We start from the raw sequence: 121,896 nt of genomic DNA, 5'->3' as shown, positions 1-121,896 counted from the left end.
ATGATCACAGATACATTGTATTCACATGAGTCACCAGCCACTTGAATCAAGGAAGGAAAGAAGGAAAATCCTCATGGAAATAATGGTCAGTCAAAGCCTGAATATCTGACCAGTGGTCTCCTAGCCCCCAGCCTGGTGCGCCTCCCCAGGACAAAGGAGACCCCCCTCCCTCTCCACCGAGACAAGGCCAAGCTGGAGCTGCAAGGCCCTGGGCCAGGCTGACAGTTTCAGGCTTTCCTCGGTTTTGCAGAGACCTCATGACTTTGACGACACAAGATTTTGCCAGTAGATTAGTGACTAGGCGGGATGGAGGCAGGAAGAGATGAAATGGGGTCGGCTTCCTGTAGCTGAAAACACCAGCTCAGATCCTTATCTGGGGTTGGGTGGGGCTGGGACCCAGGGTGCTGGTGGCGCCCTTCACTGCCCCATTTTGGGATCTCCTTTCACCATCCTCTTTCTCGGTTGGTATTGCAGACAGCCAGGGCGTGTGCCCATGGAAGGGGATCTGAGACCAGGGCATGTGCCCGTGAGGGGGATCTGAGACCAGGGCGAGTGCTCATGAGATGGAAGCTGAGGCATGTGTGAAAGGGGGAGAGTGTGGGTCTGTGTGGCTGGCTGGGGCAGCACCATCTTTGGGGGGCCTACGGGGAGACCATAATCTGAGCCTGGGGGGGTGTCACTGCGTCACTCCCTGGGGGCCACGCTCCCTCCCCGTTGTTTCAGTGACTCGCCCAGCTTCAGGCTATGGGGGTAGTGGCAGGGCCCTCTGGCTGTGCCTACGGTGGCGTACAGGACAGGACAGGGCTGGGCCCCCGCTCGGCCTGCAGTGCCTGGTGATACAGTTCAGCTTAGGTGAGTCCCTCGGCGCCAGGGTCGGTTTTCTGGGGCTGGGATGGGAGAGAATCACCGTGTGCCCGGGGGTGAATTGCTCCATTTCTCCCGCTCAGCTTCTCCCTGCGGCGCCGTCGTGGGGGGATCCGGCTGCTGGGGCCCAGCCGAGTCGGTTCCCTCGGTGGGATTGAAACGAGCCTTGGGGGGGTCAGGGGGAGGGACAGGACCGAGTTCCTGGCCCTGGGGGAGGGGCTGACACGGTGCCAGCGACTGGGCCGCTCGCCCCAGGACCCGGCGTTTGTTTTGTCTTCGGTGTCCAGCTGGGTGGGGGGTGAATTCAGCTCTGGGCTCCCCCCGGCTGGTCCCTGGGTTCAGGGCGGAGCCTTCCCTGCTCCCATGCTCTGCACAGGGGCGCCGAGAAGCCGCTTGTTCGGTAGCTGCCCCCGTCGTCCTGCCGGGCGCTGGGGGGGGGGGGGAATTCAGCCGCGGAGCCAGCAGGGTCTTTGTGATTTGAACAGGGCCCATCCCCATTCTTGGAGAGGGCCAATTTTCCGGCCTGGTGCTCAGTCCAGCACTGGATGGTGACGTGTCCCCCCATGGGGATCACCCCCCAGGGCTGGCGGAGATGGAGGGTTTGGGGTGGGGCCCCTCTGGATGCACAAACAAACCGTCATTAAGTGGGGGCAAAACAAACCTCAGCTGCCTGCTTCCCCCTCTGCCCGTCTGGTGCCCAGCGGGTTCCCCCTCGCCCAGCAGGTCCAGCCTGGCCCATCTCTGGGGGTCTCCCAGGTATCATGGCTCTGGGGTCTCCCCGGGGCCAGACTCTTCAGAGGAGGCAGCGTCCTGCTGCCCTGGGGTGCCTGTTGGGTGACCCTTCCCCTTAGCCCTCCCAGTGACCCCTGTATGCTCCCCATAGGCACCTCTGCCTGACCTGTCTACTCTGCTGGGAGCCCATTCCCAGGGTGTTGTGGCTTCTGCCAGACACAGCCAGGCCATGCAGGAGTCTGAGATGCCATCCACTTCCTCCCCAATCCGCGGTGCCCAGGCCTAACCAGAGGCAGCAGGACCTCAATGGGAAGGTCAAGGGATCTTTCCATTGACCATCACTAGGTTCCAGAGTGAACACATCACTGTGAATGTGCAGGTACAAGTGTTAACTCCATGTCTCTCTGGATTGGAATGTCTCAGCATCAACTTCCTGCTGTGCAGCCCCTTGTGGAGGGGACCCCTGCTTCTGAGCCCTTCCCCCAGGCTCTCTGCAGAGTCGGGCAGACAGACGGGATACACGGGACCCTTATACCCGGCTCCCTATCCCCCACTCACTTTTCCCAGGGGGATACACTCTGAGCTGTGCCCCATGCTGGGGGCTCTCTGGGGCCCCTTTTCAGCTCAACACCGTAGTCTGGGGGGCACCTGGGCAGGAGCTGTGCGGGGGATGTTACCTGTCCAGTAACACCCCGCCCCTCCCCCCCCCCGCATATGAAATGAGTCTGGGCGGGGGTGGGGGAGCATCAGGGCCTTTGCGGACCGGATCCGATCCACGGCGGCCCTTTGGCCTACCCCGATCTACACGTTCTGTTAGTCTTTAAAGTGCTACTAGACTGGTTTGTTGGTTTTTAAGTTTTTCCTGTTACAGACGAACTCGTCTCCCCCTCTGAAGCTTATAAAAAAGGTTCTATACTCTACCCTTCCTTTTGGCCTCCCTGTTTCCTTTCTCCTTTGGTGAGTTGGGCAGGCGAGAGTTTTGGTAAAAATGTCTCAGACGTGCACACAGAGCCCGCTCTACCTCAGCTGGGGCTGGATAATCGGAGCCTCCATTCTAAAGGAGTTGGCATTACTGAAGTGACAGGTCACCCCGCGATTTGTTGCAGATTTTCCATCTCCCAGTCATAGCAGAGACTCGGGATTAACGTGGCTCTCTCAGCTAAAAGTCTTGTGCATGTTCGGATGTTGTGATTGTGAACACCCGGAGAGGCAGTCTGCTCAAGGCAAAGTTGGCCTTGAATCTTGGTATCGATGGCTTCAGTTGAATGGCTTGTGTTGGAAGAGCAGCTCAGAAACACCTCTCTCCTTTAGTGATAGAGATGTAGCCGTGTTAGTCTGGGGTAGCTGAAGCAAAATGCAGGACAATGTAGCACTTTAAAGACTTAACAAGATGGTTTATTAGATGATGAGCTTTCGTGGGCCAGACCCACTTCCTCAGATCAAATAGTGGAAGAAAGTAGTCACAACCATATATACCAAAGGATACAATTAAAAAAAATTACTCTCTCCTTTACTTAAGGATAGACTCTCATGGCAGCCTGAAGGAAAAAGTCCTCATGGCAGCCAGAAAGCCGCACTTGCAGGGGATCCTCAGCCTTAGGCTACTTACTGCTTCAAGTGCCTTCAAGGAAGTGAGGGTGACTCTTGTGCTGTGTGTTAGTTTTATTTAAAAGTTTTTCGGAGTGTTATTTTAACAGGTAAGTTAATTTCTTACATTCATAACTCTCATGTCGTTTTTTGCTGGGCAATAATGTGAAAAACAATTAGGTTAACTAGGTAAGTAAGGGTGTGTCTAGACTACATGGCTCCATCGACAGAGCCACGTAGATGAGTTTACTAGGCATAGCAAAATGAAGCAGTGATTTAAATAATCGCCGCTTCATTTACATCAAAATGGTGGCCGCGCTGTGTCTTCCCTTGTTGACCACGGAGCATCTAGACTGCTCCGCTGTGCTGGATCAGATGATCGTTGGCACAGCACGGTGGCCATTTTGATGTAAATGAAGCGGCGATTATTTAAATCGCCGCTTCATTTTGCTATGTCTAATAAACTCATCTACATGGCTCCGTCAACAGAGCCATGTAGTCTAGACACACCCTAAATGGGCAGTTAGGAAACATGACAGATTGCTTGCAATACATTTATTAGGTATCTTGTTAGTCTTCAAAGTGCTACATAACTTTTTTTCTTTTCGTTTTACCAAGATCAGACTAACACGGCTACCTCTCTATTACAATAAATTTCATATGCTCAAAATCTTTTTAACTTTTTATTTATGAAAGCAATGTGTTACTCATTTGCTATAACTGTGGTTTTAAATGTTTGAATGAAATTTAGTAATGAAATTCACATTTAAGTTGTATAACATTAATTTATCTCGAGTTTTATAAAACTTATATATTTAAGAATTTGACATTTTTTATGTAGAAGACATGAACCTAATGAGAATGGGATATGAACAAATTAAAGAGAAAAAAGTATTTACCAGAATGTAAACCACAAAACTTTATAATTTATGTCTGTAGTTAGTAAAATGAGTAATTCATTGAACAATAAATATCCTAAGAGGTGGATTATTTACAGTGGTGTAGTGAGGAGGGCGGAGGGGGAGGGGAAGGGGCCCCTGGGTGCCACACTAGTGAGGGGCCAGTATAGTCTCTCTACATTCCCCCTGTCATCCCTCTGCTCACCTGCTCCTCCTCTGCCCACCGCCACTGGCTGGAGCTACCTCCTCCCTGCCTCTCTGCCACCAGCCCAACCCCCTCCACCTCTGCCGGAGGTTTAGAGACTGTGGGACCCAGCCCAACACTACAGGGGGTCGGGTAAGAAGCAGTACAAGCTCTCCCCACTCCTCCCAGGGTTGGGCTCAACTGTGCGCCAGGTAGGGGGCCCCACCATTTGGCAGCGGGGGGCGGGGTGTGTGTGTGCCAATATTGCCTTCACCCCCGGGCACATAACACCCTCGCTATGCCTCTGTGAGGCACAAAGGACACAGAAAGCGACCAGACATCGTCACCTTCCTGTCACTGCAGCCACCAGCTGAGCTCTGTATTTGGGGCTGGGTGGAGCTGAGCAGCGGGGCGTGGGTGGCAGTGCAGAGAGGTCCCACACTGCCCCAGCATGGCGTCTGCTCTCACCATCCTCTTCCTCGGTGAGTATCGGGGACAGCCAGAGTGTGGGCCCATGTGTTGGGTGGATCTGAGACCAGGGCGTGTGCCCATGGGGGGAAGGGGAGCTGAGATCTGTGGGATCCACTTGCTCTGGGATCTGGCCCCTAACGACCCGTCTCTTTCCAGGCTGCTGGCTGGCCGGGCAGAGCAGGGCGCAGGGACGTGAGTATCTGGGGGGCAAGGGGCACCTAGGAGAATTTCCCCAGGCAAGACGAGGGACCTGGGCTCCCTCCCACAGCCAGAGGCTGAGACCCCGCCCGGCTCAGTACAGGGATGGGCACCACGGCGGGAGGATTCACCTGCACCCAAGCCCCTGATCCCAGGAAACACCAAGTCAGCCCCCCAGCGCCCCACCACTTGCTCAAACGGCCCAAAGGTGGGGCAGGAACCTGCAGGGTAGATTCTAATTCACCTCCTGGGGTGATCCTCGTGGATGGGGGGAAATGTCTCCATCCGGTGGTGGACTGAGCACCCGGCCTGGAAGTTCCAGGGCAGCTGGCCCAGGACAGGGCTCCTGGCGATTGACACGAGTCGTTAGGGATTGTGGTTCCGGTTTCCATGGCGCCAGGCAGGGGCTGTGTCTGGCCGAGGGTCTGGCTGGGCCGATCCTCCCCGTCCTGAGATCCCGAGGGAGGAGCTGGCCCGAATCCCCGGGTCCCGTCCTCTCCCCAGGGAAGCGGCTGAGCCCGGGGAGAAGATGCTGTGGAGGGGAGGGCATGTCTCTGGGTAAGTAGCCACAGGCACCAGAGCTCCAGCTTCCTCACCCCCCCCCCCATACGCCACAGACGCTGGTTCTACTACTGCAAGGGGAACCAACTCAACTCTGCTGGGAACTACTTCAGCCTCTTCCTCCTCCCTGAAAGATGCTGGTTCTACTCCTGCAACGGGAACCAGCCTGCCTCCGCAGGAAACTACAGCAGCCCACACCCAGCCAGGTACCAGGGCTGGGGCAGGAAATCCCCTGACACACCTAGAAACAGATTCATACTACATGAGGAACTGATCCCTGGGGGAGCCATGAACAGTTGCTGGGTGGGACGGGGCAGATCCCCCCCCCAGTGAATGCCCTGTCTGGGCTGAGACCCACCCAGACTCATTTCATATGCCGGGAGGAGGCGGAGGGATGTTACTGGACAGGTGCCAGATTTACTTGGCAGGGGGAGGTTCCAGGAGACGTTCCCCCAGCACAGGTTCTGCCCCAATGCTCCCCAGACTAGGGTGCTGAGCTGCAAATGGGCCCCAGAGAGCCCCCAGCATGGGGCACAGCTCAGAGCATTTCCCCCTGGAAAAACAGGGGATAATGGTCCGATGTATCCCGTCTCTCTGCAGAAAGCCTGGGGGAAGGGCTCAGAAGCAGGGATCCCCTCTGCAGGGGGCTGCCCAGTGAACTTCCAACCCAGAGAGATGGGGAGTTAACACTTGTAACCACCCATTCATAAGGACACGTTCACTCTGGAACCTAGTGATGATCTTGTGATGTCCAGTGGAAAAACTGTTATGTCTTCTGCTACTGATCGCTTCTGCAGGGCATGGTTCTCCCAACAATCTCAAAGGCCCTTCCACTGCCAAAAGCCCTTCCCCATTGCTATCCCCCTCTCCAGTAATCCCTGTGCCGAATTCCCAGATAGGGGTGGGACCCAGGGGTCCAGGTTGTGGGATCTGGGCCCAGCTGGCTTCACAGAGCATCTGTGGTACTTCCCCCCTCCCACCTCTTTCCCCCTAGTACAGCCCCCTGCCATTGGCAGTGAATATCCCAACCACTCCTACCCAGAATCCCCTCTGCTCCTTGCCCCTGCACCAGCCCCATTACTGTGGGTCCTGGAGGGGGCGGGGATGGGGCAGCAGGTGAAGAACCAGCTGCTCACGGCCTCCTGTTGCTTCCCAGGTGGATCGGAATCAGATCTGAGCGGCGCCATCGTCTCTGGGGTGATTGTGGGAGCCGCCGGCCTCCTCCTCCTCCTGCTGCTCTTGGGCTTCCTCTGCCGCAGACGCACCCGAGCCCGTGAGTGCCCCAGCAAGGGAAGGGTTAAATTCGCAGCTAAGCAGGGCTGGGAAGGGGTAGGGCTTGGAGGGGAGACAGGCCAGGAACCCAGGGGTGGGGCAGGGGGCTCAGCAGGGGGCGCTGTCCCCTGGCTCTCAGCGCTGGTCCCATGCCCCCCGGGCAGCACTAGGGGGCGCTGTGCTGAACAGTGTGGGGTGGGAGGCTCTGTTGAGGGTGTGGGGTGTCTGTGGGAGGGGCTGAGGGGGTCGGTATGGGGCACAGGGATCTGTAGGGGGCGCTATGCAGCACGGGGCGGGGCTCAGACTGTCTCTCAGCAGCGAGAGGGATGGGGGCTCCTCTGACAGAGTGTATGTGTGGGGCGGAGGGGCAGGGCTGGCACAGGGGACCTGGGTCGACTCGTGGACAATTCTGCTTTGTGTCTCTGCAGGGGAGAGACCAGCATCGAGGCAGAGCAGGTGAGACCCCAGTTCTGCCCCCCGCCCCCATCTACCTGCCTCAGGACTCCTGGCTTCTCTTCCTGGCTCTGGGAGGAGTGGGGCCTAGTGGTTAGAGCCAGGGGTTGGAGCTGGGAGCCAGGGCTCCTGGACTCTGGACTCTGTTACAGTCTCTCTCTTCCTCTCTTCCTGCAGGGAATCTGAGGCTGCAACTACAGTGTGTAAGTTCAACAAGAGGGGGCGTCTATGGGGCAGAGAGAAGAGGGGAGGGGCAGGATGTCCCCTGGGGGCATGTCGATGTGGGATGCAGGCCTGGCTTGTTTTGTACGTTTGAGGGTGACTCTGCCCTGCTTCGTGCCTCAGTTTCCCCATGGGGCTAGAGACCCTGCCCCACCCTGGTGTGCTGGGGGCAGGCCAGTTTGAAAAGGGCTCACATAGGGGCTGCGGGGCTGGGCCCATGGCCTGATGTGGGCCCAGCTCCTCACCAGGGGGGTGTCTCTGTTCCACAGATGCCCTTGTGGGCCACGGGAAGCAGCAGGATGTCCCGGTAAGTGCCCCCCCTCACAAGCCCCTCCCCTCGCCCCCCTCATGCCAATGCACCCTGCACCACCACCCCCTCCCCACATTTGGGCCTGCGAAGGTCCCACTAGGGTCATGATGACATCGTCCCCACAGCCCCTCCTGGGCTCCTAGATCCCCACGGACAGACACCGACACTAGGGATCCGCCCCCCCCAGTATCAGGGGAAGAGAGGAGGGGGCTGGAGGCAGAGAACACAGAGAGTCAGAGCCTGGCCCTGCTCCCCACACTCACCCTGAGCCCCCGAATCCTCCCAAACCTTTGTGTGTGTCTGAGCTGTGCAAGGGCCAGTGGGACTGCATGGGGGCAGGTGCCAAGGGGGGGAGGGGCATTTCCTGATCTCTGCCATGGGGCTCTGGGTATCAGGGCCCGGTGGCTGCGTGTGTGTGTGTGTGTGTGCGTGCGCTGCTGTTGGCACACACAGTGATTCTCTCCCCTCCAAACTCCAGGAGCCTGACCCCGGCGCCGAGGGACTCACCTACGCCGAGCTGGACCACCAGGCGCTGCAGACCAAGCGGGAGGCCCCGGCCCCTGCTCCCGAGCCCGTCCTGTACGCCACCGTCAGCAGGAGTCAGGGGGCCCCACTGCTACCCTCAAAGACTGAACCTGGGCGAGTCACTGAGATGACCGGGCAGGGAGCGCGGCCCCCAGAGAGTGATGCAGTGACCCACCCAGGAGAACAGGCACAGCTTACGGTCTTCCCATACCGCCCCTCCCCCTGAGGCTGGTGCTGCCACACACAGCCGCACAGACCCACACCCGCCCCCTTGGTCACTTGCTTCAGCCTCCATTGCATGGGCACACGCACTGGTCTCAGATCCCCGCCCATGGGCACACGCCCTGGCTGTCTGCAACACCAACCGATGAAGAGGATGGTGAGTGGAGATCCCAAAATGGGGCAGTGAGGGGCGCCACCAGCAGCCCGGGTCCCAGCCCCACCCAGCCCCAGATAAGGAGCTGAGCTGGTGTTTTCAGCTACAGGAAGCCGACCCTATTTCATCTCTTCCTCCCTCCATCCCGCCTTGTCGCTAATCTGCAGGCAAAATATCGTGTCGTCAAAGTCATCAGAGGTCTCTGCAAAACCGAGGAAAGCCTGAAACTGTCAGCCTGGCCCAGGGCCTTGTAACTCCAGCTTGGCCTTGTCTCGGTGGAGGGGGGGGGGGGGGGTCTCCTTCGTCCTGGGGAGGGCGCACCAGGCTGGGGGCTAAGAGACCACTGCTCAGATATTCAGGCTTTGACTGCTCATTAGTTCCATGAGGATGTTCTTCTTTTTTTCCTTCTTTTCTTCCTTGATTCAGGCGGCTGGTGACTTATGTAAATAAAATTAATCCGTGATCATGCAATTAAAGGAAGGTGTCATAAGGCATGTGAATGAGGGGGCAGAGTTAAGAGTGACTGGGAGACAGTAAGTGGCATTTCCTGGTTTTGGAGGCTTTGATTCTTCTCCATGAAGATTCCCCTCCCCCTTTCTTTCTTTCTTTCTTTCTTTCTTTCTTTCTTTCTTTCTTTCTTTCTTTCTTTCTTTCTTTCTTTCTTTCTAAATTCAAGCAGCTGGTGACTCATGTGAATACAATGTATCTGTGATCATGCAGTTAAGCGAAGGTGTTGTGAGGCATGTTAGTGGGGGGCAGAGTTAAGGGTGTTTGGGAAACAGGAAGTGGCATTTCCTGGTTCTGGAGGGTTTCAGCTGCCCGTGTGTGGCACGAGCCCTGGCCCCATGAAATAAGGAACTCCTGGGTTTGTGGCCCCTTGTGCCGCAGCTGAGCGAGGATTGTGGCTTTACTCTAAACTGCCTGGCTTTAAGGTTCTTCTCTCAGCCTGGGAATTAAATTAGGCAGGTCCAAAAGAAAACAGGAGCAGGAGAAATTCCATCCTGTGCCCCCATTGGGTCATTAGCTGGGAGAGACCCAGCCATCTTCCCATGCCCCCGACAGAGGCCCTGCCCTGTCCCACCCCCAGAGCTGCCAATGGGTGTGTGGCAAGGCCTCAAGAGAGGGGAGTGACGCAGGCTGTGTTGGTGCAGCCACTGGCTAGTGGGCAGAAGGAAGCTGGGGGCCAGGCAGGTTTGACTCTGTCATAACCCAGAGTGCTGGCCTGGTGGCTAAGGGGTTAACCCTCCTAGCCAGGTGAGTGGTCGGCCAATAAAGATAGAGGTACGAATTTCAAACTGGGACAAAGGAGTTTTTGATTTTCCCTCCTTTGGATACTGAGGGAGACAGAAGACGTGTCTCTCTCGGAGAACAGACTCTTCACCATCTGTAAGTAGGGCAAAGTCCAGGGAAATCCGTCAGGTTTTTTTGTTTTCTGGTTTTGGAAATTTGGATCTGATGTCTGTGCTGTTAGAAATGGGTTTTTTCCCCTCCATTCCGTAACTAAGTCCTGAGCCCATGGGAATCCCCCGTGTGTTTATTAATTTGTGACTCTGACCGTCCAGTCACGTTAGTTATGCTTGAAACAGTCGGATTGTTTTGGTAATAATAGTTCTTTCTTTTTTATTAACCTGGTTTGGGTTCATTTCTGTGTCCTGGAAAATCTGTCTGTGGGTATCTGCAGGCCGCTGACTAGGGGGCAGCTACCACAGACCGAAATTGACATTTTCTCTTTTCTTTCTCAAGCTATTTTTGGGAAAGAACTTGGGGTGCTCTGGGGTTGGTTTTAAGTGTCCACCCCTGTTTGTGGGTTCAAAAGCACTTGGTGGCAGTGGATTTTTATCCCCCAAAATCTAGGTTTTTAGGATTTGGGGAGAAGTTTTATACCAAAGCCTCAGAGATCAGGTTTGGGGGTACTTTTGCAGGCCCCCTCTTTTGCATTCATTGTGCCAGAGTGGGGATTAGCCTTGGCAGACTCTGATCCCGGTTCTGGCAGGGGAGTGGGGACTAATAGTTAGAGGAGGGGTTGGGAGCCAGGCCTCCCATGTAACAACCAAGCCCCTTCATTATGCAGATCCTGGTTGGGCTCAGCAGCCCTTAAGCCTCCTCCAGCAACACATGGGGCAGAGCTTCCCCCCAGCTGCTGCTGCAGAATGATATGGATGCCAGAAGCAACTCAGGTGCTCCCCTCCCTTGGGGACACACCCAATTCCCCTCCTCACAGACCCACAGGTTGCACCCACACTTGGGCCATCAGCCCCTGGGGGAGCCTGCTTCAGGGTGACACTCCCTGCTCAGGGGGGCCCCCTCCAGTGTGACAACCCTTTCCTAAGGGGCCAATCTCAGGGCTTGGGCCCCTCTGCCTTCTGGGACCAGACCTCTCTGAGCCCTCAGCCTGTCGCTGCTATGGGCCCCTCAGGATGGGGCTCAAACCTTCAGTCTCTTGTACTGGGAGGGAGGAGACCTTAGCCACTGGAGGAGCCCCTGAGCCACCCTGAATTCAGGGCCTCCCTTAACCTTCCTATGGGTATGTCTACACTACCCTCCTAGTTCGAACTAGGAGGGTAATGTAGGCATACCGCACTTGCAAATGAAGCCCGGGATTTGAATTTCCCGGGCTTCATTTGCATAAGCGGGGAGCCGCCATTTTTAAAACCCCGCTGGTTCGAACCCCGTGCAGCGCGGCTACACGGGGCACGAACTAGGTAGTTCGAACTAGGCTTCCTAGTTCGAACTACCGTTACTCCTCATTTCACGAGGGGTAACGGTAGTTCGAACTAGGAAGCCTAGTTCGAACTACCTAGTTCATGCCCCGTGTAGCCGCGCTGCACGGGGTTCTAAAAATGGCGGCTCCCCGCTTATGCAAATGAAGCCCGGGAAATTCAAACCCCGGGCTTCATTTGCAAGTGCGGTATGCCTACGTTACCCCGCTAGTTCGAACTAGCGGGGTAGTGTAGACATACCCTATGTCCCGAGGGTGTCAGGTCCACATTGGCTGAGGGCAGGGCTCGAACCCCCTTTCTCTGGACCACCCAGGGCCCCAGTCCTAGAGGGGATCATGTAGCCCTGTTCTCCAGTCTACAGCGAGTCCCAGCCAGCATCATGCAGGCAGGTCTATTGAGCTTTCAATAGGGACGGCAGCGTATAGATGTTTAAATGATTACCTGGGCTTCTCGGTTAATCCAAATGACTACACGAAGCTGCCCCCTCCCGCCCTGCTGCCTCTGTATCAGAGGCAGCAAGAGGTGGGTGGGAGGGGGAAGTGGTGCCTGGCCAGCAGCCTCCTTCTTCAAGCCAAGCTTCCGATATCTGCCACAGCAGCTCCTCCCCTGGCGCTTGTTTTCTATCCAGGTCACCTGGGCTCCTCTTCCCCCCTCCCCTCTCCTCCAGCCTTTGTTCTTCACTGGCTGGAAGCTGCTGGGCAGGTCCCCGGGAGCCTCTCTCTGCAGCAGAGCTGTTGGAGTCTAATCCAGCGGCCCCCAACCTTTTTAACCACAAGGTCACTTGCTGAATGGAAGGGCAATGTCAGATCCACCTCAGCCCAAATACCCTTCCTCTAGGGTTGCCAGATGGTTTCAGAAGAAATACCATACCAAAGAAGAAAAAAAAGCCCCTTTTAGACCCTAATAGGCTGCCAGCAGCCCAGTGTAGACAGGCCAAATGTTGGAAAAGCCTCTTCTGAAAAAAGGAGTGGAACCGCAATTTGCATAGCTTTTTCCTGAATAACAGTGTAGTGTAGACAGAGCCTCAGCTCTGTGAGGGGAAGAGGACGTACCAAGGCAGTTGTTTGTGTTAATTTGCATCCTGTTCATCTCCAGATTTGTAATAAACACAGAACCACAAACCAGACCCCGTTATCAGGAGCATGTTTAAAACAAACCAAAGAACGTATTTCTTCACACTACATGCAATCAATCTGTGGAACTCCTTGCCAGAAGATGTTGTGAACGCCAGGTCTTAAACAGGGTTTAAAAAAACCTCACTTATTTTGGCCACATTAGATTTATCCTTCAGATTAGAGACTTCTCATGACCACAGGAAGAGATGAGACACTGTCACCTTCCTGTAGCTGCAGCTGGCATCTGAGCTCCATGTTTGGGGCTGGGTGAAGCTGGGCAGCGGGGCATTGGTTGCAACTCTTCAGGACCCTTCACTGCCCATCATGGCATTTTCCCTCACCATCCTCTTCCTCGGTGAGTATAAGACACAGTCTAGGCATGTGCCCCATGCGGGAGATCTCAGGCATCTATCCGGGGGGGATCAAAGATCCCCACCAAGGACACATGCCCCAGCCTCAAATCCCCCCCCCCCCCCAGGGCACACGCCATGGTCTCTGATTCCCCCCCATGGGCACATGCCCTGGTCTCAGATTCCCCCCTCACCCGCCAATGGGCACACGCCCTGGTCTCATCCCCGACATGGGCGTATGCCCTGGTCTCAGATTCCACCCGCCCCCCCCCCCCCCTGGAATGGGCACATGCCCTGTCTGTCTCCAATACTCATTGGGGAAGAGGATGGTGAGAGCAGGTGTCATGATGATCAGTGAGGGGCCCCTTAGTCCTGCCCCTCACGCCCCAAATAAGGAGCTCAGCGTGGTGTCTGCAGCTACAGGAACCCGACAATTTTTCACCTCTTCCTGCCTCCGACCCACCTTGTCGCTAGTCTGTGGGTGACATCTCGTGCGGTCACAGTAATCAGAGGTCTCTGCAAAACCGAGGAAACCCTGAAACCATCAGCCTGGCCCAGTGTCCTGCAGCTCCAGCTTGGCCAGTCTCTGTGTGGGAGAGGGGGAGAGGAGGGAGTTCTCCCGCCATGTGCCCTGCAGCCTTGGGGAGGGAGCACCAGGCTGGGAACCAGGTGACCGCAGGGTCAGATATTCAGTCTTTGACTGGCCATTATTTCCATGAAGGTTCCCCTCCCCTTTTCTGTCTTTCTAGATTCAACCTGACTCACGTACATAAAATTCGTACGTGTTCATGCCCTTAAACGAAGGTGTTGTGAGGCATGTTAGTGAGGGGCAGAGTTAAGGGTGTTTGGGAAACAGGAAGTGGAATTTCCTGGTTCTGGAGGGTTTCAGCTACCCACATGCAGTACAAGCCCTGGCACTATACAATAAGGAACACCTGCGTTTGCAGCCTCTTGTGCCACAGCTGAGTGGAGATGGCGGCTCTACCCTGTAATGCCTGGCTCTAAGGGTCTTTTCTCAGCGTGTGAATTAAACAAACCTGGTTCAAAGGCAAATCAGAGCAAGAGAAATTCCGTCTTGTGCCCCCAAAGCATCCCCAGCATGACAGACTTTCTCTGGGGCCACTCTCTCTCAGGGCATGAGGCATGGAACCAGACCTGTCTCTGCTGTGGGTCCCCTCGGGACCTGTCCCCCTCCTCAGCTCAGCACATCTGAGTCTGCCCTGCAGCCCGGTGGGCTCTGCCTGTTCCCCCGCCCGGTGCAGAAGCCCCCTTCTTCCAGCAGAGCCTCCAGTATCCATCCCCAGCAGCCCCTCCCCTGGTGTTTGTCTTCGGTCCAGGTAAACAGGGTTGCCTGGCCCCTGCCGCAGCCCAGTACAAGTGAGTGAGTGGGGAGAGCGATAACAGGCGGGTGGAGTGAGCAGGGCAGGGGTTGAGGAAAGCTTGGGGCCTCAGGGAACATTATTATGGGCATGACAAAGTGGAGACACTGGTGCCCAGTCCTGTGCTGTGATAGAGACGCACAAGTGTGGCCTTAGGGTCCATTCCCCTCCCCTCCCTGCCTCAGTTCCCCCAGACTCCCAAGGACAGCGGTGCTTTCTCCATCCCTAACACGGAGTGGAGGGGAGAGAGGACACTGCGGGAGCAGCTCAGCCATGCATAGCGGCTGCCAGGGGCAGATCATTAGACTTGCAGGGCAGGACTGGGTGTGGCCGTGACATCACAAGGGCCCTTTGCAGCACTTCAAAGGGTGGGGAGGCGGTGACTTCACAGAGCATCCATGACAACAGCCGGGTGGGACAGGCTGCAGGGCAGGGACAGTCTCACAACCCCCCAGAGCTTTGCCCGGGGAGTCTCCTGCTTGCGGGGCTGCCCTGGGGCTGGAGGGAAATTTCAGGGTCCCGTGTGTGAGTGCAAGGAGGAGCCACTGGAGAGCTCGTCTTTCCCACGACACATGCAGCTGGGAGGCTGGCGGGCTTGAGGAGGAGGGAAGAGCCCCCGAAAGGCTTGGTACCGATGCAGCCTGATCCTCCGGGGGCTGGGCAGATTCAAGGCGTGGGAATCACTGGTTTACGGTGGGGACATTTTTTCCCACCTTGGCCTTTGTCCCTTATTATCACTGGGGACATCTGGAGTTTGTCTTTTTTGGTTTCCCTTTCCCTGTTTCCCTCCCGCTCTCCGGCCCTGCTGGTGAAAGCCCCCACAAAGAGGTGGAGCTGGAAATGCTCTGAGAGTGCCTCTCCACTCATGGCCAGAGCCCTCCCGGGGCCATCTGGGAGGGACCTTCACACTCCCTGCCCGCCCCCCAGCGCTGTTCCCAGCCCTCCCCTGTTCGGCTGGGGCTCGTCAGACAAGGCCCTTCGCCCTTCCAGCCTTCATTGCCCCCTGTCTGCTGTGATTGCTGAAACAGACTAACACGGGGACCTCTGACACTATTTCTCCCTCCGTCAGTTCGGTGTCACTATCCTCGCCTACCTGCCCCATGGCTGTGGAAAACTGGGGAGCTGGGAGAATCCGAGTGAATGTCGCTAGGCGCAGTGACAACAGGAGCTTCCCTGACGTGTGGGGTTGTTACAGATGCTGGGGGGCGGAAGGGCAGGGTAGGGCCATGTTCTTCCAGCCTTCCATTGTGCCACTTTCCATGAGAGCCTCCTGCCAGCGCACATGGGGACAGGAGTCGGCGACTGCTCCTGTGGCCACTAGAGGGCGCTGCAGCCTCGCACTGCCTCATTGGCCTGTCAATCTGGATTAGTGATGCTCTGATCTGGTCCCATCCCGATTCGATGGGATAAACGGGGCCCAGCTGGGGAGCAGCTGGAATAGTCCATGTGACTGGTGCTTTGCTGTGTTTACACGAGTAAGGGGAGCGACTCCTTTAGCCCAGCCTGAAGCTAGTGTGTGAATCAAAGTGTCTCCTGTCTGGGTGCGAGGAGACACTGGGACGGGGGGGGGGGGGGGTGACAAACAGGAGACGCTTTGGCTTTGCAACGAGACATTTTTGCAAAGAATTTTCATCCAACTGGATTTTCCTGGTTTCTGATCCAGGGTCTGTCCCCCGCAGTTTGCTCCAGTGTTCGCCAGCCCCCTTCCCTTCCCCAAAGAGAGAAGGGCTGTGTATAAAGTGACCCAGGATGGAGCGTATCAGGGGATGATACAAAATCAGGGATTTGGGGCAGAGAGGTAACTAAGCCATGGAAAGAAGAACTTGACCCGAGCTTGTCCCATGCCCTGCTCTGACTCTACCTCCCCCGGGAGAACACACCTAACCCACTGCCCTGGCAGCAGCAGCCTCTCGGAGCTGCCTGCCTGCCCCTAAAGTCAGGCACCTGGGCTCAGAGGTCACTTCCCAGAGGTCACATTCAGGGAGAGCGAGCGCTGGTGCATGGGAGCTGGGCCGTGCTGCACCTTATGGGCCTGGCTCTCCCCTGGGACGCTCTGGCCCTGATCCCAAAGCCGACGTGCTGTGGGGGAGGCGTGAGCACAGAGAATTGTAAAAGATGAGTGAGGTGCTTGGATGGGAGGTGTCTGATGGATGTTTCTGTGCAGAAGAGCGCAGCCCTGCTCCTCCCATCCAGGGTCTGTCCCCCGCAGTTTGCCCCAGTGGTCTCCAGCCTCCTTCCCCAAAGAGAGAAGGGGCTGTGTATAAGGTGAACCAAGCATAGAGTGTATCAGGGGATGATACAAAATCAGGGATTCGGAGCAGAGAGGTAACATACAAGCCAGTCAAACTACAAGGGGAATACTGATACAGAGTCATTCAGTGGGCTTGAAGCCTAGAGCCCACTGGGCAAACCCTGGCCCCGTCGGGTAAGTCAAGGTAAGGAGACCCCTGTCCAAAGATCTGATCTTGCGACTGATGGTGACTGCGGCTTGAAAGGTGCTCAGGACCTGCCCCCTATGGGCCCCACAGCGCCTTTGGGGAGGACAGCTGAGGAGCCCGTCGCTGTTATTCAGGGGGAAGGGAGCTGCAGAGGGCTCGGGGGGCAGGTGAGCTGGTGGGGAACGGGTGGGGTGTCTGCTCCTTCCCCCTCACAGGGCGGGTGGGGAGGAGTCTGAGGGACTGGGGCCGACAGCCGGGACTGGCGTCGCTCACGGGCTCCTCTGGGCGCAACGCCTGAGGGGAGCGGAACTCTCGCCAAGGCGGGAAAATCTGGTTGGAGCCGGTTCCCCAACGGTCTCGGAATGTTCCAGAGGGGGAGGGGAAAGCCCGGAATGGAGCCCAGGGTGACAGACTCCATTTTGTTTGACGCAAAATCGCTGTTTTAACATTAAGATCGTTAACATATAGTCATAACCATGCCACACAATTCTATACATACCAGCCAATTAGCCCGTCATAAGACGGGATTTTCAGGTCTCTCCTCCACCTCAGTCTTCTCTCCTGAGCCTCCGGTCTCTCGCTCCGTCTCTCTCTCTCCTCCTCCTACTGCCTCCCCCCTCTCTCTCTCAGCTCTCCTCCGCCTCCTGCCTCTCTCTGTCTCTCTCTTTCTCTTCTCCTCCCCCTCCTGCCTCTCCCTTGGGGGACCACGGAGCCCAAACGGCCGCTTGCGCCACTTGCTTCCCCGCGGCGGCCTGGCTGAGCGGCGCAGAAGTCAGCCGAGCGCCACGGGGGGAGGCGAAGGGGGGCGGGGCGGTGATGGGACCTGGAACTGCTGTCGCGCTGCACGTCACCGCCCCGCCCCCCCTTCCCTTCCTGCTGTGGCGCTCGGCTAACTTCTACCTAATTAGGAAATATTGCGCATTTAGATGTCTGGTATTTTCTCAATTTGTTTCCCAGACAGAAACCTCAAATACCAGACTGTCTGGCTCAAAACTGGACAGCTGGCAACCCTCGCCTAGTGCGGGCGCGACCTGTGGGCCCGTGAGAAGGCGAATTGGATTTGTCTCCCAGGGAGGGAAGCACCTGGGTTGGGGCAGGTCCCTTCAGCTGAGCCTGTCCATTCTGTATCATTCTAGAGGACACCAAATGAAATTAATGGGTAGCAGGTTTAAAACTAATAAAAGAAAGTTCTTCTTCACACAGCGTGTAGTCAACCTGTGGAACTCCTTGCCAGAGGAGGCTGTGAAGGCTAGGACTAGAACAGAGTTTAAAGAGAAGCTAGATAATTTCATGGAGGTTAGGTCCATAAAAGGCTATTAGCCAGGGGATAAAATGGTGTCCTTGACCTCTGTTTATCAGAGGCTGGAGAGAGATGGCAGGAGACAAATCGCTTGATCATTGTCTTTGGTCCACCCTCTCTGGGGCACCTGGTGCTGGCCACTGTCGGCAGACAGGCTACTGGGCTAGAAGGACTTTTGGTCTGACCCAGTACGGCCGTTCTTATGTTCTTATGTTATGTTCTTATTCTGCTGCTGGGGGGTGGCCCTGCATTTGTGTTGTTACAGGAGGCTTAAGAGCTTGGCTCATCTAGGCAGTGCTAAGGGTTGCTGGGCCCAACCAGGCTCTGCAAATAGAAGGGACTTGATTCTTAGCTGTTATATGGGACGCCCCCTCCTCTAACCATTAGTCTCCACTCCCCTGCAGAACCGAGATCAGAGTCAAACCTGCCTGGCCCCCAGCTTCCTTCTGCCCACTAGACAGTGGCTGCACAAATCTGCGTCACGCCCCTCTCTAGGAGTCTGGCTGTTCTGCTCATAAGAAGCACACGGGATCTTTTTCCGGGGAAAAGGCAATACACTGCATTTATTGAGAATACAGTAGAAAAACACTTTATCTGCTTTAGAAAGACAAGTCCCACCCCGGCCCAAAGTCTTGTGGTTGCTTAAGGTTACCAGTCTGTGGCTCACATTAACTTATTGGCCAGGCAAGTTAAATGTGAGAGGGAGGAGCGAGAACTTCTCTCAGTCTGGACCGACGCTCTGATGTTGACAAGACGAGACCCGGAGATTCGTCCAGGACGCTCCATCTTTTATTGGACTTTTCTCCCATTCAGGTCTACGCACTCACCATCTGTTCTGCTCAATATCTGTTTATCTGGGATTTATTCTTTACTCCGACGTCAGTATGTTGGTGTGTCCTCCCCAATGTTATTTCAAGGCTTTCTTGTTTGTAACAGAGCTTGCTTCTTAACACTCCAAGGCCGTCTGTGTGTATTGAGCCCAATTTATGGTACATTCACGCCTCTGAGTCTTCCAGTCCCCTCCTCTCTTCCACTGTCTGGACCCTGAAACTGTTGGACCTCCAAGTTGTTCTCTCTCCAAACACTCACATTCCATTCACTCCTGCATCCCCAGGAACTACACCATCATTACACACATGGGAAAAGGGACACAATGGTTCACAGGAAGGTATCAATCTAATTCCTAATTCAAAGCTTCTATTAGTACAAACTTTTAATTCATTCATTATAATTTCTTTATAACACACCCCATATTCTAATTACTCCTGGGAGCAACAGTGTGATCCCGCTGACTCACAAGGATCCCGCTGATCTCTTTCTGTCTTGACATCAGATACAGACAGACGCAGTTTGCCTGATGCATCTTTACGAAGGGCTTAGGAGACTGTTTTTCCCTGCTCCCCGGAGAAGCGGCCAGCAGAGTTTGAGTTGTTTAACATTCACTCTCACACTACCCATTAAGCATATTACATAAAACATTATGAAACTCTGTTGTACACATAACCACACGCCCACTGGCAGCTCAGAGGGCAGGGTATCTGTGGGGCATGAGTAAGTCCCTGGGTCTCTCCAGGCTGGTGACCCACTGGGGGCCCAGGATGGAATTTCTCTTGCTCCCCTTTTCTTTTGAACCTGGTTGATTTAATTCACAGGCTGACAAAGGACCCTTAGAACCAGGCGTTATAGTGTAAAGCTTCCATCCCCGCTCAGCTATGGTGCAAGGGGCAGCAGACCCAGATGTTCTCCATCACGCACGCTCCTTGCACGGTGCCAGCGCTCGTGTCACACATGGGCAGGTTTGCAGGCTGAGCAGGAGGCATTGAAGAGTCAAAGCCTCCAATACCAGTAAATGCCACTTATTCTTTCCCAGACACCCTTAACTCTGCCCCCGCATTCACATGCCTTATGACACCTTCCTTAATTGCATGATCAGTTTAATTTTATTTACATAAGTCACCAGCCACTTGAATCAAGGAAGGAAAAAAAGGAAAGAAAATCCTCATGGAAATAATAGTCAGTCAAAGCCTGAATATCTGACCCAGTGGTCTCCTAGCCCCCAGCCTGGTGCGCCCTCCCCAGGATGAAGGAGACCCCCCTCCCTCTCCACTGAGAAAAGGCCAAGCTGGAGCTGCAAGGCCTTGGGCCAGGCTGACAGTTTCAGGCTTTCCTCGGTTTTGCAGAAACCTCTGATGACTTTGACGACACGAGATTTAGACTGCAGATTAGTGACAAGGCAGGATGGAGGCAGGAAGAGATGAAATATAGTTGGCTTCCTGTAGCTCACCAGCTCAGATCCTTATCTGGGGCCTCTTCCTCGGTGAATATTTCAGACAGCCAGGGTGTATGCCCATGGGGGGGATCTGAGACCAGGGTGTGTGCCCATGGGATGGTAGCTGAGGCACGTGTCCAAGGGAGAGTCTGTGAGGCTGGGTGTGGGGGAACCAGCTGCAGGGGTGGATTGTGGGAGACCGTAATCTGAGCCTGTTCTCCTGGGGGGGGTCACTGCGTCCCTCCCTGAGGACCACGCTCCCTGCCCCGTCACTCCAGTGACAGGCTGAGGTTCAGGGTATGGTGGCAGAAAGGGGGTGTGATGGCTGTGTAATGGGTGGTTTTGGGAGCAGTGGCCGGGACGTCCTGCTTGGCCTGCAGCACCTGTCTGGTCCAGCTCGGCGTAGGTGACTCCCTCGGCACCGGGATCCGGCTTCTAAGGCTGGGAGGGGAGAGAGTCACTGCGTGTGTCAAGTGAAACCTTCCCCCCCCACACACACACTGCAGCCCCCAGAGCTGCAGAAATCAGGGAAGTCCCCCTCCTGCCACCAGCAGCACCTGCCCCCCATAGAATCCCGCTGGCCCCTGCAAAGCTCAGACCAACACGAAGGTTTGGGGAGTGCAGGGTGTGTTTGAGGGGTGCAGGGCCAGGCTCTGACTGAGTTCTGGGACTCCAGCCCCATCCTCACTACGGGGTGGGGACCCCCAGAGCTGAACCCAGCGCTGCTGTCTGTCTGTGGGGATGTAGGAGCCCAAGCATGGATGGGGGGCCAGTGTCAACATGGCCTCTAGTGGGATCTGAGCTGGCCCATAAGAATGGCCACATTGGGGCAGACCAAAGGTGCATCCAGCCCCGTGTCCTGTCTGCCCACAGCGGCCAATGCCAGGTTCCCCAGAGGGAGTGAACAGAAACAGGGAATCAACTATTGATCCCTCCCTGTTACCCATTTCCAGCCCCTGGCAAACAGGCCCGGGACACCCTCCCTGCCCAGCCTGGCTAATAGCCATCGATGGACCCAACCTCCATGGATTTCTCTAGCTCTTTTGTGAACCCTGTTGAAGTCCTGGTCTCCATGTGAGGAAGTCGGGGGCTTCGGGGCTCAAAGGGGGCTGCAGGCAGGGGGCTCGGTGCCCCGGGGAGTTACTGGTTAAATGTGACAAGGGGGAGGAAGTTTGTTGCTGCAGAGAACAGCCCAGAACTGGAGCCCCGGCGTCTGGTGCCCTGGTGACCGGCCGGCCCTGCTCAGGGCACACAGCCGGGTCCGGCCAGACGACAGACCTCGGGCTGCACTGGGGAGACCTCGGGGACCAGCCCAATAAAGCTCAATAAACCCCCCTGGTTTGTGCTGGCGGGGAGACTCTTTGGTCTGGGGAGCAGGTTTGCAGTACTCCCTCTGGGTGTGGAGGTCCTGGGGGTCCAGAGGGAGTGGACCCCCCGAGGGGCTCACAGTGGAGGTAGGTGGCTGAAGGCCCTTAGAGGTGCCCTCCTGGAGGTGGAGGGGTGGACCCCCCCCAAGTGAGAGTAGGCCCCCCCAAGAGAGACTGCCGCACTGGAGTAGACCTCCCGAGTAAGGCCTGTCTCACTGCCGCTGGACTGAAGTGGGCTCTCCGAGAAGGGGCTACTGCACTGAGGGGGGGTCCTTCCCAGGGACCCACGAGCCAAGTGTGGGCACGACCTGTGAGCCATGACACTTCACAACATCCTCTGGCAAGGAGTTCCACAGGTTGACGCTGCGCTGAGCGAAGAAAAACTTCCTTTTGATTGTTTTAAACCTGCTGCCTATTCATTTCATCTGGTGACCCCTAGTTCTTAAGTAATGGGAACACGTAAATAACTTTTCCATTTTCACTTTCTCCATACTGATCAGGATTTCATAGACCTCTATCCTATCCCCTCTTAGTCTCTTTTTCTCTAAGCTGGAAAGTCCCAGTCTTTGTAATGTCTCTTCATAGGGCCCCGTTCCAAACCCCTCATCATTTTTGTTGCCCTTTTCTGAACCTTTTCCAATGCCATATATCTTTCTTGAGATGAGGTGACCACATCTGTCTGCAATATTGAAGATGTGGGCATCCCATGGATTTCTATAGAGGCAGTAAGATACTCGTTATTCTAAATGATGAGAATGTTATTTTTTCAGTGTGTGGGGGTGCATTGGCATGAGATGGGAAGGCGGGGAGCAGGGGGGCACTTACCAGGACAACCTGCTGCTTCCCTTGGCCCACGAGGGCATCTGTGGAACAGAGATACCCCCCTGGTGAAGGTCTGGGCCCAGGTTAGGCTCTGGGTCCAGCCCCCCACCCCTCCATTAAGCCCTTTGCAGACTGGCCTGCCTGCTCCTCAGCACACTGGAGTGGGGCAGGGTCACTAGCCCCATGGGGAAACTGAGGCAAAGGCAGGTCACCCCCAAACATGCAGAATGAGCCAGGGCTGCACCCTACATTGACATGCCCCACAGGGGACACCCTGCCCCTCACATCACCCCCTCATGTCGAACTTACACACTGTGACTGCAGCCTCGGATTCCCTGCAGGGAGAGAGAGAGAAACAGTAACAGAGCACCTGGCTCTAACCACTAGGCCCCACTCCTCCTAGAGCAAGGGAGAAAACCCAGGAGTCCTAAGGTAGGTAGATGGGGGGCGAGGACAGAACTGGGATCTTACCTGCTCTGCCTCAATTCTGGTCCCTCCCCTGGCGAGACACAAAGCAGAATTGTCCATAAGTCTATGCAGGCCCCCCTATGCCAGCCCTGCCCCTCCGCCCCACAGGGCAGCTGGGAGGAGAGGTTCCCGTCCTGCTCTGCCAGGGGATCCCCCACCGCTCCAGCCAGTGAGCCAGGGTACCCCAGAGACAGGCTCAGCCCTGCCCCCCTGCACCACTACAGAGCCCCCCGCCCCACACTGTGCAGCACAGCGCCCCCTAGCGCTGCCTATGTGTTCTGGGGCCAGCACTGAGAGCCAGGGGACATCGCCCCTTGCTGAGACCCCTGCCCCACCCCTGGATTCCTGGCCTGTCTCCCATCCAAGCCCTGCCCAGGTTTAACCCTTCCCTCGCTGTGGCACTCACAGGATCGGGTGCGTCTGCGGCGGAGGAAGGCCAGGAGGACGAGGACAAGGAGGAAGAGAAGGACGAGGAGGCCGGCAGCCCCCACAATAACCCCCGTGACGATGGAGCCGTTCAGATTTGTTCCTGATCCACCTAGGAAGCAGCAGGAGGCCTTGAGTGTCTGGTTCATTACCTGCTGCTCCATCCCCTGCCTCTCAAGCAATGGGGCTGGTGCAGGGGGAAGGAGCAGATGGGATTCTGGGTAGTAGTGGTCGGGAGGTTCACTGCCAATGGTAGGGGGCTGTCTTGGGGTGGACTGGATGGGAGAGGGGGATGTACCACAGGTGCCCTTTGAAGCCAGCTGGGCTCAGATCCTACAACCCAGATCCCTGGATCCTGACCCTGTCCTGGGGAATTCTGCACAGGGATCATTGGAGTGGGATGGGAATAGTGGGGATGGGGCTTTTGGCTGGGAAGCGGCTTTGAAATTGGTGGGAGAACCATGCCCTGCTGAAGTGATCAGTAATGGAAGACATAACTGCGCTGTCTTTCCACTGGCCATCACTAGGTTCCAGAGTGAACAACGTGCGATAACTGTTCTCAGAGCATAGTTATTAATAGCTCACATTCATGCTGGAAGGACATAACAAGTGGGGTTCCCCAGGGGTCTGTTTTGGGGGCGGTTCTGTTCAATATCTTCATCAATGATTTAGATGATGGCATACGATTATTAGATGATGGTACGATTATTAAGTTTGCAGATGATACCAAGTACTGGGAGGGGTTGCAAGTGTTTTGGAGGAGGGGTCCTAATTCAAAATGATCTGGACAAACTGGAGAAATTGTCTGAGGTAAATAGAATGAGGTTCAATAAGGACAAATGCAAAGTCCTCCACTTAAGAAGGAACAAGCCATTTCACAAACGCAGAATGGGACGTGACTGTCTTGGAAGGAGTACCACAGAAAGGGATCTAGGAGTCATAGTGGATCACAAGTTAAATATGAGTCAACAGTGTGACACTATTGCAAAAAAAAAGCAAACGTGATTCTAGGAAGCATTAACAGGAGTGTTGTGAGCAAGACACGAGGAGTCATTCTTCTGCTCTACTCTGTACTGATTAGGCCTCAGTTGGAGTATTGTGTCCAGTTCTGGGCACCACATTTCAGGACAGACGTGGAGAAATTGGAGAAGGTCCAGAGAAGAGGAACCAAAACGATGAAAGGTCTAGAAAACATGAGCTATGAGGGAAGACTGAAAGAATTGGGCTTGTTTAGTTTAGAAAAGCGAAGACCGAGGGTATGTCTACACGACAGAGTTTGTTCAGAAAAGCGGCCGTTTTTCCTAAAAAACGTCACTTATATCCACTCTGCAATCGCATTCTTTCAAAAATAATCAAAAGAACAGAGGGGTTTTTCCGACATTGGTAAATCTCTTTCTATGAGGAAGAAGCCTTTTTCCGAAAGAGCTCTTTGGGAAAAGGGCGTGTGTGGACGGGGAAGAGGGAGTTTTTTCGAAAGAAGAGGGAAGAGGAAAAAGCCCAGCCGCTCCGTCCATAGTAATCCCAGCTTAAATGTGAGGTAGCGTCCTTTCAGTGTGGACGCTGTCTGTCGAAAAAGCAGATGGCTTTTTCAATGCGCATTGACAGTGTGGACGTGCTCTTTCGGAAGAAATTTTTTTGGAAGATCTCTTTCAGAAAAGCTTCTTCCAAAAGAAGCCAGCCGTCTAGACATAGCCTGAGAGGGGACATGAAAGCGGTTTTCAAGTTTCTAAAAGGGTGTTGTAAGGAGAAGGGAGAAAAATTGTTTTCCTTGGCCTCTGCGAACAGGCCAAGAAGCAATGGGTTACACGGCAGCAAGGGAGGTTTAGGATGGACATTGGGAAAAACTTCCTGCCTGTCAGGTGGATCAGCATGGGGATAAATTGCCTAGGGGGGTTGTGGAATCTCCATCCCTGGAGATGTTTAAGAGCAGATTGACAGACACGTCTCCAGGATGGTCTAGTGGGTGCTTGGTCCTGCCGGGAGGGCAGGGGACCGGACTTGATGACCTCTCGAGGTCCCTTCCCGCTCCAATGCTCTCGGAGTCCATGATTCATTGGGAATGGGCGGGTTCAAGTGTTAACTTCATGTATATCTGGGTTGGAAGGTCACAGGGTCAAAGCCCTGCTTGGCAGCCCCCCCTCCACCCCCACGGAAGGGGATCCCTGCTTCTGAGCTGTTCCTCAGGCTCCCTGCCGACTCAGGCAGACAGACGGGATACATGGGGCTGTTATCCCCAGCTCTCCATGCCTCACGCCCTTCTCTCAGGGGGATACACACTGGATTTTGCCCCATGCTGGGGGCTCTCTGGGGCCCATTTGCAGCTCAGCATCCTAGTCTGTGCAGGGGGGTGCTCTCTTGGGACTAGCCCCTGCCAAACCAATCCGGCACCTGCCCAATAACATCCTCCCACTCATCATATGAAATGAGTCTGGGCGGGTCTCAGCCCAGACTGGGCATTGCTGGGCGTGGGGGGGGGGGAGGTTCTGCTCCCATCCCACTTAGCAGCTGTTCATGGCTCCCCCAGGGATCAGTTCCTCGTGTATCATGAACCTGATTTCCAGCCCTCAGCCCCAGTACCTGGCCCCGCGCTGGGTGGCTGGTTTGGGGCTGCTGTAGTTTCCAGCGGAGTCGGGTCGGTTCCCTCTGCAGAAGCAGAACCATCGTCTGTGGGGAAATGGGGGGTGGGGTGAGGAAGCTGGAGCCCTCGTGTCTGTGGCTACTTACCCAGAGGACCCCCCCCCCCCCCATCTGACACTGGCGGCTCCTCCCCGGGCTGAGCCGCTTTCCTGGGGAGAGGACGGGACCCGGGGATTCGGGCCGGCTCCTCCCCCCGGGATCTCGGGACGGGGAGGATCGGCCCAGCCAGACCCTCGGCCAGACACAGACCCTGCCTGGCGCCATGGAAACCGGAACCACAATCCCTAACGACTCGTGTCAATCGCCAGGAGCCCTGTCCTGGGCCAGCTGCCCCGCGTGCTCGGTGCTGTACGGACACAGGACACACGGACGGTCCCTGCCCAGCCGGGGGCCACTCCCCCCTGAGTCCCTGCGGGCCGGTCTGGGCGCGGTGTCCCTACTGCGGGGGAGGAGCACCCCGTCCCCACAGAGCTCAGGGGAGCTTGGCTGCCCCACGGGCTGGGTCCCACCCGGGCGCTAATTCCCCCAGCCCAGACTGGCTCTGAGCTCCCCAGGGGGGTGGGAACCACACGGGATTCGGCATTCGGGGCCCAGGTCTCACGCAGACACGGTCTGAGTCCGTCTGTCCATCCCTCCCCAGACGTGCTCCCGTCCGGCCACCGCCCTGCGCTCCCGGGGCCCCACATCCCCACTGCCCCACGGCCGGGCGTCCCCAGGGTCTGTCCGTCCCCCCGACAGAAGAGCTGAGCCCGTCGGTTCTGTGCAGGGACCGGCCCCCTCCAAAGGCCTGAAGGGCCCCGAGGGCGTCTGAGCAGGAGCCCTGTACCCGGGGGTGAATTGCTCCATTTCTCCCGCTCACATTCTTCCTGCAGCGCCATCATGATGGGATCCGGCTGCAAAGCCCCAGCCAGGTCGGTTCCTTCTGCGGGATTGAAACGAGCGTTGGCTGGGTTGGGAGAGGGGGAGACCGAGCACCCAAAGAACATAAGCCCAAAAGAACATAAGAACGGCCATATTGGGTCAGACCAAAGGTCCATTCAACCCAGTACCCTGTCTGCCGACAGCAGCCAGTACCAGGTGTCCCAGGGAGAGTGAATCGAACAGGTAATGATCAAGCGATCTCTCTCCTGCCATCCATCTCCACCCTCTGACAAACAGAGGTTGGGGACACCTTTCCTTACTCATACTGGCTAATAGCCATTTATGGATCTAACCTCCATGAGTTTATCTATTTCTCTTTTAAACCCTGTTATAGTCCTGGTCTTCACAACCTCCTCAGGCAAGGAGTTCCACAGGTGACTATGCACTGTGTGAAGAAGAACTTCCTTTTCTTTGCTTTAAACCTGCTGCCCATTAGTTTCATTTGATGACCCCTAGTTCTTATATTATGGGAACAAGTAAAAAACTTTTCCTTATTCACTTTCTCCACACCACTCATGATTGTATAGACCTCTACCCTTTCCCCCCTTAGTCTCTTCTTTTCCAAACTGAAAACTCCCAGTTTCTTTAATCTCTCCTCATATAAGATCTGTTCCAAACCCCTCATCATTTTAGTTGCCCTTCTCTGAACCTTCCCTAATGCCAATATATCTTTTTTGAGATGAGGAGACCACATCTGTATGCAGTATTCAAGTTGTGGGCGTACCATGGATTTATATAAGGGCAATAAGATATTCTCCATCTTATTCTCTATCCCTTTTTTAATGATTCCTAACATCCTGTTTGCTTTTTTGACTCCTGCTGCACGCTGCATGGATGTCTTCAGAGAACTATCCACGATGACTTCAAGATCTCTTTCCTGATTAGTTGTAGCTAAATTAGCTCCCATCATATTATATGTATAGTTGGGGTTATTTTTTCCAATGTGCATTACTTTACACTTATCCACATTAAATTGCATTTGCCATTTTGTTGCTCAGTCCCTTAGTTTGGTGAGATCTTTTTGAAGTTCTCCACAGTCTGCTTTGGTCTTTACTATCTTGAGCGATTTAGTATAGTCTGCAGACTTTGCCACCTCACTGTTTACCCCTTTCTCCAGATCATTTATGAATAAGTTGAACAGGATTGGTCCTAGGACTGACCCTTGGGGAACACCACTAGTTACCCCTCTCCATTCTGAAAATTTACCATTTATTCCTACCCTTTGTTTCCTGTCTTTTAACCAGTTCTCAATCCATGCAAGGATGTTCCCTCTTATCCCATGACAACTTAATTTACATAAGAGCCTTTGGTGAGGGACCTTGTCAAAGGCTTTCTGGAAATCTAAGTACACTATATCTACTGGATCCCCGTTGTCCACATGTTTTTTGACTCCTTCAGAGAACTCTAATAGATTAGTAAGATGATTTTCCTTTACAGAAACCATGTTGACTTTTGCCCAACAAATTATGTTCTTCTTTGTGTCTGACATTTTATTCTTTACTATTATTTCAATTAATTTGCCCGGTACTGACGTCAGACTTACTAGTCTGTAATTGCCGGGATCGCCTCTAGAGCCCTTTTTAAATATTGCCGTTACATTAGCTATCTTCCAGTCATTGGGTACAGAAGCTGATTGAAAGGATCGGTTACAAACCATAGTTCATAGTTCCGCAATTTCATATTTGAGTTCTTTCAGAACTCTTGGGTGAATGCCAGCTGGTCCCTGTGACTTGTTACTGTTAAGTTTATCAATTAATTCCAAAATCTCTTCTAATGACACTTCACTCTGTGACAAGTCCTCAGATTTGTCACCTACAAAAGACGGGTCAGGTTTGGGAATCTCCCTAACATTCTCAGCCGTGAAGACCGAAGCAAAGTATTAATTTAGATTCTCCGCAATGACATTATCGTCTGTAAGTGCTCCTTTTGTATCTCGATCGTCCAGGGGCCCCACTGGTTGTTTAACAGGCTTCCTGCTTCTGATGTACTTTAAAAAGTACAGAGCAAGTGGAGCCCACCGATCTCAGTTCTACACCCTTCCCCCATGAATACTGTGATGGACCCCCTCCCCGATGCTGTAAGACATTGTCTTACGGAAACAAATCTGCCTTTTGCTGGACCTGCCTTTCTTATGTTGGTGCATGTATCACTCTTGTGGCTAAACTGAGGAATAGGGACTAGGGACCGGCTTAGGGCTTGGAATGTGCAAACAGAAGCCAGCAAGGGTGTTTCCCTCCATGTCTGGGTGATCACCCCTGAACAGCCTCTGTTGTCCTCTAAGTCTAAGCAGTGGTTGGTCTTACGAAGACATAGAATCATAGAATAGAATCATAGAATACTAGGACTGGAAGGGACCTCGAGAGGTCATCGAGTCCAGCCCCCTGTACCCATGGCAGGACCCAGTACTGTCTAGACCATCCCTGATAGACATTTATCTAACCTACTCTTAAATATCTCCAGAGATGGGGATTCCACAACCTCCCTAGGCATGTGACCACCCAGATGGATAGGGTCTGACCAGGTCATTTTCCATGGAAGGCTGGAACATAGAAACAAAGAATTCCTGCCCCGTAGGAAATCTATAGGGTGCAAAGTGTATAGGCTTTTTGTCTTTGGCTGGCAGGACACTCCCGAGAGTACAAACCAGAGACCCCACGGGGAAAAGATTTTCCCTGGCTTGGAGCTTTGGCTGCAATAAGAACAGTTTGAGTGTAAGTTTGTAAGAAACTTTCATGTGTTAGAACTAGCCAGGCGTTTTCTAGTCTCAGAGGGGTGGCCTCTGTTAGAGCTCGTTAGTTCAAGGTAGGTAGGGTAATTAGAGCAAGCGAAGTTGCAAATGAAGCCCGGGATTTAAATGGAATGAGGAGTAACGGTAGTTCGAATTAGGATCTTTAATTCGAACTACCTACTCTGTGATGTGTGTAGCCGTGGGCACGGAGTTCGGACTAAGGGAGATTTAAAAATGGCGGTACCCGGGAACATGCAAATGAAGCCTGGGATATTTAAATCCCGGGCTTCATTTGCAACTCCGCTTGCCCTCATTACAATACCTAGCTCGAACTAATGAGCTAGTGTAGACGTACCCTAAGTGTTAACGTTAGTCTGCAACTTTAAAAGCTTTAAAATCTTTGACTAGTGTTAGTCTGCAACTTTAAAAACAGTGAGTATTCCTGTAGCACCTTAGGGTATGGCTACACCAGTGTTTCTTAAACTGTGTTCCACGGCACCCCGGTTCCGCAGAGAACAGAATTCAAAATGGCAGCCCTTAAAGGCACAGGCAAACTTTTTTTTCCTTTCCCCCCCGACCCTTTTTCCCCCCCGACCTTTTTTTTGCTCAACCAAAAATCTGTAGTGTTCTTCATAAAAAAAATATTGTTCGGTGTTCCTCGGTCTTAAAAAGTTTAAGAAATAGTGGTCTAAACTATGGTGCTATTTTGGAACACCAGAAGAACCCCGAAATAGCTATTCCGCCTCTACTGAAGCAGAGTTCAAAATAGCTTTTGAAATAATGGGCGGCTTATTCCAACATCCCGGTTGCCCTCATTCCATGAGGGTTAAGGGGAATTTCGGGATAGCGAGTTATTTCAAGATAAGGGTGCTATGTAGACGCATCCTTAGAGACTAACAAAAATATGCATAGCTTCGTGAGTGTTTGTGGGCAAAACCCACTTCCTTTAGAGGCCCATCTGAGGAAGTGGGTTTTGCCTGTGAAAACTGATGAAACAATCTACTTTTAGATTTTGAAGAGTTTGCTTGTTTGCGGATTTCTTTGTGCAAAATAAAGTCACACGTCGCGATTACCCAGATATCCAATTTTGCATAAGCAATCCTTCAACTTAAATTAGCTGAATGCGCTAATTTTTACACCAAAATATTCTGGGTGAAAGGTTTAAATAATTATTTGTGGGTTTCATTGGAAAAAAAGTCATGACCATTATGAGCAGAGGTCGTAAGAAATAGATGCTAACAAAATTAAAATCAAGTCGCCTCTTCAACTGTCAGTTTAGTGCAAAGAAAATGTTTACTGTTCCAAACCACAAAATTATTCCAATGAGTTACGGAAAAGAGTAATGGAACCTGTAGGAGTTTCCGATTCAAATGTTCTAGGTATGGGAATTATTCAATAAAATGAATAATGTTGGCAGGTGAAATCCTGCAAATGTAAAACTCTTCTTCACCCTCCCTTTTGCAAGCACATTAATAAAAAATTCTATTACGTATATCTAGAACTTTCCTATAACTGTAATCTACGCAAAATGACTTGGCCTGGCCATGGACAGGCCTTGTTTGCTAGTAAATACATATTTATTTGTCTCTAAGGGTGCGTCTTCACAGCACCCTAAACTCGAAATACGATACTCGATCTGCACTATGCAAATTACGTATCTTGTTTCAAATCTATTTCAAAATAACTTATTTTGAAATTTGGCTGGATGATTTATTTGGGGTCCTGATCCCACTCGGGGTCTAGGTTTCATGGGTACTGGGCCCGAAACTGCATTTCCCTCGCACCTGAAAAGATTCTGCTCCGGAGCGGGGCAGGGCGGTGTGTGATCTCAGCTCTGCACCTTGGCTGGGGGAGGCCAGGAGATCTGGCCCAGCAGGGCAGGGTGGTGGGGAGCCCCACACAGCAAGGAGAAGCCTGTCAGTGGCTTTGTCAGTACCCCGGGAAGCACCCCCACAAGGGTCCTTTTGTGACTCCCCCCTGTCAGAGGCACATGCCTCAGCTCCCCTCCGTGGTCCAATGCCCTGGTCTCAGATCCCCGCACCCCTGCTCCCGGCACATGGGCCCACACTCTAGCTGTCTCCGATACTCACCGAGGAGGAGGACGGTGAGAGCAGATGCCATGAGGAGTCCCTCCGCGCTGCCACTGAGCCCCTAATACGGAGCTCGGGTGCTGGCTGCAGTGACAGGAAGGTGTCGATGTCTCATCTCTTCCTGTGCCTGTCATGTCTCATCCCTAATCGGCAGGTGCAACCTAGGGCGCTCGCTGTGAGCAGAGATCCCTGCCCAGCCCCAGAAATTCTGGGACCCTCGGCCTGGCCAAGCGCGTCTGTGTCTCCGTGGGGACGGGGCCAGGTCACCCTCCCAGTGCCGGGCAGCCTGGGGAAAGGTGCTGGAGACTGGGAACCAGGAGACCACAGGGGCTGACGTGACCAAATGGGGAGGGAGGATTCAGAGGGGCTACATATGAGGGGAGAGGCACTTAGTGTCCGTGGGTGTTACTGGCTTAACAAGGGGAGGAGAAGGGAGTTTGTTGTTACAGGGAGCAGCCCAGAACTGGAGCAGACCCCGCTCGGGCAGCACGGCCGGGTCTGGCCAGTGGGAGGCCAGTGGTTGACAGAGGGGGGTTGCTAAAAGTCAATTACTTCCCTAATCGAATAGGCGCTAGATTTTCTGTCGCCCAGGAGATCTGTCGACAGCGGGGAGTGAGTGCAGCGCTCAGTTTAGCTCACGCCGATGTACCGCGATAAGTTGACTGTTCGATCAGACCAGTGGTCACTGACCAGTCGATCGGGATCTACCAGTCGATCTTGGAGCCTCGGCCAGGGGATCCTGATTGGTTTGGGTGGGAAGCTCTCAAGCGCCGGCACTTCTGCTGCTCCTCCGCCCACGGTCCTGCTGCGCCTGCCCTCTGCCTTGGAGCTGCCCCCCAGAGCCTCCTGCTTGCTGTGTGGGGGGGGAGGGGAAGAGAGGGTGCTGATGTCAGGGTGTCCCACCTCTCCCCCATTTCTATATCCCATCTCCACGCAGAGAGAAAGGGATGGAGGGAGCGTGGCAACGCAAATCTCACACCGTGTGTGTGTCCGTCCCTCTCTCACGCACCCCCTGTCCTTCCCTCTCCTCTCCCCACCCAACACACACGTGGGGGGGTTGTTACTTTTCCTGCTTGCAAAGTGGGTTCCTTTCGGTTTGGGACAGCTCCGTGCGTGTCATCGTTTTCGTTTCTCTAGCGCTTCAGTGTCATTCTTTGGGCTGTGAGTTCTAAACTGCCGCACCTGCCGTTGCTGGAGTCACCAGCCCCGTGGCGATTGCTGCTGGTGGAGGTGGCCGGCATGTCCCTGCAGCACCTGAGGGAGGCAGAGCAGGGGGACTCCACATGCCGACCCTGCTCCTGCAGCTCCCACTGATCAGTAACGGGGAACCGAGGCCAGTGGATGCTGTGGGCTCAGTGCTGGTAGAGGAGGGGCAGCACATGGCACCACGGAGCCATTACCGTGCCTGCCAGCTTCTTTCAGGAGTGGCCACCTCTTGCTGCCTCTGATACAGAGGCAGCGGAGGGGGAGGAGGGCTTTGTGTAGTCATTTGGATTAACCAATAAGCCCAGGTAATCGTTTAAACATCTATATGCTGCCGTCCCTATTCATAGACCTGCCTGCCCGACGCTGGCTGGGACTCGCTCTGGGCTGGGGAACAGGGCTGCGCCCACCCCTCTGGGAGTGGGGCTCTGGGGGTCCAGAGCGAGGGGGCTCCCTGAGGGGCCCATGGCAGAGACAGGCTGAGGTCTCATGGAGGGATGGCCCCAGAAGGCAGAGTGACCCAAGCCTTGAGATTGGCCCCCCAGGAAGGGGCTGTCACGCTGGAGGGGCCCCCCAAGAAGGGACTGTCATCCTGAAGTGGGTTCCCTTGGGGGCTGACAGGCCAAGTGTGGGTGCGACCCGTGGGCCTATGAGGAGGCAAACTGGGTTTGTCCCAGTGCGGTAGTGGGGGGGGCTGTCTGCTCTGTAACCAGTGTGGTATGGGGGTGCCTTGCTGGTTGCTGGGCTTGGGCAGTGGGTGACCTCCACTGGCGGCTGTTTGCAGCACGGCCCAACAGGACAGCGGATGAGTCACTAGCCAAGGGTCTCACAACCAGGTTGCCCCCCAGGGCGAGAGACAAAGGGAGGAAGGCGGAGACCAGCCCCTGTCTGGGGGGAGGGCTGGAAGAGAGGCAGTTTCTGTCCAGGAAGCAGGGGAGAAGGGGACAGGGAGGGGGCTGGGATTGTAGGGCCCAGCCACCCCCATCTCAAGAGGAGGGGGCCCCGAAGCCTCCTAGCCCCAGTTCCTGTAACCAGATTGCATCTGTGCTGCATCTTGGAGAAGCAATAAACTCCCTCTATTCTACTGGCAGGCGGAGTCTGTTCATGCCACTACGGGGGTGCAGGAGACGGGGAATCCCCGACACGTTGTCACAGTCCCCGAGTAAGGGGGCATCTGGGTTGGGCCAGGAGCCTGCCCAGAGCTGCTCTCAGTGTCTGTATCGTTCTGCAGTTGGGGGGCCTTGCCTGTGTGTTGCTGGAGGAGGCTTAAGGGCCTGGCAGGGCTAAGAGCTGCTGGGCCTACACAGAAGGGGCTCAGTTCTTAGCTGTTACATGGGAGGCCTGGCTCTCAACCCCTCACCTAACCATTAGTCCCCACTCCCCTGCCAGAATCGGGATCAGAGTCTGCCAAGGCTAATCCCCACTCTGGCACAATGAATGCAGAAGTGGGGGCTGCAAAAGTACCCCCAAACCTGATCTCTCCAGGCTCTGGTATAACACTTCCCCCCAAAGTCCTAAACACCTAGATTTTGGGGATAAAAATCCGCTGACACCATCAAGTGCTTTTGAACCCACAAACGGGGTGGACACTTGAAACCAACCCCAGGACACCCCAAGCTCTTTTCCCCAAAGAGCTTGAGAAAGAAAAGAGAAAATACCTATTGCAGTCCATGGTAGGTGCCCCCTAGTCAGGGGCCTGCAGATACCCACAGACAGATTTTCCAGGACACAGAAATGAACCCAAACCGGGTTAAGAAAAAAGAAAGAAATTTTATTACCAAAACAATCCTACCGTTGCAAGCATAACTAAGGTGACTGGATGGCCAGAGTCACAAATTAATAAACTCAAGGGGGATTCCCATGGGCTCAGGACTTAGATGCAGAAGGGAGGAAAACAATAATTTCTAACAGCACAGACATCAGATCCAAATTCCCAAACCAGAAAACAAGAAAACCTGACGGATTTACCTGGACTTTGCCCTACTTACAGATGGTGAAGAGTCTTTTGGAGAGAGAGACACGTCTTCTGTCTCCTTCAGTATCTAGACAAACAGCTGCCCAGAGCCAAAGGAGGGAAAACTAAAAATTCCTTTGTCCCAGTTTGAAATTCCTACTTGCATCTCTACTGGCTGACCACTCACCTGGCTAGGGAGGGTTAACCCCTTAGCCACCAGGCCAGCACTCTGGATTATGACAAAGTCAAACCTGCCTGGCCCCAGCTTCCTTCTGCCCACTAGCCAGTGGCTGCACAAACACAGCCTGTGTCACTCCCCTCTCAAGGGGCCACACACTCATTGGCAGCTTGGGCGGGGGGAGGGCCTCTGTGGGGGGCATGGGATGGTGCCTGAGTCTCTCCCAGCTAGTAACCCATTGGGGGCACAGGATGGAATTTCTCCTGCTCCCCTTTTCTTTTAGACCTGCCTGATTTAATACCCAGGCTGAGAAAAGACCCTTAGATCCAGGCATTACAGGGTAAAGCCGCCATCCCCACTCAGCTGTGGCACAAGGGGCCGCAAACCCAGGAGTTCCTTCTTGCATTGGGCCAAGGCTCATGCCGCACATGGGCAGCTGAAACCCTCCAAACTAGGAAATCCAACTTCCTGTTTCCCAAACACCCTTAACTCTGCCCCCCACTAACATCCCTCACAACACCTTCCCTTAACTGCATGATCACAGATTCATTGTATTCACATGAGTCACCAGCCGCTTGAATCAAGGAAGGAAAGAAGGAAAATCCTCATGGAAATAATGGTCAGTGAAAACCTGAATATTGGACCAGTGGTCTCCTAGCCCCCAGCCTGGTGCGTCTCCCCAGGACAAAGGAGACTTCCCCCCCCCCCCCCCCCACCGAGACAAGGCCAAGCTGGAGCTGCAAGGCCCTGGGCCAGGCTGATAGTTTCAGGGTTTCCTCGGTTTTGCAGAGACCTCTGATGACATTGACGACACGAGATTTTGCCTGCAGATTTGCGACAAGGCGGGATGGAGGCAGGAAGAGATGAAATAGGGTCGGCTGCCTGTAGCTGAAAACACCATCTCGGTTCCTTATCTGGGGTGGGTGGGGCTGGGACCCAGGGTGCTGGTGGCGCCCTTCACTGCCCCATTTTGGGATCTCATCTCACCATCCTCTTCCTCAGTGGGTATTGCAGACAGCCAGGCCGTGTGCCCGTGGGGGGGATCTGAGACCAGGGCGAGTGCCCATGGGGGAGGGCGGGGTTGAGACCAGGGCGAGTGCCCATTGGGGGGTGGGTGAGATCAGAGCGTGTGTCCATAGGATGGAAGCTGAAGCATGTGTCCAAGGGCGAGGGTGTGGGTCTGTGCGGCCGGGTGGGGTGGCACCAGCTTCAGGGGGGTTATGAGGAGACCGTAAGCTGAGCCTGTTCTCCTGGGGGGGTCACTGCGTCACTCTCTGGGGGCCGCGCTCCCTGCCCCGTCGTCTCAGTGACTCCCCCAGGCTCAGGCTACGGGGTTAGCTGCGGGGCCCCCTGACTCCCGCTGACAGTGGCGTACAGAACGGGCTCGGGGGCAGGGACCTGGGCGTCTCGCTTCGCCTGCAGCGCCTGGCGATCCAGCTCGGTGTAGGTGAGTCCCTCGGCGCCGGGGTTGGGCTTCTGGGAGAAGAAGGGGAGAGAGTCACTGTGTGACACACACACACACACGCACACACACACACGCACACCTGGCCCAGACACCCAGAGCCCCACAGCAGAGATCAGGGAATGCCCCTCCCCCCCTTGGCACCTGCCCCCACACAGTCCCGTTGGCCCCTGCAAAGCTCAGACACACAAAGCTTTTGGGGGGAGCTTTGAGGGGCTCAGGGTGAGTGTGGGGGGCAGGGCCAGGCTCTGACTCGCTGTTCTGTGTCTGTAGGCCCCTCCTCTCTTCCCCAATATCGGGGAAGGGATTGTCAGTGTCGGTGTCTGTCCGTGGGGCTGTAGCAGCCCAGGAGGGGCTCTGTGGACAGTGTCAACATGGCCCTAGTGGGACCTGCTCAGGCCCAGATGGGGGGGTGCAAGGTGCATTGGCATGGGGGGGAACGCACAAGAGGAGGGGCTTGTGAGGGGGGGCACTTACCGGGACATCCTGCTGCTTCCCGAGGCCTGCGAGTGCATCTGTGGAACAGAGACACCCCCCCTGGTGAGGGGCTGGGCTCACATCAGGCCCTGGGCCCAGCCCCGCAGCCCCTGTGTTAGCCCTTCACAAACTGGCCTGCCTGCCCCCAGCACACCAGGGAGGGGCTGGGTCACTAGCCCCATGGGGAAACTGAGGCACGAAACAGGGCAGGGTCACCCTCAAACATGCAGAACGAGCCAGGCCTGCATCCCACATCAACATGCCCCACAGGGGACACCCTACTCCTCCCCAACCCTCCCCCGTCTGCCCCATAGACGGCCCCTCTTGTCGAACTTACACACTGTAGTTGCAGCTTCAGATTCCCTGCAGGAAGAGAGCGAGAGAGAGACTGTAACAGAGTCCAGGAGCCCTGGCTCCCAGCCCCAACCCCTGGATCTAACCAATAGGCCCCACTCCTCCCAGAGCCAGGGAGAGAAGCTAGGAGTCCTGAGGTAGGTAGATGCGGGGGGGGGGGGGTAGAACTGGGGTCTCACCTGCTCTGCCTCGATGCTGGTCCCTCCCCTGCAGAGACACAAAGCAGAATTGTCCACGAGTCGACCCGGGTCCCTGTGCCAGCCCTGACCCTCCGCCCCACAGGGCAGCTGGGATAGGAGCCCCCCCCCACTCTGTCAGGGGAGCCCCCATCCCTCTCGCTGCAGAGAGACAGTCTGAGCCCTGCCCCGTGCTGCATAGCGCCCCCTACAAATCCCTGTGCCCCATACCGACCCCCTCAGCCCCTCCCACAGACACCCCGCCCCCTCTACAGAGCCCCCCCCACCCCACACTGTGCAGCACAGCGCCCCCTAGCCCTGCCCGAGGGCCATGGCACCAGCACTGAGAGCCAGGGGACAGCACCCCCTGCTGAGTCCCCTGCCCCACCCCTGGGTTCCCGGCCTGTCTCCCCTCCAAGCCCTGCCCCTTCCCAGCCCTGCTTAGCAGCAGGTTTAACCCTTCCCTTGCTGGGACACTCACGGGCTCGGGTGCGTCTGCGGTGGTGGAAGCCCAAGAGCAGCAGGAGGAGGAGGAGGCCGGTGGCTCCCACGATCACCCCAGCGACGATGGCGCCGCTCAGATCTGATCCCAATTCACCTGGGAAGTAGCAGGAGGCCGTGAGCGGCTGGTTCATCACATGCTGCCCCATCCCCGCCCCCTCCAGGACCCACAGTAATGGGGCTGGTGCAAGGGGGAAAGAGCAGAGGGGATTCTGGGTAGGAGTGGTCGGGATATTCACTGCCAATGGCAGGGGGCTGTCCTAGGGGGAAAGAGGTGGAAGGGGGGAGGTACCACAGATGCTCTGTGAAGCCAGCTGGGCCCAGATCCCACAACCCAGACCCTGGATCCCTCCCCTGTCCTGGGAATTCGGCACAAGGATCACTGGAGAGGGGGGATAGCAATGGGGAAGGGATTTTGGCTGGGGAGGGCCTTTGGGATTGGTGGGAGTACCACGCCCTGCAGAAGTGATCAGTAGTGGAAGACATAACAGCGCTGTCTTTCCACTGCCCATCACCAGGTTCCAGAGTGAACGTGTCGCTGTGAATGGCTGGTTGAACTGTTAATTCCATGTCTCTCTGGGAGGGATCCCTGTTTCTGAGCCCTTCCCCCGGCTCCCTGCAGAGTCAGGCAAACAGATGGGATACACGGAACCGTTATCCCTAGCTCCCCATTCCCCACCCCTTTTTCCCAGGGGGATACGCTCTGAGTTGTGCTCCATGCTGGGGACTCTCTGGGGCCCGTTTGCAGTTTAGCACCCTAGTCTGGAGGGCACCAGGGAAGCAGCTGTTTTGGGGGAACCTCTCTTTGGATCTGCCCCTGCCAAGCCAATCTAACATCTGTCCAGTAACATCCGCCCCCCCCCCCCCACTCCTTCCGCCCGGCATATGAAATGAGTCTGGGTGGGTCTCAACCCAGACAGGGCATTCGCTGGGGGGATCCGCCCCATCCCACCCAGCAGCTGTTCATGGCTCCCCCAGGGATCAATTCCTCGTGCAGCATGAATCTGTTTCTAGGTGTACCAGGGGGATTTCCTGCCCCCAGCCCTGGTACCTGGCTGGGTCTGGGCTGCTGTAGTCTCCAGCGTTGTCGGGTGGGTTCCCCTGGTGGGAATAGAACTCGCATCTTTTGGGGAAGGGGAAGGTGTTGAGGTAGTTCCCAGCAGAGTTGGGTGGGTTCCCCTCGAAGGAGTAGAACCAGCGTGTGTCGTGGAGGGGGAAGGAGTTGAGGTAGTTCCCAGCAGACTCTGATTGGTTCCCCTCGAAGGAGTAGAACCAGCGTGTGTCGCGGAGGGGAAAGGGGTTGAGAGAGTATCCAGTGGAGTCGGATCGGTTCCCTTTGCAGAAGTAGAACCAGCGTCTGCGGGGAAATGGGGGAGTGGGGGTGAGAAAGCTGGAGCCCTCGTGTCTGTGGCTACTTACCCAGAGGCCCCCCCCCCTCTCCATCTGACACTGGCGGCTCCTCCCCGGGCTGAGCCGCTTCCCTGGGGAGAGGACGGGACCCGGGGATTCGTTCCGGCTCCTCCCCCGGGATCTCAGGACGGGGAGGATCGGCCCAGCCAGACCCTCGGCCAGACACAGACCCTGCCTGGCGCCATGGAAACCGGAACCACAATCCCTAACGACTCGTGTCAATCGCCAGGAGCCCTGTCCTGGGCCAGCTGCCCCGCGTGCTCGGTGCTGTACGGACACAGGACACACGGACGGTCCCTGCCCAGCCGGGGGCCACTCCCCCCTGAGTCCCTGCGGGCCGGTCTGGGCGCGGTGTCCCTACTGCGGGGGAGGAGCCCCCCGTCCCCACAGAGCTCAGGGGAGCTTGGCTGCCCAACGGGCTGGGTCCCACCCGGGCGCTAATTCCCCCAGCCCAGACTGGCTCTGAGCTCCCCAGGGGGGTCGGGAGCCACACGGGATTCGGCATTTGGGGCCCAGGTCTCACGCAGACACGGTCTGAGTCCGTCTGTCCGTCCCTCCCCAGACGTGCTCCCGTCCGGCCACCGCCCTGCGCTCCCGGGGCCCCACATCCCCACTGCCCCTCGGCCGGGCGTCCCCAGGGTCTGTCCGTCCCCCCAGACAGAAGAGCTGAGCCCGTCGGTTCTGTGCAGGGACCGGCCCCCTCCAAAGGCCCGAATGGCCCCGAGGGCGTCTGAGCGGGAGCCCTGTGCCCGGGGGTGAATTGCTCCATTTCTCCCGCTCACCTGCTCCCTGCGGCGCCGTCGTGGGGGGATCCGGGTGCTGGGGCCCAGCCGGGTCGGTTCCCTCTGTGGGATTGAAACGAGCGTTGGCTGGGGGGGGAGGGACGGGACCGAGCACCCAGCCCCCAAGGGGGAGGGGCTGACACGGTGCCAGCGACTGGGCCGCTCGCCCCAGGACCCGGCGTTTGTTTCGGCTTCGGTGTCTAGCTGGGTGGGGGGTGAATTCAGCTCTGGCCCCCCCCGGCTGGTCCCTGGGTGCAGGGCGGAGCCTTCCCTGCTCCCATGCTCTGCACAGGGCGCTGGGCGCTGAGAAGCCGCCGGTTCCGTAGCTGCCCCCGTCGTCCTGCTGGGCGCTGGGGGTGGGGGATTCAGCTGCGGAGCCAGCAGGGTCTTTGTGATTTGAACAGGGCCCATCCCCACCCTTGGAGAGGGCAACGTCCCAGCCTGATGCTCAGCCCAGTGCCGGATGGTGACGTTTCCCCCCCGCGCTCCGCCCCTGAGTCACCCCCCGGGGCTGGCGGAGATGGAGGGTTTGGGGGGGGCCCCTCTGGATGCACAAACAAACCGGCATTAAGTGGGGGCGACACAAACCCCTCACCTTGTACAATGATCTGCACGGGGTCGCTGGACACCGAGTAGGGAGCTGCTCCTGACCTGTTGCTATAGCGACAGGTGTAGTTTCCACCATGTTCCCGGCTGCTGATGAAGATCCTGAATTCAGCCTCTGAGCCAGCAGGGTCTGTGTAGTTCAGATAGGTCCCATCCCCGTCCTTGTAGAGCAGGAACCTCATGCCCAGCTGTTCAGTGCAGCACCGGATGGTGACGTGTCCCCCCACGGGGATCACCCCCCCGGGGCTGGCGGAGATGGAGGGTTTGGGGAGGGGCCCCTCTGGATGCACAAACAAACCGGCATTAACTGGGGGCGACACAAACCAGGGCTGTTTCTCAGGTATCATGGCTCTGGGGTGTTCCCGGGGCTGGACTTCTCAGGGCAGGCAGTGTCCTGCTGTTCTGGGGTGCCTGATGGGTGACCTGACCCCGGAGCCACCCAGCAACCCCTCTGTGCTCCCCACAGGCACCTCTGCCCAGCCTGTCTACTCTGCTGGGGGCCCATCCCAGGGGCGTCACAGCTGCTGCCAGACACAGCCAGGCCGTGCAGGACTCTGGGATGTCACCTGCTTCCCTTCCACCCCGTGGTGCCCAAGCCAAACCAGAGGCAGCAGAACCTCAATGGGGGGTGAGAGAATCTTTCCACTGGCTGTCAATCACTAGGTTCCAGAGTGAACGTGTCACTGTTAATGGCAGGTTCAAGTGTTAACTCCATGTCTCTCTGGGTTGGAAGGTCACAGGATCAACGCCCTGCTGTGCAGCCCCTTGCGGAGGGGATCCCTGCTTCTGAGCCCTCGCCCAGGCTCTCTGCAGAGTGAGGGAGACAGACGGGATGCACGGGACCGTTCTCCCTGGATCTCCATCCCCTGCCCCCTTATCTCAGGGGGATACACTCTGAGCTGTGCCCCATGCGGGGGGCTCTCTGACTCCAACAGAATCGGGCTGGTTCCCCTTGCAGGAGTGGAACCAGCCTCTGTGGGGGAATGGAGTTTGGACAGGGGGAGGGGGAGAAAGCTGGAGCCCTCGTGTCTGTGGCTACTCGCCCAGAGACCCCCCCCCCCATCTGACACTGGCGGCTCCTCCCCGGGCTGAGCCGCTTCCCTGGGGGGAGGACGGGACCCGGGGATTCGTTCCGGCTCCTCCCCCCGGGATCTCAGGACGGGGAGGATCGGCCCAGCCAGACCCTCGGCCAGACACAGACCCTGCCTGGCGCCGTGGAAACCGGAACCACAATCCCTAACGACTCGTGTCAATCGCCAGGAGCCCTGTCCTGGGCCAGCTGCCCCGCGTGCTCGGTGCTGTACGGACACAGGACACACGGACGGTCCCTGCCCAGCCGGGGGCCACTCCCCCCTGAGTCCCTGCGGGCCGGTCTGGGCGCGGTGTCCCTACTGCGGGGGAGGAGCCCCCCGTCCCCACAGAGCTCAGGGGAGCTTGGCTGCCCCACGGGCTGGGTCCCACCCGGGCGCTAATTCCCCCAGCCCAGCCCGCCTGTTCGGTAGCTGCCCCCGTCGTCCCGTTAAGTGGGGGCGACACACATCTCAGCCGCCTGCTTCCCCCTCTGCCTGTCTGCAGCCCAGCAGGTTCCCCCTCGGCCAGCCTTGGGTGCAGACCCGACCCCGTGGCCACAGCCGGGCTGAGACCAAGGAGGGGAAAGGAGATTTCCAGCTCCTGACTCCTGCAGCTCCCCAGGGTCACTCCAGCCCTGCCCCCGCGGGAGCCAGGGGCAAATTGGGATCTACCCTGCGGGTTCCTGCCCCTCTTTTGGGCCTGTTGAACAAGCGCTAGGGCGCTGGGGGGCTGACTCGGTGTTTCCTGGGGGCAGGGGCTTGGGTGCAGGTGAATCCCCCCCTGCGGTGCCCATCCCTGTACTGAGCCGGGCGGGGTCTCAGCCTCTGGCTGTGGGAGGGAGCCCAGGTCCCTCGTCTTGACTGGGGAAACTCTCCTAGGTGCCCTGTGCCCCAAAGATACTCACGTCCCTGCGCCCTGCTCTGCCCGGCCAGCCAGCAGCCTGGAAAGAGACGGGTCGTTAGGGGCCAGATCCCGGAGCAAGTGGATCCCACAGATCTCAGCTCCCCTTTCCCCCATGGGCACACGCCCTGGTCTCAGATCCACCCGGCACATGGGCCCACGCTCTGGCTGTCCCTGATACTCACCGAGGAAAAGGACGGTGAGAGCAGACGCCATGACGGGGCGGTGAGGGGCCCCTCTGCACTGCCACCCACACCCGGTGCCCAGCTGCACCCAGCCCCAAATACGGAGCTCAGCTGGTGGCTGCAGTGACAGGAAGATGACGATGTCTCGTCTCTTCCTGTGTCCTTCGTGCCTTGACCATAATCTGCAGGTGACATCTCAGGCGGTCGCAGTAAGCAGAAGTCTCTGCATAACCCAGGAAACCTTGGGGCTCTCAGCCTGGCCAGGCCTCCTGCAGCTCCAGCTTCTGTCTGTTTCTGTAGGGGAGGAGGCCACGACACCCTCCAACACACCCTGCCAGCATGAGGAAGGTGCCCCAGGCTGGGAGCCAGGAGACCTCAGGCCGTGTGCTTCCATCTTCCACGAATCACGGGCTCCATGCAGACGTCCCTCCCTCCCCGCAGCTTTTCTTAGCATCTGGGTTCAAGTGTCCAGTGACCCTTCTAGGCAAAATTAATGGGTGATCGTGCAAATTAATGGGTGATCGTGCATTGAACAAGGGGCAGAGTTAAGGGTGTTTGGGAATCAGTCACTGTGGCATTTCCTGGTTCTGGAGGATTTCACTCTGCTGCCGTCCCTCCCAGCCTGAAAAGCTGTCCACGTGCAACATGAGCTCTAGCACCGTGTGAGGAGCAAGCACAATGGGGAACATGTGAGTCTTCATCCCCTTGTGCCATAGCTGAGCAGGGATGGCGGCTTTAAATGGGTGTTCACATTAGTAAATTAGGATTTGAAGGGTGATGTAATTGATACATGTATTTACATAGTAACTAAGGTTAAAAGTTGTACCTGTGGTTAATTGGTTGTTCACTTGATCCAGGGCTTTGGGGGTCAAAGGCAGGATGAATATCTGCAATAAAGGACCCATCCACCTCTTGGTCCTCTCTTGTTTTCTAACACAAACCTGTTTGGTGTGTACTTAGATAAAATTAACACACGAGCATGCAGTTAAAGGAGGGTATCTTAATGCATGTGAATGAGGGGCAGAGTTAAGGGTGTTTGGGAAACAGTACAGTGGTATTTCCTGGTGCTGGAGGATTTCACTCTGCTGCCTTTCTTCCCAGTCTGCAAAGTTGCCCACGTGCAACACAAGGCCTGACACCGTGCGAGGAGTTTGCACGATGGGGAACGCCTGGGTCTGCGGCCCCTTGCGCCGTATCTGAACGGGGATGGCAGCTTCACACTGTAACGCCTGGTTCTAAGGGTCTTTTCTCAGGGTGTGAACTGAGCAGACCAGGTCCAAAGGAAAATCAGAGGCAGAGAAATTCCATCCCAGGCCCCCAACGGGTCACCAGCCAGGAGAGACCCAGGGACCTGCCCAGCCCCCGCAGAGACCCTGCCCCCGGCTGAGGGAGACGCTGCCCGTGGGCGTGTGGCTGGGCTCAGGTACCAGCTGGGAACCGAGCCCCGTCTGCGGGCAGGCCCAGGTTGGCCTTGCTGCCATTGGCAGGCGCCGCACGCAGCTCCCGAGCCGGGGTGTCCTGCGCACGGACCAACGTGTCCTCGGCGGGAGCCGGTGGCAAAGCAAACGGCCCGTTGTGCCCGGCGCCCGGCAGGGCTGATGTGAGTGGGACAGGCCATTGGCCGTGAACAGACGGGGTGTCCCGAGCGATACGGGGCCGTCGGCAGCACGGCCTCACCCCCAGCCCTGGTCGGATTCTAGCCCCCCGGCCCCTCCTCCCATGTGTCCCCCATCCCATGTCTCCTCACCCCCAGCCCTGGTCAGATTCTAGCCCCCCGGCCCCTCCTTCCTTGTGCCCCCATCGCATGTCCCCTCACACCCAGCCTTTGTCGGATTCTGGTTCCCCAGCCCCTCCTTCTGCCCCATCCCACGTCCCCTCGCATCCCAGCCCCTCCCCCTTCTGCCCCATCCCACATCCCCTCATATCCTCAGTGCGTCCAACCTTCGAAGGAGCATCCTGTCTCCCTTCACACCTATATTCCCCATCCCAGCCCTTCTGCCCCCAGCCCCACCCTGACACCCTCAACCTCCCTCCCTCAAATCCCCCCCAGCCAGCCATGGGGGGCCCTTCAGAGCCAGCAGTGAAACCGCTCTGCGCCCTGGTTGTTCACGGAGGTGCAATCCACAGGGGGCCCAGACATCCTGTTTTAAAGGGACAGCCCCGTCTGTGAGCTCTTCTGCTGGGGTCCCCACTTTTAAAAGAGATGGGTCAATTGTCCCTTCTCTGCTCCCTCCCCTCCTATCCGTTCTGGGGGGTCCTGCTGCCGGCCGGATCCTTGCTCACAGCCCCTCACTCCAGCTGGGCTGGGGCGCCTCCCGCCCACCCGCCTCCTCTCTAGTCGGTTAACCGGTCAGGCCCGGCACTGAACCCGCTCCCCGATTCAAGGTGATTTTACATCCCTCCTACCAACAACATGTTTTATCAGGGAAAAGCAGCCCCTGGCCTGAGGCCCCAGGAACCCCCGGCGTTCGCCCGCCTGGCTGGGCCAAGCTGCCTGCCGGCGGGAGGCGAGGGGTTCATCTGAGGGATTCCCTCAAATCAAACAGCCTGGTGCCCCTCCTGGCAGGGTGCACGTCTCAACGTGCCGACGCCTCTCACCCTGCCGCCCCCCGGAGACATTTCCCGCTGCGGGCAGACAGGCCTAACCAAGGTCTGGCCGAGGAAAAGGGGAAGGAAGCGACCGTCTGTCTCCGGACACAGGAGAGTGTGTGAAAGGGTTGGAACAACAAACCCGGGGGAGCCGAGGGCGCCGGCTGCAAGGGGCAGGAAAGCTACCAGCCGACTCGCGCACTTCACCGGCCTGGCTCGCGCACCAGAGTAATTTGTGTTGTGTGGGGCAGACAATGGAAATGGCCTGACGTCAGGGGGTGCAGGCTGGCCCGGAGGGAGAGGGCAACCGCAGCCCCTCTCTCCCCACAGCCGCTTGGGGCCAGGTGAGAAGCCGCTGCAGCTCCAGTGGGCACAGCTGGGGGAGGGGACCATGTCTCCTCACGTGGGGCAGGTCCAGGTTCATTTGCCCCCTGCGGCTCCCAGCCAGAGTGAGGAATGCAGGAAACTGGGCACTTTCCCCTCGCACCCTGGCAAAGGAGAACAGCCGGCGATGTCCCTGTATGAATGGGGGGGGGGGGGTGCAGCCCCCCACCCACTCCCCAAAGGGAGCCTGGGGGATGGGAGGTTCAGAACAGAAAACCCTCAAAAGCCCTAGGCACCCCCCAAAAGGGCTAGAAGCCCTTCCTCTCCGTGTTTTGCGCACTGAGGAGGACTCATTTCTAACACCCCAAGTTCAGGTCATGGACTTCTGGTCCCCCACTTCTCCCGTATCCCTGGGGTTCCCCAACACAGCCCTTAAATTCTATCCAGCAGCCAGTGGGTTTCAGTTAAACCCTCTTTCTCTCTCACAACTCCTTCCCCCCCTCCTCCGCCTCTCCCCCCTCCCGGGATTTATTAGTCCAGGTTCTCATGCGGCTGCCGGGACATCTCCCTCGCCTTGTGCCACTGAACCCACAGCGGGGGGGCAACAGGGGCCCCCGCTATCCCACCCGTTCCCAGCTGGGGAGGGAAGCGAGGCCCCAGCCAGCAGCCCGTACCAAGAATCCAAGTGTGTTGCTGGCACTGCTGGGGCAGCGAGTGCGGCTGGCGGGGCAGGGGAGCTGGGTTCGCCAGGAGAGTCGGGGTTCAGACAAGGGCAGCGTTGGGGGTGGCAGGTGCAGATGCTTTGGCTCGTCTTTACGGTTATACGGGTTCTAACCTTCATTGTAAAGTTCGTGCCGGGACTGTGATCTCCCCCATCACTGCCAGCCCCACTGGGATCCCCCCAACATTCTAGGTGCCCCCCGTTGAGCCTACCACCGCTGCACAATAGCGTAGTGATTCTTAAAGACCAGGGACTGAACTATGCGCCGCTAATGGTCAGGTAGCACTTTACAGACTAATGAAAGATACAGATGGTATCCTGAGCTTTCGTGGGCACAGCCCCCTTCTTCAGATGACCGGAGTTTTGAGTTTAGGTTGTGCAGACCCAAAATAAACAGGAGAGAAGGGAGAGGGGGGAAGGGAAAAAAAGGAGGGGGCCGGGAAGCAAAGAGCAGAGGGTTGAAAATATCAAAGGGTAAAACAAGTGGGCAGAACTGACAATCTATAAGCACCTGAATATTGGACAGTTAAAAAGAAGCAGATAAGGATCAAAGGGCAGCAATAGATAGGAGGGATACTAACGCAAGAATCTACACAGACAAAGAGCTGTTTGCACCTTCATTTCATGTTAGGTTGATAATGTCCCAGCCGTCCCTAATCGCGGTTGAGGCCATCAGCGTGAGAATTGAACTTGTGGATGAATTGTAATTCCAACACCTCTCTGTGTATTTGCCTTGTAGAATTGGTTTGTGATAAGACAGACACCTGGAGATCTTGTCTGGCTGCTTTAGTGTCTGGGAACTGAGAGGAGCCTCGCTCGGCCTCCTAGATCATTCAAACACCCACTTTGCCTCTGGCCTCTGTCACTATCTTTGTGACTCAGGGAGACCTTCCCGGGGAAGAATGGAGACGCCAGAGCCCGGGAATAACTATGGGACAAACATCAATGGAGGGTTTTCTGATCTCATTTATTTAGTTCAAGCATCTCCACAGGTGAGGAGGGTTTGAAATAATTGTGCTTCCGGCCTTCCCAACCCAACACAGCCTTGTTCAGCCCCAGGCTTTGCACGGAGGAACTAGCAATCGGACAGCAGCTGTCCGCAGCTCAGGGCCACCTGCGAAATGCATAGAGACATCACTCGGTATCCATTGTAAAGAAAAGAGGACCACGAACATTCTTGCCCTTTGTTATGAGACATAACATGAAGCCAAGACCATCCTGCGTCACTCTCCTTAGTTCAATCATTTCCTTAAACCATTGATTTCAAATAGCTTTAGGAACCAGAGTCAAAGTCCCATGAAGTTAATGGAAAGATTCTCGTTACCTTCAAGGAGTTTCAGAATGGGCCTTAAGTGCCCTTTGTTTTCCTGTCTGCTTGCTTCTTGCTTCTTCCTTCTTTCTTTCTTTCTTAATTTAAAACTACAAGGGTATGTCTACACTATAGCGCTATTTCGAATTAACTTATTTCAAATTAGTTAATTCAAGATAAGCTAATTCAAAATAACGCAGCTATCCACAAAAACTAAATTGAAATAGTATTTTTCTAATTCAAAATAGCTCGTCCGCATTGAGTGGACCCTGAATTGAAGTTAAGGCTGGCCGGAAGCAGTGCCGGCAGGACATCAGGGTCAGACTTAGTGTGTGGGGCTGCTGCCTCAGGCTAGCCGAGTTCTGTGCTTAAAGGGATCCGACCCCCCATCCCGGACAGACAGTTCTCAGGTTTCTCTGCTTGCTGGTCTACCTCGCTGAGGAACAGCAAAGCATTTGTGTCTCAGAGTGCTCTGCTTGCCCTCGCTCGAGATTAAGTGTCTACACAGCACTTATTTCGAATTAGCTATTTCGAATTTGGCGTTACTCCTCATAGAATGAAGTTTACCAAATTCGAATTGAGCGCGCCGCTATTTTGAATTACATTTGAAATAGCGGTTTGCATGTATAGAGGCTATTAAAGTGAATTGGAAATAACTGTTATTTCGAATGAACTTTGTCGTGTAGACATACCCCCAAACATTCGTTAGAACTCCCCGTCCACATGGGCCGCGCTTTACACACGTTCCCTTCAGAACCCTCCCGTGCAAACGCAGGGTTCTCGGGGGACAAATACGAACTCTTGTCGTTGAGCTGATCCCTGGAAGTAATGCAGCCAAGGGCCTGCGCGCTCTGGCACAGAGCAAAGAAGAGTATTTGTCTCCCTTTCTGAGTCAGTATTGTCATTAATAGACACTCGGGCTTTGGAGAACGCTTTTGAGTGGATCAAACCGGCCGATCGAGGGAAATCTGCGCTAGATTCATCAGAATATCCTCTGATTTGTGCCCTGTGGGCAGGACGAGCGTTCCAGGTACCTGCATTTCCAAAGCTGGCTTTTAATCGGTCCGAAATAAAAAGAACTGTCTAGATTTCTCCTGCTGATCCCGTTGTGGGTAGGGGGCTGGACTCAATAACTCCTGAGGTCTCTTCCACCCCTGGGATTCCATGATCCTGGGTTGATGTCACCTCTGCTCCACAATGAAATGGAGCCCTGAGAGCCGATGTGACGGAGGGGAAATATTCACTAAGCGCTAGTCTAGGGGTGCGACGGAGAGTGTATCCGACCCTTGCTCAGAAAGGCCAATGAACAGTCCCCGGAAAGGAGAGCTGGACTTAACTGAGGAGGACGCCGAGCCAGGGGAGGGTCTAGCAGGAGCTATAAACAGAGGACATTGGCTACTGAAAATTGGGCACGTTAATGCTCTTCCGATTGGACGTCCCATTCAATGAACGTTCCAAGGCAGGCTCCGTGTGCGTGTCCCCGTTCCAGGGCCCCTCTTCCGCAGCGTTTGAAATCATGTCCCTGTACATCAGGTATTGGCTAATAAATTGCGCCCCAGGCAGTTCACGTCCGAACAGGCGCCCGCGACCTCAATATCAGTGCACAAAGGAAACTCACTCGGCTCGCGGACGGCAAAGCTGAGCGGGACACTGGACTCAGCCCCCCGAGGAGCAGCAGCTCGTCCCCGGGAGAGTCTCTTCCCCGCACGCCGGATCCAGGCTCCTGGGGGCGCAGAGAGACGGCGGGTTAGAGGGGCCCCCGTCGCCCTGGGCTAGCCCCTGAGGGGAGCACGGGGCACAGACGGGGGGGGGGTCACCTCACCTAGGCTGCTCCCCTCAGGCGGCTGCAATAGGCCTCGGCCAGGATCAGCCCCAGGGCGAGCAGGACCCCGGCGCCCAGTCCCAGGCGGGCGATGTTGCCGTGGGTGAAATCGGGACGCTCCAGAGGGGCTTCTGAGGAGGAAAGGGGAGAGTCACTCGGTGCTGGGACGGGGAGATCGGCAAATGGCCCTGGGAACAGAGCCACCGAGTCCTGTCAGTCAGGTCTCCCAGCTGTCATGGCCCTGGGGTCCTCCCGGGGCCAGACTCCTGTTGTCCAGGAGTTCCTGGGTGGATGACCTGTTCCTTGAGCCTTCCAATGACCCTACTGTATTCCCCACAAGCACCTTTGCCCAGCCTGTCTACTTTGCTGGGAGCCCATCCCCAGGCCGTCATGGCTGCTGCCAGACACAGCCAGGGCCAGGAGCTGCAGGATGCTGGGACGTCACCCGCTTCCCCCTCACCCCGTGGTGCCCAGACCCAGCCAGAGGCAGCAGGACCTTTACAGGCATGGGAGGGCAGGGGAGGGGGCTTTCCACTGGCCATCACTATGTTCCAGAGTAAACCTATCACTTTGAATGGGCAGGTACAAGTCTCTCTGGCTTGGAAGGTCACTGGGCAGCCCCCTGCAGAGGGGACCCCATCTTATGAGCCCTTCCCCCCAGGCTCTCTGCAGAGTCAGTCAGACAGACGGGATACACGGGACTGTTATCTCCGGCTCCCCGTCCCCCACACCTCCTCCCAGGGGGACATGCCCTGAGCTGTGCCCCATGCGGACGTCCCTCTGGGGCCCGTTTCCAGCTCAGCACCCTAGTCTGGGGGGCACCCAGGCAGGGGCTGTGCTGGGGGAAACTCTGTTGGAACCTGACCAGCACCTCTCCAGTAACATTCCCCCCAAACTGGCATATGAAATGAGTCCTGGCAGGTCTCAGCCGACAGGGCGTTCGCTGGAGGGATCTGCCCCCATCCCACCCAGCAGCTGTTCATGGCTCCCCCAGGGAGCAGATCAATGTTCAGCATGAATCTGTTTCTAGGGGCTCCAGGGGATTTCCTGCCCCCAGCCCCGGTACCTGGCTGGGTCTGGGTTGCTGTAGTCTCCAGCGGAGTCGGGTGGGTTCCCCTGGTGGGAATAGAACCCGCATCTTCTGAGGAAGGGGAAGGTGTTGAGGTAGTTCCCAGCAGACTCTGATTGGTTCCCCTTGAAGGAGTAGAACCAGCGTCTGTCGCGGAGGGGGAAGGGGCTGAGGGAGTTTCCAGTGGAGTCCGGTCGGTTTCCTCTGCAGAAATAGAACCAGCATCTGCGGGCGAATGGGGGGTGGGGTGAGAAATCTGGAGCCCTCGTGTCTGTGGCTACTCCCCCAGAGACTCCCCCCCCATCTGACACTGGCGGCTCCTCCCCGGGCTGAGCCGCTTCCCTGGGGAGAGGACGGGACCCGGGGATTCGTTCCGGCTCCTCCCCCGGGGATCTCAGGACGGGGAGGATCGGCCCAGCCAGACCCTCGGCCAGACACAGACCCTGCCTGGCGCCATGGAAACCGGAACCACAATCCCTAACGACTCGTGTCAATCGCCAGGAGCCCTGTCCTGGGCCAGCTGCCCCGCGTGCTCGGTGCTGTACGGACACAGGACACACGGACGGTCCCTGCCCAGCCGGGGGCCACTCCCCCCTGAGTCCCTGCGGGCCGGTCTGGGCGCGGTGTCCCTACTGCGGGGGAGGAGCCCCCCGTCCCCACAGAGCTCAGGGGAGCTTGGCTGCCCCACGGGCTGGGTCCCACCAGGGCGCTAATTCCCCCAGCCCAGACTGGCTCTGAGCTCCCCAGGGGGGTCGGGAACCACACGGGATTCGGCATTTGGGGCCCAGGTCTCACGCAGACACGGTCTGAGTCCGTCTGTCCGTCCCTCCCCAGACGTGCTCCCGTCCGGCCACCGCCCTGCGCTCCCGGGGCCCCACATCCCCACTGCCCCTCGGCCGGGCGTCCCCAGGGTCTGTCCGTCCCCCCGACAGAGGAGCTGAGCCCGTCGGTTCTGTGCAGGGACCGGCCCCCTCCAAAGGCCCGAATGGCCCCGAGGGCGTCTGAGCGGGAGCCCTGTGCCCGGGGGTGAATTGCTCCATTTCTCCCGCTCACCTTCTTCCTGCAGCGCCGTCGTGGGGGGATCCGGCTGCTGGGGCCCAGCCAGGTCGGTTCCCGAGTGTTGGGTGGGGGGGGGACCGAGCACCCGGCCCCAGGGGAGGGGCTGACACGGTGCCAGCGACTGGGCCGCTCGCCCCAGGACCCGGCGTTTGTTTCGGCTTCGGTGTCCAGCTGGGTGGGGGGTTAATTCAGCTCTGCCCCCCCCCCTCCGGCTGGTCCCTGGGTTCAGGGCGGAGCCTTCCCTGCTACCATGCTCTGCACAGGGGCGCTGGGCGCTGAGAAGCCGCCGGTTCCGTAGCTGCCCCCGTCGTCCTGCCGGGCGCTGGGGGCGGGGAATTCAGCCGCGGAGCCAGCAGGGTCTTTGTGATTTGTACAGGGCCCATCCCCATCCTTGGTGAGGGCAACGTCCCGGCCTGGTGCTCAGCCCAGCACTGGATGGTGACGTTTCCCCCCCGCACTCCGCCCCTGAATCACCCCCTGGGGCCGGCGGAGATGGAAGGTTTGGGGGGGGCCCTCTGGATACACCAACAAACCGGCATTAAGTGGGAGCGACACAAACCCCTCACCTAGTACCATGATCTGCACAGGGTCGCTGGGCGCCGAGTAGGGAGCTGGTCCTGCCCTGTTGCTATAGCGACAGGTGTAGTTTCCACCATCTTCCCGGCTAAGCCTGATGATGGTGAATTCAGCCTCAGAGCCGGCAGGGTCTGTGTAGGTCTGATGGTTCCCATCCCCGTCCTTGTAGAGCAGGAACCTCATGCCCCGCTGCTCAGTCCAGCACCAGATGGTGACGTTTCCCTTCACAGGGATCACCCCCCTGGGGCTGGCGGAGATGGAGGGTTTGGGGAGGGGCCCCTCTGGATGCACAAACAAACCGGCATTATCTGGGGGCGACACAAACCACGGCTGTTTCTCAGGTATCATGGCTCTGGGGTGTTCCCGGGGCTGGACTTCTCAGGGCAGGCAGTGTCCTTCTGTTCTGGGGTGCCTGATGGCTGACCTGTCCCCGGAGCCCCTCAGCAACCCCTCTGTGCTCCCCACAGGCACCTCTGCCCGGCCTGTCTACTCTACTGGGGCCCCATCCCCGGGGCGTCACAGCTGCTGCCAGGAACAGCCGGGCCATGCAGGACTCTGGGACGTCACCTGCTTCCCCCCCACCCCGCGGTGCCCAAGCCAAACCAAAGGCAGCAGAACCTCAATGGGGGGTGAGAGAATCTTTCCACTGGCCATCAAACACTAGGTTCCAGAGTGAACGTGTCACTGTTAATGGCAGGTTCAAGTGTTAACTCCATGTCTCTCTGGGTTGGAAGGTTGCAGGATCAACACCCTGCTGTGCAGCCCCTTGCGGAGGGGATCCCTGCTTCTGAGCCCTTCGCCCAGGCTCTCTGCAGAGTGAGGGAGACAGACAGGATACATGGAACCCTTCTCCCTGGATCTCCATCCCCTGCCCCCTTATCCCAGGGGGATACACTCTGAGCTGTTTCCCATGCGGGGGGCTCTCTGACTCCAAAAGTCGGGCCGGTTCCCCTTGCAGGAGTGGAACCGGCGTCTGAGGGGGAATGGAGATTGGGCAGGGGGAGGGGGAGAAAGCTGGAGCGTTCGTGTCTGTGGTTACTCCCCCAGAGACCCCCCCCCCATCTGACACTGGCGGCTCCTCCCTGGGCTGAGCCGCTTCCCTGGGGAGAGGACGGGACCCGGGGATTCGTTCCGGCTCCTCCCCCCGGGATCTCAGGACGGGGAGGATCGGCCCAGCCAGACCCTCGGCCAGACACAGACCCTGCCTGGCGCCATGGAAACCGGAACCACAATCCCTAACGACTCGTGTCAGTCGCCAGGAGCCCTGTCCTGGGCCAGCTGCCCCGCGTGCTCGGTGCTGTACGGACACAGGACACACGGACGGTCCCTGCCCAGCCGGGGGCCACTCCCCCCTGAGTCCCTGCGGGCCGGTCTGGGCGCGGTGTCCCTACTGCGGGGAGGAGCCCCCCGTCCCCACAGAGCTCAGGGGAGCTTGGCTGCCCCACGGGCTGGGTCCCACCCGGGCGCTAATTCCCCCAGCCCAGACTGGCTCTGAGCTCCCCAGGGGGGTCGGGAACCACACGGGATTCGGCATTTGGGGCCCAGGTCTCACGCGGACACGGTCTGAGTCCGTCTGTCCGTCCCTCCCCAGACGTGCTCCCGTCCGGCCACCACCCTGCGCTCCCGGGGCCCCACATCCCCACTGCCCCTCGGCCGGGCGTCCCCAGGGTCTGTCCGTCCCCCCGACAGAGGAGCTGAGCCCGTCGGTTCTGTGCAGGGACCGGCCCCCTCCAAAGGCCCGAATGGCCCCGAGGGCGTCTGAGCGGGAGCCCTGTGCCCGGGGGTGAATTGCTCCATTTCTCCCGCTCACCTGCTCCCTGCGGCGCCGTCGTGGTGGGATCCAGATGCAAAGCCCCAGCCAGCTCGGTTCCCTCTGCGGGATTGAAACGAGTGTGTGTGTGTGGGAAATTGAGCAACCGGCTCCGGGGGAGGGGCTGACACGGTGCCAGCGACTGGGCCACTCGCCCCAGGACCCGGCGTTTGTTTCGGCTTCGGTGTCCAGCTGGGTGGGGGGTGAATTCAGCTCTGGCCCCCCCTGGCTGGTCCCTGGGTGCAGGGCAGAGCCTTCCCTGCTACCATGCTCTGCACTGGGGCGCTGGGCGCTGAGAAGCCGCCGGTTCCGTAGCTGCCCCCGTCGTCCTGCCGGGCGCTAGGGGCGGGGAATTCAGCCGCGGAGCCAGCAGGGTCTTTGTGATTTGTACAGGGCCCATCCCCATCCTTGGTGAGGGCAACGTCCCGGCCTGGTGCTCAGTCCAGCACTGGATGGTGACATTTCCCCCCCGCACTCCGCCCCTGAATCACCCCCCCCCCGGGGCTGGCGGAGATGGAGGGTTTGGGGGAGGCCCTCTGGATGCACAAACAAACCGGCATTAAGTGGGGACAACACAAACCCCTCACCTAGTACCATGATCTGCACGGGGTCGCTGGGCGCTGAGTAGGGAGCTGGTCCTGCCCTGTTGCTATAGCGACAGGTGTAGTTTCCACCATCTTCCCGGCTAAGCCTGATGATGGTGAATTCAGCCTCAGAGCCGGCAGGGTCTGTGTAGGTCTGATGGTTCCCATCCCCGTCCTTGTAGAGCAGGAACCTCCAGCCCCGCTGCTCAGTCCAGCACCAGATGGTGACGTGTGTCCCCACGGGGATCACCCCCCCGGGGCTGGCGAAGATGGACGGTTTGGGGAGGGGCCCCTCTGGATGCACAAACAAACCGGCATTAACTGGGGGTGACACAAACCACGGCTGTTTCTCAGGTATCATGGCTCTGGGGTGTTCCCGGGGCTGGACTTCTCAGGGCAGGCAGTGTCCTGCTGCTTTGGGGTGCCTGATGGGTGACCTGTCTCCGGAGCCCCCCAGCAACCCCTCTGTGCTCCCCACAGGCACCTCTGACCGGCCTGTCTACTCTGCTGGGGGCCATCCCCAGGGCGTCACAGCTGTTGCCAGGCACAGCCAGGCCGTGCAGGACTCTGGGACGTCACCTGCTTCCCCCCCACCCCACAGTGCCCAAGCCAAACCAGAGGCAGCAGAACCTCAATGGGGGGTGAGAGAATCTTTCCACTGGCCATCAATCACTAGGTTCCAGAGTGAACGTGTCACTGTTAATGGCAGGTTCAAGTGTTAACTCCATGTCTCTCTGGGTTGGAAGGTTGCAGGATCAACGCCCTGCTGTGCAACCCCTTGCGGAGGGGATCCCTGCTTCTGAGCCCTTCGCCCAGGCTCTCTGCAGAGTAAGGGAGACAGACGGGATGCACAGGACCCTTCTCCCTGGATCTCCATCCCCTGCCCCCTTATCCCAGGGGGATACACTCTGAGCTGTGCCCCATGCGGGGGGCTCTCTGACTCCAACAGAATCGGGCCGGTTCCCCTTGCAGGAGTGGAACCGGCATCTGTGGGGTAAGTCGGGGGGTGGGGGTGAGGAAGCTGGAGCTCTTGTGTCTGTGGCTACTTACCCAGAGACCCCCCCCCCCCATCTGACACTGGTGGCTCCTCCCCGGGCTGAGCCGCTTCCCTGGGGAGAGGAGGGGACCCAGGGATTCGTTCCGGCTCCTCCCCCGGGATCTCAGGACGGGGAGGATCGGCCCAGCCAGACCCTCGGCCAGACACAGACCCTGCCTGGCGCCATGGAAACCGGAACCACAATCCCTAACAACTCGTGTCAGTCGCCAGGAGCCCTGTCCTGGGCCAGCTGCCCCGCGTGCTCGGTGCTGTACGGACACAGGACACACGGACGGTCCCTGCCCAGCCGGGGGCCACTCCCCCCTGAGTCCCTGCGGGCCGGTCTGGGCGCGGTGTCCCTACTGCGGGGGAGGAGCCCCCCGTCCCCACAGAGCTCAGGGGAGCTTGGCTGCCCCACGGGCTGGGTCCCACCCGGGCGCTAATTCCCCCAGCCCAGACTGGCTCTGAGCTCCCCAGGGGGGTCGGGAACCACACGGGATTCGGCATTTGGGGCCCAGGTCTCACGCAGACACGGTCTGAGTCCGTCTGTCCGTCCCTCCCCAGACGTGCTCCCGTCCGGCCACCACCCTGCGCTCCCGGGGCCCCACATCCCCACTGCCCCTCGGCCGGGCGTCCCCAGGGTCTGTCCGTCCCCCCGACAGAAGAGCTGAGCCCGTCGGTTCTGTGCAGGGACCGGCCCCCTCCAAAGGCCCGAATGGCCCCGAGGGCGTCTGAGCGGGAGCCCTGTGCCTGGGGGTGAATTGCTCCATTTCTCCCGCTCACTTTCTCCCTGCGGCGCCGTCATGGGGGGATCCGGCTGCTTGTCTCCATTTTGGTGGCTTCCCTCTGTGGGATTGAAACACACGTGGGCTGGGGTGGGGGCAAGACGGGGCCCCGCACTCGGAAGAGGGTTGGGGGAGGGGCTGACACGGTGCCAGCGACTGGGCCGCTCGCCCCAGGACCCGGCGTTTGTTTCGACTTCGGTGTCCGGCTGGGTGGGGGGTGAATTCAGCTCTGGGCTCCCCCCTGGCTGGTCCCTGGGTTCAGGGAGGAGCCTTCCCTGCTCCCATGCTCTGCACAGGGGTGCTGGGCGCTGAGAAGCCTCCTGTTCGGTAGCTGCCCCCGTCGTCCCGGTAAGTGGGGGCGGCACACATCTCAGCCGCCTGCTTCCCCCTCTGCCTGTCTGCAGCCCAGCAGGTTCCCCCTCGCCCGGCCCTGGGTGCAGGCCCGGCCCCGCGGCCACAGTCGGGGTGAGACCCAGGAGGGGAAAGGAGATTTCCAGCCCCTGACTCCTGCAGCTCCCCAGGATCACCCCAGCCCTGCCCCCGCGGGAGCCAGGGGGCGAATTGGGATCTACCCTGCGGGTTCCTGCCGCACGTTTGGGCCCTTTGAGGAAGCGGTGGGGCGCTGGGGGCCTGACTCGGTGTTTCCTGGGGGCAGGGGCTTTGGTGCAAGTGAATCCTCCCACTGTGGTGCCCATCCCTGTACTGAGCCGGGCGGGGTCTCAGCCTCTGGCTGTGGGAGGGAGCCCAGGTCCCTCGTCTTGCCTGGGGAAATTCTCCTAGGTGCCCCGTGGCCCCAAGATACTCACGTCTCTGCGCCCCACTCTGCCCGGCCAGCCAGCAGCCTGGAAAGAGATGGGTCGTTAGGGGCCAGATCCCAGAGGAAGTGGATCCCACAGATCTCAGCTCCCCTTCCCCCCATGGGCACATGCCCTGGTCTCAGATCCACCCAGCACATGGGCCCACGCTCTGGCTGGCCCCGATACTCACCGAGGAAGAGGACGGTGAGAGCAGATGCCATGGCGGGGCGGCGAGGGGACCCTCTGCACTGCCACCAACACCCGGTGCACAGCTGCACTCAGCCCCAAATACGGAGCTCAGCTGGTGGCTGCAGTGACAGGAAGATGACGATGTCTCGTCTCTTCCTTTGTCCTTCGTGCCTCGACCATAATCTGTAGGTGACATCTCGGGCGGTCGCAGTAAGCAGAAGTCTCTGCATAACCCAGGAAATCTTGGGGCTCTCAGCCTGGCCGGGGCTCTCAGCCTGGCCAGGCCTCCTGCAGCTCCAGCTTCTGTGTGGTTGCTCACTTGGACCAAGGCTTTGGGGGTCAGAGGCAGGATGTCTGCAAAAAAGGACCCACCCACGTCTAGGTCCCCTGTTCTTTTCTAACACAAACCTGTTTGGTGTGCACTGTAGATAAAATTAATCTACAGCCAATTAATACACGATCATGCAGTTAAAGGAGGGTATCTTAATGCATGTGAATGAGGGGCAGAGTTAAGGGTGTTTGGGAAACAGTACGGTGGCATTTCATGGTGCTGGAGGATTTCACTCTACAGCCTTCCTTCCCAGTCTGCAGAGCTGCCCATGTGCAACATGAGTCCTGGCACCGTGCGAGGAGCGGGCACGACGGGGAACGCCTGGGTCTGCGGCCCCTTGCGCCGTATCTGAATGGGGATGGCAGCTTCACACTGTAACGCCTGGTTCTAAGGGTCTTTTCTCAGGGTGTGAACTGAGCAGACCATGTCCAGAGGAAAATCAGAGGCAGAGAAATTCCATCCCAGGCCCCAACGGGTCACCAGCCAGGAGAGACCCAGGGACCTGCCCAGGCCCTGCCCCCAGCACGGCCTCACCCCCAGCCCTTGTCGGATTCTAGTCCCCTAGCCCCTCCCCCCTCTTTCCCCAATCCCATGTTCCCTTACGCCGCAGCCCCTCTGACCTTTGGGGGAGCAGCCTGTCTCTCCTCACACTCGTATTCCCCATCCCAGTCCATGTGCCTCAGCCCCACCCCCAACATTCCCAACCTCCTTCCCTCAAACTCCCCCCCCTCCCGGCTCCCCCCAAATGCCAACTATGGGGGGGCCAGCGGAGCCAGCGGTGAAATCGCCCTGCGCCCTGGCTGTTCACGGAGGTGCAATCCACAGGGGGAGCAGACGTCCTGTTTCAAAGGGACAGCCCCGTCTGTGAGCTCTTCTGCCGGGGTCCCCACTTTTAAAAGAGATGGGTCAATTGTCCCTTCTCTGTTCCCTCCCCTCCCATCCGTTCTGGGGGGTCCTGCTGCCGGCCGGGTCCTTGCTCACAGCCCCTCACTCCAGCTGGGCTGGGGCGCCTCCCGCCCACCCGCCTCCTCTCTAGTCGGTTAACTGGTCAGGCCCGGCACTGAACCCGCTCCCCGATTCAAGGGGATTTTACATCCCTCCTGCCAACAACGTGTTTTATCAGAGAAACGCGGCCCCTGGCCTGAGGCCCCGGGAGCCCCCGGCCTTCCCCCGCCAGGCTGGGCCAAGCTGCCTGCCTGGACCTGCCCCAGTTGGAAGGACATTCCCCTCACGCCTGAGCCCCTCCCCTTTCTGCCCCATCCATGTCCCCTCACACCCCCAGCCCCTCCAACCTGTGAGGGGGCAGCCTGTCTCCCCTCACACTCCTGCTCCCCATCACAGCCCCTCTGCCTCAGCCCCACCTCAAACATCCCCAAGATCTTTCCCTCAAAGTCCCCCCCCCCCCGCAGCTGGCTCCCTCCAAACGCCTGCCTGGGGGGGGCCCAGCACAGCCAGCTGCGAAATCGCTCTGCGCCCTGGTGTGTTCATGGAGGTGCAATCCACAGGGGGACCAGACGACCCGTTTTAAAGGGACAGCCCCATATGTGAGACCTGCTGCCAGTGTCAGCCCCTAACCTGAGGCGCTGGTAGCCCCTCGGGTTTGTCCACTTGGCTGGGCCAAGCTGCCTGCCGGCGGGAGGCGAGGGGTTCATCTGAGGGATGCCCCCCAAATCAAACAGCCTGGTGCTCTACCCAGCAGGGTGCACGTCTCAACGTGCCGACGCCTCTCACCCTGCCGCCCCCAGAGACATTTCCCGCTGCGGGCAGAGACAGGCCTAAGCAAGGTCTGGCCGAGGAAAAGGGGAAGGAAGCGACCGTCTGTCTCCGCGCAAGTTCCGGACACAAGGGAGTGTGTGAAAGGGTTGGAACAACAAACCCGGGGGAGCCGAGGGCGCCGGCTGCAAGGGGCAGGAAAGCTACCGGCCGATTCGCGCACTTCACGGACCTTGTTCGGGCACCGGAGAAATTTGTGTTGTGTGGGGCAGACAGTGGAAATGGCCTGACGTTAGGAGGTGCAGGCTGGCCTGGGGGGAGAGGGCAACCCCAGCCCCTCTCTCCCCACAGCCGCTCGGGGCCAGGTGAGAAGCGCCCCTCTGTGGCCGCTGCAGCTCCAGTGGGCACAGCCGGGGGAGGGGGACATGTCTTCTCACGTGGGGCAGGTCCAGGTTCATTTGCCCCCTGCGGCTCCCAGCCAGAGTGAGGAATGCAGGAAACTGGGCACTTTCCCCTCGCACCCTGGCAAAGGAGAACAGCTGGCGATATCCCTGTATGAGTGGGGGGGAGGTGCAGCCCCCCACACACTCCCAAAAGGGAGTCTAGGAAATGGGATGTTCAGGGCTGGGACAGTCCCAGACAGGTGTCGGGTGCCCCCAGCCAGCCCCTTTCACCTGCCGGGTGATTCTGTCTCTTTTCTCTGTGGTCTTATGAGAAGCCTCAGTCCCATTCTGGGCCCCTCCCATTGTCCTGGCACAACCAGCCCCTGACTTTGCTTAACGTGTGATAAGAGGAAGCTGCCTGCCCAATGTGCTGGTCCCAGCCCTTACTGTGTAGGAGGAGTTCTTGAACAGACAGACAGACACACTGACAGTGCATAGACTCACAGAGCACTAGAACCGGAAGGGACCTCGAGAATTACCTCACGGCAGGACCCAGCACCATCTAGATCATCCCTGACAGGCGTCTGTCCAACCTGCTCTTCAATATCTCCAAGGATGGAGTTTCCACAACCCCCCTCGGCAATTGATTCCAGTGTTGAACCACCCTGACAGCCAGGGAGTTTTTCCTAATGTCCAGCTTCAACCTCCCTTGCTGCAATTTAAGCCCCTTGCTTCTCGTCCTATCATCAAAGGTCTAGAACAATTTTTCTCCCTCCTCCTTGTCACACCCTTTCAACTATTTGAAAACCGTGATCATGTCCCCTCGCCGTCTTCTCCTTTCCACTAAACAAGCTTGAGTCTTTGAGTCACCTCCAAAGCTCCTGTTTTCCAGACCTTTCATCATGTTTGACGCTCTTCTCCGGACCCGCTCCAATTTCTTTTTTGTAAAGCCAGAGGCTACGTCTACACTGGCATGATTTTCCGGAAATGCTTTTAACGGAAAAGTTTTCCGTTAAAAACATTTTCGGGAAAGCACGTCTAGATTGGCAGGACGCTTTTCCGCAAAAGCACTTTTTGCAGAAAACCGTCCATGGCCAATCTAGATGCGCTTTTCCGCAAAAAAGCCCCGATCACCATTTTCGCGATCGGGGCTTTTTTGCGGAAAGGAAATCTCTGCTGTCTACATTGGCCCTTTTGCGCAAAAGTTTTTCGGAAAAAGACTTTTGCCCGAACGGGAGCAGCATAGTATTTCTGGAAAAGTACTGACAATCTTACATGAGATCGTCAGTGCTTTTGCAGAAATTCAAGAGGCCAGTGTAGACAGCTGGCAAGTTTTTCCGCAAAAGCAGATGATTTTGCAAAAAAACTTGCCAGTCTAGACACAGCCAGAGGGTTCTGAGCTCTGTTTTACTTCTACAGCAAACCACACTGATGGATGAAGTTCAAAGCAGGAATCTACTGCACACTTTTAGTTCTGCCACCAAAATAAATCCTGGTATTTACCCAGAAATTAGCTAATACTTTTTTGCCAAGTTTGTTACCAGTTTTAATTGTTACAGAAATAAACACTGATACAGTCTCCGGAAAAAATGAAGAAAAGAGAACCCCCAAAGGCCCAAAGCACCCCTCCCCCCACAAGGGCTAGAAGGAGGAATTGTCCTTCCCCTCCGTGTTTTGCGCACTGAGGAGGACTCATTTCTAACACCCCAAGTTCAGGTCATGGACTTCTGGTCCCCCACTTCTCCCGTATCCCTGGGGTTCCCCAACACAGCCCTTAAATTCTATCCAGCAGCCAGTGGGTTTCAGTTAAACCCTCTTTCTCTCTCATAACTCCTTCCCCCCCCTCCTCCGTCTCTCCCCCCTCCCGGGATTTATTAGTCCAGGTTCTCATGCGGCTGCCGGGACATCTCCCTCGCCTTGTGCCACTGAACCCACAGCGGGGGGACAACAGGGGGCCCCGCTATCCCACCCGTTCCCAGCTGGGGAGGGAAGCGAGGCCCCAGCCAGCAGCCCGTACCAGGAATCCAAGTGTGTTGCTGGCACTGCTGGGGCAGCGAGCGCGGCTGGAGGGGCCGGGGAGCTGGGTTCGCCAGGAGAGTCGGGGTTCAGACAAGGGCAGCGTTGGGGGTGGCAGTGCAGATGCTTTGGCAGGTCTTTACGGTTATACGGGTTCTAACCTTCATTGTAAAGTTCGTGCCGGGACTGTGATCTCCCCCATCACTGCCAGCCCCACTGGGATCCCCCCAACATTCTAGGTGCCCCCCGTTGAGCCTACCACCGCTGCACAATAGCGTAGCGATTCTTAAAGACCAGGGACTGAACTATGCGCCGCTAATGGTCTGGTAGCACTTTACAGACTAATGAAAGATACAGATGGCATCCTGAGCTTTCGTGGGCACAGCCCCCTTCTTCAGATGACCGGAGTTTTGAGTTTAGGTTGTGCAGACCCAAAATAAACAGGAGAGAAGGGAGAGGGGGGAAGGGAAAAAAAGGAGGGGGCCGGGAAGCAAAGAGCAGAGGGTTGAAAATATCAAAGGGTAAAACAAGTAGGAAGAACTGACACTCTATAAGCACCTGAATATTGGACAGTTAAAAAGAAGCAGATAAGGATCAAAGGGCAGCAATAGATAGGAGGGATACTAACGCAAGAATCTACACAGACAAAGAGCTGTTTGCACCTTCATTTCATGTTAGGTTGATAATGTCCCAGCCGTCCCTAATCGCGGTTGAGGCCATCAGCGTGAGAATTGAACCTGTGGATGAATTGTAATTCCAACACCTCTCTGTGTATTTGCCTTGTAGAATTGGTTTGTGATAAGACAGACACCTGGAGATCTTGTCTGGCTGCTTGAGTGTCTGGGAACTGAGAGGAGCCTCGCTCGGCCTCCTAGATCATTCAAACACCCACTTTGCCTCTGGCCTCTGTCACTATCTTTGTGACTCAGGGAGACCTTCCTGGGGAAGAATGGAGACGCCAGAGCCCGGGAATAACTATGGGACAAACATCAATGGAGGGTTTTCTGATTTGATTTATTCAGTTCAAGCATCTCCACAGGTGAGGAGGGTTTGAAATAATTGTGCTACCGGCCTTCCCAACCCAACACAGCCTTGTTCAGCCCCAGGCTTTGCACCGAGGAACTAGCGATCGGACAGCAGCTGTCTGCAGCTCAGGGCCACCTGCGAAATGCATAGAGACGTCACTCGGTATCCATTGTAAAGAAAAGAGGACCACGAACGTTCTTGCCCTTTGTTATGAGACATAACATAGAACCAAGACCATCCTGCGTCACTCTCTTTAGTTCAATCATTTCCTTCTAAACTACTGATTTCAAATAGCTTTAGGAACCAGAGTCAAAGTCCCATGAAGTTAATGGAAAGATTCTCGTTACCTTCAAGGAGTTTCAGAATGGGCCTTAAGTGCCCTTTGTTTTCCTGTCTGCTTGCATCTTGCTTCTTGCTTCTTTCTTTCTTTCTTAATTTAAAACTACAAGGGTATGTCTACACTATAGCGCTATTTCGAATTAACTTATTTCGAATTAGTTAATTCAAGATAAGCTAATTCAAAATAACGCAGCTATCCACAAAAACTAAATTGAAATAGTATTTTTCTAATTTGAAATAGCTCGTCCGCATTGAGTGGACCCTGAATCGAAGGTAAGGCTGGCCGGAACCAGTGCCGGCAGGACATCAGGGTCAGACTTAGTGTGTGGGGCTGCTGCCTCAGGCTAGCCGAGTTCTGTGCTTAAAGGGATCCGACCCCCCATCCCGGACAGACAGTTCTCAGGTTTCTCTGCTTGCTGGTCTACCTCGCTGAGGAACAGCAAAGCATTTGTGTCTCAGAGTGCTCTGCTTGCCCTCGCTCGAGATTAAGTGTCTACACAGCACTTATTTCAAATTAGCTATTTCGAATTTGGCGTTACTCCTCATAGAATGAAGTTTACCAAATTCGAATTGAGCACGCCGCTATTTTGAATTACATTTGAAATAGCGGTTTGCATGTATAGATGCTATTAAAGTGAATTGGAAATAACGGTTATTTCGAATGAACTTTGTCGTGTAGACATATCCCCAAACATTCGTTAGAACTCCCCGTCCACATGGGCCGCACTTTACACACGTTCCCTTCCGAACCCTGCCGTGCAAACGCAGGGTTCTCGGGGGACAAATACGAACTCTTGTCGTTGAGCTGATCCCTGGAAATAATGCAGCCAAGGGCCTGCGCGCTCTGGCACAGAGCAAAGAAGAGTATTTGTCTCCCTTTCTGAGTCAGTATTGTTATTAATAGACACTCGGGCTTTGGAGAACGCTTTTGAGTGGATCAAACCAGCCGATCGAGGGAAATCTGCGCTAGATTCATCAGAATATCCTCTGATTTGTGTCCTGTGGGCAGGACGAGCGTTCCAGGTACCTGCATTTCCAAAGTTGGCTTTTAATCGGTCCGAAATAAAAAGAACTGTCTAGATTTCTCCTGCTGATCCCGTTGTGGGCAGGGGGCTGGACTCGATGACTCCTGAGGTCTCTTCCACCCCTGGGATTCCATGATCCTGGGTTGATGTCACCTCTGCTCCACAATGAAATGGAGCCCTGAGAACCGATGTGACGGGGGAGAAATATTCACTAAGCGCTAGTCTAGGGGTGCGACGGAGAGTGTATCCGACCCTCGCTCAGAAAGGCCAATGAACAGTCCCCGGAAAGGAGAGCTGGACTTAACTGAGGAGGACGCCGAGCCAGGGGAGGGTCTAGCAGGGGCTATAAACAGAGGACATTGGCTACTGAAAATTGGGCACGTTAATGCTCTTCCGATTGGACGTCCCATTCAATGAACGTTCCAAGCCAGGCTCCGTGTGCGTGTCCCCGTTCCAGGGTCCCTCTTCCGCAGCGTTTGAAATCATGTCCCTGTACATCAGGTATTGGCTAATAAATTGCGCCCCAGGCAGTTCACGTCCGAACAGGCGCCCGCGACCTCAATATCAGTGCACAAAGGAAACTCACTCGGCTCGCGGACGGCAAAGCTGAGCGGGACACTGGACTCAGCCCCCCGAGGGGCAGCAGCTCGTCCCCGGGAGAGTCTCTTCCCCGCACGCCGGATCCAGGCTCCTGGGGGCGCAGAGAGACGGCGGGTTAGAGGGGCCCCCGTCGCCCTGGGCTAGCCCCTGAGGGGAGCACGGGGCACAGACGGGGGGGGTCACCTCACCTAGGCTGCTCCCCTCGGGCGGCTGCAATAGGCCTCGGCCAGGATCAGCCCCAGGGCGAGCAGGACCCCGGCGCCCAGTCCCAGGCGGGCGATGTTGCCGTGGGTGAAATCGGGACGCTCCAGAGGGGCTTCTGAGGAGGAAGGGGAGAGTCACTCGGTGCTGGGACGGGGAGATCGGCAAATGGCCCTGGAAACAGAGCCACCGAGTCCTGCCGGTCAGGTCTGGCCTGGCCCCTCTCTGGGGGTCTCCCAGCTGTCATGGCCCTGGGGTCCTCCAGGGGCCAGACTCCTGTTGTCCAGGAGTTCCTGGGTGGGTGACCTGTTCCTTGAGCCTTCCAATGACCCTACTGTATTCCCCACAAGCACCATTGCCCAGCCTGTCTACTTTGCTGGGAGCCCATCCCCAGGGCGTCATGGCTGCTGCCAGACACAGCCAGGGCCAGGAGCTGCAGGAGGCTGGGACGTCACCCGCGTCCCCCTCACCCCGTGGTGCCCAGGCCCAGCCAGAGGCAGCAGGACCTTTACAGGCATGGGAGGACGGGAGAGGGGGCTTTCCACTGGCCATCACTATGTTCCAGAGTAAACCTATAACTGTGAATGGGCGGGTACAAGTCTCTCTGGCTTGGAAGGTCACTGGGCAGCCCCCTGCAGAGGGGACCCCGGCTTCTGAGCCCTTCCCCCCAGGCTCTCTGCAGAGTCAGTCAGACAGACGGGATAAACGGGACCGTTATCTCCGGCTCCCCATCCTCCACACCTCCTCCCAGGTGGATATGCCCTGAGCTGTGCCCCATGCGGACGTCCCTCTGGGGCCCGTTTCCAGCTCAGCACCCTAGTCTGGGGGGCACCCAGGCAGGGGCTGTGCTGGGGGAACCTCTGTTGGAACCTGACCAGCACCTCTCTAGTAACATCCCCCCCAAACTGGCATATGAAATGAGTCCTGGCAGGTCTCAGCCGACGGGGCGTTCGCTGGGGGGATCTGCCCCCGTCCCACCCAGCAGCTGTTCATGGCTCCCCCAGGGAGCAGATCAATGTGCAGCATGAATCTCTTTCTAGAGGCTCCAGGGGATTTCCTGCCCCCAAACCCGGTACCTGGCTGGGTCTGGGCTGCTGTAGTCTCCAGTGGAGTTGGGTGGGTTCCCCTGGTGGGAATAGAACCCGCATCTTCTGGGGAAGGGGAAGGTGTTGAGGTAGTTCCCAGCAGAGTCGGGTGGGTTCCCCTCGAAGGAGTAGAACCAGCGTGTGTCGCGGAGGGGGAAGGGGTTGAGAGAATATCCAGCGGAGTCGGGTGGGTTCCCCTGGTGGGAATAGAACCAGCGTCTGTCGCGGAGGGGGAAGGGGCTGAGAGAGTTTCCAGTGGAGTCCGGTCGGTTCCCTCTGCAGAAGTAGAACCAGCGTCTGCGGGCGAATGGGGGGGTGGGGGTGAGAAAGCTGGAGCCCTCGTGTCTGTGGTTACTCCCCCAGAGGCTCCCCCCCCATCTGACACTGGCAGCTCCTCCCCGGGCTGAGCCGCTTCCCTGGGAGAGGACGGGACCCGGGGATTCGTTCCGGCTCCTCCCCCGGGATCTCGGGACGGGGAGGATCGGCCCAGCCAGACCCTCGGCCAGACAGACCCTGCCTGGCGCCATGGAAACCGGAACCACAATCCCTAACGACTCGTGTCAATCGCCAGGAGCCCTGTCCTGGGCCAGCTGCCCCGCGTGCTCGGTGCTGTACGGACACAGGACACACGGACGGTCCCTGCCCAGCCGGGGGCCACTCCCCCCTGAGTCCCTGCGGGCTGGTCTGGGCGCGGTGTCCCTACTGCGGGGGAGGAGCCCCCCGTCCCCACAGAGCTCAGGGGAGCTTGGCTGCCCCACGGGCTGGGTCCCACCCGGGCGCTAATTCCCCCAGCCCAGACTGGCTCTGAGCTCCCCAGGGGGGGTGGGAACCACACGGGATTCGGCATTTGGGGCCCAGGTCTCACGCAGATGACACAAACCCCTCACCTAGTACAATGATCTGCACGGGGTCGCTGGACACTGAGTAGCCTGTTGCTCCTGCCCTGTTGCTATAGCGACAGGTGTAGTTTCCACCATGTTCCCGCCTGGCGCTGGTGATGGAGAATTCAGCCTCAGAGCCGGCAGGGTCTGTGTAGTTCAGATAGGTCCCATTCCCGTCCTTGTAGAGCAGGAACCTCACGTCCCGCTGCTCAGTCCAGCACCGGATGGTGACGTTTCCCCCCACGGGGATCACCCCCCCGGGGCTGGCGGAGATGGAGGGTTTGGGGTGGGGCCCCTCTGGATGCACAAACAAACCGGCATTAATGGGGGCGACACAAACCACGTCTGTCTCCCAGGTATCATGGCTCTGGAGTCTTCTCGGGGCTGGACTTCTCAGGGCAGGCAGTGTCCTGCTGCTCTGGGGTGCCTGATGGGTGACCTGTCCCCGGAGCCCCCCAGCAACCCCTCTGTTCTCTCCACAGGCACCTCTGCCTGAGTCCCTGCGGGCTGGTCTGGTGCGGTGTCCCTACTGCGGGGGAGGAGCCCCCCGTTCCCACAGAGCTCAGGGGAGCTTGGCTGCCCCACGGGTGGGTCCCACCCGGGCGCTAATTCCCCCAGCCCAGCCCGCCTGTTCGGTAGCTGCCCCCGTCGTCCAGTTAAGTGGGGGCGACACACATCTCAGCCGCCTGCTTCCCCCTCTGCCTGTCTGCAGCCCAGCAGGTTCCCCCTCGGCCAGCCTTGGGTGCAGACCCAACCCCGCGGCCACAGCCAGGCTGAGACCAAGGAGGAGAAAGGAGATTTCCAGCTCCTGACTCCTGCAGCTCCCCAGGGTCACTCCAGCCCTGCCCCCGCGGGAGCCAGGGGCAAATTGGGATCTACCCTGCAGGTTCCTGCCCCTCTTTTGGGCCTGTTGAACAAGCGCTAGGGCGCTGGGGGGCTGACTCGGTGTTTCCTTGGGGCAGGGGCTTGGGTGCAGGTGAATCCCCCCCTGCGGTGCCCATCCCTGTACTGAGCCGGGCGGGGTCTCAGCCTCTGGCTGTGGGAGGGAGCCCAGGTCCCTCGTCTTGACTGGGGAAACTCTCCTAGGTGCCCCGTGCCCCAAAGATACTCACGTCCCTGCGCCCTGCTCTGCCCGGCCAGCCAGCAGCCTGGAAAGAGACGGGTCGTTAGGGGCCAGATCCCGGAGCAAGTGGATCCCACAGATCTCAGCTCCCCTTTCCCCCATGGGCACACGCCCTGGTCTCAGATCCACCCGGCACATGGGCCCACGCTCTGGCTGTCCCTGATACTCACCGAGGAAGAGGACGGTGAGAGCAGACGCCATGACGGGGCGGTGAGGGGCCCCTCTGCACTGCCACCCACACCCGGTGCCCAGCTGCACCCAGCCCCAAATACGGAGCTCAGCTGGTGGCTGCAGTGACAGGAAGATGACGATGTCTCGTCTCTTCCTGTGTCCTTCGTGCCTCGACCATAATCTGCAGGTGACATCTCGGGCGGTCTCAGTAAGCAGAAGTCTCTGCATAACCCAGGAAACCTTGGGGCTCTCAGCCTGGCCAGACCTCCTGCAGCTCCAGCTTCTGTCTGTTTCTGTAGGGGAGGAGGCCACGACACCCTCCAACACATCCTGCCAGCATGAGGAAGGTGCCCCAGGCTGGGAGCCAGGAGACCTCAGGCAATGTTCTTCCATCTTCCACGAATCACGGGCTCCATGCAGACGTCCCTCCCTCCCTGCAGCTTTTCTTAGCATCTGGGTTCAAGTGTCCAGTGACCCTTCTAGGCAAAATTGATGGGTGATCGTGCAAATAAAGGTTGGCATTGAACAAGGGGCAGAGTTAAGGGTGTTTGGGAATCAGTCACTGTGGCATTTCCTGGTTCTGGAGGATTTCACTCTGCTGCCTTCCCTCCCAGCCTGAAAAGCTGCCCACGTGCAACATGAACTCTAGCACCGTGTGAGGAGCAAGCACGATGGGGAACACGTGAGTCTTCATCCCCTTGTGCCATAGCTGAGCAGGGATGGCGGCTTTAAATGGATGTTCACATTAGTAAATTAGGATTTGAAGGGTGATGTAATTGATACATGTATTTACATAGTAACTAAGGTTAAAAGTTGTACCTGTGGTTAACAGGTTGTTCACTTGATCCAGGGCTTTGGGGGTCAGAGGCAGGATGAATATCTGCAATAAAGGACCCATCCACCTCTTGGTCCTCTCTTGTTTTCTAACACAAACCTGTTTGGTGTGTACTTAGATAAAATTAACACACGAGCATGCAGTTAAAGGAGGGTATCTTAATGCATGTGAATGAGGGGCAGAGTTAAGGGTGTTTGGGAAACAGTACAGTGGTATTTCCTGGTGCTGGAGGATTTCACTCTGCTGCCTTTCTTCCCAGTCTGCAAAGTTGCCCACGTGCAACACAAGGCCTGACACCGTGCGAGGAGTTTGCACGATGGGGAACGCCTGGGTCTGCGGCCCCTTGCGCCGTATCTGAACGGGGATGGCAGCTTCACACTGTAACGCCTGGTTCTAAGGGTCTTTTCTCAGGGTGTGAACTGAGCAGACCAGGTCCAAAGGAAAATCAGAGGCAGAGAAATTCCATCCCAGGCCCCCAACGGGTCACCAGCCAGGAGAGACCCAGGGACCTGCCCAGCCCCCGCAGAGACCCTGCCCCCGGCTGAGGGAGACGCTGCCCGTGGGCGTGTGGCTGGGCTCAGGTACCAGCTGGGAACCGAGCCCCGTCTGCGGGCAGGCCCAGGTTGGCCTTGCTGCCGCTGGCAGGAGCCGCACGCAGCTCCCGAGCCGGGGTGTCCTGCGCACGGACCAACGTGTCCTCGGCGGGAGCCGGTGGCAAAGCAAACGGCCCGTTGTGCCCGGCGCCCGGCAGGGCTGATGTGAGTGGGACAGGCCATTGGCCGTGAACAGACGGGGTGTCCCGAGCGATACGGGGCCGTCGGCAGCACGGCCTCACCCCCAGCCCTGGTCGGATTCTAGCCCCCCGGCCCCTCCTCCCATGTGTCCCCCATCCCATGTCTCCTCACCCCCAGCCCTGGTCAGATTCTAGCCCCCCGGCCCCTCCTTCCTTGTGCCCCCATCGCATGTCCCCTCACACCCAGCCTTTGTCGGATTCTGGTTCCCCAGCCCCTCCTTCTGCCCCATCCCACGTCCCCTCGCATCCCAGCCCCTCCCCCTTCTGCCCCATCCCACATCCCCTCATATCCTCAGTGCATCCAACCTTCGAAGGAGCATCCTGTCTCCCTTCACACCTATATTCCCCATCCCAGCCCTTCTGCCCCCAGCCCCACCCTGACACCCTCAACCTCCCTCCCTCAAATCCCCCCCAGCCAGCCATGGGGGGCCCTTCAGAGCCAGCAGTGAAACCGCTCTGCGCCCTGGTTGTTCACGGAGGTGCAATCCACAGGGGGCCCAGACATCCTGTTTTAAAGGGACAGCCCCGTCTGTGAGCTCTTCTGCTGGGGTCCCCACTTTTAAAAGAGATGGGTCAATTGTCCCTTCTCTGCTCCCTCCCCTCCTATCCGTTCTGGGGGGTCCTGCTGCCGGCCGGATCCTTGCTCACAGCCCCTCACTCCAGCTGGGCTGGGGCGCCTCCCGCCCACCCGCCTCCTCTCTAGTCGGTTAACCGGTCAGGCCCGGCACTGAACCCGCTCCCCGATTCAAGGTGATTTTACATCCCTCCTACCAACAACATGTTTTATCAGGGAAAAGCAGCCCCTGGCCTGAGGCCCCAGGAACCCCCGGCGTTCGCCCGCCTGGCTGGGCCAAGCTGCCTGCCGGCGGGAGGCGAGGGGTTCATCTGAGGGATTCCCTCAAATCAAACAGCCTGGTGCCCCTCCTGGCAGGGTGCACGTCTCAACGTGCCGACGCCTCTCACCCTGCCGCCCCCCGGAGACATTTCCCGCTGCGGGCAGACAGGCCTAACCAAGGTCTGGCCGAGGAAAAGGGGAAGGAAGCGACCGTCTGTCTCCGGACACAGGAGAGTGTGTGAAAGGGTTGGAACAACAAACCCGGGGGAGCCGAGGGCGCCGGCTGCAAGGGGCAGGAAAGCTACCAGCCGACTCGCGCACTTCACCGGCCTGGCTCGCGCACCAGAGTAATTTGTGTTGTGTGGGGCAGACAATGGAAATGGCCTGACGTCAGGGGGTGCAGGCTGGCCCGGAGGGAGAGGGCAACCGCAGCCCCTCTCTCCCCACAGCCGCTTGGGGCCAGGTGAGAAGCCGCTGCAGCTCCAGTGGGCACAGCTGGGGGAGGGGACCATGTCTCCTCACGTGGGGCAGGTCCAGGTTCATTTGCCCCCTGCGGCTCCCAGCCAGAGTGAGGAATGCAGGAAACTGGGCACTTTCCCCTCGCACCCTGGCAAAGGAGAACAGCCGGCGATGTCCCTGTATGAATGGGGGGGGGGGGTGCAGCCCCCCACCCACTCCCCAAAGGGAGCCTGGGGGATGGGAGGTTCAGAACAGAAAACCCTCAAAAGCCCTAGGCACCCCCCAAAAGGGCTAGAAGCCCTTCCTCTCCGTGTTTTGCGCACTGAGGAGGACTCATTTCTAACACCCCAAGTTCAGGTCATGGACTTCTGGTCCCCCACTTCTCCCGTATCCCTGGGGTTCCCCAACACAGCCCTTAAATTCTATCCAGCAGCCAGTGGGTTTCAGTTAAACCCTCTTTCTCTCTCACAACTCCTTCCCCCCCTCCTCCGCCTCTCCCCCTCCCGGGATTTATTAGTCCAGGTTCTCATGCGGCTGCCGGGACATCTCCCTCGCCTTGTGCCACTGAACCCACAGCGGGGGGGCAACAGGGGCCCCCGCTATCCCACCCGTTCCCAGCTGGGGAGGGAAGTGAGGCCCCAGCCAGCAGCCCGTACCAGGAATGCTGGGGCAGCGAGCGCGGCTGGAGGGGCAGGGGAGCTGGGTTCGCCAGGAGAGTCGGGGTTCAGACAAGGGCAGCGTTGGGGGTGGCAGGTGCAGATGCTTTGGCTCGTCTTTACGGTTATACGGGTTCTAACCTTCATTGTAAAGTTCGTGCCGGGACTGTGATCTCCCCCATCACTGCCAGCCCCACTGGGATCCCCCCAACATTCTAGGTGCCCCCCGTTGAGCCTACCACCGCTGCACAATAGCGTAGCGATTCTTAAAGACCAGGGACTGAACTATGCGCCGCTAATGGTCTGGTAGCACTTTACAGACTAATGAAAGATACAGATGGTATCCTGAGCTTTCGTGGGCACAGCCCCCTTCTTCAGATGACCGGAGTTTTGAGTTTAGGTTGTGCAGACCCAAAATAAACAGGAGAGAAGGGAGAGGGGGGAAGGGAAAAAAAGGAGGGGGCCGGGAAGCAAAGAGCAGAGGGTTGAAAATATCAAAGGGTAAAACAAGTGGGCAGAACTGACAATCTATAAGCACCTGAATATTGGACAGTTAAAAAGAAGCAGATAAGGATCAAAGGGCAGCAATAGATAGGAGGGATACTAACGCAAGAATCTACACAGACAAAGAGCTGTTTGCACCTTCATTTCATGTTAGGTTGATAATGTCCCAGCCGTCCCTAATCGCGGTTGAGGCTATCAGCGTGAGACTTGAACTTGTGGATGAATTGTAATTCCAACACCTCTCTGTGTATTTGCCTTGTAGAATTGGTTTGTGATAAGACAGACACCTGGAGATCTTGTCTGGCTGCTTTAGTGTCTGGGAACTGAGAGGAGCCTCGCTCGGCCTCCTAGATCATTCAAACACCCACTTTGCCTCTGGCTTCTGTCACTATCTTTGTGACTCAGGGAGACCTTCCCGGGGAAGAATGGAGACGCCAGAGCCCGGGAATAACTATGGGACAAACATCAATGGAGGGTTTTCTGATTTGATTTATTCAGTTCAAGCATCTCCACAGGTGAGGAGGGTTTGAAATAATTGTGCTACCGGCCTTCCCAACCCAACACAGCCTTGTTCAGCCCCAGGCTTTGCATCGAGGAACTAGCGATCGGACAGCAGCTGTCTGCAGCTCAGGGCCACCTGCGAAATGCATAGAGACGTCACTCGGTATCCATTGTAAAGAAAAGAGGACCACGAACGTTCTTGCCCTTTGTTATGAGACATAACATAGAACCAAGACCATCCTGCGTCACTCTCTTTAGTTCAATCATTTCCTTCTAAACTACTGATTTCAAATAGCTTTAGGAACCAGAGTCAAAGTCCCATGAAGTTAATGGAAAGATTCTCGTTACCTTCAAGGAGTTTCAGAATGGGCCTTAAGTGCCCTTTGTTTTCCTGTCTGCTTGCTTCTTGCTTCTTGCTTCTTTCTTTCTTTCTTAATTTAAAACTACAAGGGTATGTCTACACTATAGCGCTATTTCGAATTAACTTATTTCAAATTAGTTAATTCAAGATAAGCTAATTCAAAATAACGCAGCTATCCACAAAAACTAAATTGAAATAGTATTTTTCTAATTCGAAATAGCTCGTCCGCATTGAGTGGACCCTGAATTGCAGTTAAGGCTGGCCGGAAGCAGTGCCGGCAGGACATCAGGGTCAGACTTAGTGTGTGGGGCTGCTGCCTCAGGCTAGCCGAGTTCTGTGCTTAAAGGGATCCGACCCCCCATCCCGGACAGACAGTTCTCAGGTTTCTCTGCTTGCTGGTCTACCTCGCTGAGGAACAGCAAAGCATTTGTGTCTCAGAGTGCTCTGCTTGCCCTCGCTCGAGATTAAGTGTCTACACAGCACTTATTTCAAATTAGCTATTTCGAATTTGGCGTTACTCCTCATAGAATGAAGTTTACCAAATTCGAATTGAGCACGCCGCTATTTTGAATTACATTTGAAATAGCGCTTTGCATGTATAGAGGCTATTAAAGTGAATTGGAAATAACTGTTATTTCGAATGAACTTTGTCGTGTAGACATATCCCCAAACATTCGTTAGAACTCCCCGTCCACATGGGCCGCGCTTTACACACGTTCCCTTCAGAACCCTCCCGTGCAAACGCAGGGTTCTCGGGGGACAAATACGAACTCTTGTCGTTGAGCTGATCCCTGGAAATAATGCAGCCAAGGGCCTGCGCGCTCTGGCACAGAGCAAAGAAGAGTATTTGTCTCCCTTTCTGAGTCAGTATTGTTATTAATAGACACTTGGGCTTTGGAGAACGCTTTTGAGTGGATCAAACCAGCCGATCGAGGGAAATCTGCGCTAGATTCATCAGAATATCCTCTGATCTGTGTCCTGTGGGCAGGACGAGCGTTCCAGGTACCTGCATTTCCAAAGTTGGCTTTTAATCGGTCCGAAATAAAAAGAACTGTCTAGATTTCTCCTGCTGATCCCGTTGTGGGTAGGGGGCTGGACTCGATGACTCCTGAGGTCTCTTCCACCCCTGGGATTCCATGATCCTGGGTTGACGTCACCTCTGCTCCACAATGAAATGGAGCCCCGAGAGCCGATGTGACGGGGGAGAAATATTCACTAAGCGCTAGTCTAGGGGTGCGACGGAGAGTGTATCCGACCCACGCTCAGAAAGGCCAATGAACAGTCCCTGGAAAGGAGAGCTGGACTTAACTAAAAGGTCGCCCAGCCGGGGGAGGGTGTAGCAGGGGCTACAAACAGAGGACGTTGGCTACTGAAAATTGGGCACATTAATGCTCTTCCGATTGGACGTCCCATTCAATGAACGTTCCAAGCCAGGCTCCGTGTGAGTGTCCCCGTTCCAGGGTCCTTCGTCCACAGCGTTTTGAAATCATGTCCCTGTACATCAGGTATTGGCTAATAAATTGCGCCCCAGGCAGCGCACGTCCGAACAGGCGCCCGCGACCTCAATATCGGCGCACAAGGCGAAACTCACTCGGCTCGCGGATGGCAAAGCTGAGCGGGACACTGGACTCAGCCCCGCGAGGGGCAGCAGCTCGTCCCTGGGAGAGTCTCTTCCTCGCATGCTGGATCCAGGCTCCTGGGGGCGCAGAGAGACGGCGGGTTAGAGGGGCCCCTGTCGCCCTGGGCCAGCCCCTGAGGGGAGCATGGGGCACAGACGGGGGGGGGTCACCTCACCTAGGCTGTTCCCCTCGGGCGGCTGCAATAGGCCTCAGCCAGGATCAGCCCCAGGGCCAGCAGGACCCCGGCGCCCAGCCCCAGGCGGGCGATGTTGCCATGGGTGAAATTGGGACGCTCCGGAGGGGCTGCTGCAGGGGAAGGGGAGAGTCACTCGGTGCTGGAACGGGGAGATCAGCAGCTGGCCCAGTCCTGGGAACGGAGCCACCTAGTCCTGTCGGTCAGGTCTGGCCTGGCCCCTCTCTGGGGGTCTCCCAGCTGTCATGGCCCTGGGGTCCTGGAGTTCCTGGGTGGGTGACCTGTTCCTTGAGCCTTCCAATGACCCTACTGTATTCCCCACAAGCACCTTTGCCCGGCCTGTCTACTTTGCTGGGAGCCCATCCCCAGGGCGTCATGGCTGCTGCCAGACACAGCCAGGACAGGCAGGAGGCTGTGACGTCACCCGCTTCCTCCTCACCCCATGGTACCCAGGCCCAGCCAGAGGCAGCAGGACCTTTACAGGCATGGGAGGGCGGAGGAGGGGGCTTTCCACTGGCCATCACTATGTTCCAGAGTAAACCTATCACTGTGAATGGGCGGGTACAAGTCTCTCTGGCTTGGAAGGTCACTGGGCAGCCCCCTGCAGAGGGGACCCCGGCTTCTGAGCCCTTCCCCCCAGGCTCTCTGCAGAGTCAGTCAGACAGACGGGATACACGGGACCGTTATCTCCAGCTCCCCATCCCCCACACCTCCTCCCAGGGGGATATGCCCTGAGCTGTGCCCCATGTGGACGTCCCTCTGGGGCCCGTTTCCAGCTCAGCACCCTAGCGTGGGGGGCACCCAGGCAGGGGTTGTGCTGGGGGAACCTCTGTTGGAACCTGACCAGCACCTCTCCAGTAACATCCCCCCCACCCTGGCATATGAAATGAGTCCTGGCAGGTCTCAGCCGACGGGGCGTTCGCTGGGGGGATCTGCCCCCGTCCCACCCAGCAGCTGTTCATGGCTCCCCCAGGGAGCAGATCAATGTGCAGCATGAATCTGTTTCTAGGGGCTCCAGGGGATTTCCTGCCCCCAGGCCCGGTACCTGGTTGGGTCGGGGCTGCTGCAGTTTCCAGCAGAGTCGGGCCGGTTCCCCTTGCACGAGTAGAACCAGCGTCTTTCGCGGAGGGGGAAGGGGTTGAGGGAGTTTCCAGCAGAGTCGGGGCGGTTCCCTCTGCAGGAGCAGAACCAGCGTCTGCGGAGGAATGAGGGGGTGGGGTGAGGAAGCTGGAGCCCTCGTGTCTGTGGCTACTTACCCAGAGACACCCCCCCACCCCCCATCTGACACTGGCGGCTCCTCCCCGGGCTGAGCCGCTTCCCTGGGGAGAGGACGGGACCCGGGGATTCGTTCCGGCTCCTCCCCCCGGGATCTCAGGACGGGGAGGATCGGCCCAGCCAGACCCTCGGCCAGACACAGACCCTGCCTGGCGCCATGGAAACCGGAACCACAATCCCTAACGACTCGTGTCAATCGCCAGGAGCCCTGTCCTGGGCCAGCTGCCCCGCGTGCTCGGTGCTGTACGGACACAGGACACACGGACGGTCCCTGCCCAGCCGGGGGCCACTCCCCCCTGAGTCCCTGCGGGCCGGTCTGGGCGCGGTGTCCCTACTGCGGGGGAGGAGCCCCCCGTCCCCACAGAGCTCAGGGGAGCTTGGCTGCCCCCCGGGCTGGGTCCCACCCGGGCGCTAATTCCCCCAGCCCAGACTGGCTCTGAGCTCCCCAGGGGGGGTGGGAACCACACGGGATTCGGCATTTGGGGCCCAGGTCTCACGCGGACACGGTCTGAGTCCGTCTGTCCGTCCCTCCCCAGACGTGCTCCCGTCCAGCCACCGCCCTGCGCTCCCGGGGCCCCACATCCCCACTGCCCCTCGGCTGGGCGTCCCCAGGGTCTGTCCGTCCCCCCGACAGAAGAGCTGAGCCCGTCGGTTCTGTGCAGGGACCGGCCCCCGCCAAAGGCCTGAAGGGCCCCGAGGGCGTCTGAGCGGGAGCCCTGTGCCCGGGGGTGAATTGCTCCATTTCTCCCGCTCACCTTCTCCCTGCGGCGCCGTCGTGGGGGGATCCGGCTGCTGGGGCCCAGCCAGGTTAGGTTCCTCTGTGGGATTGAAACGAGCGTTGGGAGGGGAGAGACGGGACCGAGCACCCAGCCCCAGGGGAGGGGTTGACACGGTGCCAGAGACTGGGTCGCTTGCCCCAGGACCCGGCGTTTGTTTCGGCTTCGGAGTCCAGCTGGGTGGGGTTTGAATTCAGCTCTGGGCTCCCCCTGGCTGGTCCCTGGGTTCAGGGCGGAGCCTTCCCTGCTCCCATGCTCTGCACAGGGGCGCTGGGCGCTGAGAAGCCGCCTGTTCGGTAGCTGCCCCCGTCGTCCCGTTAAGTGAGGGCGACACAAGTCTCAGCCGCCTGCTCCCCCCTCTGCCTGTCTCGCCCGGCCCTAGGTGCAGACCCGGCCCCGCGGCCACAGCCGGGGTGAGACCCAGGAGGGGAAAGGAGATTTCCAGCTTCTGACTCCTGCAGCTCCCCAAGGTCACCCCAGCCCTGCCCCCGTGGGAGCCAGGGGCGAATTGGGATCTACCCTGTGGGTTCCTGCCCCACGTTTGGGCCCTTTGAGCGCTGGGGGCCTGACTCGGTGTTTCCTGGGGGCAGAGGCTTGGGTGCAGGTGAATCCTCCCGCCGTGGTGCCCATCCCTGTACTGAGCCGGGCGGGGTCTCAGCCTCTGGCCGTGGGAGGGAGCCCAGGTCCCTCGTCTTGCCTGGGGAAACTCTCCTAGGTGCCCTGTGCCCCAAAGATACTCACGTCCCTGCGCCCTGCTCTGCCCGGCCAGCCAGCAGCCTGGAAAGAGACGGGTCGTTAGGGGCCAGATCCCGGAGCAAGTGGATCCCACAGATCTCAGCTCCCCTTTCCCCCCATGGGCACACGCCCTGGTCTCAGATCCACCCGGCACATGGGCCCACACTCTGGCTGTCCCCGATACTCACCGAGGAAGAGGAGGGTGAGAGCAGACGCCATGGCGGGGCGGTGAGGGGCCTCTCTGCACTGCCACCCACGCCCGGTGCCCAGCTGCACCCAGCCCCAAATACGGAGCTCAGCTGGTGGCTGCAGTGACAGTTAGATGACGATGTCTCGTCTCTTCCTGTGTCCTTCGTGCCTCGACCATAATCTGCAGGTGACATCTCGGGCGGTCGCAGTAAGCAGAAGTCTCTGCATAACCCAGGAAACCTTGGGGCTCTCAGCCTGGCCAGACCTCCTGCAGCTCCAGCTTCTGTCTGTTTCTGTAGGGGAGGAGGCCACGACACCCTCCAACACATCCTGCCAGCATGAGGAAGGTGCCCCAGGCTGGGAGCCAGGAGACCTCAGGCAATGTTCTTCCATCTTCCACGAATCACGGGCTCCATGCAGACGTCCCTCCCTCCCTGCAGCTTTTCTTAGCATCTGGGTTCAAGTGTCCAGTGACCCTTCTAGGCAAAATTGATGGGTGATCGTGCAAATAAAGGTTGGCATTGAACAAGGGGCAGAGTTAAGGGTGTTTGGGAATCAGTCACTGTGGCATTTCCTGGTTCTGGAGGATTTCACTCTGCTGCCGTCCCTCCCAGCCTGAAAAGCTGCCCACGTGCAACATGAACTCTAGCACCATGTGAGGAGCAAGCACGATGGGGAACACGTGAGTCTTCATCCCCTTGTGCCATAGCTGAGCAGGGATGGCGGCTTTAAATGGATGTTCACATTAGTAAATTAGGATTTGAAGGGTGATGTAATTGATACATGTATTTGCATAGTAACTAAGGTTAAAAGTTGTACCTGTGGTTAACAGGTTGTTCACTTGATCCAGGGCTTTGGGGGTCAGAGGCAGGATGAATATCTGCAATAAAGGACCCATCCACCTCTTGGTCCTCTCTTGTTTTCTCACATAAACCTGTTTGGTGTGTACTTAGATAAAATTAACACACGATCATGCAGTTAAAGGAGGGTATCTTAATGCATGTGAATGAGGGGCAGAGTTAAGGGTGTTTTTGGAAACAGTACAGTGGTATTTCCTGGTGCTGGAGGATTCACTCTGCTGCCTTCCTTCCCAGTCTGCAAAGTTGCCCACGTGCAACACAAGGCCTGACACCGTGTGAGGAGTGGGCACGATGGGGAACGCCTGGGTCTGCGGCCCCTCGCGCCATAGCTGAACGGGGATGGCAGCTTCACACTGTAACGCCTGGTTCTAAGGGTCTTTTCTCAGGGTGTGAATTGAGCAGACCAGGTCCAAAGGAAAATCAGAGGCAGAGAAATTCCATCCCAGACCCCCCAACGGGTCACCAGCCGGGAGAGACCCAGGGACCTGCCCAGCCCCCGCAGAGACCCTGCCCCCGGCTGAGGGAGACGCTGCCCGTGGGCGTGTGGCCGGGCTCAGGTACCAGCTGGGAATCGAGCCCCGTCTGTGGGCAGGCCCAGGTCGGCCTTGCTGCCGCTGGCAGGAGCCGCACGCAGCTCCCGAGCCGGGGTGTCCTGCGCACGGACCAACGTGTCCTCGGCGGGAGCCGGTGGCAAAGCAAACGGCCCGTTGTGCCCCGCGCCCGGCAGGGCTGATGTGAGTGGGACAGGCCATTGGCCGTGAACAGACGGGGTGTCCCGAGCGATACGGGGCCGTCGGCAGCACGGCCTCACCCCCAGCCCTGGTCGGATTCTGGTCCCCCAGCCCCTCCCCCCTTGTGCCCCCATCCCATGTCTCCTCACCCCCAGCCCTGGTCAGATTCTAGCCCCCCGGCCCCTCCTTCCTTGTGCCCCCATCGCATGTCCCCTCACACCCAGCCTTTGTCGGATTCTGGTTCCCCAGCCCCTCCTTCTGCCCCATCCCACGTCCCCTCGCATCCCAGCCCCTCCCCCTCCTGCCCCATCCCACGTCCCCTCATATCCTCAGTGCGTCCAACCTTCGAAGGAGCATCCTATCTCCCCTCACACCCATATTCCCCATCCCAGCCCTTCTGCCCCCAGCCCCACCCTGACACCCTCAACCTCCCTCCCTCAAATCCCCCCCAGCCAGCCATGGGGGGCCCTTCAGAGCCAGCAGTGAAACCGCTCTGCGCCCTGGTTGTTCACGGAGGTGCAATCCACAGGGGGCCCAGACATCCTGTTTTAAAGGGACAGCCCCGCCTGTGAGCTCTTCTGCCGGGGTCCCCACTTTTAAAAGAGATGGGTCAATTGTCCCTTCTCTGCTCCCTCCCCTCCCATCCGTTCTGGGGGGTCCTGCTGCCGGCCGGATCCTTGCTCACAGCCCCTCACTCCAGCTGGGCTGGGGCGCCTCCCAGCCACCCGCCTCCTCTCTAGTCGGTTAACCGGTCAGGCCCGGCACTGAACCCGCTCCCCGATTCAAGGGGATTTTATATCCCTCCTACCAACAACATGTTTTATCAGGGAAAAGCAGCCCCTGGCCTGAGGCCCCGGGAGCCCCCGGCATTCGCCCGCCTGGCTGGGCCAAGCTGCCTGCCGGCGGGAGGCGAGGGGTTCATCTGAGGGATTCCCTCAAATCAAAAAGCCTGGTGCCCCTCCTGGCAGGGTGCACGTCTCAACGTGCCGACGCCTCTCACCCTGCCGCCCCCCGGAGACATTTCCCGCTGTGGGCAGAGACGGGCCTAAGCAAGGTCTGGCCGAGGAAAAGGGGAAGGAAGCGACCGTCTGTCTCCGGACACAGAAGAGTGTGTGAAAGGGTTGGAACAACAAACCCGGGGGAGCCGAGGGCGCCGGCTGCAAGGGGCAGGAAAGCTACCGGCCGACTCGCACACTTCACCGGCCTGGCTCGGGCACCGGAGTAATTTGTGTTGTGTGGGGCAGACAGTGGAAATGGCCTGACGTCAGGGGGTGCAGGCTGGCCTGGGGGGAGAGGGCAACCGCAGCCCCTCTCTCCCCACAGCCGCTTGGGGCCAGGTGAGAAGCCGCTGCAGCTCCAGTGGGCACAGCCGGGGGAGGGGACCATGTCTCCTCACGTGGGGCAGGTCCAGGTTCATTTGCCCCCTGCGGCTCCCAGCCAGAGTGAGGAATGCAGGAAACTGGGCACTTTCCCCTCGCACCCTGGCAAAGGAGAACAGCCGGCGATGTCCCTGTATGAGTGGGGGGTGCAGCCCCCCACCCACTCCCCAAAGGGAGCCTGGGGGATGGGAGGTTCAGAACAGAAAACCCTCAAAAGCCCTAGGCACCCCCCAAAAGCGCTAGAAGCCCTTCCCCTCTGTGTTTTGCGCACTGAGGAGGACTCATTTCTAACACCCCAAGTTCAGGTCATGGACTTCTGGTCCCCCACTTCTCCCGTATACCTGGGGTTCCCCAACACAGCCCTTAAATTCTATCCAGCAGCCAGTGGGTTTCAGTTAAACCCTCTTTCTCTCTCACAACTCCTTCCCCCCCTCCTCCGCCTCTCCCCCCTCCCGGGATTTATTAGTCCAGGTTCTCATGCAGCTCCTGGGACATCTCCCTCGCCTTGCGCCACTGAACCCACAGCGGGGGGGCAACAGGGGCCCCCACTATCCCACCCGTTCCCAGCTGGGGAGGGAAGCGAGGCCCCAGCCAGCAGCCCGTACCAAGAATCCAAGTGTGTTGCTGGCACTGCTGGGGCAGCGAGTGCGGCTGGCGGGGCAGGGGAGCTGGGTTCGCCAGGAGAGTCGGGGTTCAGACAAGGGCAGCGTTGGGGGTGGCAGGTGCAGATGCTTTGGCTCGTCTTTACGGTTATACGGGTTCTAACCTTCATTGTAAAGTTCGTGCCGGGACTGTGATCTCCCCCATCACTGCCAGCCCCACTGGGATCCCCCCAACATTCTAGGTGCCCCCCGTTGAGCCTACCACCGCTGCACAATAGCGTAGCGATTCTTAAAGACCAGGGACTGAACTATGCGCCGCTAATGGTCTGGTAGCACTTTACAGACTAATGAAAGATACAGATGGCATCCTGAGCTTTCGTGGGCACAGCCCCCTTCTTCAGATGACCGGAGTTTTGAGTTTAGGTTGTGCAGACCCAAAATAAACAGGAGAGAAGGGAGAGGGGGGAAGGGAAAAAAAGGAGGGGGCCGGGAAGCAAAGAGCAGAGGGTTGAAAATATCAAAGGGTAAAACAAGTGGGCAGAACTGACACTCTATAAGCACCTGAATATTGGACAGTTAAAAAGAAGCAGATAAGGATCAAAGGGCAGCAATAGATAGGAGGGATACTAACGCAAGAATCTACACAGACAAAGAGCTGTTTGCACCTTCATTTCATGTTAGGTTGATAATGTCCCAGCCGTCCCTAATCGCGGTTGAGGCCATCAGCGTGAGAATTGAACTTGTGGATGAATTGTAATTCCAACACCTCTCTGTGTATTTGCCTTGTAGAATTGGTTTGTGATAAGACAGACACCTGGAGATCTTGTCTGGCTGCTTTAGTGTCTGGGAACTGAGAGGAGCCTCGCTCGGCCTCCTAGATCATTCAAACACCCACTTTGCCTCTGGCTTCTGTCACTATCTTTGTGACTCAGGGAGACCTTCCCGGGGAAGAATGGAGACGCCAGAGCCCGGGAATAACTATGGGACAAACATCAATGGAGGGTTTTCTGATCTCATTTATTTAGTTCAAGCATCTCCACAGGTGAGGAGGGTTTGAAATAATTGTGCTACCGGCCTTCCCAACCCAACACAGCCTTGTTCAGCCCCAGGCTTTGCACCGAGGAACTAGCGATCGGACAGCAGCTGTCCGCAGCTCAGGGCCACCTGCGAAATGCATAGAGACGTCACTCGGTATCCATTGTAAAGAAAAGAGGACCACGAACATTCTTGCCCTCTGTTATGAGACATAACATGAAGCCAAGACCATCCTGCGTCACTCTCTTTAGTTCAATCATTTCCTTAAACCATTGATTTCAAATAGCTTTAGGAACCAGAGTCAAAGTCCCATGAAGTTAATGGAAAGATTCTCATTACCTTCAAGGAGTTTCAGAATGGGCCTTAAGTGCCCTTTGTTTTCCTGTCTGCTTGCTTCTTGCTTCTTCCTTCTTTCTTTCTTTCTTAATTTAAAACTACAAGGGTATGTCTACACTATAGCGCTATTTCGAATTAACTTATTTCGAATTAGTTAATTCAAGATAAGCTAATTCAAAATAACGCAGCTATCCACAAAAACTAAATTGAAATAGTATTTTTCTAATTTGAAATAGCTCGTCCGCATTGAGTGGACCCTGAATCGAAGGTAAGGCTGGCCGGAAGCAGTGCCGGCAGGACATCAGGGTCAGACTTAGTGTGTGTGGCTGCTGCCTCAGGCTAGCCGAGTTCTGTGCTTAAAGGGACCCGACCCCCTCATCCCGGACAGATGGTTCTCAGGTTTCTCTGCTTGCTGGTCTACCTCGCTGAGGAACAGCAAAGCATTTGTGTCTCGGCGTGCTCTGCTTGCCCTCGCTGGGGACACCACGGCACTCTGCACCATGGAACCAGACCTGCCCCTGGGGACTCTGCTGCGTCTTGTGAATAAGTTGCCAGCAGCCTGGCTGCACTGTCTGCAGGCTGCCATCCGGGAGGACCATCGAGGAGCTGTCAGGATCCAGGGGGCCCTGCGGGAGAACTTCCACCCTGAGGAGCGCTAACAGTCTGCCTGGTCTGCCCCACTGGGGCCTTGTGCCCCATTCCGCCCTCTCGTCCTTCCACTAACCCCTCCATAGGCCCCCCCCTTCCTGATTCAAATAAAACTCACTTTTGTCTCAAAAATACAAACTCTGTTTATTTAACAAAACTGGGGGGGATGAAACTCTGGGGAGATTGGGAAGGGTGGCAGGAGAGGGGAGGAGAAAGAGTGGGAGAGGGGAGGGGGAAAACTTGGAGGAGGGAGCTGGAAGGGGGAAGAAAGGGGAAGAAGGGAGAGGGGAAACTCAGCAATCGGGGTGGGGGTCTCGCCGGGCCAACTGCTTCCCAGCACCGCGGGGGAGGGGGCCTTGGTGTCCCCGGAGGGATGGGGGAGAAAGTGCAGAGGTTGAGGTGGGGGGTGTGGAGGTTTAGGAGGAAGAGGTGTGAGGGGGTGCAGGAGTGGGAGGAGGAGCAGGAGCTGGGGGGGCATCAGGCATGGGACGGGCACAGGGCAGCACGCTCTGCACCAGGGCCTGCAGATGGTGACAGACAGCACGACCCTGGGCAAGCAGCTCCCGCTGGAACGCCCGGTCGTCCTGCACCCACTGCTCCATGATCCGGGTCTGGGCTCGCAGGGCCCCCAGGAACTGCTCTCTGTACCCCTGCCGTGGGGTGGTCCTGCTGAGGCCACAAGTGCCGGAGCAGGGGCAGGGGCAGAGACTTCTGGAAAGCCTGGCTCTGGCACACACTGTCTGGCCAGACTCTACCCCGTAAGGGCTCCGGGGCTGGGGGAGAGGAGAGGAGTTTTCCTGGTTTGGCCCAGAGTGGCCACGAGGGGGAACTGGGAAGGGCTGGAGGCCCCCTAATTCGGATTAAGTGTCTACACAGCACTTATTTCAAATTAGCTATTTCGAATTTGGCGTTACTCCTCATAGAATGAAGTTTACCAAATTCGAATTGAGCGCGCCGCTATTTTGAATTACATTTGAAATAGCGGTTTGCATGTATAGAGGCTATTAAAGTGAATTGGAAATAACTGTTATTTCGAATGAACTTTGTCGTGTAGACATACCCCCAAACATTCGTTAGAACTCCCCATCCACATGGGCCGCGCTTTACACACGTTCCCTTCCGAACCCTCCCATGCAAACGCAGGGTTCTCGGGGGACAAATACGAACTCTTGTCGTTGAGCTGATCCCTGGAAGTAATGCAGCCAAGGGCCTGCGCACTCTGGCACAGAGCAAAGAAGAGTATTTGTCTCCCTTTCTGAGTCAGTATTGTTATTAATAGACACTCGGGCTTTGGAGAACGCTTTTGAGTGGATCAAACCAGCCGATCGAGGGAAATCTGCACTAGATTCATCAGAATATCCTCTGATCTGTGTCCTGTGGGCAGGACGAGCGTTCCAGGTACCTGCATTTCCAAAGTTGGCTTTTAATCGGTCCGAAATAAAAAGAACTGTCCAGATTTCTCCTGCTGATCCCGTTGTGGGCAGGGGGCTGGACTCGATGACTCCTGAGGTCTCTTCCACCCCTGGGATTCCATGATCCTGGGTTGACGTCACCTCTGCTCCACGAGCCCCGAGAGCCGATGTGACGGGGGAGAAATATTCACTAAGCGCTTGGCTAGGGGTGCGACGGAGAGTGTATCCGACCCTCGCTCAGAAAGGCCAATGAACAGTCCCTGGAAAGGAGAGCTGGACTTAACTGAGGAGGACGCCCAGCCGGGGGAGGGTCTAGCAGGGGCTATAAACAGAGGACGTTGGCTACTGACAATTGGGCACGTTAATGCTCTTCCGATTGGACGTCCCATTCGATGAACGTTCCAAGCCAGGCTCCGTGTGAGTGTCCCCGTTCCAGGGTCCCTCTTCCACAGCGTTTTGAAATCATGTCCCTGTACATCAGGTATTGGCTAATAAATTCCGCCCCAGGCAGCGCACGTCCGAACAGGCGCCCGCGACCTCAATATCGGCGCACAAGGGAAACTCACTCAGCTCGCGGACGACAAAGCTGAGCGGGACACTGGTCTCAGCCCCCCGAGGGGCAGCAGCTTGTCCCCGGGAGAGTCTCTTCCCCGCACACCGGATCCAGGCTCCTGGGGGCGCAGAGAGATGGCGGGTTAGAGGGGCCCCTGTCGCCCTGGGCCCAGCCCCTGAAAGGAGCACGGGGCACAGACGGGGGGGTCACCTCACCTAGGCTGCTCCCCTCGGGCGGCTGCAATAGGCCTCGGCCAGGATCAGCCCCAGGGCGAGCAGGACCCCGGCGCCCAGTCCCAGGCGGGCGATGTTGCCGTGGGTGAAATCGGGACGCTCCAGAGGGGCTTCTGAGGAGGAAGGGGAGAGTCACTCGGTGCTGGGACGGGGAGATCGGCAAATGGCCCTGGGAACAGAGCCACCGAGTCCTGTCGGTCAGGTCTGGCCTGGCCCCTCTCTGGGGGTCTCCCAGCTGTCATGGCCCTGGGGTCTTCCAGGGGCCAGACTCCTGTTGTCCAGGAGTTCCTGGGTGGGTGACCTGTTTCTTGAGCCTTCCAATGACCCTACTGTATTCCCCACAAGCACCATTGCCCAGCCTGTCTACTTTGCTGGGAGCCCATCCCCAGGGCGTCATGGCTGCTGCCAGACACAGCCAGGGCCAGGAGCTGCAGGAGGCTGGGACGTCACCCGCTTCCCCCTCACCCCGTGGTGCCCAGGCCCAGCCAGAGGCAGCAGGACCTTTACAGGCATGGGAGAGCGGGGGAGGGGGCTTTCCACTGGCCATCACTATGTTCCAGGGTAAACCTATCACTGTGAATGGGCGGGTACAAGTCTCTCTGGCTTGGAAGGTCACTGGGCAGCCCCCTGCAGAGGGGACCCCTACTTCTGAGCCCTTCCCCCAGGCTCTCTGCACAGTCAGTCAGACAGACGGGATAAACTGGACCGTTATCTCCGGCTCCCCGTCCCCCACACCTCCACCCAGGGGGATATGCCCTGAGCTGTGCCCCATGTGGACGTCCCTCTGGGGCCCATTTCCAGCTTAGCACCCTAGCGTGGGGGGCACCCAGGCAGGGGTTGTGCTGGGGGAACCTCTGTTGGAACCTGACCAGCACCTCTCCAGTAAAATTCCCCCCTCCCCCTCCGGCATATGAAATGAGTCCTGGCAGGTCTCAGCCAACGGGGCGTTCGCTGGGGGGATCTGCCCCCGTCCCACCCAGCAGCTGTTCATGGCTCCCCCAGGGAGCAGATCAATGTTCAGCATGAATCTGTTTCTAGGGGCTCCAGGGGATTTCCTGCCCCCAGCCCCAGTACCTGGCTGGGTCTGGGCTGCTGTAGTTCCCAACAGAGTCGGGCCGGTTCCCTCTGCAGAAGTAGAACCATCGTCTGTGGGGAAATGGGGGGGTGGGGTGAGAAAGCTGGAGCCCTCATGTCTGTGGCTACTCCCCCAGAGACCTTCCCCCCCATCTGACACTGGCGGCTCCTCCCCGGGCTGAGCCGCTTCCCTGGGGAGAGGACGGGACCCGGGGATTCGTTCCGGCTCCTCCCCCGGGGATCTCAGGACGGGGAGGATCGGCCCAGCCAGACCCTCGGCCAGACACAGACCCTGCCTGGCGCCATGGAAACCGGAACCACAATCCCTAACGACTCGTGTAAATCGCCAGGAGCCCTGTCCTGGGCCAGCTGCCCCGCGTGCTCGGTGCTGTACGGACACAGGACACACGGACGGTCCCTGCCCACTGGGGGCCACTCCCCCCTGAGTCCCTGCGGGCCGGTCTGGGTGCGGTGTCCCTACTGCGGGGGAGGAGCCCCCGTCCCCACAGAGCTCAGGGGAGCTTGGCTGCCCCACGGGCTGGGTCCCACCCGGGCGCTAATTCCCCCAGCCCAGACTGGCTCTGAGCTCCCCAGGGGGGTCGGGAACCACACGGGATTCGGCATTTGGGGCCCAGGTCTCACGCAGACACGGTCTGAGTCCGTCTGTCCGTCCCTCCCCAGACGTGCTCCCGTCCGGCCACCGCCCTGCGCTCCCGGGGCCCCACATCCCCACTGCCCCTCGGCCGGGCGTCCCCAGGGTCTGTTCCCCCCCCCCCCCCGGACAGAAGAGCTGAGCCCGTCGGTTCTGTGCAGGGACCGGCCCCCTCCAAAGGCCCGAGTGGCCCCGAGGGCGTCTGAGCGGGAGCCCTGTGCCCGGGGGTGAATTGCTCCATTTCGCCCGCTCACCTGCTCCCTGCGGCGCCGTCGTGGGGGGATCCGGGTGCTGGGGCCCAGCCGGGTCGGTTCCCGAGTGTTGGGTGGGACGGGACCGAGCACCCGGCCCCGGGGGAGGGGCTGACACGGTGCCAGCGACTGGGCCGCTCGCCGCAGGACCCGGCGTTTGTTTCGGCTTCAGTGTCCAGCTGGGTGGGGGGTGAATTCAGCTCTGGCCCCCCCCCCCGGCTGGTCCCTGGGTGCAGGGCGGAGCCTTCCCTGCTACCATGCTCTGCACAGGGGTGCTGGGCGCTGAGAAGCCGCCGGTTCGGTAGCTGCCCCCGTCGTCCTGCCGGGCGCTGGGGGTGGGGAATTCAGCCGCGGAGCCAGCAGGGTCTTTGTGATTTGAACAGGGCCCATCCCCATCCTTGGAGAGGGCAACGTCCCGGCCTGGTGCTCAGTCCAGCACCGGATGGTGACGTTTCCCCCCCTACACACACCCCGGGACTGGCGGAGATGGAGGGTTTGGGGGGGGCCCCCTCTGGATGCACAAACAAACCGGCATTAAGTGGGGACGACACAAACCCCTCACCTACTACCATGATCTGCACGGGGTCGCTGAGCGCCGAGTAGGCAGCTGATCCCGTCCTGTTGCTATAGTGACAGGTGTAGTTTCCACCGTCTTCCCGCCTGGCGCTGGGGATGGTGAATTCAGCCTCAGAGCCGGCAGGGTCTTTGTAGTTCAGATAGTTCTCAGCCCCGTCCTTGTAGAGCAGGAACCTCATGACCAGCTGCTCAGTCCAGCACCGGATGGTGACGTGTCCCCCCATCGGGATCACCCCCCTGGGGCTGGCGGAGATGGAGGCTTTGGGGAGGGGCCCCTCTGGATGCACAAACAAACCGGCATTAACTGGGGGTGACACAAACCACGGCTGTTTCTCAGGTATCATGGCTCTAGGGTGTTCCCAGGGCTGGACTTCTCAGGGCAGGCAGTGTCCTGCTGCTCTGGGGTGCCTGATGGGTGACCTGTCCCCGGAGCCCCCCAGCAACCCCTCTGTGCTCCCCACAGGCACCTCTGCCCGGCCTGTCTACTCTGCTGGGGGCCCATCCCCGGGGCGTCACAGCTGCTGCCAGACACAGCCAGGCCGTGCAGGACTCTGGGACGTCACCTGCTTCCACCCCAGCCCGCGGTGCCCAATTCAAACCAGAGGCAGCAGAACCTCAATGGGGGGTGAGAGAATCTTTCCACTGGCCATCAATCACTAGGTTCCAGAGTGAACGTGTCACTATTAATGGCAGCTTCAAGTGTTAACTCCATGTCTCTCTGGGTTGGAAGGTCACAGGATCAACGCCCTGCTGTGCAACCCCTTGCGGAGGGGATCCCTGCTTCTGAGCCCTTCCCCCAGGCTCTCTGCAGAGTGAGGGAGACAGACGGGATACACGGGACCCTTCTCCCTGGATCTCCATCCCCCGCCCCCTTATCTCAGGGGGATACACTCTGAGCTGTGCCCCATGCGGGGGGCTCTCTGACTCCAAGAGTCGGGCCAGTTCCCCTTGCACGAGTGGAACCAGCGTCTGTGGGGGAATGGAGATTGGACAGGGGGAGGGGGAGAAACCTGGAGCCCTCGTGTCTGTGGCTACTCGCCCAGAGACCCCCCCATCTGACGCTGGCAGCTCCTCCCCCGGCTGAGCCGCTTCCCTGGGGAGAGGACGGGACCCGGGGATTCGTTCCGGCTCCTCCCCCCGGGATCTCAGGACGGGGAGGATCGGCCCAGCCAGACCCTCGGCCAGACACAGACCCTGCCTGGCGCCATGGAAACCGGAACCACAATCCCTAATGACTCGTGTCAATCGCCAGGAGCCCTGTCCTGGGCCAGCTGCCCCACGTGCTCGGTGCTGTACGGACACAGGACACACGGACGGTCCCTGCCCACTGGGGGCCACTCCCCCCTGAGTCCCTGCGGGCCGGTCTGGGCGCGGTGTCCCTACTGCGGGGGAGGAGCCCCCCGTCCCCACAGAGCTCAGGGGAGCTTGGCTGCCCCACGGGCTGGGTCCCACCCGGGCGCTAATTCCCCCAGCCCAGCCCGCCTGTTCGGTAGCTGCCCCCGTCGTCCCGTTAAGTGGGGGCGACACACATCTCAGCCGCCTGCTTCCCCCTCTGCCTGTCTGCAGCCCAGCAGGTTCCCCCTCGGCCAGCCTTGGGTGCAGACCCGACCCCGCGGCCACAGCCGGGCTGAGACCAAGGAGGAGAAAGGAGATTTCCAGCTCCTGACTCCTGCAGCTCCCCAGGGTCACTCCAGCCCTGCCCCCGCGGGAGCCAGGGGCAAATTGGGATCTACCCTGCGGGTTCCTGCCCCTCTTTTGGGCCTGTTGAACAAGCGCTAGGGCGCTGGGGGGCTGACTCGGTGTTTCCTGGGGGCAGGTGCTTGGGTGCAGGTGAATCCCCCCCTGCGGTGCCCATCCCTGTACTGAGCCAGGGAGGGTCTCAGCCTCTGGCTGTGGGAGGGAGCCCAGGTCCCTCGTCTTGCCTGGGGAAACTCTCCTAGGTGCCCCGTGCCCCAAAGATACTCACGTCCCTGCGCCCTGCTCTGCCCGGCCAGCCAGCAGCCTGGAAAGAGACGGGTCGTTAGGGGCCAGATCCCGGAGCAAGTGGATCCCACAGATCTCAGCTCCCCTTTCCCCCATGGGCACACGCCCTGGTCTCAGATCCACCCGGCACATGGGCCCACGCTCTGGCTGTCCCTGATACTCACCGAGGAAGAGGACGGTGAGAGCAGACGCCATGACGGGGCGGTGAGGGGCCTCTCTGCACTGCCACCCACACCCGGTGCCCAGCTGCACCCAGCCCCGAATACGGAGCTCAGCTGGTGGCTGCAGTGACAGGAAGATGACGATGTCTCGTCTCTTCCTGTGTCCTTCGTGCCTTGACCATAATCTGCAGGTGACATCTCAGGCGGTCGCAGTAAGCAGAAGTCTCTGCATAACCCAGGAAACCTTGGTGCTCTCAGCTTGGCCAGGCCTCCTGCAGCTCCAGCTTCTGTCTGTTTCTGTAGGGGAGGAGGCCACGACACCCTCCAACACACCCTGACAGCATGAGGAAGGTGCCCCAGGCTGGGAGCCAGGAGACCTCAGGCCGTGTGCTTCCATCTTCCACGAATCACGGGCTCCATGCAGACGTCCCTCCCTCCCCGCAGCTTTTCTTAGCATCTGGGTTCAAGTGTCCAGTGACCCTTCTAGGCAAAATTAATGGGTGATCGTGCAAATTAATGGGTGATCGTGCATTGAACAAGGGGCAGAGTTAAGGGTGTTTGGGAATCAGTCACTGTGGCATTTCCTGGTTCTGGAGGATTTCACTCTGCTGCCTTCCCTCCCAGCCTGAAAAGCTGCCCACGTGCAACATGAACTCTAGCACCGTGTGAGGAGCAAGCACGATGGGGAACACGTGAGTCTTCATCCCCTTGTGCCATAGCTGAGCAGGGATGGCGGCTTTAAATGGATGTTCACATTAGTAAATTAGGATTTGAAGGGTGATGTAATTGATACATGTATTTACATAGTAACTAAGGTTAAAAGTTGTACCTGTGGTTAACAGGTTGTTCACTTGATCCAGGGCTTTGGGGGTCAGAGGCAGGATGAATATCTGCAATAAAGGACCCATCCACCTCTTGGTCCTCTCTTGTTTTCTAACACAAACCTATTTGGTGTGTACTTAGATAAAATTAACACACGATCATGCAGTTAAAGGAGGGTATCTTAATGCATGTGAATGAGGGGCAGAGTTAAGGGTGTTTTTGGAAACAGTACAGTGGTATTTCCTGGTGCTGGAGGATTCACTCTGCTGCCTTCCTTCCCAGTCTGCAAAGTTGCCCACGTGCAACACGAGCCCTGGCACCGTGCGAGGAGTGGGCACGATGGGGAACGCCTGGGTCTGCGGCCCCTCGCGCCACAGCTGAGCGGGGATGGCAGCTTCACACTGTAACGCCTGGTTCTAAGGGTCTTTTCTGAGGGTGTGAACTGAGCAGACCAGGTCCAGAGGAAAATCAGAGGCAGAGAAATTCCATCCCAGGCCCCCAACGGGTCACCAGCTGGGAGAGACCCAGGGACCTGCCCAGCCCCCGCAGAGACCCTGCCCCCGGCTGAGGGAGACGCTGCCCGTGGGCGTGTGGCCGGGCTCAGGTACCAGCTGGGAACCGAGCCCCGTCTGCGGGCAGGCCCAGGTCGGTCTTGCTGCCACTGGCGGGCGCCGCACGCAGCTCCCGAGCCGGGGTGTCCTGCGCACGGACCAACGTGTCCTCGGCGGGAGCCGGTGGCAAAGCAAACGGCCCGTTGTGCCCGGCGCCCGGCAGGGCTGATGTGATTGGGACAGGCCATTGGCCGTGAACAGACGGGGTGTCCCGAGCGATACGGGGCCGTCGGCAGCACGGCTTCACCCCCAGCCCTGGTCGGATTCTAGCCCCCCGGCCGCTCCTCCCATGTGTCCCCCATCCCATGTCCCCTCACACCCAGCCTTTGTCGGATTCTGGTTCCCCAGCCCCTCCTGCCTTGTGTCCCCTCACGCCCCAGCCCCTCCTTCTGCCCCATCCCACGTCCCCTCATATCCTCAGTGCCTCCAACCTTCGAAGGAGCATCCTGTCTCCCTTCACACCTATATTCCCCATCCCAGCCCTTCTGCCCCAGCCCCACCCTGACACCCTCAACCTCCCTCCCTCAAATCCCCCCCAGCCAGCCATGGGGGGCCCTTCAGAGCCAGCAGTGAAACCGCTCTGCGCCCTGGTTGTTCACAGAGGTGCAATCCACAGGGGGCCCAGACGTCCCGTTTCAAAGGGACAGCCCCGTCTGTGAGCTCTCCTGCCAGGGTCCCCTCTTTTAAAAGAGATGGGTCAATTGTCCCTTCTCTGCTCCCTCCCCTCCCATCCGTTCTGGGGGTTCCTGCTGCCGGCCGGATCCTTGCTCACAGCCCCTCACTCCAGCCGGGATGGGGCGCCTCCATCCACCCGCCTCCTCTCTAGTGGGTTAACTGGTCAGCCCCGGCATTGAACCCGCTCCCCCATTCAAGGGGATTTTACATCCCTCCTACCAACAACGTGTTTTATCAGGGAAAAGCGGCCCCTGGCCTGAGGCCCCGGGAGCCCCCGGCGTTCGCCCGCCTGGCTGGGCCAAGCTGCCTGCCGGCGGGAGGCGAGGGGTTCATCTGAGGGATGCCCCCCAAATCAAACAGCCTGGTGCCCCTCCTGGCAGGGTGCACGTCTCAACGTGCCGACGCCTCTCACCCTGCCGCCCCCCGGAGACATTTCCCGCTGCGGGCAGAGATGGGCCTAACCAAGGTCTGGCCGAGAAAAAGGGGAAGGAAGCGACCGTCTGTCTCCGGACACAGGAGAGTGTGTGAAACGGTTGGAACAACAAACCCGGGGGAAGCCGAGGGCGCCGGCTGCAAGGGGCAGCAAAGCTACCGGCCGACTCGCGCACTTCACCAGCCTGGCTCGCGCACCAGAGTAATTTGTGTTGTGTGGGGCAGACAATGGAAATGGCCTGACGTCAGGGGGTGCAGGCTGGCCCGGAGGGAGAGGGCAACCGCAGCCCCTCTCTCCCCACAGCCGCTTGGGGCCAGGTGAGAAGCCGCTGCAGCTCCAGTGGGCACAGCTGGGGGAGGGGACCATGTCTCCTCACGTGGGGCAGGTCCAGGTTCATTTGCCCCCTGTGGCTCCCAGCCAGAGTGAGGAATGCAGGAAACTGGGCACTTTCCCCTCGCACCCTGGCAAAGGAGAACAGCCGGCGATGTCCCTGTATGAATGGGGGGGGGTGCAGCCCCCCACCCACTCCCCAAAGGGAGCCTGGGGGATGGGAGGTTCAGAAGCCCTAGGCACCCCCCACAAGGGCTAGAAGCCCTTCCTCTCCGTGTTTTGCGCACTGAGGAGGACTCATTTCTAACACCCCAAGTTCAGGTCATGGACTTCTGGTCCCCCACTTCTCCCGTATCCCTGGGGTTCCCCAACACAGCCCTTAAATTCTATCCAGCAGCCAGTGGGTTTCAGTTAAACCCTCTTTCTCTCTCATAACTCCTTCCCCCCCTCCTCCGCCTCTCCCCGCTCCCGGGATTTATTAGTCCAGGTTCTCATGCGGCTGCCGGGACATCTCCCTCGCCTTGCGCCACTGAACCCACAGCGGGGGGGCAACAGGGGCCCCCGCTATCCCACCCGTTCCCAGCTGGGGAGGGAAGCGAGGCCCCAGCCAGCAGCCCGTACCAAGAATCCAAGTGTGTTGCTGGCACTGCTGGGGCAGCGAGTGCAGCTGGCGGGGCAGGGGAGCTGGGTTCGCCAGGAGAGTCGGGGTTCAGACAAGGGCAGAGTTGGGGGTGGCAAGTGCAGATGCTTTGGCTCGTCTTTACGGTTATACGGGTTCTAACCTTCATTGTAAAGTTCGTGCCGGGACTGTGATCTCCCCCATCACTGCCAGCCCCACTGGGATCCCCCCAACATTCTAGGTGCCCCCCGTTGAGCCTACCACCGCTGCACAATAGCGTAGCGATTCTTAAAGACCAGGGACTGAACTATGCGCCGCTAATGGTCAGGTAGCACTTTACAGACTAATGAAAGATACAGATGGTATCCTGAGCTTTCGTGGGCACAGCCCCCTTCTTCAGATGACCGGAGTTTTGAGTTTAGGTTGTGCAGACCCAAAATAAACAGGAGAGAAGGGAGAGGGGGGAAGGGAAAAAAAGGAGGGGGCCGGGAAGCAAAGAGCAGAGGGTTGAAAATATCAAAGGGTAAAACAAGTGGGCAGAACTGACAATCTATAAGCACCTGAATATTGGACAGTTAAAAAGAAGCAGATAAGGATCAAAGGGCAGCAATAGATAGGAGGGATACTAACGCAAGAATCTACACAGACAAAGAGCTGTTTGCACCTTCATTTCATGTTAGGTTGATAATGTCCCAGCCGTCCCTAATCGCGGTTGAGGCCATCAGCGTGAGAATTGAACTTGTGGATGAATTGTAATTCCAACACCTCTCTGTGTATTTGCCTTGTAGAATTGGTTTGTGATAAGACAGACACCTGGAGATCTTGTCTGGCTGCTTTAGTGTCTGGGAACTGAGAGGAGCCTCGCTCGGCCTCCTAGATCATTCAAACACCCACTTTGCCTCTGGCTTCTGTCACTATCTTTGTGACTCAGGGAGACCTTCCCGGGGAAGAATGGAGACGCCAGAGCCCGGGAATAACTATGGGACAAACATCAATGGAGGGTTTTCTGATCTCATTTATTTAGTTCAAGCATCTCCACAGGTGAGGAGGGTTTGAAATAATTGTGCTACCGGCCTTCCCAACCCAACACAGCCTTGTTCAGCCCCAGGCTTTGCACCGAGGAACTAGCGATCGGACAGCAGCTGTCCGCAGCTCAGGGCCACCTGCGAAATGCATAGAGACGTCACTCGGTATCCATTGTAAAGAGAAGAGGACCACGAACATTCTTGCCCTCTGTTATGAGACATAACATGAAGCCAAGACCATCCTGCGTCACTCTCTTTAGTTCAATCATTTCCTTAAACCATTGATTTCAAATAGCTTTAGGAACCAGAGTCAAAGTCCCATGAAGTTAATGGAAAGATTCTCGTTACCTTCAAGGAGTTTCAGAATGGGCCTTAAGTGCCCTTTGTTTTCCTGTCTGCTTGCTTCTTGCTTCTTCCTTCTTTCTTTCTTTCTTAATTTAAAACTACAAGGGTATGTCTACACTATAGCGCTATTTCGAATTAACTTATTTCGAATTAGTTAATTCAAGATAAGCTAATTCAAAATAACGCAGCTATCCACAAAAACTAAATTGAAATAGTATTTTTCTAATTTGAAATAGCTCGTCCGCATTGAGTGGACCCTGAATCGAAGGTAAGGCTGGCCGGAAGCAGTGCCGGCAGGACATCAGGGTCAGACTTAGTGTGTGTGGCTGCTGCCTCAGGCTAGCCGAGTTCTGTGCTTAAAGGGACCCGACCCCCTCATCCCGGACAGATGGTTCTCAGGTTTCTCTGCTTGCTGGTCTACCTCGCTGAGGAACAGCAAAGCATTTGTGTCTCGGCGTGCTCTGCTTGCCCTCGCTGGGGACACCACGGCACTCTGCACCATGGAACCAGACCTGCCCCTGGGGACTCTGCTGCGTCTTGTGAATAAGTTGCCAGCAGCCTGGCTGCACTGTCTGCAGGCTGCCATCCGGGAGGACCATCGAGGAGCTGTCAGGATCCAGGGGGCCCTGCGGGAGAACTTCCACCCTGAGGAGCGGTAACAGTCTGCCTGGTCTGCCCCACTGGGGCCTTGTGCCCCATTCCGCCCTCTCGTCCTTCCACTAACCCCTCCATAGCCCCCCCCCCCCTTCCTGATTCAAATAAAACTCACTTTTGTCTCAAAAATACAAACTCTGTTTATTTAACAAAACTGGGGGGGATGAAACTCTGGGGAGATTGGGAAGGGTGGCAGGAGAGGGGAGGAGAAAGAGTGGGAGAGGGGAGGGGGAAAACTTGGAGGAGGGAGCTGGAAGGGGGAAGAAAGGGGAAGAAGGGAGAGGGGAAACTCAGCAATCGGGGTGGGGGTCTCGCCGGGCCAACTGCTTCCCAGCACCGCGGGGGAGGGGGCCTTGGTGTCCCCGGAGGGATGGGGGAGAAAGTGCAGAGGTTGAGGTGGGGGGTGTGGAGGTTTAGGAGGAAGAGGTGGGAGCGGGTGCAGGAGTGGGAGGAGGAGCAGGAGCTGGGGGGGCATCAGGCATGGGACAGGCACAGGGCAGCACGCTCTGCACCAGGGCCTGCAGATGGTGACAGACAGCACGACCCTGGGCAAGCAGCTCCCGCTGGAACGCCCGGTCGTCCTGCACCCACTGCTCCATGATCCGGGTCTGGGCTCGCAGGGCTCCCAGGAACTGCTCTCTGTACCCCTGCCGTGGGGTGGTCCTGCTGAGGCCACAAGTGCCGGAGCAGGGGCAGGGGCAGAGACTTCTGGAAAGCCTGGCTCTGGCACATGCTGTCTGGCCAGACTCTACCCTGTAAGGGCTCCGGGGCTGGGGGAGAGGAGAGGAGTTTTCCTGGTTTGGCCCAGAGTGGCCACGAGGGGGAACTGGGAAGGGCTGGAGGCCCCCTAATTCAAATTAAGCGTCTACACAGCACTTATTTCAAATTAACTATTTCGAATTTGGCGTTACTCCTCATAGAATGAAGTTTACCAAATTCGAATTGAGCGCGCCGCTATTTTGAATTACATTTGAAATAGCGGTTTGCATGTATAGAGGCTATTAAAGTGAATTGGAAATAACGGTTATTTCGAATGAACTTTGTCGTGTAGACATACCCCCAAACATTCGTTAGAACTCCCCGTCCACATGGGCCGCGCTTTACACACGTTCCCTTCAGAACCCTCCCGTGCAAACGCAGGGTTCTCGGGGGACAAATACGAACTCTTGTCGTTGAGCTGATCCCTGGAAATAATGCAGCCAAGGGCCTGCGCGCTCTGGCACAGAGCAAAGAAGAGTATTTGTCTCCCTTTCTGAGTCAGTATTGTTATTAATAGACACTCGGGCTTTGGAGAACGCTTTTGAGTGGATCAAACCAGCCGATCGAGGGAAATCTGCACTAGATTCATCAGAATTTCCTCTGATCTGTGTCCTGTGGGCAGGACGAGCGTTCCAGGTACCTGCATTTCCAAAGTTGGCTTTTAATCGGTCCGAAATAAAAAGAACTGTCCAGATTTCTCCTGCTGATCCCGTTGTGGGCCGGGGGCTGGACTCGATGACTCCTGAGGTCTCTTCCACCCCTCGGATTCCATGATCCTGGGTTGACATCACCTCTGCTCCACAATGAAATGGAGCCCCGAGAGCCGATGTGACGGGGGAGAAATATTCACTAAGCGCTTGGCTAGGAGAGTGTATCCGACCCTCGCTCAGAAAGGCCAATGAACAGTCCCCGGAAAGGAGAGCTGGACTTAACTGAGGAGGACGCCGAGCCAGGGGAGGGTCTAGCAGGGGCTATAAACAGAGGACATTGGCTACTGAAAATTGGGCACGTTAATGCTCTTCCGATTGGACGTCCCATTCAATGAACGTTCCAAGGCAGGCTCCGTGTGCGTGTCCCCGTTCCAGGGTCCCTCTTCCACAGCGTTTTGAAATCATGTCCCTGTACATCAGGTATAGGCTAATAAATTGCGCCCCAGGCAGTGCACGTCCGAACAGGCGCCCGCGACCTCAATATCGGCGCACAAGGGAAACTCACTCAGCTCGCGGACGACAAAGCTGAGCGGGACACTGGTCTCAGCCCCCCGAGGGGCAGCAGCTCGTCCCCGGGAGAGTCTCTTCCCCGCACGCCGGATCCAGGCTCCTGGGGGCGCAGAGAGATGGCGGGTTAGAGGGGCCCCTGTCGCCCTGGGCCCAGCCCCTGAAAGGAGCACGGGGCACAAACGGGGGGGGTCACCTCACCTAGGCTGCTCCCCTCGGGCGGCTGCAATAGGCCTCGGCCAGGATCAGCCCCAGGGCGAGCAGGACCCCGGCGCCCAGTCCCAGGCGGGCGATGTTGCCGTGGGTGAAATTGGGACGCTCCAGAGGGGCTTCTGAGGAGGAAGGGGAGAGTCACTCGGTGCTGGGACGGGGAGATCGGCAAATGGCCCTGGGAACAGAGCCACCGAGTCCTGTCGGTCAGGTCTGGCCTGGCCCCTCTCTGGGGGTCTCCCAGCTGTCATGGCCCTGGGGTCCTCCAGGGGCCAGACTCCTGTTGTCCAGGAGTTCCTGGGTGGGCGACCTGTTCCTTGAGCCTTCCAATGACCCTACTGTATTCCCCACAAGCACCATTGCCCAGCCTGTCTACTTTGCTGGGAGCCCATCCCCAGGGCGTCATGGCTGCTGCCAGACACAGCCAGGGCCAGAAGCTGCAGGAGGATGGGACGTCACCCGCTTCCCCCTCACCCCGTGGTGCCCAGGCCCAGCCAGAGGCAGCAGGACCTTTACAGGCATGGGAGGGCGGGGGAGGAGGCTTTCCACTGGCCATCACTATGTTCCAGAGTAAACCTATCACTTTGAATGGGCAGGTACAAGTCTCTCTGGCTTGGAAGGTCACTGGGCAGCCCCCTGCAGAGGGGACCCCATCTTATGAGCCCTTCCCCCCAGGCTCTCTGCAGAGTCAGTCAGACAGACGGGATACACGGGACCGTTATCTCCGGCTCCCCGTCCCCCACACCTCCTCCCAGGGGGACATGCCCTGAGCTGTGCCCCATGCAGGCGTCCCTCTGGGGCCCATTTCCAGCTCAGCACCCTAGTCTGGGGGGCACCCAGGCAGGGGCTGTGCTGGGGGAACCTCTGTTGGAACCTGACCAGCACCTCTCCAGTAACATCCCCCCCACTCTGGCATATGAAATGAGTCCTGGCAGGTCTCAGCCGACGGGGCGTTCGCTGGGGGGATCTGCCCCCGTCCCACCCAGCAGCTGTTCATGGCTCCCCCAGGGAGCAGATCAATGTTCAGCATGAATCTGTTTCTAGGGGCTCCAGGGGATTTCCTGCCCCCAGCCCCGGTACCTGGCTGGGTCTGGGTCGCTGTAGTTCCCAGCAGAGTCGGGCCGTTTCCCCGTGCAGGACTAGAACCAGCATCTGTCGCGGAGGGGGAAAGGGCTGAGAGAGTTTCCAGCAGAGTCGGGGCGGTTCCCTCTGCAGGAGCAGAACCAGCATCTGCAGGGGAATGGGGGGGTGGGGTGAGAAAGCTGGAGCCCTCGTGTCTGTGGCTACTCCCCCAGAGACCCCCCCCCCCACCCATCTGACACTGGCGGCTCCTCCCCGGGCTGAGCCGCTTCCCTGGGGAGAGGACGGGACCCGGGGATTCGTTCCGGCTCCTCCCCCGGGATCTCAGGACGGGGAGGATCGGCCCAGCCAGACCCTCGGCCAGACACAGACCCTGCCTGGCGCCATGGAAACCGGAACCACAATCCCTAACGACTCGTGTCAGTCGCCAGGAGCCCTGTCCTGGGCCAGCTGCCCCGCGTGCTCGGTGCTGTACGGACACAGGGCACACGGATGGTCCCTGCCCAGCCGGGGGCCACTCCCCCCTGAGTCCCTGGGGGCCGGTCTGGGCGCGGTGTCCCTACTGCGGGGGAGGAGCCCCCCGTCCCCACAGAGCTCAGGGGAGCTTGGCTGCCCCACGGGCTGGGTCCCACCCGGGCGCTAATTCCCCCAGCCCAGACTGGCTCTGAGCTCCCCAGGGGGGTCGGGAACCACACGGGATTCGGCATTTGGGGCCCAGGTCTCACGCGGACACGGTCTGAGTCCGTCTGTCCGTCCCTCCCCAGACGTGCTCCCGTCCGGCCACCGCCCTGCGCTCCCGGGGCCCCACATCCCCACTGCCCCACGGCCAGGCGTCCCCAGGGTCTGTCCGTCCCCCCGACAGAAGAGCTGAGCCCGTCGGTTCTGTGCAGGGACCGGCCCCCCCCAAAGGCCCGAATGGCCCCGAGGGCGTCTGAGCGGGAGCCCTGTGCCCGGGGGTGAATTGCTCCATTTCGCCCGCTCACCTGCTCCCTGCGGTGCCGTCGTGGGGGGATCCGGCTGCTGGGGCCCAGCCAGGTCGGTTCCCGAGTGTTGGGTGGGGGGGGGACCGAGCACCCGGCCCCAGGGGAGGGGCTGACACGGTGCCAGCGACTGGGCCGCTCGCCCCAGGACCCGGCGTTTGTTTCGGCTTCGGTGTCCAGCTGGGTGGGGGGTTAATTCAGCTCTGCCCCCCCCCCCTCCGGCTGGTCCCTGGGTGCAGGGCGGAGCCTTCCCTGCTCCCATGCTCTGCACTGGGGCGCTGGGCGCCAAGAAGCCGCCTGTTCAGTAGCTGCCCCCGTCGTCCTGCCGGGCGCTGGGGGTGGGGGATTCAGCCGCGGAGCCAGCAGGGTCTTTGTGATTTGTACAGGGCCCATCCCCATCCTTGGAGAGGGCAACATCCCGGCCTGGTGCTCAGCCCAGCACCGGATGGTGACGTCTCCCCCCTGCAGTCTGTCCCTGAATCACCCCCCCGGGGCTGGCGGAGATGGAGGGTTTGGGGGGGGGCCCTCTGGATGCACAAACAAACCGGCATTAAATGGGGATGACACAAACCCCTCACCTAGTACCATGATCTGCACGGGGTCGCTGGGCGCCGAGTAGGGAGCTGCTCCTGCCCTGTTGCTATAGCGACAGGTGTAGTTTCCACCAAGTTCCCAGCTGATGATGAAGATCCTGAATTCAGCCTCTGAGCCGGCAGAGTCTCTGTAGTTCAGATAGTTCTCAGCCCCGTCCTTGTAGAGCAGGAACCTCACGCCCGGCTGCTCAGTCCAGCACCGGATGGTGACGTTTCCCCCCACGGGGATCACCCCCCCGGGGCTGGCGGAGATGGAGGGTTTGGGGAGGGGCCCCTCTGGATGCACAAACAAACCGGCATTAACTGGGGACGACACAAACCACGGCTGTGTCTCAGGTATCATGGCTCTGGGGTGTTCCCGGGGCTGGACTTCTCAGGGCAGGCAGTGTCCTGCTGCTCTGGGGTGCCTGATGGGTGACCTGTCCCCGGAGCCCCCCAGCAACCCCTCTGTGCTCCCCACAGGCACCTCTGCCCAGCCTGTCTACTCGGCTGAGGGCCATCCCTGCGGTGTCACAGCTGTTGCCAGGCACAGCCAGGCCGTGCAAGACTCTGGGATGTCACCTGCTTCCCCCCCACCCCGCGGTGCCCAATCCAAACCAGAGGCAGCAGAACCTCAATGGGGGCTGAGAGAATCTTTCCACTGGCCATCAATCACTAGGTTCCAGAGTGAACGTGTCACTGTTAATGGCAGGTTCAAGTGTTAACTCCATGTCTCTCTGGGTTGGAAGGTCACAGGATCAACGCCCTGCTGTGCAGCCCCTTGCGGAGGGGATCCCTGCTTCTGAGCCCTTCGCCCAGGCTCTCTGCAGAGTGAGGGAGACAGACGGGATACACGGGAATCTTCTCCCTGGATCTCCATCCCCCGCCCGCTTATCTCAGGGGGATACACTCTGAGCTGTACCCCATGCTGGGGGCTCTCTGACTCCAACAGAATCGGGCCGGTTCCCCTTGCAGGAGTGGAACCGGCATCTGTGGGGGAAGTCAGGGGGTGGGGGTGAGGAAGCTGGAGCCCTCGTGTCTGTGGCTACTTACCCAGAGACCCCTCCCCCCCCCCCCATCTGACACTGGCGGCTCCTCCCCGGGCTGAGCCGCTTCGCTGGGGGGAGGACGGGACCCGGGGATTCGTTCCGGCTCCTCCCCCGGGATCTCAGGACGGGGAGGATCGGCCCAGCCAGACCCTCGGCCAGACACAGACCCTGCCTGGCGCCATGGAAACCGGAACCACAATCCCTAACGACTCGTGTCAATCGCCAGGAGCCCTGTCCTGGGCCAGCTGCCCCGCGTGCTCGGTGCTGTACGGACACAGGACACACGGACGGTCCCTGCCCACCGGGGGCCACTCCCCCCTGAGTCCCTGCGGGCCGGTCTGGGCGCGGTGTCCCTACTGCGGGGGAGGAGCCCCCCGTCCCCACAGAGCTCAGGGGAGCTTGGCTGCCCCACGGGCTGGGTCCCATCCGGGCGCTAATTCCCCCAGCCCAGACTGGCTCTGAGCTCCCCAGGGGGGGTGGGAACCACACGGGATTCGGCATTTGGGGCCCAGGTCTCACGCAGACACGGTCTGAGTCCGTCTGTCCGTCCCTCCCCAGACGTGCTCCCGTCCGGCCACCGCCCTGTGCTCCCGGGGCCCCACATCCCCACTGCCCCTCGACCGGGCGTCCCCAGGGTCTGTCCATCCCCCCAGACAGAAGAGCTGAGCCCGTCGGTTCTGTGCAGGGACCGGCCCCCTCCAAAGGCCCGAATCCGAGGGCGTCTGAGCGGGAGCCCTGTGCCCGGGGGTGAATTGCTCCATTTCTCCCGCTCACCTTCTCTTCGTGGAGGATCCAGCTGCTTGTCTCCATTTTGGTCCTCTGCAGGAATGAAACGCACGTGGGCTGGGGTGGGGGCGGGACTGGGCCCCGCACTCGGAAGGGGGCGGGCGAGGGGCTGACACGGAGCCAGCGACGGGGCCGCTCGCCCCAGGACCCGGCGTTTGTTTCGGCTTCGGTGTCCAGCTGGGTGGGGGGTGAATTCAGCTCTGGGCTCCCCCCTGGCTGGTCCCTGGGTTCAGGGCAGAGCCTTCCCTGCTCCCATGCTCTGCACAGGGGTGCTGGGTGCCGAGAAGCCGCCTGTTCGGTAGCTGCCCCCGTCGTCCCGGTAAGTGGGGGCGACACAAATCTCAGCCGCCTGCTTCCCCCTCTGCCTGTCTGCAGCCCAGCAGGTTCCCCCTCGCCCGGCCCTGGGTGCAGTCCCGGCCCCGCGGCCACAGCCGGGGTGAGACCCAGGAAGGGAAAGGAGACTCCTGCAGCTTCCCAGGGTCCCTCCAGCCTGCCCCCGCGGGAGCCAGGGGGCGAATTGGGATCTACCCTGTGGGTTCCTGCCGCACGTTTGGGCCCTTTGAGGAAGCCGTGGGGCGCTGGGGGCCTGACTCGGTGTTTCCTGGGGGCAGGGGCTTGGGTGCAAGTGAATCCTCCCACTGTGGTGCCCATCTCTGTAATGAGCCGGGCGGGGTCTCAGCCTCTGGCCGTGGGAGGGAGCCCAGGTCCCTCGTCTTGCCTGGGGAAATTCTCCTAGGTGCCCCGTGCCCCCCAGATACTCACGTCTCTGCGCCCCGCTCTGCCCGGCCAGTGAGCAGCCTGGAAAGAGACGGGTCGTTAGGGGCCAGATCCCAGAGCAAGTGGATCCCACAGATCTCAGCTCCCCCTTTCTCCCATGGGCACATGCCCTGGTCTCAGATCCACCCAGCACATGGGCCCACGCTCTGGCTGTCCCCGATACTCACCGAGGAAGAGGACAGTGAGAGCAGACGCCATGGCGGGGCGGTGAGGGGACCCTCTGCTCTGCCACCCACACCCGGTGCCCAGCTGCACCCAGCCCCAAATACGGAGCTCAGCTGGTGGCTGCAGTGACAGGAAGATGACGATGTCTCGTCTCTTCCTGTGTCCTTCATGCCTTGACCATAATCTGTAGGTGACATCTCGGGCGGTCGCAGTAAGCAGAAGTCTCTGCATAACCCAGGAAATCTTGGGGCTCTCAGCCTGGCCAGGCCTCTTGCAGCTCCAGCTTCTGTGTGGTTGCTCACTTGGACCAAGGCTTTGGGGGTCAGAGGCAGGATGTCTGCAAAAAAGGACCCACCCACTTCTAGGTCCCCTGTTCTTTTCTCACACAAACCTGTTTGGTGTGCACTGTAGATAAAATTAATCTACAGCCAATTAATACACGATCATGCTGTTAAAGGAGGGTATCTTAATGCATGTGAACGAGGGGCAGAGTTAAGGGTGTTTGGGAGTGCCGATGCCTCTCACCCTGCCGCCTCCAGAGACATTTCCCGCTGCGGGCAGAGACGGGCCTAAGCAAGGTCTGGCCGAGGAAAAGGGGAAGGAAGCGACCGTCTGTCTCCGCGCAAGTTCCGGACACAGGAGAGTGTGTGAAAGGGTTGGAACAACAAACCCGGGGGAACCGAGGGCGCCGGCTGCAAGGGGCAGGAAAGCTACCGGCCGACTCGCGCACTTCACCAGCCTGGCTCGGGCACCGGAGTAATTTGTGTTGTGTGGGGCAGACAGTGGAAATGGCCAGACATCGGGGGGTGCAGGCTGGCCTGGGGGGAGAGGGCAACCCCAGCCCCTCTCTCCCCACAGCCGCTTGGGGCAGGTGAGAAGCGCCCCTCTGTGGCCGCTGCAGCTCCAGTGGGCACAGCCGGGGGAGAGGGACGTCTCCTCACGTGGGGCAGGTCCAGGTTCATCTGCCCCCTGCGGCTCCCAGCCAGAGTGAGGAATGCAGCAAACTGGGCACTTTCCCCTCGCACTCTGACAAAGGAGAACAGCCAGCGGTGTCCCTGTATGAGTGGGGGGTGCAGCCCCCCACACACTCCCAAAAGGGAGCCTGGGGGATGGGAGGTTCAGAACAGAAAACCCTCAAAAGCCCTAGGCACCCCCCAAAAGCGCTAGAAGCCCTTCCCCTCCGTGTTTTGCGCACTGAGGAGGACTCATTTCTAACACCCCAAGTTCAGGTCATGGACTTCTGGCCCCCCACTTCTCCAGTATCCGTGGGGTTCCCCAACACAGCCCTTAAATTCTATCCAGCAGCCAGCGGGTTTCAGTTAAACCCTCTTTCTCTCTCATAACTCCTTCCCCCCCTCCTCCGCCTCTCCCCGCTCCCGGGATTTATTAATCCAGGTTCTCATGCGGCTGCCGGGACATCTCCCTCGCCTTGCGCCACTGAACCCACAGCGGGGGGGCAACAGGGGCCCCCGCTATCCCACCCGTTCTCAGCTGGGGAGGGAAGCGAGGCCCCAGCCAGCAGCCCCTACCAGGAATGCTGGGGCAGCGAGCGCGGCTGGAGGGGCCGGGGAGCTGGGTTCGCCAGGGGAGTCGGGGTTCAGACGAGGGCAGCGTTGGGGGTGGCAGTGCAGATGCTTTGGCAGGTCTTTACGGTTATACGGGTTCTAACCTTCATTGTAAAGTTCGTGCCGGGACTGTGATCTCCCCCATCACTGCCAGCCCCACTGGGATCCCCCCAACATTCTAGGTGCCCCCCGTTGAGCCTACCACCGCTGCACAATAGCGTAGTGATTCTTAAAGACCAGGGACTGAACTATGCGCCGCTAATGGTCAGGTAGCACTTTACAGACTAATGAAAGATACAGATGGCATCCTGAGCTTTCGTGGGCACAGCCCCCTTCTTCAGATGACCGGAGTTTTGAGTTTAGGTTGTGCAGACCCAAAATAAACAGGAGAGAAGGGAGAGGGGGGAAGGGAAAAAAAGGAGGGGGCCGGGAAGCAAAGAGCAGAGGGTTGAAAATATCAAAGAGTAAAACAAGTGGGCAGAACTGACACTCTATAAGCACCTGAATATTGGACAGTTAAAAAGAAGCAGATAAGGATCAAAGGGCAGCAATAGATAGGAGGGATACTAACGCAAGAATCTACACAGACAAAGAGCTGTTTGCACCTTCATTTCATGTTAGGTTGATAATGTCCCAGCCGTCCCTAATCGCGGTTGAGGCTATCAGCGTGAGACTTGAACTTGTGGATGAATTGTAATTCCAACACCTCTCTGTGTATTTGCCTTGTAGAATTGGTGTGTGATAAGACAGACACCTGGAGATCTTGTCTGGCTGCTTTAGTGTCTGGGAACTGAGAGGAGCCTCGCTCGGCCTCCTAGATCATTCAAACACCCACTTTGCCTCTGGCCTCTGTCGCTATCTTTGTGACTCAGGGAGACCTTCCCGGGGAAGAATGGAGACGCCAGAGCCCGGGAATAACTATGGGACAAACATCAATGGAGGGTTTTCTGATTTGATTTATTCAGTTCAAGCATCTCCACAGGTGAGGATGGTTTGAAATAATTGTGCTACCGGCCTTCCCAACCCAACACAGCCTTGTTCAGCCCCAGGCTTTGCACGGAGGAACTAGCGATCGGACAGCAGCTGTCCGCAGCTCAGGGCCACCTGCGAAATGCATAGAGACGTCACTCGGTATCCATTGTAAAGAAAAGAGGACCACGAACGTTCTTGCCCTCTGTTATGAGACATAACATGAAGCCAAGACCATCCTGCGTCACTCTCTTTAGTTCAATCATTTCCTTAAACCATTGATTTCAAATAGCTTTAGGAACCAGAGTCAAAGTCCCATGAAGTTAATGGAAAGATTCTCATTACCTTCAAGGAGTTTCAGAATGGGCCTTAAGTGCCCTTTGTTTTCCTGTCTGCTTGCTTCTTGCTTCTTGCTTCTTTCTTTCTTTCTTAATTTAAAACTACAAGGGTATGTCTACACTATAGCGCTATTTCGAATTAACTTATTTCGAATTAGTTAATTCAAGATAAGCTAATTCAAAATAACGCAGCTATCCACAAAAACTAAATTGAAATAGTATTTTTCTAATTTGAAATAGCTCGTCCGCATTGAGTGGACCCTGAATCGAAGGTAAGGCTGGCCGGAACCAGTGCCGGCAGGACATCAGGGTCAGACTTAGTGTGTGGGGCTGCTGCCTCAGGCTAGCCGAGTTCTGTGCTTAAAGGGATCCGACCCCCCATCCCGGACAGACAGTTCTCAGGTTTCTCTGCTTGCTGGTCTACCTCGCTGAGGAACAGCAAAGCATTTGTGTCTCAGAGTGCTCTGCTTGCCCTCGCTCGAGATTAAGTGTCTACACAGCACTTATTTCAAATTAGCTATTTCGAATTTGGCGTTACTCCTCATAGAATGAAGTTTACCAAATTCGAATTGAGCACGCCGCTATTTTGAATTACATTTGAAATAGCGGTTTGCATGTATAGATGCTATTAAAGTGAATTGGAAATAACGGTTATTTCGAATGAACTTTGTCGTGTAGACATATCCCCAAACATTCGTTAGAACTCCCCGTCCACATGGGCCGCACTTTACACACGTTCCCTTCCGAACCCTGCCGTGCAAACTCAGGGTTCTCGGGGGACAAATACGAACTCTTGTCGTTGAGCTGATCCCTGGAAATAATGCAGCCAAGGGCCTGCGCGCTCTGGCACAGAGCAAAGAAGAGTATTTGTCTCCCTTTCTGAGTCAGTATTGTTATTAATAGACACTCGGGCTTTGGAGAACGCTTTTGAGTGGATCAAACCAGCCGATCGAGGGAAATCTGCACTAGATTCATCAGAATATCCTCTGATTTGTGTCCTGTGGGCAGGACGAGCGTTCCAGGTACCTGCATTTCCAAAGTTGGCTTTTAATCGGTCCGAAATAAAAAGAACTGTCTAGATTTCTCCTGCTGATCCCGTTGTGGGCAGGGGGCTGGACTCGATGACTCCTGAGGTCTCTTCCACCCCTGGGATTCCATGATCCTGGGTTGATGTCACCTCTGCTCCACAATGAAATGGAGCCCTGAGAACCGATGTGACGGGGGAGAAATATTCACTAAGCGCTAGTCTAGGGGTGCGACGGAGAGTGTATCCGACCCTCGCTCAGAAAGGCCAATGAACAGTCCCCGGAAAGGAGAGCTGGACTTAACTGAGGAGGACGCCGAGCCAGGGGAGGGTCTAGCAGGGGCTATAAACAGAGGACATTGGCTACTGAAAATTGGGCACGTTAATGCTCTTCCGATTGGACGTCCCATTCAATGAACGTTCCAAGCCAGGCTCCGTGTGCGTGTCCCCGTTCCAGGGCCCCTCTTCCGCAGCGTTTGAAATCATGTCCCTGTACATCAGGTATTGGCTAATAAATTGCGCCCCAGGCAGTTCACGTCCGAACAGGCGCCCGCGACCTCAATATCAGTGCACAAAGGAAACTCACTCGGCTCGCGGACGGCAAAGCTGAGCGGGACACTGGACTCAGCCCCCCGAGGGGCAGCAGCTCGTCCCCGGGAGAGTCTCTTCCCCGCACGCCGGATCCAGGCTCCTGGGGGCGCAGAGAGACGGCGGGTTAGAGGGGCCCCCGTCGCCCTGGGCTAGCCCCTGAGGGGAGCACGGGGCACAGACGGGGGGGGTCACCTCACCTAGGCTGCTCCCCTCGGGCGGCTGCAATAGGCCTCGGCCAGGATCAGCCCCAGGGCGAGCAGGACCCCGGCGCCCAGTCCCAGGCGGGCGATGTTGCCGTGGGTGAAATCGGGACGCTCCAGAGGGGCTTCTGAGGAGGAAGGGGAGAGTCACTCGGTGCTGGGACGGGGAGATCGGCAAATGGCCCTGGAAACAGAGCCACCGAGTCCTGCCGGTCAGGTCTGGCCTGGCCCCTCTCTGGGGGTCTCCCAGCTGTCATGGCCCTGGGGTCCTCCAGGGGCCAGACTCCTGTTGTCCAGGAGTTCCTGGGTGGGTGACCTGTTCCTTGAGCCTTCCAATGACCCTACTGTATTCCCCACAAGCACCATTGCCCAGCCTGTCTACTTTGCTGGGAGCCCATCCCCAGGGCGTCATGGCTGCTGCCAGACACAGCCAGGGCCAGGAGCTGCAGGATGCTGGGACGTCACCCGCGTCCCCCTCACCCCGTGGTGCCCAGGCCCAGCCAGAGGCAGCAGGACCTTTACAGGCATGGGAGGACGGGAGAGGGGGCTTTCCACTGGCCATCACTATGTTCCAGAGTAAACCTATAACTGTGAATGGGCGGGTACAAGTCTCTCTGGCTTGGAAGGTCACTGGGCAGCCCCCTGCAGAGGGGACCCCGGCTTCTGAGCCCTTCCCCCCAGGCTCTCTGCAGAGTCAGTCAGACAGACGGGATAAACGGGACCGTTATCTCCGGCTCCCCGTCCCCCACACCTCCTCCCAGGGGGATATGCCCTGAGCTGTGCCCCATGCGGACGTCCCTCTGGGGCCCGTTTCCAGCTCAGCACCCTAGTCTGGGGGGCACCCAGGCAGGGGCTGTGCTGGGGGAACCTCTGTTGGAACCTGACCAGCACCTCTCTAGTAACATCCCCCCCAAACTGGCATATGAAATGAGTCCTGGCAGGTCTCAGCCGACGGGGCGTTCGCTGGGGGGATCTGCCCCCGTCCCACCCAGCAGCTGTTCATGGCTCCCCCAGGGAGCAGATCAATGTGCAGCATGAATCTGTTTCTAGAGGCTCCAGGGGATTTCCTGCCCCCAAACCCGGTACCTGGCTGGGTCTGGGCTGCTGTAGTCTCCAGTGGAGTTGGGTGGGTTCCCCTGGTGGGAATAGAACCCGCATCTTCTGGGGAAGGGGAAGGTGTTGAGGTAGTTCCCAGCAGAGTCGGGTGGGTTCCCCTCGAAGGAGTAGAACCAGCGTGTGTCGCGGAGGGGGAAGGGGTTGAGAGAGTATCCAGCGGAGTCGGGTGGGTTCCCCTGGTGGGAATAGAACCAGCGTCTGTCGCGGAGGGGGAAGGGGCTGAGAGAGTTTCCAGTGGAGTCCGGTCGGTTCCCTCTGCAGAAGTAGAACCAGCGTCTGCGGGCGAATGGGGGGGTGGGGGTGAGAAAGCTGGAGCCCTCGTGTCTGTGGTTACTCCCCCAGAGGCTCCCCCCCCATCTGACACTGGCAGCTCCTCCCCGGGCTGAGCCGCTTCCCTGGGGAGAGGACGGGACCCGGGGATTCGTTCCGGCTCCTCCCCCGGGATCTCGGGACGGGGAGGATCGGCCCAGCCAGACCCTCGGCCAGACAGACCCTGCCTGGCGCCATGGAAACCGGAACCACAATCCCTAACGACTCGTGTCAATCGCCAGGAGCCCTGTCCTGGGCCAGCTGCCCCGCGTGCTCGGTGCTGTACGGACACAGGACACACGGACGGTCCCTGCCCAGCCGGGGGCCACTCCCCCCTGAGTCCCTGGGGGCCGGTCTGGGCGCGGTGTCCCTACTGCGGGGAGGAGCCCCCCGTCCCCACAGAGCTCAGGGGAGCTTGGCTGCCCCCCGGGCTGGGTCCCACCCGGGCGCTAATTCCCCCAGCCCAGACTGGCTCTGAGCTCCCCAGGGGGGTCGGGAACCACACGGGATTCGGCATTTGGGGCCCAGGTCTCACGCAGACACGGTCTGAGTCCGTCTGTCCGTCCCTCCCCAGACGTGCTCCCGTCCGGCCACCGCCCTGCGCTCCCGGGGCCCCACATCCCCACTGCCCCTCGGCCGGGCGTCCCCAGGGTCTGTCCGTCCCCCCGACAGAAGAGCTGAGCCCGTCGGTTCTGTGCAGGGACCGGCCCCCTCCAAAGGCCTGAAGGGCCCCGAGGGCGTTTGAGCGGGAGCCCTGTGCCCGGGGGTGAATTGCTCCATTTCTCCCGCTCACCTGCTCCCTGCAGCGCCATCATGGGGGGATCCAGCTGCAAAGCCCCAGCCAGGTCGGTTCCCTCTGCGGGATTGAAACGAGTGTGTGTGGGGGGGAAATTGAGCACCCGGCCCCAGGGGAGGGGCTGACACGGTGCCAGCGACTGGGCCGCTCGCCCCAGGACCCGGCGTTTGTTTCGGCTTCGGTGTCTAGCTGGGTGGGGGGTGAATTCAGCTCTGGGCTCCCCCCTGGCTGGTCCCTGGGTTCAGGGAGGAGCCTTCCCTGCTACCATGCTCTGCACTGGGGCGCTGGGCGCTGAGAAGCCGCCGGTTCCGTAGCTGCCCCCGTCGTCCTGCCGGGCGCTGGGGGTGGGAGATTCAGCCGTGGAGCCAGCAGGGTCTTTGTGATTTGAACAGGGCCCATCCCCATCCTTGGAGAGGGCAACGCCCCGGCGTGGTGCTCAGTCCAGCACCGGATGGTGACGTGTCCCCCCACAGAGATCAACCCCCCGGGCTGGCGGAGATGGAGGGTTTGGGGGGGGCCCTCCGGATACACAAACAAACCGGCATTAAATTGGGGTGACACAAACCCCTCACCTAGTACAATGATCTGCACGGGGTCGCTGGACACTGAGTAGGCAGCTGCTTCCGTCCTGGTGCTATAGCGACAGGTGTAGTTCCCACCGTCTTCCCGCCCAGCGCTGGCGATGGGGAATTCAGCCTCAGAGCCGGCAGGGTCTGTGTATTTCAGATAGGTCCCATCCCCGTCCTTGTAGAGCAGGAACCTCACGCCCAGCTGCTCAGTCCAGCACCGGATGGTGACGTGTCCCCCCACGGGGATCACCCCCCCTGGGCTGGCGGAGATGGAGGCTTTGGGGAGGGGCCCCTCTGGATGCACAAACAAACCGGCATTAAGTGGGGGCGACACAAACTGCAGCTGCCTGCTTCCCCTTCTGCCTGTCTGGGGCCCAGCAGGTTCCCCCTCGCCCGGCCCTGGGTACAGGCCCGGCCCCACGGCCACAGCCAGGGTAAGACCCAGGAGGAGAAAGGAGATTCCAACCCCTGACTCCTCCAGCTCCCCAGGGTCACCCCAGCCCTGCCCCCGCAGAAGCCAGGGGGCGAATTGGGATCTACCCTGCGGGTTTCTGCCCCACTTTTGTGCTATTTGAGCAAGCGGTGGGGCCCTGACTCGGTGTTTCCTGGGGGGAGGGGTTTGGGTGCAGGTGAATCCTCCCGCCGTGGTGCCCATCCCTGTACTGAGCCGGGCGGGGTCTCAGCCTCTGGCTGTGGGAGGGAGCCCAGGTCCCTCGTCTTGCCTGGGGAAACTCTCCTAGGTGCCCCGTGCCCCCCAGATACTCACGTCTCCGCGCCCTGCTCTGCCCGGCCAGCCAGCAGCCTGGAAAGAGACGGGTCGTTAGGGGCCAGATCCCAGAGCAAGTGGATCCCACAGATCTCAGCTCCCCTTCCCCCCATGGGCACACGCCCTGGTCTCAGATCCACCCAGCACAGGGGCCCACACTCTGGCTGTCCCCGATACTCACCGAGGAAGAGGACGGTGAGAGCAGAAGCCATGGGGGGCGGTGAAGGGCCCCTCTGCACTGCCACCCACACCCGGTGCCCAGCTGCACCCAGCCCCGAATACGGAGCTCAGCTGGTGGCTGCAGCGACAGGAAGGTGACGATGTCCCGTCTCTTCCTTTGTCCTTCGCACCTCGTCCATAATCTGCACAGACAATCTAGGGCAGTCGCAGTGAGCAGAAGTCTCTGCACAACCCTGGAAACCCTGGGACCGTCAGCCTGGCCAGGCCTCCTGCAGCCCCAGCTTGTGTGTGTTTCTGTGGGGGAGGGGCTACGACACCCTGCCAGCATGAGGAAGGTGCCCCAGGCTGGGAACCGGGAGACCTCAGGCCGTGTTCTTCCGTCTTCCACGAATCACGATCTCCATTCAGATGTCCCTCCCTCCCCGCAGCTTGTTTTACTGTCTGGGTTCAAGTGGCCGGTGACCCATGTAGGCAAAATTGATAGGTGATCATGCAAGTAAAGGTTGGCATGTGAACAAGGGGCAGAGTTAAGGGTGTTTGGAAATCGGTCACTGTGGCGTTTCCTGGTTCTGGAGGATTTCACTCTGCTGCCGTCCCTGCCAGCCTGAAAAGCTGCCCACGTGCGACAGGAGCCCTGGCACCGTGCGAGGAGCAGGCACGCTGGGAACGCCTGGGTCTGCGACCCCTTGCGCCATAGCGAAGCGGAGATGGCGGCTTCACAGTGTAACGCCTGATGCATCTGACGAAGTGGGTCTTTGCCCACGAAAGCTTATGCTCCTACACTTCAGTTAGTCTCTAAGGTGCCACAGGACTCCTCGCCGCTTTTGCAGATTCAGACTAACACGGCGACCCCTCTGATGCCCGGTTCTAAGGGTCTTTTCTCAGGGTGTGAACTGAGCAGACCAGGTCCAAAGGAAAATCAGAGGCAGAGAAATTCCATCCCAGGCCCCCAACGGGTCACCAGCTGGGAGAGACCCAGGGACCTGCCCAGCCCCCGCAGAGACCCTGCCCCCGGCTGAGGGAGACGCTGCCCGTGGGCGTGTGGCCGGGCTCAGGTACCAGCTGGGAACCGAGCCCCGTCTGTGGGCAGGCCCAGGTCGGCCTTGCTGCTGCTGGCGGATGCCGCACGCAGCTCCCGAGCCGGGGTGTCCTGCGCACGGACCAACGTGTCCTCGGCGGGAGCCGGTGGCAAAGCAAACGGCCCGTTGTGCCCGGCGCCCGGCAGGGCTGATGTGAGTGGGACAGGCCATTGGCCGTGAACAGACGGGGTGTCCCGAGCGATACGGGGCCGTCGGCAGCACGGCCTCACCCCCCCCCCAGCCCTGGTCGGATTCTAGCCCCCCGGCCCCTCCTTCCTTGTGTCCCCTAACCCCCCCCCATCTCATGTCCCCTCACATCCCAGCCCCTCCCCCTTCTGCCCCACCCCTTGTCCCCTCATGTCCCAGCCCCTCCCACTTCTTCTCCAGCCATGTCCCCTCACAACCTTCAGCCCCTCAGACCTATGGGGGAGCAGCCTGTCTTCCCTCACACCCGTATTCCCCATCCCAGACGGTGTGCCTCACCCTGACACCCTCCAGCTCCCTCCCTCAAACTCCCCCCGAGCCAGTTCCCCCAAACGCTGGCATTGGGGGGCCCAGTGGAGCCAGCAGTGAAATCGCTCTGCGTCCTGGTTGTTCACGGAGGTGCAATCCACAGGGGGAGCAGACGTCCCGTTTCAAAGGGACAGCCCCGTCTGTGAGCTCTGCTGCTGGGGTCCCCACTTTTAAAAGAGATGGGTCAATTGTCCCTTCTCTGCTCCCTCCCCTCCCATCCGTTCTGGGGGGTCCTGCTGCCGGCCGGGTCCTTGCTCACAGCCCCTCACTCCAGCCGGGCTGGGGCGCCTCCCGCCCACCCGCCTCCTCTCTAGTCGGTTAACCGGTCAGCCCCGGCACTGAACCCGCTCCCCGATTCAAGGGGATTTTACATCCCTCCTGCCAACAACGTGTTTTATCAGGGAAACGCGGCCCCTGGCCTGAGGCCCCGGGAGCCCCCGGCCTTCCCCCGCCAGGCTGGGCCAAGCTGCCTGCCTCGACCTGCCACAGCTGGAAAGACATTCCCCCTCCCCCAGCTGTGCCCACAGGGGCTGCAGTGGAGAGGTGACGGGTTCGTGCGGAGGATGCACCCCAAATCGCCAGCCTTGCTCGGGCACCGGAGTAATTTGTGTTGTGTGGGGCAGACAGTGGAAATGGCCAGACGTCAGGGGGTGCAGGCTGCCCCGGGGGGAGAGGGCAACCCCAGCCCCTCTCTCCCCACAGCCTCTTGGGGCCACGTGAGAAACACTTCTCCATGGGTGCTGCAGCTCCAGTCCCCCCAATTGGGGCAGGTCTAGGTTTGTCTCCGCCCCTGCATCCCCAGCCAGAATGAGGAATGCAGAAAACTGGGCACTTTCCCCTCGCGCCCTGACAAAGGAGACCAGCCAGCGATGTCCCTGTATGAACTGGGGGGGAGGTGTAGCCCCCCTCCCTCCCAAAGGGAGTATGCAGCGGTGGGGATGTTCGGGGCTGGGACAGGGGTTGGGTGCCCCCAGCCAGCCCCTTTCAGCTGCTGGGTGATTCTGTCTCTTTTCTCTGTGATCTTATGAGAAGCCTCAGTCCCATTCTGAGCCCCTCCCATTGTCCTGGCACAACCAGCCCCCGACTTTGCAGACAGACAGACTCACAGACTCACAAGAGCAGCCGTACTGGGTCAGACCAAAGGTCCATCTAGCCCAGTATCCTGTCTGCTGACAGTGGCCAGCGCCAGGTACCCCAGAGTGGGTGGGCCGAAGACAATGATCAAGCGATTTGTCTCCTGCCATCCCTCTGCCACCTCTGACAAACAGAGGCCAAGGACACCATTTTATCCCCTGGCTAATAGCCTTTTATGGATTTAACCTCCATGAAATTATCTAGCTTCTCTTTAAACTCTATTATAGTCCTAGCCTTCACAGCCTCCTCTGGCAAGGAGTTCCACAGGTTGACTACACGCTGTGTGAAGAAGAATGGGGGAGGGAGGAAAGATGGCGTGAGCGGGGGTGGGGCTTTGGAGAAGGAGGTGGGGCAAATGCATTTGGGTGTGAGGTAGATCCTGCGTGGCACTTAAATTCCAAAAGTGATCTTGTGCTTAAAAAGGTTGGAGACCCGTGAGCTAGAGAATCCCTGGCAGGCGTCTGTCCAACCTGCTCTTCAATATCTCCAGGGACGGAGATTCCACAACCGCCCTCGGCAATTTATTCCAGTATTGAACCACCCTGCCAGCCAGGACGTTTTTACTTCGACAGCAAACCACCCAATGATTGAAGTTCAGCGCAGGAATCTACTGCGCACGTTCAGTGCTTCTGCGGAAAAGCGCCCGTGCCAGTCTAGACGCTCTTTTCCGCAAATGCTTTGAACGGAAAACGTTTCCGTTCAAAGCATTTGCCGAAAATCATGCCCGTCTAGACGTAGCCAATAAGTTCAAGAAGGATCCATTCATCAGTGGCTACAAGCCAGCCTGAAAGGAGCTAGGCTTCCTGTCTTTGAGCTAGGAGCTGTTTGCAATTCTGCCCCCATTCAAGACATCAATGATTATTCAAGGAGATGAGCTCCGTCGCCCCCACTGTCCGGGGGAAATTAGCACATTTCCCAAGTGGCTCTGGGGCGTCTGTGGCCTCGGGAGGAGGGAGGGAGACAGATCTGGGGAAGCCACCGTGCAAAGCAAACAGTTAAAGATGAACTTTGCATGAGGTAACGCCAGCGCGGGCTCTTTCTTGGGGGAGCTGGGTCACCTCGCGCCCCCCTTGGAATTTCTTCACACCCCCCAAGGGGACACGCCCCCAGTTTGGGAACCTATGCCTTGGGGTATGTCTACTGGAAGAATCCCAAAATAGCTTTTCTGCCTCTATTGAAGCAGAATTCGAAATCGATTTTGAAATAATGGGCGGCTTATTCCGACATCCGCCCTCATTCCATGAGGGTTAATGGGAATTTCGGGGTAGCAAGTTATTTTGAGCTAAGCATGCCGTGTAGACACATCCTTAGAGACTAACAAAAATATCCCTAGCTTCGTGAGTGTTTGTGGGCAAAAGCCACTTCCTGCAGAGGCTCATCTGCGGAAGTGGGTTTTACCTGTGAAAGCTCATGAAACTAGCTCCTTTAGATTTTGAAGAGTTTGCTTGTTTGCAGGTTTGTTTGTGCAAAATAAAGTCACACGTCGCGATTACCCAGATACCCAATTTTGCATAAACATTTCTGCAACGTAAAGTAGCAGAATGCGTTACTTTTTACACCAAAATATGCTGGGTGAAAGGTTTAAATGATTATTTGTGGGTTTCATTGGGGAAAAAGTCATGACCATTATGAGCAGAGGTCGTAAGAAATAGTTGCTAACAAAATTAAAATCAAGTCGCCGCTTTAACTATCAGTTGAGTACAAAGAAAATGTTTACTGTTCCAAACCACGAAATCATTCCAATGAGTTACTGAAAAGAGTAATGGAACCTGTAGGAGTTTCTGATTCAAATGTTCTAGGTATGGGAATTATTCTATAAAATGAATAATTGTGACGGCGCGTTGGGGTTTCCCTGACTCCTGTACCCCCATAGAGGCACGAACAGACTCCACCAGCCAGTAGACTAGAGGGAGTTTATTGCTTCTCCAGGATACAGCACAGCACAGATGTAATCTGGTTCCAGGGCCAGGCCTAGGTTGCCTCAGCCCCCCTTGAGACGGGGGAGACTGGGCCCCTAAATCCCAGCCCCTTGCTTAGGCTGCTTCCTCCATGATGCCAGACAGAAACTGACTCTCCGCCAGCCCTGCCCCCCAGACAAGGGTTGGGCTCTACCTTCCTCCCTTTGTCTCTCTCCCTGGGAGGCGACCTGTCGGACAGGTTGGGAGCCCCTTGCCTAGTGACTCATCTGCTGTCCTGTTGGGCCGTGCTACAAATAGCCGCCAGTGGAGGTCACCCACTACCCAAGCCCAGCAACCAGCAAGACACCCCCATAGCACACTGGGTTATAGAGGAGACAGCCCGCCTCCACTACGTTACAATAATGTTGGAAGGTGAAATCTTCTTTGACTTCCCTTTTGCAGGCACATTAATAAAAAATTCTATTATGTATTTCTTGAACTTGAACTCAGTCTGTTGAGGCTAATCCCCACTCTGGCACAACGAATGCAGAAGTGGGGGCTGCAAAAGTACCCCCAAACCTGATCTTTCCAGGCTCTGGTATAAAACTTCCCCCCAAAATCCTAAAAACCTAGATTTTAGGGACAAAAATCCACTGCCACCATCAAGTGCTTTTGAACCCACAAACTGGGGTGGACACTTGAAACCAATCCCAGGACACCCCAAGCTCTTTTCCCCAAAGAGCTTGAGAAAGAAAAGAGAAAATACCAACTGCAGTCCATGGTAGCTGCCTCCTAGTCAGAGGCCTGCAGACACCCACAGACAGATTTTCCAGGGCACAGAAATGAGCCCAAACCAGGATAATAAAAAAGAAAGAACTTTTATTACCAAAACAATCCTACCGTTGCAAGCATAACTAAGGTGACTGGATGGTCAGAGTCACAAATTAATAAACTCATGGGGGATTCCCATGGGCTCAGGACTTACAGAAGGGAGAATAAAAAACCCATTTCTAACAGCACAGACATCAGATCCAAATTCCCAAACCAGAAAACAATAAAACCTAACAGATTTACCTAGACTTTGCCCAACTTACAGATGGTGAAAAGTCTTTTCTTGGCGAGAGACATGTCTTCTGTCTCCCTCAGTATCTAGAGCATGGGTTCCGAAACTGGGGGTGTGTACCCCCTGGGGAGGGTGAAGAAATTCCAGGGGGGGCATGAAGCGACCTAGCCTCCTACCCCCATCAAGTCTTTCAGTCCCTTTTTTTTTTTTTTGCTCAACAAGTTTTGCTGCTATTGGGGGGGGGGGGGGGGGGTTTCAAAAATCAAAAAGGGGGGGCGTGATGCCAAAAAGTTTGGGAACCACTGATCTAGAGAGACAGCTGCCCAGAGCCAAAGGTGGGAAATCTAAAATTCCTTTGTCCCAGTTTGAAATTCCTACTTCCATGACTATTGTCCAACCACTCACCTGGCTAGGGAGGGTTAACCCCTTAGCCACCAAGCCAGCACTCTGGGTTATGACAGAGTCAAACCTCCCTAACCCCCAGCTTCCTTCTGCCCACTAGCCAGTGGCTGCACCAACACAGCCTGCGTCACTCCCCACTCTAGGGGCCTGGCCACACACCCACTGGCAGCTCGGGCGGAGGGAGGGCCTCTGTGGGGGGCATGGGATGGTGTCTGAGTCTCTCCCAGATAGTAACCTCTGTGGAGGGCACAGGATGGAATTTCTCCTGCTCCCGTTTTCTTTTGGACCTGCCTGATTTAATTCCCAGGCTGAGAAAAGACCCTTAGAACCAGGCATTACAGGGTAAAGCCGCCATCCCCCCTCTGCTGCGGCACAAGGGGCAGCAAATCCAGGAGTTCCTTATTGCATTGGGCCAAGGCTCGTGCCGCACACGGGCAGCTGAAACCCTCCAAACTAGGAAATCCCACTTCCTGTTTCCCAAACACCCTTAACTCTGCCCCACACTAACATGCCTCCTGACACCTTAGTTTAACTGCAGAGTCATTGTATTTACATGAGTCACCAGCCACTTGAATCTAGAAAGAAAGAAAGAAAGAAAGAAAGAAAGAAAGAAAGAAAGAAAGAAAGAAAGAAAGAAAGAAAGAAAGAAAGAAAGAAAGAAAGAAAGAAAGAAAGAAAGAAAGAAAGAAAGAAAGAAAGAAAGGGGGAGGGGAATCTTCATGGCGAAGAATCAAAGCCTCCAAAACCAGGAAATGCCACTTACTGTCTCCCAGTCACTCTTAACTCTGCCCCCTCATTCACATGCCTTATGACACCTTCCTTAATTACATGATCACGGATTAATTTTATTTACATAAGTCACCAGCCGCCTGAATCAAGGAAGGAAAAAAGGAAAGAAGGAAAATCCTCATGGAAATAATGGTCAGTCAAAGCCTGAATATCTGACCAGTGGTCTCTGAGCCCCCAGCCTGGTGCGCCCTCCCCAGGATGAAGGAGACCCCCCCCCTCCCTCTCCACCGAGACAAGGCCAAGCTGGAGCTGCAAGGCCCTGGGCCAGGCTGACAGTTTCAGGCTTTCCTCGGTTTTGACGACACGATATTTTGCCTGCAGATTAGCGACAAGGCGGGATGGAGGCAGGAAGAGATGATATAGGGTCGGCTTCCTGTAGCTGAAAACACTATCTCGGCTCCTTATCTGGGGTTGGGTGGGGCTGGGACCCAGGGTGCTGGTGGCGCCCCTCACTGCCCCATTTTGGGATCTCCTCTCACCATCCTCTTCCTTGGTGGGTATTGCAGGCAGCCAGGGCATGTGCCCATGGGGGGGGTATCTGAGACCAGGGCGTGTGCCCGTGGGGGGGATCTGAGACCAGGGCAAGTGCCCATGGGGGGGTCTGAGACCAGGGCGAGTGCCCGTGGGATGGAAGCTGAAGCATGTGTCCAAGGGCGAGGGTGTGGGTCTGTGCAGCTGGGTGGGGCGGCACCAACTTCTGGGGGTTTATGCAGAGACCGTAAGCTGAGCCTGTTCTCCTGGGGGGGTCGCTGTGTCACTCCCTGGGGGCCGCGCTCCCTGCCCCGTTGTCTCGGTGACTCGCCCAGGTTCAGGTGAGGGGGGTGGCGGTGGGGCCCCCTGACTCCTGCTGACGGTGGCATACAGGACGGGCTCGGGGGCAGGGGCCGGGGCCTCCTGCTTGGCCTGCAGCACCTGGCGATCCAGCTCGGTGTAGGTGAGTCCCTCGGCGCCGGGGTCGGGCTCCTGGGGCTAGGAGGGGAGAGTCACTGTGTGTGTCAACAGCAGCACACGCACACACACACACACACACACACAAGCACCCGGCCCTGACACCCAGAGCCCCACGGCAGAGATCAGGGAATGCCCCTCCCCCCCTTGGCACCTGCCCCCACGCAGTCCCGCTGGCCCCTGCAAAGCTCAGACACACACAGAGGTTTGGGGGGCTCAGGGTGAGTTTGGGGGAGCTGGGCCAGGATCTGACTCGCTGTCAGGGCTTGTGAGGGGAGGCACTTACCAGGACATCCTGCTGCTTTCCCTGACCCACGAGGGCATCTGTGGAACAGAGACACCCCCCTGGTGAGGAGCTGGGCCAAGATCCAGCCCTGCAGCCCCATGTGAGCCCTTCACAAACTAGCCTGCCTGCTCCCAGCACACCAGGGTAGGGCTGGGTCACTAGCCCCATGGGGAAACTGAGGCACGAAGCAGGGCAGGGTCATCCTCAAACGTGCAGAACGAGCCAGGGCTGCATCCCACATCAACATGCCCCCAGGGGACACCCTGCCCCTCAGACACCCCCTCTTGTCGAACGTACACACTGTAGTTGCAGTTGCAGCCTCCAATTCCCTGTAGGAAGAGAGCAAGAGAGAGACTGTAACAGAGTCCAGGAGCCCTGGCTCCCAGCCCCAACCCCCCGGCTCTAACCACTAGGCCCCACTCCTCCCAGAGCCAGAGAGAGAAGCTAGGAGTCCTGAGGCAGGTAGATGGGGGGGGGGCAGAACTGGGGTCTCACCTGCTCTGCCTCGATGCTGGTCCCTCCCCTGCAGAGACACGAAGCAGAATTGTCCACAAGTCGACCCGGGTCCCTGTGCCAGCCCTGCCCCTCCGCCCCACAGGGCAGCTGGGATGGGAGTCCACCCCCCCCAACACACACTCTGTCAGGGGAGCCCCCATCCCTCTCGCTGCTGAGAGACAGTCTGAGCCCCACCCCGTGCTGCATAGCGCCCCCTACAGACCCCTGTGCCCCATACCGACCCCCTCAGCCCCTCCCACAGACATCCCGCCCCCGCTACGGAGCCCCCCGCCCCACACTGTTCAGCACAGCGCCCCCTAGTGCTGCCCGAGGGCCATGGCACCAGCGCTGAGAGCCAGGGGACAACGCCCCCTGCTGAGCCCCCTGCCCCACCCCTGGGTTCCCGGCCTGTCTCCCCTCCAAGCCTGCTTAGCTGCGAGTTTAACCCTTCCCTCGCTGGCGCACTCACGGGCTCGGGTGCATCTGCGGCAGAGGAGAAGGAGGAGGAGGAGGAGGAGGAGGAGGCCGGCGACTCCCACGATCACCCCAGCGACGATGGCGCTGTTTAGATCTGATTCCGATCCACCTGGGAAGCAGCAGGAGGCCGTGATCGGCTGGTTCTTCACCTGCTGCCCCATCCCCGCCCCCTCCAGGACCCACAGTAATGGGGCTGGTGCAGGGGGAAGAGCAGAGGGGATTCTGGGTAGGAGTGGTTGGGACGTTCACTGCCAATGGCAGGGGCTGTCCTAGGGGTAAAGAGGTGGGAGGGGGGAGGTACCACAGATGCTCTGTGAAGCCAGCTGGGCCCAGATCACACAACCCGGACCCCTGGGTCCTGCCGCTGTCCTGAGAATTTGGCACAAGGATCACTGGAGAGGGAGGATAGCAATGGGGAAGGGCTTTTGGCTGGGGAGGGCCTTTGGGATTGTTGGGAGAACCGTGCCCTGCAGAAGCGATCAGTAGTGGAAGACATAACAGCGCTGTCTTTCCACTGGCCATCACTAGGTTCCAGAGTGAACATGCTGCTGTGAAT

At 58.2% G+C, this 121,896-nt stretch overlaps 6 protein-coding genes and 1 long non-coding RNA gene across 7 annotated transcripts in view; 1 reads left to right on the top strand and 6 right to left on the bottom strand.

Annotated features, from left to right (window-relative positions):
* Window positions 1-4,639: 4,639 nt before the first annotated feature.
* Window positions 4,640-11,171, top strand: LOC142825589 (uncharacterized). The gene is made up of 8 exons (XM_075917498.2): window positions 4,640-4,748; window positions 4,894-4,929; window positions 5,553-5,702; window positions 6,653-6,769; window positions 7,197-7,224; window positions 7,399-7,424; window positions 7,713-7,750; window positions 8,232-11,171. The coding sequence occupies exons 1-8, from the start codon at window positions 4,718-4,720 to the stop codon at window positions 8,502-8,504; spliced, it is 699 nt and encodes a 232-aa protein (XP_075773613.1). The 5' UTR covers window positions 4,640-4,717; the 3' UTR covers window positions 8,505-11,171.
* Window positions 11,172-18,476: 7,305 nt separating this feature from the next.
* On the bottom strand, window positions 18,477-26,861 carry LOC142825592 (uncharacterized). The gene is made up of 7 exons (XM_089770357.1): window positions 26,805-26,861; window positions 25,886-25,972; window positions 23,289-23,420; window positions 22,886-22,913; window positions 22,724-22,749; window positions 22,418-22,455; window positions 18,477-20,666 (listed from the first exon to the last, which is right to left on the bottom strand). Exons 1-7 carry the CDS (start codon window positions 26,824-26,826, stop codon window positions 20,661-20,663), a joined length of 339 nt encoding a protein of 112 aa, XP_089626483.1. The 5' UTR covers window positions 26,827-26,861; the 3' UTR covers window positions 18,477-20,660.
* Window positions 26,862-34,482: 7,621 nt separating this feature from the next.
* On the bottom strand, window positions 34,483-41,134 carry LOC142825579 (uncharacterized). Its single transcript, XM_089770446.1, has 8 exons — window positions 40,777-41,134; window positions 40,182-40,268; window positions 39,041-39,346; window positions 37,970-38,086; window positions 37,492-37,519; window positions 37,296-37,321; window positions 36,959-36,996; window positions 34,483-36,495 (listed from the first exon to the last, which is right to left on the bottom strand). Exons 1-8 carry the CDS (start codon window positions 41,132-41,134, stop codon window positions 36,346-36,348), a joined length of 1,110 nt encoding a protein of 369 aa, XP_089626572.1. The 3' UTR covers window positions 34,483-36,345.
* A 6,406-nt stretch (window positions 41,135-47,540) lies between these two features.
* LOC142825596 (killer cell immunoglobulin-like receptor 3DS1) lies at window positions 47,541-68,537 on the bottom strand. The gene is made up of 7 exons (XM_089770445.1): window positions 68,507-68,537; window positions 67,220-67,510; window positions 54,810-55,196; window positions 52,403-52,693; window positions 50,775-51,002; window positions 49,709-49,839; window positions 47,541-49,609 (listed from the first exon to the last, which is right to left on the bottom strand). Exons 1-6 carry the CDS (start codon window positions 68,535-68,537, stop codon window positions 49,709-49,711), a joined length of 1,359 nt encoding a protein of 452 aa, XP_089626571.1. The 3' UTR covers window positions 47,541-49,609.
* LOC149523373 (uncharacterized) lies at window positions 56,064-58,231 on the bottom strand. Its single transcript, XR_016347210.1, has 3 exons — window positions 57,615-58,231; window positions 57,434-57,469; window positions 56,064-56,688 (listed from the first exon to the last, which is right to left on the bottom strand). It is a non-coding gene; the product is annotated as an uncharacterized LOC149523373 (long non-coding RNA).
* Window positions 68,538-86,009: 17,472 nt separating the features above from the next.
* LOC149523372 (T-cell-interacting, activating receptor on myeloid cells protein 1-like) lies at window positions 86,010-101,499 on the bottom strand. Its single transcript, XM_089770444.1, has 3 exons — window positions 101,009-101,499; window positions 88,567-88,857; window positions 86,010-86,140 (listed from the first exon to the last, which is right to left on the bottom strand). The coding sequence occupies exons 1-3, from the start codon at window positions 101,418-101,420 to the stop codon at window positions 86,010-86,012; spliced, it is 834 nt and encodes a 277-aa protein (XP_089626570.1). The 5' UTR covers window positions 101,421-101,499.
* Window positions 101,500-116,801: 15,302 nt separating this feature from the next.
* The window catches only part of LOC142825591 (uncharacterized), an 8,714-nt gene continuing 3,619 nt past the window's right edge, over window positions 116,802-121,896 (bottom strand). The window contains exons 4-8 of the mRNA XM_089770443.1: window positions 121,333-121,449; window positions 120,864-120,891; window positions 120,666-120,697; window positions 120,369-120,406; window positions 116,802-120,103 (exon numbers count right to left, since the gene is read on the bottom strand). Coding sequence (XP_089626569.1) covers window positions 119,840-120,103; window positions 120,369-120,406; window positions 120,666-120,697; window positions 120,864-120,891; window positions 121,333-121,449 — 479 coding nt within the window. The 3' untranslated portion in view covers window positions 116,802-119,839. The remainder of the gene's footprint in view (window positions 120,104-120,368; window positions 120,407-120,665; window positions 120,698-120,863; window positions 120,892-121,332; window positions 121,450-121,896) is intronic.

The sequence above is a fragment of the Pelodiscus sinensis genome, chromosome 18, assembly GCF_052426305.1.
Source record: "Pelodiscus sinensis isolate ZL-2025 chromosome 18, ASM5242630v1, whole genome shotgun sequence".
Classification (NCBI taxonomy): Eukaryota; Metazoa; Chordata; order Testudines; family Trionychidae; genus Pelodiscus; species Pelodiscus sinensis.
This window is presented reverse-complemented; position numbering and strand designations above follow the sequence as displayed.

Excerpts from the sequence above, each read along its gene's own strand:
- LOC142825579 (XM_089770446.1), bottom strand. The coding sequence starts at position 41,134 with ATGATACCTGAGAAACAGCCCTGGTTTGTGTCGCCCCCAGTTAATGCC. Across the intron at positions 37,520-37,969 it reads CCGCAGACGCACCCGAGCCC|GGGAGGGACCAGCATCGAGG; the intron begins GTGAGTGTCCCA and ends GTGTCTCTGCAG. Across the intron at positions 36,496-36,958 it reads GGAAGCAGCAGGATGTCCCG|AAGCCCAACCCCGGCGCCGA; the intron begins GTAAGTGCCCCC and ends TTCTTCTCCCAG.
- LOC142825589 (XM_075917498.2), top strand. The coding sequence starts at position 4,718 with ATGGCGTCTGCTCTCACCATCCTCTTCCTCG. Across the intron at positions 6,770-7,196 it reads CCGCAGACGCACCCGAGCCC|GGGAGAGACCAGCATCGAGG; the intron begins GTGAGTGCCCCA and ends GTGTCTCTGCAG. Across the intron at positions 7,225-7,398 it reads CCAGCATCGAGGCAGAGCAG|GGAATCTGAGGCTGCAACTA; the intron begins GTGAGACCCCAG and ends CTCTTCCTGCAG.
- LOC142825596 (XM_089770445.1), bottom strand. The coding sequence starts at position 68,537 with ATGGCGTCTGCTCTCACCGTCCTCTTCCTCG. Across the intron at positions 52,694-54,809 it reads CGTGCAGATCATGGTACTAG|AGGGGCCCCTCCCCAAACCC; the intron begins GTGAGGGGTTTG and ends TTGTGCATCCAG. Across the intron at positions 49,840-50,774 it reads AGCAACCCAGACCCAGCCAG|AAGCCCCTCTGGAGCGTCCC; the intron begins GTACCGGGGCTG and ends TTTCCTCCTCAG.
- LOC142825592 (XM_089770357.1), bottom strand. The coding sequence starts at position 26,826 with ATGATGGCGCTGCAGGAAGAAT. Across the intron at positions 25,973-26,804 it reads GATGGCGCTGCAGGAAGAAT|ACGATGGTTCTGCTTCTGCA; the intron begins GTGAGCGGGAGA and ends ATTTCCCCACAG. Across the intron at positions 22,456-22,723 it reads CGAGGCTGCAGTCACAGTGT|ATGCCCTCGTGGGCCAAGGG; the intron begins GTAAGTTCGACA and ends TCTGTTCCACAG.
- LOC149523372 (XM_089770444.1), bottom strand. The coding sequence starts at position 101,420 with ATGATACCTGAGACACAGCCGTGGTTTGTGTCGTCCCCAGTTAATGCC. Across the intron at positions 88,858-101,008 it reads TTTGTTTGTGCATCCAGAGG|AGGGGCCCCTCCCCAAAGCC; the intron begins GCCCCCCCCCAA and ends TTGTGCATCCAG. Across the intron at positions 86,141-88,566 it reads CGTGCAGATCATGGTAGTAG|AAGCCCCTCTGGAGCGTCCC; the intron begins GTGAGGGGTTTG and ends CTTCCTCCTCAG.